This window comes from Notolabrus celidotus, chromosome 13, assembly GCF_009762535.1.
Source record: "Notolabrus celidotus isolate fNotCel1 chromosome 13, fNotCel1.pri, whole genome shotgun sequence".
Lineage (NCBI taxonomy): Eukaryota > Metazoa > Chordata > Actinopteri > Labriformes > Labridae > Notolabrus > Notolabrus celidotus.
In genome coordinates this window covers 18878224-19007484 of record NC_048284.1, presented here as the reverse complement: position 1 = coordinate 19007484, position 129261 = coordinate 18878224, and the positions used below count along the sequence as shown (strand labels likewise).

At 40.9% G+C, this 129261-nt stretch overlaps 2 protein-coding genes and 1 long non-coding RNA gene across 4 annotated transcripts in view; 1 reads left to right on the top strand and 2 right to left on the bottom strand.

Moving 5' to 3' along the window:
* Positions 1–9096: 9096 nt before the first annotated feature.
* LOC117823637 lies at positions 9097–92083 on the top strand. Its single transcript, XR_004633443.1, has 3 exons — positions 9097–9286; positions 41101–41199; positions 91931–92083. It is a non-coding gene; the product is annotated as an uncharacterized LOC117823637 (long non-coding RNA).
* Positions 37820–40199, bottom strand: lratd1 (LRAT domain containing 1). The gene is made up of 2 exons (XM_034698866.1): positions 39960–40199; positions 37820–39495 (listed from the first exon to the last, which is right to left on the bottom strand). Exon 2 carries the CDS (start codon positions 39456–39458, stop codon positions 38670–38672), a length of 789 nt encoding a protein of 262 aa, XP_034554757.1. The 5' UTR covers positions 39459–39495; positions 39960–40199; the 3' UTR covers positions 37820–38669.
* Positions 92084–127504: 35421 nt separating the features above from the next.
* The window catches only part of LOC117824082 (serine/threonine-protein kinase pim-1-like), a 2296-nt gene continuing 539 nt past the window's right edge, over positions 127505–129261 (bottom strand). Inside the window, exons 2-7 of one of the 2 annotated variants that reach the window (XM_034699467.1) lie at positions 129029–129123; positions 128837–128881; positions 128430–128645; positions 128155–128332; positions 127856–128032; positions 127505–127762 (exon numbers count right to left, since the gene is read on the bottom strand). In XM_034699467.1, coding sequence (XP_034555358.1) covers positions 127671–127762; positions 127856–128032; positions 128155–128332; positions 128430–128645; positions 128837–128881; positions 129029–129123 — 803 coding nt within the window. In that variant the 3' untranslated portion in view covers positions 127505–127670. Of the gene's footprint in view, positions 127763–127855; positions 128033–128154; positions 128333–128429; positions 128646–128833; positions 128882–129028; positions 129124–129261 lie in introns of both variants that reach the window. The other variant, XM_034699466.1, reaches the window with a different exon arrangement.

Here is a 129261-nt window from a genome sequence, read left to right as displayed (position 1 = left end):
TCTACTGTTGCACTCTAGAAACATCTTTAAAAATGACGAAGAGATAAACACAGAAGCAGTCACCATCACTGAAGACTCCTCTTCCTTCTATTTTTGCACATGCTGCCCATCGATCCCTCACACTACCACTTAAACCAAACAGAGTGCTCTAAGTCATGTGAGTACACTCAACTAAGAAAACCTCACACTGTGAGGTGCATGTGTGAACGGCACTTCGCTAAAAATATCAGTGTAAGAATGCCCTCAAACTCTAGATAAAATGCATTGAGCCTGTGTGGAACTGTTTCATGTCTGTGGTTTGATTACCAGCCTGGAACCAAATTAAGTGAAAACGCCCCCCTAGAAATCCCTGCAAGCAAAGGCCAAGAATGACTGAATGGGAGACCCTACTTCAGAAATGCTTCACCCTTAATTTCCCCTGGTGGCCCATCTTTTTATCTGTGCCAAAAAAACAGCCATGTCTTTAAATTCATTGTAGTAGCAAAGACTTGTGTCGCATTCACACCAGACGTAAACGATTTGTGAGAATACAGAAACGAGAATGCTTTGTGTTTACTTCATAGACTGTATAAAATATGGACGTAGTATCCGTGACGTCACCCATCTGTTTCTGAAGCGCTGTTTTGAGGCCAATCGTCGGCGGGGGCCATATTGCTGCTGTCCAGTGATTGTGACATAAAGAGGCAGGCTTTGAGCCTCCTAGCCAACAGCTACAGTGTTCCCGTCTGTCAGTCAAGTCAGCTGTGCCTCTCATTGGAAGACTCGTAATCTCAATATCTTTGGAATTGCAGCGTTAGAAAAAAATCAGCCCCCCTACATTGTGAGCTGATCGATAAATTAGCTATCCAGACTACACTCGTCTTTTGTACCAGGCTGTAAACATGTTTATTTCTGCTGTAAAGATCGGCTTTTTTGAATTGGTGTGTATGTGGTTTCCGGTACTTCCAGAGCCAGCGTCAAGCAGATCCTCTTCTGAATCAGACTCATATTTTTAGACCAGAGTTTGCAGCTTGGTTTACTCGCCCTGATTCGCGCGTCAAAATTGCGTGTACATGAGTGCTCAAGACGCGAATATTCGCGAGAGGGAGGGGGGGTTCCCACACCACAGCAGTCTGTTGTTATCAAACAAGGTTGAGCTCGCGGACATTGAATTGGGAAGTTGGTTATGCTAAAGGGGGGAGAGCTAACTTCCTACTACAACCCATAGCTGAATTAAAGTGACTGACAAAGTTTTCAACAACTCACCACATAATCCTCGTCACTCTCTGTCCTCACAATAAGCTCCTGTTTATTCCTGATCCCATAACAACAGTCAGAGTCACAGATTTTGAGGGAGCTGCACAGAGATAGAATCAAAGTGTCCCATATATTCCAGATGTGTGAATCTCCGCTGGTCCATACATCACACTACATGTCACCGGTGATCTGCACGCTGATTGGCTATCATGGCGCGATGGATTCGCTGGAGTTCAGATTTTTCAACTTTCGTGAATCGTTTGCGCGAATGAATTTGCGTCATTCGCGTAGCCCAATTTGCGCGATTCGCGTCGCCAGACCACTTCTCCCGCTATTCGCGTCTCTACATTGACATAGTATGTATTTCATTCGCGCAAATGATTTTATTCGCGTTTAGTGTGAAAGCCCCATTAGTGTTTGAATTGTGTAGTCCCCAAGCCTGAGCCGGGAAAAGTATTTTCTTAGACTTGATAAAACTCCACCAGAGCGACAGAAGACATTTAACAAGTTTTTTTGCTCATGCTGGCAACGGTATCTGTGGGTTTGCCCTTTAAGATCCCAGCATCCAGCAGTCAGTTCAGGTGTAGTTGTCAGTCCTCTGGCTCCTTCACTTCAAACTCCCTGCTTTAAGCTTGTACACTCTGTGGCCACTGGAGAGATGCTGTTGATTCTGTTTTGCAGGTGTCCTCTCACCGCGCTCACATCTCTTCTTGTACTCACCTGTACTCATTCTGTCAGCATTTCTGTGTCTGAATCAGCATCCATGTCACAGTCTGGGTCATCACGACCGCTCGTTCCCTCGTCACCACTGTCAGTGTTTGTTCTTCATCGTTCTCCTCCTCCTCTTCGGCTGGCTGAACATGTCTGTCTGCGTCTTGTTGATTCCAGGAGTGTAAGTGGTTCAGTTGTCATCGATGTCACAGTCACTGTGGTCATTTTCAGTGACACTAATCTCCTCCCACCATCCTTATGTCTCACAAAAAGCTGATGACTTTGACTCCTTTGTGATCTTCCTCTCTTGGAGCTTAGACAAGCAAAATTAAATACATTTTAATGCCATTTCTTGGAGCCAAAAAGGCTTATGTGGGTTTTGGCAAACTTTTAACAAGATTATGTTAAATACATTTAAAAGGGAGGACTTAACTTTGTCACAAACTAATCATAATCGTGTGAGGGATAATGCCACACAAAGTGTCCAACATCAGGAGTTTCTGGATGATGTTGAAGCCAGAGCCTTCCTACTCTTGCTTCTGATAAGTCCATAAAACACCTCCACAAGCATTAACCTGCTTGTACCATTATTTCCAAAGTAAAATACCACTCATTTAAACTTTCACTTTGACTTTGCAATTAAACCTAGATATTTTTCTACTATTCCAGACTCTTATCCCAGAGTAAAGTCTGTAAAGTTATAACCATCCCGTGAGGTTTTGATTGTTTTTGGGAAAGCTACTTGTAAAGTGCAATGGGCTAAAGCTAGCAGTGATTCTACATTAAATCAGGTTTCACTACACAGAAGCTACCCCCTTGAGAAATTAAGCAAGCTGAGCTACAAGCAGCACGGCAACAGAAGCTTTCTACATGAAAGCTGTTTTTCTTTACATTGAACTGCTCTGTACTTGATTGGTAAGTTAAATCAACATACATGACAAGGGAATAACTTTGGTCAACTACACCATCTTCTGTTAGCACAAGATGAACGGAGTCACTACTAAGCATGTGTGTCCATTAGGGGTGGGAATTGATAAGATTTTATCAATTTCAATGTCATTGTCGATTCTGCTTATCGATCCAATTCCTAATCGATTCTCCTAACGATTCCTGAATATTTTTTGAGGGGGAAAAAAAGTATTTCAACACAGTCTTCCACACCAAAAGGAACCATTTTATTTTTTCATACACAAACATATTCAACTTGAACATACTGAACAATAGGTTGACCTCATTCTCGGCCGACGTGGCCCCACAAGCCTGGATGAAAATACTTTGAATTTGGAGAGGAAAAATTGGGGTCATCGCGGAGCTACTTTACCCGCTCTCGGTGCCTCATTTTCGGCCGCGTGAGTCCAGACGTGCGCCCTGGACGTCTTGGAGCCTGGAGGAAAATACTTTTAATTTGGAGAGGAAAGACGGTTTTCCTCTCCATGTTTCTTCGTTGTTGAAGGAGTTTTGCGTCGCAGAGTGTGTGATGTAATGCAACGTACCGCAACGTGACGCGATGCAACGTGACTTGATGTGACGTGACGTCGTGCTGGAAAATGAATCGTTAAAAAGAATTGATAACATTTGAGGTGTACAATTCTGATGGAAATTGATCAATTGGAACCGGTTCTAAGTCGGGTCCGGTTTTTGATTCCCACCCCTAGTCTCCATCACAACTGGATAGAAATAACCTGTGCTTCCTTAAAGTTTGGTCAATAGACAAAAAACAGTAACATGTCTACATTTCGTTCTGTATCAGGGACATCGTAGGCAACAACTGAAGAATTAGACAGAAGCCTTCTTTTTCATACCGCCAGTTAAAGGTCTGATAGTTACACTTATGTAATGTCTCGTCTTTAATATGGATGTCACGGAGGTGTGATTGTGGGACGAAATGGTCCCACTGCTATGCCGGCATTTGAAACAGAGGTGTTATATGAGCGAGATGGGATCAAAGTGAAAAGGCAGCAGGCAAGTTGGAACAGTGCTGTGTGTGTGTGAAAGTGCATGTCTGAGTGTGCTCCAGCTGTGTGTTTACCTCTCCTGCTTTCGCAATTTGAAGTAACACACTAAGACACCAATATCACAATGTTGTAGAATCATTATAAAAGTACAAAGGCATGATGAGGGCAGAGTTTTGTTATGGTGCTGTAATGGAATTGCAAGATGAGTTTGGCTACTGATGTCTACATCAAACCAAATGTCTGTGTGTACATCTACTGATCGTTAGCAACGATCCACTGTGCTCCAACTTTGTTTGTTGAGAAATGCAAATCATTAAAACTAAGTAGGTGAAAAGTAATTGAATTCTAAGAGCAGTAAGCACAAACAAGCTACTGAGAAATGTAGTTAAACTACTACCACAACTATCTGTGGCACCATTACTGCCCAACAATGGTTTGAATGCAATAAATATGTTGTTCACTACTCCAGTAATTAGAACAGATCTCATATATCTCAAGGTATCTCTAGTGTGTGCAGCTCAAGCATTGCTTCAGCTCAGTGCTGCAGAAAGCTTGCTTACTGTGTATAGACAGATTCAAGTCAGTAACACCTGGTATGATTTAGTATTATTTCTTTAGCTGCATCCCTGTCACACAATCATCAAATCATACACATAGTTCAAGAAATGCTGAAACTTGAAGTATTCTGACTATATAACATTCATATGAATGAAACCTGACATGACAGGGATGCTGCGGGATGTTGTATTTTCAGTTGTTTTAACAGGAGTTTGATTATTTAATGAAGACATTTTGTTATTTCTTGTTACACTGTAGCAGTTTGTTTATGTATGCAATTCAGATTTTTTTTAATTTGATGCTAGTTTTTCAAATAATTGTATGAACTATAGATACTTTCAAGGAGATATGGATGAAAACATAGTCAGTATATTAATTCAAACAGTCATCAGTGTAATGGAAGCGATTTAGAATATGTCAATTGTTAGGAAGTGACTGACACCCAGTCAGATTTGAGTGTTCACTCAGACCATGGTATACATTTGATAATATGAGTTGTTGCAATATCACACTTATGAGTTCCAAGAAGTAAGCCTTTTACAAATCATTTAATTCTACCGCATCAGACTAGAACTAAAACCTCCTTTCTTGAAGCTTGAAGGTGTTCTCTCTTATTCTCACTCATTTGACCTTCAGCTTTTTTCCCCTTGTGTTTTTTTTTTTCATCTTTTAATTGTTTGTTATTTTGCTCAGTGGCATGTCTGTTAACAGTTTTTTTCCTGCATTTTCTGATGTTTCATCTTTAATATTGAACATCTTATTACTGCTTTCATCCATCCATGATCTTATCCACGGGGGGCTGGAGCCTATCCCAGCTGGCTTCGTGTTGAAGGCAGGGTACACCCTGGACAGGTTGCCAGCCTATCACAGGGCTAACACAGAGAGACAGACAACCATTCACCATGTGTGCATACACACACACACACCTACAGGCAATTTAGAGTGATCAATCAACCTGGTAAACACTGTGGGAGGAAGCCGGAGTACCCGGAGAGATCTCCACACAGAAAGGCTTTCAAGGATTCAACTCTTTTCGGAGATTCGAACCAGGAACCTTCTAGCTGTTAGGCAACAGCGCTACCCACTGCACCACCGTGCTTTTATTACTGCTTTCTCAAGAAAAAGACTGAAACTGAGGTCATTTAGGTCATCAAAATCTGGGGCTTAGAATGAATGATACAGTTTGAAATGTCGCAATAGGATGCACAACAATAAACAATACTACTGTTTTGAACTTGCCTAAATCTGTTAACCCCATTCATAAATAAAAATAACTGATTAATCAGTTAAGACAGTGGCATAGTCCTGGCATTGGGGCATTGGGGCTTGCAAACCCAAAGATAAGATAAGATATCACTTCATTGATCCTCCAGGGGGGAAAATCAGTGTTGCATTGAAAGAAGAGAGTGCACAATGCTTAGACCTGCATTCTGATAAAAACATAGAAAAGAACAATCTGGTTAATCATTGTTTTCCCTCCCATGATTCAGGTACTCTATTTTTATGTAGGCTGAATCCCTTTGTCTTCATATTTGTTACAGAAACTGCAAATTAACCTGTAACTGATAGTCTAAATGAACTGAGAATCTACTGCATACTGTGGTTCAGTGCTTTAAGTGGGAAAAAAAGGGGCTGGTACTCTCATACTTATTTGTTGGTGTGTGTATTGTGAAGCGTGGAGCCACGGTATCATTGCTGTCATCTTTGTTTGACTCTGTTTTTCTTCATTTATCCAAAATTGTAGAGACTTACTGGTACATCATCATTTGACATAACAAAGTTGACGTCAATTTGATGAAACAGACAAGTGAACATTATGCAACACCCAGGAAAGTATGTGTGCGTCACCTACTGCGCCATAGGTAATGTATTTTAGGTACTGCTATGAATCCCCAAGAGAAACTGTAATATGGAGAGGACAGAGGACAGGAAAGGGTGCCGCTGAAAAAGTTCTGAGAAGCCATAGGTTGAATTTAGAAGTGATACTGCATACTGGAGTGTACCGGTCCACTTAAAGCACTGCTGTGTTTTATGGATAAATGTTTGTATCATCTTTCCCTGCCACCTGTTGTGCTGTTGATTGATCATCTCTTTGTTCGCTCACACTCTGCTTGTCTCTCCTTACATCTCACACACCTCATGCTCATGGCAGCCTGCTGAATTATAACACCAACCCCCCACTCCAACCCCTAAATCAATGCATGTTCACATTTCAAACTCAATCTTCAGCAGCCATCAATCAATGGGCTCAAACAGAATCAGCCCGCCTGATCGGTCGGGGCCGCGGCCTTGGTTCCACGGGGAGCGTCTGTGAATCAAAGGGTGTTAACCTCGAATGATTCAAACATGAAGGGATCAAAACAAAATTTCTCTGTGTCTTTTCAAAATCCAATCCAGCACTGGAGAAAAATAAGAGTGAGCTGTTTCAAGAAAAAGCTGAAAAAAAAAAATAATAACCCAAAGTGGTTTGTTTTGGTTTCTCAGGCTGTCGATGAAGTTTGAAAGCTCTAATTGAGTTCAGCCAGATTAATGCAGCTCTCCAGTGACTAATTAAGTTGACATCTGTGGCGGGTTTTGTTAATTCGTCCTCTCAGCGACACACATTTTTCCCCGTGCTGAAGCCCTTTCCAATACACCCAATAATCATTGAAAATCTCACTAACGAATGACAAACTTACCTGCAGAGCTATATTTCACAGTAAAAGTCTCTCTTCTCTCTCTTTCCACGAGCACTTAGAGGTGCTGCAGGAAGATTACTTTTCTCATTACAACCTGATTGCGCCCACGCCTACACAATCAGCACTGCACAGACACATTAATGCAAAACTTTTCTATCAATTTACTCATCCCATTTCATTGCTATGGTAACTAAATGCAAAAACCAACACAGATTGTCTCATATTTTGTGCACTAATTTCACTGATTGGGGGAAATAAGAAGCCAGGCTGCAAGATAACAAAGATTTTATTGTCAATTTGTGGACCAAGGATGGTTTAACAAGCACCACAGCCAGACTCACTACGCACAGAGGAAGAAGAGTTGTACCTTTTGTCTTTTAGGCCATGTAGTATTTCAGTCCGTGTGCATTTGTGAAAGCCAATGTGTGTCCCTGTGAAGTGGGAAGTGTGAGGTACATATCAATTGGTCAGTTTTTTTATTAAAAAAAGTTATATTTTTGGGGCTTTTTTGCCTTTATTGGATAGGACAGCTGAAGCTGGACAGGAAATGTGGGGAGTAGATAGTGGGGGAAGACATGCAGGAAATGGTTGACCGGCCGGTAATTGAACCGGCGACCCCTGCAACTAGGACTGTAGCCTCTGTACATGGGGCGCTTAGACCCCTAGGCCACCAGCACCCCAATAGATAAGTTTAACCCTTTGCTGAGAAACCTACTGAAGAAGGAGAACAGGAGCTACAACAAAAAAACATTGATGTCGGAACAAGTGTACGTTACATTTATAAATGTTCAGAGCTTTATTTACAAATTCTTAACATTACTGAGCTTTTCTGAGTTTCAGCTCAGTCTTCCCCTTTAACACTGAACACAGTGCATTTTGATAATGTAAACATTTCTCAGATCAAGACTTGTGTGATAATCAAGTGGCAACCTATGGTCTAAAAATATGAGTCCAATGAGGAAGTGCTAAAAACTGCAGTTCATCACGGATCCGCTTGAGGCTGGCTCCGGAAGTACCAGAAACCACATACAAACCAATTCAAAAAAGCCGATCTTTACAGCAAAAATAAACATGTTTACAGCCTGGTACAAAAGACGAGTGTAGTCTGGATAGCTCATTTCTTGATCGGCTCGCAATGTTAGGGGGGTGAATTTTTTTCTAACGCGGCAATTTCGAAAGATATTGAGATTACGAGTCTTCCAATGAGAGGCACAGCTGACTTGATTGACAGACGGAAACACTGTAACTGTTGGCTAGGAGGCTCAAAGCCCGCCTCTTTACGTCACAATCACTTGACAGCAGCAATATGGCTGCCGTCGGCGATTGGCCTCAAAACAGCACTTCAGAAACAGATGGGTGACGTCATGGATACTACGTCCATATTTTATACAGTCTATGGTCTCAATGCTTTAAAAAGCAGTGAGCCAAAACCTTACTCTGAAGATGCACTTCCTTTCTGCTTTTCTGATTGAACTCTGGATGGTGAGCAATGCAGACTGCAAAAAGGTCCTGAAGTACTGCTGGTACCAAGTCCCACTCATGACAGCAGCAGCTCTCTGGGTTCATGGCATGGGCTCACAGTTTACACACCTGCACCATCAGGTACCTTGGGATGTCTACTGCTTCTCGCAGAAGTCTGTCCTTCTTCTTTTAACTCCAGTTCATAAAGGTGTCCACTGTAAACAGCATATCATTAACACTGTCAGAATAACTGACAGATTTTTAGTTTGGTTGTATTTTTGTCTCATTTGAAGTCCACAAACAACTGATCAGTGCACTGAAGGTGGAATAATGTGTATGTGTGGGGTACACTCACTCTGGCTGCTCACTGAGTTTGTTTGGGGAATCATCCCAGAGCAGAGTCAGGTGCGTGTGGCTGATTGGACTGATTGAGACCAGGTGTGAGCAGCTTATATATTCCTGTGAGTTTCAGTGCTCTGTGCTGACTCATTGTGTAACCTTCAGAGATGGTGAGCAGTTCCCTCTGTGTGTGTGTGAACTAACAAAGTACTCTCTCAGAGAATAATTTGTTAGTGCACACAAACATTTTTTTTTATTCACCCTTAAAGCCCCTTGGGGCGTCTTTGTGTTTCCTAAAGGAGTTTTTGGAGGGTCTCTCGGAGAGTTTGCTTTCTGGTCAGTTGCTCGGTAAGTTTGCCTTACCCTTGTTTTGTTTTGATTGTTTCTTGCTCAACATAGTCTTTTTCTCTTTCCCTTTTCATGACTTCTGATATTAGTGGTTATTCCTTTGAGACAACTTTCAGCAACCCCACTTCAAAAATTCCACAATCTCTTTAATCTGTGAAACCAATAGTCACAGAATGGACAGTCCAACTTTAACTGGCCTAAGAGCCTGTGTGCACGTGTTTTTGTGTGTTTGTGTTTGAGACAAAGATGTCACAGTAAAAGCATCTGTCCTGTGATATTTTCAGTTTACAACACTGTGATTTCCTGTGATGCACTGATATTTGTGAATAAGGATGAATGCATCTAAAAGTGTGTGTGTTTGTGTAGGCAGATATACATTTCTAAGTGAGTTTTTTACTATAAATGTATTCAGAAGTCTTAGCTGTCTGAAAGGATGATGACTATAATCAAGTTGGGGCCTTTTCCATCACACTGGGTGCAAAAGTGGCCATGATATTTCCAAAAGTGCATGCTGGATGGAACATTAAAGTGCAGTGTCACGCCAACTTTTCTAATGGCCTGTCTTTGTGCCTTAAAAGCTGCTTGACATTTTCTAACCGGGTCTCTGACTGTTTGGTTTTTAGCTTTTTAAACTTTTGTTGAAGTTCAATCCTTTGCTTTGTTTTTTGTTTTGTTTTTTCCAATATGTTTTTATTGCTTTGGTTTTTAAGCATGCTCTGTGTGTATTTGTTTTCTCTCATTTCTTGTATTTTGTCAGGCGGTTTTGGTAAAATGAGCTCCCACTGAGCTAGACAGGTGCATGTAATTTTTCCTTCAGAAGGTGTGAGAGATTATATAATGAGCAAGGAGAATAAATTATTCTGTGATTGGCTTAGAGAGGTGTGGAAGACTGTAGATTAATATCAAAAAGAGAGGCTAGAGCTGGAGAAGGAAGTGTGTGTGTGTGTGTTTTGCAGATAAAGCAGTAGAATTTCGACCGATCAGCTTGTTGACTGAGATGGAGCAGGACATACCCTCAAAAAACTATCTGTGCACACACATTGGACACACACAACCTCATATCTGCTGACCTGATAAAATGAGGGGTAACAGCATACCAGCCTGCAAAAACAAAAAAAAAGATCCTTCAGGCTTTTCAGCCAGTAGGTAACCATCATGTTTTGACAAAATATGCTGTCTTATTGCTCCTCTTCACTCTCCAAATTTCCCTTTGCTGCAGCAGCTGTTTTCTTGTCCTCCCTCCATCCTTCCCCCTCCTAGGCTCTTTTGCTTGCTGATGCTCATCCAGGCACTGGGAGTACGTGCTCAGAATCGATTGTTTGATTAATACAGGAGACAAACACAATTAAAAATTGATTTGTGGCTCATTATTGACCATTGTGAATAATTTAACAAGGTCTCAACTGGGCACGCAAGTACGGTTTTGCTCAAGGTTGTGAGTGTGTTTTGGATTTTGCAGCATATTCTGATGGTGGAATCATGTGCTATTTACAGCAAGTGGACAACATGCACACGCAGCAGCACCTGTAAATCCTTTGTATCCAATTATCTCTTCTGTTGTGTGTCTTTGTTTACAAACACGAGCAATGACCTCATTAGTCACCGTTAATGACTGTTGGTTTCATACTGACACTTCTTGTGAGCTCTTATTGTTGATTGTCTGCTCTTATAGCTAATGTAGCTCCTGTGCAGGAGTTCTGCATTATAAGTATCCGTGTTAAAGTCAAGTGTACAGACTGTCAGTACATTGACAGTTTTAGAATGTGATTTTTTATTTTTTTGGAGGTGGTTCTTTGTGTGTCGCAGTGGGAGTTGCTTTGTCCATGGAGTCATACCAAGTGATACAGTTACACTCAGAGTGCTCTCATTTAGATCCAACTTCAGGGGCAAATTTTGACACTTTGCCTTGACAGTGATGAAAAGATTCACACTGACAGCCAAACTAAAGCCAAATGTTGCCAGTGTTGTGCATTTTTCACATTGCTTAGCTGATTAAATTTCAGACAAATTTGCCTTTCTGAAGTAATCAACAAATAGAACTGGCCTTGTTATTAAAATAATGGATAATTGAACAGCTCCAAATCCTGCACTCTCCTCTTGCTTCCCTGACCTCTAATATTCACAACAAGAGACCGCTTGCATTGGACTTGCACAACAATTTATAAAGGTAAAATTTGACCAACTTCCCAACTGCAATACAGGTGAAGGATAAGCACTTCACCCTGTGTGGTTTTATCATTTACTCAATGATGGGGATACAAACGATGGTAATGGCAAAATTCCACCGGATCCTTGTTTGGTCCGTAAGGGAGTAAGGCAATAAAACATAATAAAAACATCCAGTTAATTTTCAGGATAAAACACACTGTGGATCTGGTGGAAGTCTGATGTGTCTGCTTTCCACCAAGCAGCAACCTCTGGTGTTGAACAATGAAGCCAAGGCAAAGGTGCAAAAACTGCCGCTCCTTGAGTGTCCACTTGAGGCTGGCTGCAAAAGTTAAGGAATCTTTAATCGGTTGGTAAAAATGCCAAACTTGACAGCAGAATACAAATGTGTACAGTCTGATTCCAATTAGAGTAAAACTCATCACTTTATTCGTACACAAGGTGATATAAAAACTTTGAGTTATCCTATTTGCACAGTTTAGGGTTTGGATGAGTTGACATCAAGCTGGGTGATAAAATGAAAATCTGGATTTTCTCTTTAATTTCCTCCGCCACTCTCATTGGGCTGTCGCAGCTCGCACCCTCCTCCCTTGTTTTCTTTCTACAGAAACACAAACTACAACATGGCTGCCAGTGTTATTGCCCTACTGGTTTCTGTGATTAATGAAAAGATTGTTCCAAAAAAAGGCGTAGTCGCAACTGGTTCAGTGTTTTAGCGTCAGATCTCAGACAAACCCCAGTTTACAGCACAGTTTGTTCAAAGGCTGTTTCCACTAAATGCAATAGCACAACCTGTTTATATCAACATCTTAAACAGAGGCATGCAGCCCAGTGAGAGAAATGTGTCTTACAACGAGATGCACAAGACTGCTACAGCCCACAAACACCCACTAAGAAGCATATGGTCCAGTCCAACCATGCAGCCTTACATGAGTTTGACGGAGCGTTTCATCCACAACGATTGGGCTACCGTGACGTGCATGCCTGCAAACAGCTTACTTCTCTGATGACCACAAAGGTGAGCTAATAGCTCAGGGGCTAAAAGCTTGTTTTGAGTAAATTGTAGTTGTTTTTTAAGTAAGGTGTGGGTCTCAACCTTGATTTTTGGGTCAAACAAGGATCATCTAGAAAGTGGACTGTTGCAAAGAGTGACCTGTCAACTACCAGAAAGAGGTAGTCAGACTATAGAGCACATCCTGCTCTATTGATATTTTACTCATATGGGACCAATGTTAACAAAAGTGTCTGTCTTTATGAAACCTCTAAAACATTACTTCCTTTACAACTAGTTAAAAAAAATTCCAAGTGTCCAATTTGCTTCATGTCCATCCTTTAACCAAGGAAGTGAAAGGAAAACAATTGAAAGAAAGATGAGCCTTCCATGATACTTTCATCTTGAGAAACAGTTGTGTGGAGGGGCAGGTACTGAAGCATGTCCTGATTGCACTGCAGAAACAAACACCCTATATTAACAGTCTGTCATAATTGGCTCACAGATCACTGTGACAAACAGCAGGAGCTTGGCTTGAAATGGCATTGAATTAAGTGTGCTCGACAAGTTTAAAGCACCTGCTAGGGTGGCATATTGTTGAGGAAAGCACTGATAAAAACACATTTTGCCTGAGAAAAACAAGAGTGGGGGAGCTGATAATCAAGAACAGTCTGTACCTGAGACAGTTGAAGATTCTTGTTAAGCAAGATGTATAAATAAAATCAGTATAGGTGTGAGTAGGTGTCTATAGGTACAAAGAAGCAGCCAGACCCAACATTAGACACAGAACAATTGAGCTGCTACAGCTTTGCTTTGTGTGTTGTGATCAGCTTGTTGGGCTGGCTTGTTACAAAACTCCTCCATAGCTATGATTGAATGATTTAATTGTTTGAATTGAATGCAGTGTATACACCAATGTCCAATTTTATGTGATATAACAAGCAAATCCTTGCCACAAACTTTTGTGTAAAAGCAGCTTGGTTATATTCCAGGCACACCCTTATACATGATGTCACCAGTTTGTCATTAAGCATCGCTTTATGAGTTTGAGATGTGCTAAACCTGGACGATCATCGTCATTTTACACTGTAAAACTCAAAATTTAGCAAGTGTTTTTCTCATTCAACCTTATAAAAGTGACATTCACGTAACAAATCCACATAAATGTATTTGAATAAGATGTTATGAGCAGAATTAAGGCCCTGGATTTCATGTAATGAGTATATTAATCTTCCAAATGTACTTAAGTTTCCGGAATTGAGACATTATTCTTATTTTAAGAAACTAATCACGTTTATTTTCTTCCCCCAGTAGGTAGATTTTATTTTCATTACAAACACTTAAGGCCTGACTTTTTGCTTGTATTACCTTGGAACAAAAGGTTTACTCAAACTTATGTTAATCTGACATATTAAGTTTAATGAGATTTATTTGTACTAAAAATGAGCCAAAACACTCTTACTTTTGAGTTTTTGTGGCGTAGCAAGACTAAAAAACACAGTGAACATTGTGAAACAATTCTAATTCAGTTGGGTATATCCTCAAAGACCTGTTGGAAAGGTTAAGTAAAAAAAAAAAAAGATGTTTACCACACTAGACGTATTATGTTAGTTAATTCAGAACAGTCTAACTTCATGTGGAAGTGAACACAGCAATATTGTATGGGTTAGGTTGTTAAAATGGGATGCTCTGCTCATGGATTTGATGGATGGTGGGAGCTGACATGGATGAGGGTTGCTCTGGGACACCAAAGCTAACTGTTAAGCTTCTCCGAGGAGTCGTGGGCCTAACTGAACGTAACATCAGTGAAGGGAGGTGCCCACTTGATAACCCCAGTGATGTGCTAACTCGGGCTTCCCATCTGTCCTTTCTATCTCAGGCTTTAGGGGACATGAGGAGCCATGTGGTAGGCTTATCATTAAAGGCTTAGTGGGGTGGGTTTCTCCACTGAGTGCTCTTCCTTTCTTAAAACACAAGTGCCTTGTACTTAATTTAAATTCAACATGATCAATCTTTTTGGTATCCTGGTGGAGGGAATTTTTTGTGCCTTTGTTTAGAGGCTAAGACAGTAGACCAAGTAGGGCGATGGGAAGAGAAAATGGAGAAAGACGTGTGGCAAAGGGCTGCAGGTTGAAATCAAACTTTGGCCGCCCACTTTGAGGAGTATAGCCTCCTGTACATGAGGCACACAATTCAGCTGCTGAGCTAAACCGGCGCTAAACTAATTCTGAGATGAAACTCGATAAGTTGTTTATTTCATAGAAGTCTAGGACGTTGGTATTGTTGTCTTACATGACCTTTATTTGATGCCTTAGTTGGTTAAAATAAAACATGAAACATATTTGGTAATTAAAATTCATACCACGCCGGTTTAGAATATGGAAAAGTTCTCCTTTGTCCCCTGCTGTGCTTTAAACAAACCAGGACTTTATCCATCAATCTCACCTTGCTGTCACTTCTGACATTTCCCACATCTAAGCTCCCACTTCCTCACAATTACCTATCATTGTATTGTCATTGCCTCCACCGTCCTATTATGTTCTAATGGAGGAGAGGCTCTGACAGTTTGTCAGACCCGAGAAGATAAGATGGCCATTTAGCAGGCGTTTGCTCTCCTATCGCCTGTCTAGATTTAATTATACTGTTAGCTCTCTTCCCAGGAAAGGCTTTGAAGTCACCATGTCAGGAGAGCAGCAGAGACTAAACGTGATCTGCTTTACCTGCTAGTGTACAGTGCTGGAGATTAATGGTGGATTAAGGTTGGATTTCCATGTGTTAGACGTGTAGTTTTGATCTTTGAATTAATTACCACATGTACTTTGAGTATTGTGCAGAATTCAAGTGCCCCTTCATAATTATAGAACCTAATTTTGCAGAGTTCACAAAATTACAAGAGCAGCTCAGCCTGTACCAGTTGTAAGAAAAGGGAATGCGGATGTCCCTTAAGGACAGAACAGCCTGCAAAACAGCAGACCTAGCCGCAGGCAAAAAGAGAAGTGACCCTTGTAAAAAGCAATGATGCAATGTAGGCAGCGGAGTGGGGGTGTCATGTAATGAGTAGGGAGAATATCCTTCAAATTCAAGGACCTGAGTTCTGTAGACATCCAGCCCCCGCTCAAGAGTCCTTGAGCAAATCACCAAATCTCAACTGAAAACAGCATTTCCTTGAGGGGATCAATATTCATTATCATGGCTGGAGCATCCTTTTGAATCAAGAGGAATCATGTAAAGTATGATTCTATTTTCAATGAGATGTTTTTTTTTATTTTCAGGGGATAAACAAGGCAATATAATTCTCCTGAGACCGCGGGGAGCATGAAAACAACCTAAAAGTGCTGTAAGGAAAATAGATGTAAATGAAATTGAGTTGTCCTTCTCTTTGAGCATTAGAGATTCCCTTTGCGTACTTAGTTTTTTGTTATCAGTTCCCTGCTGTTACCCTTACCCCCCTTCCTCCTCTTTTCTTGTATCTATTGTTTCATTAGACCTGATCCATTTGCTCTTTTGGGCTCTGCTCCTTTTTCTTTTGCTATCGGGTGTTTGCCAGGTGGTGTGTTTGTGAAAGCTGTCTGATTTATAGCAGTGTAGAGAGCCATGCTGGACAGGAGTCTCCCACTGTGGATTCTGGAAGCGTTTGTGTGTCTGTGAAGGAGAAACAGAAAAAGAAAGCGGCAGGGTAGGTAAGTAAAGCAGTAAAGATGCGACAACTTTTCATGACCGAAGTGCGTTCGTGTCATGATTAGATAGAGAACTTTATTAATCTAGAGAGAAAATCTGGTTACCATCTCAATTGACTATCTTTTTGTATTGTTTAGTAAAGCTGAGTGTTTTGAAACTAGTTATAATTTCCTGTGTAATCCAGTCTTTCTTAAATTATCAGATGTTCCTAATTTTCCTCATTTTTAAGCCATTTACACCAACCCTCTTAGCACTGCATGTTGTTTAGGTGCTAAGGAATGTTTCCCTTCTTTTTTTCAATCTCTTTTCTGCAGATTTATTTTTTGTGTGTATTTAGCGTGTAAACTGGGTTGTTTTTTTTTATCAAGTCATGTTTCTTTAGGTGTAAATTAGCTTATGAACTCTTTTCACTTAGTTCAAAGTCCTATGTTTTTTTTTTGGCAAATCCACCTGATCACCTCCTGACAGAATTTAAACGCTTCAGACTTAAGTAAAAATCCATGAATTAACTTTTGTTCTGTACATTTTACCAAGTGATAAACTAAAGTAAGGATTAACTAATCTTAAGCTTTAGTTACAAGCAAATATGACAAGCTAACAAGATAGGCTTAAGTTACAGTGTACCAGGGCTCTCAAGTCTCACGCATTTCAACCTGTTCACACACTCACACAAGTCGCCAGACTTTGTATTTCTCACGCAGAGTAATTACTTGGACAATGACAACCAAGTTGCGCAGTTTTTCCTTAAGCTTGCCATGCACCAGATAATCAAAATAAGGAAAGAAATATAGCTACCCAACAGCCAATCAAAAAATAGCATCACGGTATCTGGGTAAAACAATGCAAGAATGTTACGTAACAAAAAAGGGGATGCACATGCGCAATTCAGACTGACCGCTTTTTGGATTCAATTTAACAGAGAAACAGATCAGTTATCTGGTATTTGCGTTTCAAATGTATTTAATGTGCATTTGTATGTGTGTGCTTTCTGTGCTAAAGCGGCACTTCATCTGAACATTGCAGCTCTAAAACTGAAACTCCTTAATCCTCTCTCAGACCATTTCAGCTTACATATGTTTTCTTGTAGTACATTTTTCCTCATATTGTATCTTTTTCAGAGTTTTCAGAAACTTTGAATCTTCTTTACACTAATTGGCATACAAATGCGGTCTGTCTACCTGCCTGACTATCTTTACTCACTGTCTGGCCTCCTGTCAGCCAATCTGCCTACTCTGTCTTGTTCTCTTTTTCCAACATTTTCTCAGTGATATAAAGGAACTAAAAGGTGCTGAGTTGCTAAGGTAACCAGTCGTCCTATAATATCAGAATCTATCACAAGTGTGTTCAGCAAGACCATTTCAGGTTCAAATCCATTTGAAAGGGGAAAAATAAGTCACGCTCAAAGTAAATGATCGTGAAGCATAAGAGATTTTCTCAGAAATGTAATTTTTGGTTTTTTTCCCCTCAATGAATATGTTTTGAAATCTGGATGAGTGATCAATAAATAATGAAAAGGTTATTCTACTCTGTTCTCATACTAGCATTGTACTTGAAGCCCTCACTTTGTATCAAAGTGTTTCCTTTCTTAAATCTTATGGTATCTAAAGCTTGAGACAGATTCAGTTTTATTAGTCCATGTTATGAAATACCCCCCTCTACTTTCTGCCTCCATCCAAATACAATGGACAAAAAAATACTAATTTGAAAAACATAAAAGTATGGTTTAAAACTTAATGACCTCTCCTCGTAAACTTCTTTGTTGTGAGCTGGACTTCAATGCCTCCCCTTTAATAAGTTTAGAGATGAAGCCAAGAGGTAGTTAACCTAACTTAATGAAATTACTGCAAACATGTAATCTCACTCATAACTTGTACAAACACACAAAAAATATATATTTGAATGGGATAGTTGTGATTTAGTGTGGGACCTATTATTAATTTTTAAACATCAGTATGTTTGTGTTATATCACCTTTAAAGCTGGGGTTGGTAGTCTCGGAAAACTAGCATGAATTTGAATGTAGCATGTCTTCAGGACTCCGTCTAACCCCTCCCCTCCTACCCTTGGAGCTCCTCCAAAATGACTCCCCCCCGCTCACATGCATGAACGCCGCTGATTCATGATCGTGACTGATTCCAAACGAGGATCCACTTGGGGCTGGCTCCGAAAGTACCGGAAACCACATACACACCAATTCAGAAAAGACGATCTTTACAGCAGAAATAAACATGTTTACAGCCTGGTACAAAAGACGAGTGTAGTCTGGATAGCTCATTTCTCGATCGGCTCACACTGTATGGGGTGAATTTTTTTCTAACGCGGCAATTTCGAAGATATTGAGATTACGAGTCTTCCAATGAGAGGCACAGCTGAATTGATTGACAGACGGAAACAATGTAGCTGTTTGCTAGGAGGCTCAAAGCCCGCCTCTTTACGTCACAATCACTGCTGTCGCGGATTGGCCTCAAAACAGCTCTTCAGAAACAGATGGGTGACGTCACGGATACTACGTCCATATTTTATATAGTACGAGTCCAACCAAGCCCTACCTTGCTGCTGCCACTGCATATCTAATATAACAAATCAATGAGTTATGATACGACATCCATTTCTTGAACTGACAACCACAATCTTTTCCTTAAACTTTACAAATACTTTTTGTACCTAAACTTAAGAAATCCAATATTGTTCTACTTTATTAACCATGTGGGGAAGCTTGCAGTTCAACACTGAGTACTCTATCCATAGTTTAAAAAGTGTCAGCCCACTGACCAGAACATGATGAACATGCCCTTCGTAGATCACCCTCTGTCTCAGCCGTAGCCTTGTACTGCTGTCTAAACTATTGTAGACATGCACAGCAGCAAAGTGGGTATCTGTAAGTCTTGACATCCTGCAATTTAAAACTGTTCTAATGGTTTCTGTAAATGACAGATTTGATCCAAATTTTACTACTGCAGGGTCAAGATTTAAGAGGACAAGAGTAAAGTAAGACAGAGTCCTTGACAATCGCAATGACCCAAGCATGCTAAAAACCCAGCGGCTTGCAGATAAAATGGACTTCGCCTAATGGAAGTTCGTTTACAAAGAATATTTAAGATTGTAAAATCTACAATGAAGGCATTTAGTGTCCTCCCAGTTCATCTAATTAGGGCACACAACAGACAAGCACAGTGCCACACAGAGAGACACACTAGGGGAAAGTCTGGCAGTGGTTTGGAGTTAATCAACCTGTTAATTGCCCCTTGGTGACAGGTTGATGCTTTTGTTTTTATCTCCCTCCCTCCTTCTTTCTTTCTCTCTTCCTGAGAGATCCTGCTGCGGTAAAAATCGGAACCAATCAGTCATTCCCAGAAGCAATTAACTGCAATTGGCCGGGCCTGGATGGGACTTGTCCTCCATCCCACTGTGTATGTAGCTGTGTGTGAACTCCAGTGGCTTTTTGTGACATATTGCTGTCTACGACATTCAGGAAAAGCTCTTGTTACTGAAGAGACTGTCTGACTGTCAGGGTAATAGGTTTTAAAATATTTCCTATTTTATATGACTTTGTCTAATTTCAACAGTTCCCTTAAGCTTATTATGAAAACATTTAATTTTTTTAGGCTGACAATATTACTTTAACCCAAATGTATTCTGGCAATTTCTGTCAATATAATTTATGTTTGAAAATCTATTATAATATTTATTTTCTCAGAACATGCCAAAGGCAAAAAGACAAGAGCCAAAAGAGCAGCATAACACTAAAATGATTACTTCCAGGTTTCACTTCTAAAGGTCAAACTCGCATATAGTAGACAGACACAAAAGAAAGCACGCACATTTTCTCTGCAGAGTGTTTGCAAGGTTTTAAAATGCCTGGTAGCTGCACCTCAAGCATGATCCCTGAACCGCCACTCGAGGGGAAAACCTTATCGGCTGTGCACTTGTTAGGTGTGGGTGAAACTCCTTTGCAAAACAAATTAATTAATCTGAGGCAATCGAATGCTGATTGTGCTCTCGGCCTCATTGGGCTAAATGATTATTAGAAAAACAGACTTAAATGAAACTAGTTTCCCCTTTCTTGACATTTGATTTCTTTTTACTTTTAACAACAATTGCTCAATTCTCTTCAAAGGTCAAAGAAGTCCAATTATAAGAAATAAACATTTAATTGCTGATGTTAGATTACTATGTGTAAACAGATTAGTGGAAGTGTAAATATGAGCTGGAAGCAGCAACTTGTAATTGCCTACTTGTGTTTTTTGTGTCTCTTCTGTAGTTCTTATTTGCCAAATTCATACAGAGGCCACTTTACTCTGAAGTCATGCTCAGGGTAGCTCTGTTATAATGTTGTACTGCTGTGTCTCAAGCTGGAAGTCTTTGATTACCCGCTAGGAAAGGTCCCAGATTTACATGCAACCATTAAAAATGCGCTAGGATACGAAACAATGCACTTTCATTCATAAAATGCACCTTATACTCTCTGTGTGACAAAGTGTAGCTCTTGGACCATGTGGGCAGGACTGAATTAGTACCCCCAGGGGCCCCTGGGCACTGAGGCTCATGTACCCCTATCTCTCTCTCACACACACACACACACACACACACACACACACACACACACACACACACACACACACACACACATTGTTAGCTAGCTGCTCATCCTTCGACTCTTCACTTTGTTCGGCTTTTTTGAAAAAGTTACTTAAGTGGGACATTTTTTATTACCACTGCGTCTTGCTTGTTTCTTTGTCTTCGCCACTCCGCTGGGCTTTTGGATGTCCATTTTCTGTCGCTTGGCGAGTTTTCCTGCACTTCTTTCTGATACATTTTTTTAAAACTTTAAATACACATGATTGGTTCGCTAGGCTGTCGCAGACCACAGAGTTATACTTCCGCAACGCCCTCTTTTGCTCTAACACACATTCACATATCTTAGGGTCAGGTAAGATGAATTACATTTTCAATATGGACTTCTCATGAGAAACATATTTATTACAACCTATGAAGTGCATTGCAGTTTGCTAATTAGTCACTTTTTTTAGCCACCTGATAGGATGGAAATGCACCTTTTTTTTTCCCCCATCCCATCGCGGAGGGCCCTTACATGCTCAGGGACCCCTGGGCACGTGCCCATATTGCCCATATGGTTGATCCGCATCTGCATGTGGGCTCCTATAGATTGCATGTCACCCTATGTTACCAAAGCAACAACACACTCTCGGTGGTCATTTCTTGGGCTCGACAGTAGCTGTGTATTGTTGAAGGAGATATGAAAGTCATGCTGCACTCTTTCAGTGTTTTCTTAAGCCTGCTGGCCCTAAAGCTACTGTTGCAATGTTAAAGTGTTAGAGAGTCAGATCATTTTGATAAGTATCCCACTATGATAAACTACTAGACTACAGCTTTGGACATCATTGATAATGTATTGCCTACAGCCAAACAACAGACAATGTTAGCATTCAGCTAAGTTGTTTGGAGCTAATATTACAGACTGTTAGTACGAAATGATACAGTGAGAAAGGTACATTCCTGGGTGACATAATAATAACTAGATATATGACTTTCAAATAAATGTAATCGTGGTTATTGCTGTGTACGTTTTCCAAGCTAACGTCATGTAAGCTAGTAACGGGTTGTGTTGTAGTGATTGGTTTATCAAATGTCCAAATGCAGTTGTTGGATATCCTAAGTGTGACCTTCTGTATGGAATGTGGTAGCTGTACTTTTAAATCCCTGATTGAGCTCTCACCCTGAGCATCCCATCACATGAAAACATCTGCCTTTTAAACCTGGCTGACATGAAAGCAACCCTAAATGGTCTGAAATAAATATTATACCATGTCTCCATGTGGTTACCTGTTCCAAAATGTTGTCATGTTGCCTTTGAAATTAAGTAGCCTCAGACTGCAGATCATGAAAGAGGGTACAATTTCTTAGGATTGCTACATGGACTATATATTACAGAGAAAAAGTTTGGGCATATAGCCAGTTACTATTTTAGACTGTTGAAGAGCACTTCTGGGAAGTGGATGAGGGTTTTTTTGCTGAATCATGGATTTACACAAAAAGGCCTCTGAACATGTGCATATAAGTGTGTGTGTGTGATTTACTCATCTATTTTATTGTTGCACCCCACTTTAGGACTGTGTATGTGTGTGCATGGATATGTGCGTCCTTTGCCCTTCATTGAGAATTCAGTGCTGCTCTATTTTTGTGCTTCACATTTCTCATCAATATTTCACTCCCTCTCCTCCTCCTCTCTCTCTCCCTCTCACTCTCTCTCTCTGTCTCTATCTCTCTCTCTCTCTCACTCCCTCTCTCTCCCTCTCTCTCCCTCTCTCTCTCTCTCTCTCTCTCTCTCTCACTCTCTCTGTCTCTTTCCTGGGCATCAGAACGAGGTTTTATCTATGCTCCACCACACACTATTGAAGGACTGGCTGGCTGACTGGCTGGGATCCCGCTGGGACGATATGAGTTGCGTCTGGTGCTGTAAAGAAACTGCCACCGCCAGATGGTTGCAAACAGTCCTTTTGCTATTTGTTTTTAACCTTTATTTAACCACAGTTGGTTGACAGGGTCCAGCACATGGTCGCAGTTTTAAACTGTCAACAGAGAAGTTGTCCGGTACAAACAATCCCTCTGACACAGGGTTGTGTAACAAATCCACTGGAGCAGCAACGGTCAAGGGCAGGTCAGTCCATGATGGCTGTTGATTATAGTTTTGTGGCATCATATCCACCCTGCTGGGTCAATTCCAGCTGCCCCATCAACACAAATGACACTACACAGACAGGAAGCAGAGGGAGGTTTAAAGAGCAAAGACCCCATGTAGCGCAACATAATAGCTGTGCCCCCCCCCTTCCCCACCAATTAACCAGGGCAGGCGCTACAAATGTAGCTGACGCTCAAACATTTAACCTTTGGTCGGACATATCTGCAGGTGGCACTTTTTCAGCTCATTTCTCTGTTTGTGCCCATTTCAGCACTTCCTTCAAGGGCGGGTCAAAATTGTGTAGTCCCCAAGTGGCAACCTGCAGTCTCAAACTATGAAGCCCATGTGGTGTGCCCATTTCTAAATCGGCACACACTCTACGGGAGGCTCAAAGCCCACCTCTTTACGTCACAATTGCTCGACAGCAGCAATATGGCTCCCACTGCCGATTGGCCTCAAAACAGCGCTTCAGAAACTGATGGGTGACGTCACGGATACTACGTCCATATTTTATATGATGGCTATGATGAGAAGGTGTGTTCAAACTCTTGACTGGTAGTGTACAACAAAAATGTAGATAGTAAGTAACTAAGAAAGAAATTTTTGTGGAACACTTTTAAAACACTTCTACTACAAAGTGCTTCACAGGTTTGAAAATAAAAACCAGGTGTGAGATTATCCAGAGTTCTGGATCCTCTATGAAGCAGAGTACCTGTTGAAGGATTTTATGCAAGATACTCATCTGTTATCTCCTACCACGAGTGAGTGAATCAGTCTGAAGTATATAAGTAGTTTAATAACATTCAATATATCATGAATATGAGAAAGACGTCCCTCAAAAAGCTTATCAGGTTGTTTTAGTGGTTGTGGTGATTACTTTAAAATGCTTAGGAATAAACTTTGTTCATTATTTCAGCTTCATACACCATGTCTCACACCACAGTATTATTCGTTGAAATAATGAGATAATTGAATAATGATCCCAGATTCAAAAGTCAATGTTTCAGGTTAGTGAATTGATTTAATCCAATTAATCAACTCACTACACCCAAAGGTTTGGAAAAGTCCCTGCATTTAATACGATTTGCCACTGAAACCTTAATTATATTTCTAAATCATGAGGACAAGCAGAGCACTAACTAGACAGAGTTTAAGCCTGTAGGTATTTATAGACTTTACTTTAATACATGCAGCAAGTTGGCAGTCAGAAACTTTGAAGGGTGCAGGATTGACTTTCTTTTGATCCCTATAAAAGCAACTTTTGCTTCATCTGTTAATTTCAGTGCGATATTTGGAGTCTATTAGGGAAATCTGTTGTGAGCGCTCTTACCTGTGGATGCCAGCTGACACCCAGGGGAGCTAAATCATGCCTGCTAATTAACTATCAGACCACTATTGGATACCTGGCTGTGCTCCAGCACGTGTGTGTGTGAGTGTTTGGGTTATTTTCCCTCTTTGTGTATCAGAATAAAGGTGTGATTATGGAGGGCATTAGCCCCTCTGCCTGCCTTTATTAGACCACACATGAAGGGCTTTATTTCATCAGAGCTGACGCCCTCCCCAGGAGTCATTTCTTTTTGCAATTTTCTGCTCGGTTTCATGTTCCATTACCGGCAGATTATGCTTTCTCTCTGTATTGCACATACGCTCATTTATGGATGAGCTCACACACAAACACATTTGCAGCATTTACACACCCACACAGCTACACACACATATTGTGAATGCTCATGATCCATGCACTGTTGTTATTGGACCACTGGTTGCTGAATGGTGGATGGGAGTGTGCCTAGAGGAGAGGACAGTTGTTAAACCAGCACTGAATTGCTTTCTTTACTATGAAAGTAAAATCTATTCCAAAAACCCATTACCTGTATGGATGATTTAAAGGCACACGGTGAAAGGAAAGGTGAGCTTTTACTCCCTATTTCATCCTAATTTCTTTCTATGTGTTTACGTGTGCGTGTGTGTGTGAGGGCATTTTTTTGTGTGGCGAGTGTGTAAAGGAAGTTGGCAGGAACCCCTATATTATATTATATTGACTAAAGGTGCTGATTCAACATATTATGATTCTTTTATGAGGCACTCCGCAGATTTGATATTTGAAAGTCAATTTACTGGTTGAGGGGAGCATTGCTAAGTATGTGAAAATAGTTTCATATCTACCAGCAAGACTGAAAAAGTTATATTGACGACGTCAAAGTGATGTCATCACCTTATAACTTTATAAAAGCATGCATCACAATGAGGAGCAAGTGTGAAAGTCATGGGCGTTTGTCATGGAAGGAATGTCTCAACAGGGACAGTTATGTAACAGGAAGTGTTACTTTGGCAGCTCCATAACTTGTCCTGTCGTCTCATCTTTTGGTTATCACCTAAAAAACACCTACTCATGAAGCTCAGCTGTGTTTTGTGTTGAGGTATCTCACATGAAGTTATACAATATATACAGTTTTTACTGCTTAGAGTGGGCACAGAAAGTTCAGATAGAGACACCCTTACTGTTCTGTAAATTACGGTGACAGCATGCTTATATCAACAGCACTCCTCTGATCACACCTTACATGCTAGTTCTTTGTTCCACTTTTTTAATTTGGCATAAGGTTTCCTTCTATCATCTTCCCTAATGTTTCAATCTGTAATGCCGAAATTTAGTTAACTTTGGTGCTGTTGGATAAAATCTTAATACACATGTGACTGTGTTTGCACACATCTTTACTCATCACGCTTTTGTTTGTTGTTATAACTGTAATATCCCACTCTTGACACAAGGTTCAACCATAGATTGTATAAAATATGGATGTAGTATTCCTGACGTCACCCATCTGTTTCTGAAGCGCTTTTTTTAGAACTATCGGCGGGAGCCATATTGCTGCTGTCGAGCGATTGTGACGTAAAGAGGCGGGCTTTGAGCCTCCTCGCCAACAGCTACAGTGTTGCAGCCTGTCAATCAAGTCAGCTGTGTCTTGTAATCTCAATATCTTCGAAATTGCAGCGTTAGAAATAAATTCACCCCCCGTACAGTGTGTGCCGATTGAGAAATGAGCTATCCAGACTACACTCGTCTTTTGTATCAGGCTGTAAACATGTTTATTTCTGCTGTAAAGATTGTCTTTTTTGAATTGGTGTGTATGTGGTTTCCAGTACTTCCGGAGCCAGCCTCAAGCGGATCCTCGATGTACTACAGTTTTTAGCACTTTCGCATTGGACTCATATTTTTAGACCGGAGGTTGCCGCTTGCCATAAGCATACAAGAAGGAGCTGACTTTTGTTTGTAAACAGCTGCTCCTTGTACTTCCTGCTGTGTATCCCTGCTCTGCTCACCTTTGCGAGCAGTTGCCGCTTGGGTTCAACACCCAAATATAATGTTTGGAGTTCAATCACTGAACTTCTTCTTGTTCTCTCTGTGAAAAAACTAAAGTGCTGATGTGATGATTCAGCGTTTACTTTCATCATGATTTTCTTTGGGATTTGCACAAAAAGCATCCGAAATATACAATTTTTTCCCCTCTCTTGGTCATTCTTGGGCTTCACAATCCAAAGATGATGCACTTTTCTTTTTTCATCCCCAGTTCTTTTTCACATCAATGGGTGATACATCTTCTCCTGCATGACCTGTCAAAAAAAATGCTTTTTGGAAAGAGTTGATGCTCTGGATATGATAAAGTATTGTGTAGTCTTTATAACAGCGGATATTATTTGGAGGCGTGCAGACAGACAGAGGAGGATATGGAGCCAAAGAGAGAGAAGAGTTCTTTTTCCTTTTTTTACTCCAGTCTGCTGTGATGGTGGGCGAGATAGAAAAGCCTGCATGGGTCGCTGAGAGGTGAGAGTAAGAGACTGGAGAGCGCAGGAGGAGAAGAGAGGTGATAGACGCTGCTGAAATGAGTACAGAGGAATCAAAGGATGGGAAAAATTACATGAAAATGCTGCAATTTTCCGAGCTACTTGATGTTTTTTATCACAAGACAGTGAAGGCACCATTGTGGTTTTTCTTTACAGCAGTTATTTTAATAGTGGGAATAAAAGGAAGGACATGAATGCTGTCAAAAAAAGAAGAAGCCACTTTATGATTTGACGTGTGTTCATGTGTGCTGGAGCTTGAGTCAGTTGCTGCCTTTCTCTCTACAGGTGTGTGTTCACCTTCATTAATTTCATGTAAAAGTAGCTCTCATTATCTCCTGAGATTATTAATGTGTTTGTGTGTACACTGATGATTTCATTTGGCTCATTTAAACAACATCAGAACTAATAGATGAGTGTCAGAGGTGTTATTGACAAGCAATCTTTGATTCATTCACAACCTCCTCATCCATAAACCTGCAGCTCCTCACTGATGAGCATGACTGACTTTGCTACTGTTTAATGAAGTTGTTTATTGCTTCACCGGCTTATTTATTTACTGCAATTAGCCATGATGGAAATGTCTTTAAACTTCACCTTTAAAACAGAACTGTTTTCTCAGTTGGTCTTTTAGTTTGTAAAGCACATGCATGACCTACATTTTTTGGCACTTTGTGCTCGCAGATTGTGTTATGATGAGTAATCGGCATGTCCACGGACAGATTGTGAATGAACATTTTGTACCAAGGGAATAAAAGTGATAATTGGGTATGATTTCAGAGACATTTAATCTTTCGCTAAAGAGACAGACTCTTTATAGTCGAGGGCACGAGCTGACTCAGTCATAGCCTGCGTCACTATGCTGGATGGGTGGTATTTCTAGGAAGAGATACACATCTTTTCCCCTGCGAACACAGGCTTAGATGTTGATTTTTTTGCTTTTTAGGATGTTGGATGTCATTCTGCTCCACTAATCCTATCTTCTCTTACAATATCGCAGCTGCATCTCAGCATATAGCTGGGTGATATGGTAAACATGCTCCTTCAGATTTTGTGAGGCATTGTATGAAAGTTTGTGTTGCCACTTCCGTAGGAGCCTTTAGGTGGAAAGTAAAGTCCTCATACCACCACCAAGGCATCCTGACACTCCATTTCTCCCCACCCTCTGACCCTTTTCCACATGAAACCTGTTGGGAAGTCATAGGTGTGCCAGGCCCCTAAAACCCACACCACATTCTACCTGTCCACTTGTGTGATTTGTTAATTTAATGACATTTGATCATTAAGGGCCTGTGTCCACTTAAGGTGTTTTTTTTGTGCTGCAGTGCCTATGTTTTACACAAAACCAATGCAGTTCAGTGTTTTCAGTGCTTAGCGTCTATAAAGCACAAAAACGCCCTCCAACCAACACCAAACCAACCACATTTAAAGGACTATTTCCCCATCTAGAACCTCAATACTACAGCACTATATCCATCATTATTTTGGCACAATGGAATAAAAGCAAATATGAAGAATACACAGCATTTCTTAAACAGACAAATGGTCACTGCAACTTATGTCCTCCAGCAGCACTAAGCCCCAGAGAGAAGCGCTCTGAAATGTTGGTCTTAGATGCTACCAACACAAAAAAAAGCCAATTGTGAACACAGGCCCTAAAGCTGCTGTGAGGAACTTTAATATTTTATGGATTTTGGTGACCTCTGTTGACAAAGTGGACCATCTAATCTCTTATCTAAGTGTACTGTTAAGTTAATGCATCTTTTGAAGTGCTGATTTTATCAAAGAGGTGGATGGTGCAACTTTTGGTGACATGGTGGCACAGTGGGTCTGACTGTACCTCTCATATGCCAAAGTTAACATAAGCTGAGACCAACTACTGCACTACTAGCTAGTAGGATGCACAAAAGTGTGGGCTCTGCTGAATGCAATAAAAATTGTCACAGGTAGTCGGATCAAACATTTTCTCTCTGAGGGACCTCCAAAAATAGGTGGAAATTTTGGATTTTGGGGTAAATTATAAACATTACAGCCATCATTTGATTACTTCTCCCAGTGTTGGTCATTTCACTTTATAGTGCAATGAATAGTTACACATCTGTATTTAGCTCAGTCACCTATGCTTTAAAAGCTTTGTACTATAATACATTTTTAAAAATGTTTGATTTTACCTCAATAACGACCCTTGGTTTCTATTTATTTTGTAGCATTACCCATTACTAAAGATGGTTAGTTGAAATAAAATTCCCTCATTATGAAAAAAAATCAAACTCTATAGTCTCATGAAAAATATAGTGAAATATTATTTTTATTCACCATCCCAATCAATTGCTGTATTGGGCTGAGAGAGAGAGCCAGGGTCATAAACACTTGCTGCAGGCCTGTATGAGCTTTGTGGTTATTGACCATTTCTCACATCCTTAATACAGTTAGCCAGTCACAGACTGACTGTTGAATGAACATATGCTTGTTTATTTAAGCTGCACCCTTAAGGCTCTATCCAGAGAGAGATGGAACGACTTACATAGAGTCTTATAGAGAGACTTTCAGAGAGAAAGATAGAGAGAGAGAGAGAGAGATGGAAAGGGTGAAATCATCATAACCATACTTGAACTACAGTACAGTGTGAGACTAAAAGAGTGAGGAAAAAGAACCAAGGATCTCTGTTCAAACTCTCCCTGTGAAAAGAAATTCACTGAGGGCATTATTCAACAGTGTGCAATTGTAAAAGATGCGAGGGAAATTTTGTGGCTCTAAAGACTAACGTTATGAAATGCTAAAACCTAAACCTTTACTGGGGGAAACACTCAGGAGTATAACATGACAAAATGTTAAGAGAATGACATTTAACGGCCAGTTATTCAGAGCCAGGGCAGCCAGGAAAGGTTGTGAAACGCTCATAATGACATTTACTGTAACCTTTTCCTGTGACTTTTTCAAAAAAGGGTTAAAACCACAGAGACGGAGAGATGGGGCTATGTTAGGTCGTTCCCATTAATCAAAGTGGGATTGCACTGGGCCACAGCCTGAGGGCACTTTCTCCTCTTACTCATTAAGGAGTGAGGAGCAGGAGGAGGAAGGGCCACACAGAGAAAGCAGTCAGAGCTGCAGGGTGGACTTATGAGTAAAATGTTTGTGTTTTAACCAGTCAACCCTGGGTCAAAAACTCTGTTCAACCCCCTGCAGTGACTTTGAGCCGCACTGTGCCTTTCCTTACTTCTGCAGAGCGGGTTCTATCATCATAAAACAAAGTCAACCTACATTCTCTTCATATAAATATTTTCAGAAAAGCTCAATTTGCATGAATGTTTTATCATTACCAAATTTCTCATTATTATGTACAAATGTGTTTTTAAACACTACAGTAATGCGCATTAATTATGGAGCGAGAGCTGGTAAATGGAGCTGATTTAAGGGAAAGGAAAGCTGCTTTGTAAAACACTGATTATGAAAGACCTAAGTGCAAATGTGATGAGACATTTACAAAGTGTTTGTGAATGAGACCTGCTGCTGTCAAAGGAATGAGAAATGACTTCTGCAGGCAGAATTTTTCATTTCATCCTTGTCCAAATTAGATTTCACCCCGCAAATGTCACCCTCGACGAATCTGAATCCCTAATGGCTTCTAAAAGCAATTAAATATCTTCATCTTTGGGGCTAAGGGTAAACATAAAGGTAATGTTTGTAACTCAAATGAATGAAAAGTACTCCTACAACATTCTCAGAGCTTGTTGACGATAAGCTACTGACATTTAGCTGTCACTGTCTCCTGACGGAGGAGCAGAGGGCTGAGTCGTGCAGCTGCGGCAAAGCACATATCCTGAGGCCATGCAGTCCCTATAAACTCAGTGAAGCACAGTCAAATGTTGGAGCACCTGCCCGCAGAATAGAAATTCATCGACTGAGGGAAATGTTATCCTCAGGTTTTAGCACCTGAGAGTGTTTTTCTGCTGTTGACCTTTTAAGATTTTAGCAAAACACATTCCCACACAGTTTAACTTGCTATGATCATAACATTGACTTCATAGAGCTGCAGCTTTAATAGCTTTATACAAAAAGGCAAGTGCATAAAGATTCTTTGATGGGAGGGGCCAAATCACAGTGTTGGAAAGTGACAAAATACATGTGCTGCACTATTGCCACAGTAGTACAGGGGCGTGCCCAGACTTTTTTGATAGGGGTGGCCAAACAGGAGAACTGACTGACTGACACAGAGGTAGCATAAAGTCTTTGTGCACAAAATTGAACTGAATTAGTGTTGATTATTTAACTCCTCCGTATGAGCTGTGCATATCTTCTTTAACAACAATGTTATATTCCTGCTTTTAATTCTTTAACTTTTCCATGTAGCACAACAAAGTGGCAATATTTCAGTCTTCTGAACTAATTCTTGAAGGACTCAACAAGAAAATGTAGGCCTTAGTCCAAAGTCCTTACTTTAAAGGTGTTTTTTGACCGCAGGAACTTTACCCCGGAACTAGGGACTTTACCCCTGAACTATGTGCGTTTCCACCGGAGGAACCAGGGTCTAAATTTAGTTAAGGGGTAGTTAATCCCCCCATGCTTTGGGGGGTAGTACTTTTCAAAGGTCCTGGGACTTTCAGCTGAATGTAACTGTGTTTGTGGAGTTTACCCAGTTGTTGAAACACAGGGAGTTCCTGGGAATGCATACTAGTTTAGTTATTTATTACGATTTCAAAATACTATTTAATATATTTTTTTTTCTCCATATGTCACTGGCCTGATTTGCACAATCTACCCGGGACTTCAGCCAGCGGTCTAAAAGCACAGTAATGTTTTAGTTCAGGGAAAAGTAGTTCTGGGGCTAAAATACCTTGGAACTCTTGGTCGAAATGCACTTTAAGTGATAAGTTCTACATGTAAAGAGAACTACTAGCAGGCTGTTGCTACACAGCCCAAATAGTTAATTTTAACATAAGTTCCGCCTTTAACAAGATAAATAGCCAATCACAGTTTTTAAATCTGGGGTGGTCACATTTCATCACATGTTCCTACCCTTTTGTATTTAATAATCAGCTAAAGTTAACATTAAGAAACACATGACCAGCTGACTAAATGTAACGCATTGTAACAGACTAAACTACCCACCTTAAGAAAAAGGGGGCCTTGTGTTTTCAGTACTGGAGAAAGATTGTTAACATTCTAACTTCTGAGCTCCTTAAACAGATCTGCCCCTGTAGTTAACTGACACATCTTCCCAAGGAAACAACTCAAAAAATAATTTATACAAAGAAATATCACCAAATGATGAGCCTCTGCTGCCTTAGAGTGAGGAAGCTTTCTTTCTGTTGCCTTGCTCTGTGTTGGCCAAGATATGGAAAAGAGAGAGAGTGGGAGACAGAGAGAGGGGGAGACCAGCTGCAGGGGTCTGAGTGTGGTGTACAAAACTACCTGTTGCTGATTGGCTGAAGTCATGCTGTTTATGGCTTGCTCTCAGTCTATTTGTTTGCTTGGGCTGTGTACACACACCAGATTTCACAGCGCACACAGAAGAGACGGCTCACTGAGGGCTTGGAGATATTTGCTGAATTTAACAAAAAAGAGAATTGGACCAATAATGTAGACCTCACCTTTAACAAGCAGTTGTGACTTTGACCAGCAGTAAAATTTAATAACAGCTCACATATTAATTTTAATTGCTTTTCCTGTTTTTCTCTCTTGCTTTGAATACATGATAATGGTAAGAGTTGTTCTTTTAATGGTAGAGTATTTCTGAGAGATATAAGATGTGGTATTTCCACTTTTGCTTACACACACACACGCACACGCATGCACACAAGTTAACACAACTTACAAAAGTATATCTCATACTGAAAGTAAATAAGCAAATCAAGACAAAAAGCACAAAATGCCAGTTTAGCAAATGTAAACTACTTCACCACAACATTATTCCCTTGTTTCTTTCCTGCTGTGACTAGAACCATAGTGCTAAACATGTGCAAACAAGTTTCAAGAGCAGCACCTAATCCACAGTGGCTTGGCTCAAACAAAGGAACATGTTTGAACGGAGGTGTTTATTTGAATGTCAGTTAGTCCACCTGTTGTACCTGAATATGGGCGGGGTGCAGTGTGCAGAGTGTGCACATGCAGGTTGAAGATTTCTAGCGATGAGTAGTGCCAGAAGTGTTGGCGAACCACATTTTTCTTTTAACAAGAGGTTTGTGTGCTCAACACAAAGAAGAAATCATATTCAGGTATTACAACCAATAGAGCAGAGATCACGCTTTTGTCACACAGACTCTCACAGTGACATAGACACAGATATGACGTGTGAGGAGACTTGAGTAACATAAGCACAATCAGGGGTGCAACTTCCCATTGTTAAAATGAACAGCTCATTAAAGCTAGTCCAGTCACACCACTTATTAACAAGGCTTCTTTCCCTACACAGTGTTCACAAGCTAATCCTACCTCCTTCTCCCTTACGTAAAGGTGACTGAAATTTTGTAATCACACAAAGAAAGAGACTGACGTGTTGTGTATTTCACAGCCTTTTTCTCTGTTTAAGGTCAGATAAAAATGTAATACTTTTGGTGATGCACAGCAGCAGAAAGAAGCAGACGTGTTTTAGCCCTGGGCTGTTCTCAGCGTTAGTGAGAAACTTGTGGGTGTGACGTCTTTTTGGTGGAAGCCAGGAACCTGTTGGTCTATGTAGTGCACACTGACATTACAGGGTAAGGCTGGGGAATTTATACTTTTCTGACATTGTCAACAGGTTTCCATTTAAAAGGACCAAAGCAAACAGTATTCAGGCTATCTTTTAACACTTTTCCATGCCCCTAACCTATTGGACATTCTTGCACAAGCTAATCACCTCTTATTTAAGTTTTCAATCTTTAAGAATAGGTCACAGCTTACTGTAAAAGTATTGAAGTGTTGCTAAACATGGCTTGGTAATGATTTTTAATGCAAACACAACTCTAACAGGACTTAAAGCTGCTGTTGGTAGGAATGGTGTAAAAAACATTACTTTTTTTCCTGCTGAGGTTGGAGAAAAGGTCATAATGCCAAGCAGTACTCATCAGTAAGTGGAGTAATTTGAGACTGTTAGGAAATCTGTTTTCCAATAGCTAATCTCCAATCCTCTGTCCTGATTGGTTAAAGGGCGGCCCCTACTACATCCTCCGATTGGTTATGAGCCCGGCACTATCATGACTGCACACGCGCAGATCTGTGTGAGGGGGCAAAGAGGAAATCTGGCTGGGAGGGGAAGTGTTGACATTCAGAGTCCCTCTCTCTGAAAAGATGTTAACTCCGTGACTAACAACAGCAGCTTTAACACTCTTTTGGTTGGGGACCACAATTATAAAGTAGCATGTTAATGAGCCCTTTTTGCCTCTCTTTTGGTTTAAGAACACATACAGTGTTCTCGTGTCTTAGAATAATGCAAAAACATGTAAAATCTGCAAACAGAACACTAATACCAAGATTAGCGATAGTCAGCTTTTTTCGAACTATACTTAATTACATGGTAGAGTTCTCCATGTCTGCATCATTTAATAGTCTAGCTTCCATGACAGCTGCTTAACAAAAGGGACGAGCTGACCAGGATCTACTGTGGGTAACACACTTACTATTGACAAGTTACTCATTCGACCCCACTCAAAAAACTGAACAACCTTGTCAACACGTTCTAAAACGACAAATTTCCATGTCAATAATATTAGGTCTGGGCTCAACAACAGTTAAAATCGAGCGCTCTTCAATTAACACGGCTAAACACAGGACCACAGATTCTGCTGTCAAATTGGTTTTCTGAGTGTGGCTAAGGTAGCCTAAAGTAGCAGAGCTATCCCTGCCAACCTTCAGCCCTCCTGGCAGGTTAACATCCACATGTCTATGCTGGTTACATATTGCTCTGATCGTGGTTATACGCCACTTTACCCAGACAAATACTATATTCAACTTTATCTCAATTTTCTTCATCAACATACTGACAAACCACGCAACACTACAAGGCAACGTCTGTCTTCTGTGCTTGTTTCCATTTGGGTAGTAGAGCATTATAGCACTGTGCCAGTTGCCATTAACTGGAGCTACAGCCTTGGCTAGTGGTGGGTGGTTGTGCTACAGCGTATGCACACACATATATAACCAGCATTTCAGGCCTACATTAATAAAGATATAAATTATTTGTTTAACCAGCTAGTAATTCTTGTGCTGACTAGTGAAGGTGGCAACATTTAATAGTTTTGTAGACTAATGCTGCACATATATTAATGGTAACCAGTGCAATGATAAGGCTTCATGATGTATCTTGGACAACAATGGAGGTGTGTGGCTACGCCAGGCTTCTGATAAACATGCACTAAATGTAAGTAGGAGTAACTGATTGTTAGTTTTGGTCTTTTTTCAGAAATGTACTGCCAATAACAAACAAGAATGGAATATGACTGTACCCTTTAAGATTTATGATGTTAAAGTAATATTGGTGATAAAACATAGATCGCAGTCTGTGGAGTGCAACTTGAAGAATTACTGTCCAAAAGTGATCCAAGTGACAGGTTTAGTATGTCCTGTGTTGTATTTCAATCTGTAGGTTCATGGAAAGACATTTTGTAGTGTACAGTATGTATGTGTAAAACACACATGACTTACAATTAAATCATTGTCTCAAATGGCTCAACAACTCTGAAACCAATTTATCCCAGCCTCATTTACCTCACAAGCAGCTGTGTGGTCTATGTTGTTGAACAAAGTGCACGTCCTACAGAATGGTGGAAGAAGAAAACAAGACATTCAAGTCCACAGGGAGTCCAGAGCGCTGTCTAGATTAGAGGGGGATCCTCTTAAAGGCATCGTGCAGACAGGATGCTCTGCCTTGTTCCCTCCTCCCTACAACATCTCCTCTGAGACCGTTGATTTAGCTGGCAGCAGCCTAGCTGAGATCCGCTTTGTCCAGATGCATGCACACACAACCACAGAAAACGAAACCCGGAGAGGATTGAATACATCCATGCCACTGCAAAAAGGGACAACAGCAACTCCTGAGTGAGAAACAGAGATTTGGTTGTCATGTGTTTGTCTTACATGAGTAGCTATTAAGGCTAACAAGTTGCGTTAAGCTGCAGAGGGTTTGCACACAGGCATACACATGCAAGACCTGCAACGCAACAGTGGCTTGAGTTTCCCTAGTAACAGCGGATACTTCTGCATTGATGCCTAGAAAGATTCATGAATATACATGCACACAGCAAATGTGTGATGTATACACACAACCTGACACTAGCAGCTTCGGTAGTTAGCTCTCACACACACACACACACACCAAAAAATATGTTCCAGAAACTGCTGCACACACACACATACAGTGTCACATCAGACAGCAGGAGCTTCTCCTCAAGCTAACAATGCAGTGTGCATTATCTTCCACACACACACCCACACACTCTTCAGTGAGTCCTTCTCTGAGGCCTATTAGTCACAGACCACAAACACACACACACTCACACACATACACAAACTCTGAACAACGTGCTGCCCCAGTACCCTGATTTTATAAACTCACAGGGGATGTCTGACGCACTTACACACATGCACGCACACACACACACACACACAATCACCCACCTGGGGCAACCTGGATTTAACATGCAGCCTGTTAGAGATGTACTGAGCAGACAGCAGCAGGTAAAACAAAGCAGGGGAACAACAAAAGAAGCTGTTTCACTAAATCCATCCAAAAGAGGCAGAAAGCAAGAATAACACCATTCAAAAACAACCCTAACAGCTGGAATGAGCTTTTTTTATGCTTATTTTCGACAGAAAGGTGGGCTATACAATAAAGGTAGTTGGTTTTTTTTGCTTCAGTGTAACAAAGGACAATTGTAAGGCAATACAGAGCACTAACAGAGGAATACCAGCTGACAGCTCAAGGAAATTAGAGGAAAAGCAGCTAACAAGAGAAGAAATAAATCAATGTATTTACAGCTAAAAGCCAATAGAAGCAAGAATCAGGGTCAATAGCTGGAGAAAATCTTCTCAAGGTGTATAAATAAGATCCTAAGGCTTATTAGTATGTGTTTTTGACATGAGACATAACCAAAGGGCTGATTTTCAACACCTGCACGCTCAAAAGAGCCATATGAACGTGCATTAGTGATGGATTCTGCATTTTTGATGCAACAACCATCATCTGCACCAAACCGCATCCATCTGAAAGAGACAAAAAAACACAAGGCTAACCCCTGCATGCATGGTGGATCTCCTCCACACTCCCTCTCTCTCTTACACACACAAACACAAAAACTCTTTGTCTTCCTCTCCAGTTAGCAAAACAACCGCAGATCTGCTGTTTCTGAACACACCGACGCTCAAATCACGAGTACCTTGAGGTGAGGATTCAACCACAGAAGCTACACAGGGGAAACATTATATCCTGGAAAACCTCCTCAGCTTATGTGTGCTCTGACATGATTCACAGGTGTAGCAGACTGCCTACCAGGCAGAACAAAGACTCACATTACCGCACAACCTTTCCATACGTCTATTTTCTGATCTTTTCAGGCTCAATTAGGCAAACGTTAGGAGACAAGTGTCGGTAGACGGGCATCTTTGAGGTGATTGATCCTGCCAGCACTGGTGCCACATGGAACAAGAAGCACAAAGAGCTGACTGACTGGAATAAAAGCTTCTGCAGAGTATCAAAACATGTGCTTTAACAAACAAGTCTGTTTCCTCAAAACAAGGACAAGAAGGCAGACCTTTTGTGCATGATGCAGCTTTAAGAAGATAACATAAGTTTGCTAACGCTATGAGAAAGAAAGACACAGGAAAAGTCAACAGAACCTGGAGAAGAAGGGCGTAGTGTCTAAATACCAAGAGGATAAAACCCACACATTGGAAATAGCCTGTGGCCAGATTCTGTTTATATATGTTCCTGTTGATTCTATAAAGCTGCCTATATACTGTAGCTTCCAGATCCTGTATGGATTTTTCATAAAGCCTTTATGGCTTTGATGCAGATCACCCTTTTTACTGCATCCAAATACTGTGCAGATATATGAAGCCTATTTGGCTGAAGGCAGGTCAGTAGGCACAAGAACATCAATAATTCACACATGCCTCCATGTGTGAGTGTATGTGAAAGAGATAATGTGTGTGTGTAACCAAACAACACCTGCTGGACCCAGTGGTTATTTTCATATTTCAATCTCCATTTATTTTGAACCAAAAAAGAGATCAGGGTTAAATCCACTAAACTGAAATACAAAAATAAGGGACTCAAATTGAAATCAATATATGAGTACAATTTACATCTACATCCAGTGCTTAGGAGCAGGATGGCAGCATTGTGAGAATGACAATACTCTTGTTATGGCAAAGAAGAGGGAGCTTGGACAAGCCAAATGCTTCTTTAGGCAACTGCGTAGCCATGTGGGTCTGTCAGAGGTCTATGGATCAGTGGATCTGGTTTATGGTCAGTCCCGGATTTAAAGCTAACAATAAAAAAATAGAAGGGAGACTTTTTCGAGAGCCATCCCAGATCATATCTTTCACCCCTCACCACACATCTCTACCTCTCCCGGTCTCATCGTCTGGTCTGCCGCAGCAGGCGCCAAATCCATTATCCCGAGAAATTAAAGAGAAAACCAAACCGAGCCGTGTGCGCAATGTGCGGTTCGTAAGGGTGATTTCGCTGTCCGGGGTGAATGGATTTAGTTGTAGTCGTGTGTCCCACTCAGAAAGAACCTTATCTTAAGGGGCGTTGTCTGTTTATATGGCCGCTCTCGCTCTCAGTTTTTTTTTTAAACATTTTGCAATATGATGGAAAATCCACAACGCGCCCATGTGGTCCTGACGCGGCCCAGCATCCATTCGCAATAACCAAACAGTCCGAAACCAACAGGTCCTTGCATGTGTGTGTGCTTGAGTGCGAGTTCGTTTGGCTGTGCGCAACACCGTGCGTCCGTGCGCGCTGGCGAGTAGAGGCAGCGAGGGGGAGATAAAGGGGGAGGAGGAGAGGATATCAAACGGAATCCCTGATCACTCCTTGCCCCCGTTAACCAGAGACAGCTCTTTGAGAATTCCACTGGCGTCCATTCGCCTCCTCTCCCGGATCATGTCCTCTAGGCTGCGAAAGACCAAAGTGTGCACCCCGCTGCCGGACAGATGCACTTTGAGGAAATACTGCTGCTCCGCTGAGTGCGCCTCTCCTCCGGCTTTGAACTCCCTTTTCCCAAAGCGGCACCAGGCTGCGAAACTTTCCGAGTTGGTCCAGCATATCTCCTCGCTGCTCAGGCCCAGATGTCCCGCTGCGTTCTGCATCACTAGATCTGGAGGAAGCGGCCGGTACCGGTACCGATTGTTCACTATTCTCCCGTGCCGGCCGCTGCTGATCTCAAGCAGGCTGTCCTTGCGGATCTCGCCCTTGTGCAGATGAATGACCTGGTCGTCCTGCTCATAGATGGCCCAGTGAGGGGCTTGCGCCGTAGCCACAAGCTCCAGCAGGTCCCCCGGTTTGCACATAGTCAGCAAACTTTTGGCCGAGTACACATTCAAGTCCTCGTTCTCCCTTAGCTTGGAGAAGATGCATTCCTGGGCGCAGAAGGCGGAGTACTCCACCTCGCTGACAGAGAAGGGTCCCTCCTCGGCCGGGCTGTGGTCCTTGGTGAAGCCGCAGTCGGACGGAGTGCGGTCGTCCACCTCCTCCTCTTCGTCAGAGAAGAAGTAGGCGACGCCGACCCGAAGCTCGTCTTTTTCCAGCCCGGACGGATCCCCCGTGGGCAGCTCGCTGTAGTTGAGGTGGGTGATCCGATCCAGTTGATTTCCCATCAATGACCTGGCAAGGCTGAGGCATGGACTGCGGTGTCTGACAGATAGTTTTAAAGAGGGAGACAAAAAGAAAGGCGTCAGCAGCGTAAAATAAAGCAAATACACTTACGTTGTGCTGATTTGGATGCGCAAACATTTGGCTGCAGTTATATACCTTTGCTACACAGAGAAGAGAGCAGGCTAAAAAACACTCAACACTTCTGAGCAGACACCTGCACGTAGCTCTCGCTTGTTATTGAGTCCAAAGACTACACTAACAAAATCAATTATCTGCTGCCCCTTGCTCCCTCACACCCATTAGTCAATCATTAATTCCAGAGGAATGTAAAAGAGCCGGCAGTTACCATGCGGAGGAGTCGAAGGAAAAGGGATAGAAAAATAGTCTGTGGATTGAAGCTGTGAGAGAGTAAAGAGAGCGAAAACGCTGTGGATGGAGAAAAAGAAGTCCTGCGTCTTTACGCACGGCGCGAAATACCAAGAAACAGAAGAAAAAAAGGATACCTGTGCGCTCCCCGGGCAGATGGTTAAATATCCCTGTGGTCCATCATTACAGAGGGATGCACAGTCCCCTGCATCCTTACTCCCTCTTCTTCTTTCCTCTGTTTTTCTCACACTCGTGTCACTTTCCGCACCGCGCACCGGGCGCTACGGTTGTCGTGCGTCCTAATGCCTCACTCCTTTCAGCACCAGCTCTTTTTAAGTACCAGGGATAGCTCCGCCTCAGCCCGCGCGCCCCGCCTCCAGTATCTTTTAACTGGAACACAGTCACAGGTCCATTAACAGTCGAGCCAATGGTAGAAATACAGGAATGTGCCAGTCAAAGAATTGATCCAATCGGCTGTGCGCAGGGCGGCTGGCGGCGATAAGCGGTTGTTACCGTGGCGTGGTTTTTGTTGTCAGAGAGCTGAGGAATTCTCTACATGATCAGCGGAGTGTGCGCGCGCGTGTGTTCATGTTTAGAGGGAACCGTGAGGACTGATAACAGCCTGCATATCTTTAGAGGGGCATATGAGAGGAGCTTGAGTTTTGAATGCGCTTTGAGGTGTTATAAACATTACTACTATCTCAAAAATAACTCCAAAAGTGCCGCCTTATCGCGTTCCCCACCCTCCTGAATACAAGAGCAGCCTCCATCCTGCAGCTTCCACGTGTTTTTATTTCCATATGTTGTAGTTCCACAGTGCATCTCTTGGTCTCTCATATCTGTCAGTGTGCGTCTCTCTGTGTGCCTGTAAAGGGAGGGGCTGCAGGCAGGTGTGTGTATGCGAAACAAAGGAGTCTACAGGGAGATTAATAAACACTCTTTATTATGTTACTCTGCATTGATGTTCTGTCTCCAAACAAAATATGACTGAGATGAAATGCAAATCAAATATCAGCCAGTGTGGCTCACTTGTGCATGAATAATATATTATACACTTGTATATTGTGCTTGCCAGATAAAACATGAGTACACTTTCGAGGTGCAGTACATCCACATATCTCTTTTCATCAGATAGCCCTCTTTCCATTCATACTGAACCCCACGTCTTCTTTGTCTGAATTATCTTTTCATTTTTCCTGCTCTTTCTTTCTAGGTTTTATTATTTCAGGGTATCCGGAGCGCTCCTCTGAGTATATCTCTTTTTCCCTCCTCTCCCAGATGGTTGGAGATTGCAGCTCTCCTGTTGCTGACACAGAATGGTCCCTGTTCTTTGTTTCCACTAGTGACAGGCAGAGCGGATGGTAGCTTTTCCAGTAGGTGAGATATGATTGTGCAGATTTACACACACTTCCACGCACACAAAGGACACGCAGACACAGCGCTTCACGCAGCCACGAGTGTGTCCCACTCTATGTATTTGCACTTATTTGTGAGAGCATGAGTGCATGTATCTGATTGATCGCCTCTTAGTTTATGTATGATGGAGCAGAAAAAGTTGTGTGATTTGTTTGGGATATAGTACTAACATTGTGTGAGTGTGTGTATGTGTGAGCGTGTGTGTTGTTGCTAGCAGTGAGACAGGAAGAGGAAAATACATACAGGCTGGGGTTTTTTTTTCTCCCTTGGCAGCCCTCTAGCCCATATGAACACACACATGCACACAAACACACACACTCTCAAGGTGTCATGAGACTGTCAGCAATGGCTTTGGCTACAGCTCCTCGGGGCATGTGGTCCTGCCACCTATAATCTACAATGAGCAGAAATGAGTTTCCTTTGTAGACGCCGCCTTTCCTGGACACACACAAACTGTATTCTCTCTCTCTCTCTCTCTCTCTCTCTCTCTCTCTCTACACACACACATAAGCTAATCATATATGCAGCTGGTGTAATAATAAGGCAGGGTGCAGACAGTGCTGGAATAACTACTGAGACAGGGTGATATTTCACAACCTCAATAATTGGATATGTCTCTATTCCCTAATTACTAACTAAATCATATACGCTGCAGCCCCATACCATGCAGATAAAACAGAATGACACACTGACACACACATATTGTGTATGGCTGTCTGCAAATTTATGCTTAAGCACATTCAAACGTGCGTTTGAGTGTCAGTAGCAAACACACAAATCCCATGTATGCACACATTTGCTGTGCTGTGCTTCCGCATGGGCTGCTAATCATACTTTTATGTACTGCAAAGAAGCTTTTGAGGTACATATACAGCACATGCATTATGAAAGATGTGTCTTTGTAGAAGTAACGGCACTACATCACGTCATAAACCCTGGAGGCACAGTGGGTGTTGGTGTGCATGGAAATAAATGCCAAGAGTTTTGTTGTGTTAGAGCTGAGGTCAGCGCACGCAGAAGAATCTCCCATCGTGTCGACATTATGTTGGTTGTATTTCAGCATTTTATTCTCTAAATCACAGAATCATTCTAACACTTCTTTCTTGGTAGCAGAAAATACACTGTAAGCTTTTTTTTGTGATACTCTATTGATCCCTGTGAGGAAAATAATCTTTTTGCTTGTGCCTTTCCAGGAAGGTCAGAGAGCAGGGTTATCTACAGAGCAGTGTCAGGATAAAAAAAATGAGCACCATTATCAGCAGTGTAGCAGCCAGCTGTAGAGAACAGACCTGAGTCAATTGGCTGTTTAAAGGCATAGGTCAGTCCAAATTTGGTGTCCATAAAAATCAAAACCAATCAGTTGTCTTGCAATGTGTTCTCTAAGGTAGCAGACAAGGGCAAACCCAATCGGACAGTCAAAAAAAAATTCTTTTGTGAGTAATGGGCTGCAAATGCTCAAGGTCTGTTGGAGAGCACTAGATGAGTGGGTTTTTGGTGGAACCTATTCTATGGAGAAAACAGTTTTAGAAGAAGATTCTGGATACTTAGAGGTTAGAGTTTTAAGGCCTCAAGAGGAACCATAGTTTGTTTGAAAGTTCACGATGAGTCACAGGTGCACCTGGACAGAAACTGTGAAACAGGAAAGTGCTATGAATTTAAAAATAAAAGCATATCTGTATTTTTGTATCTATATTTCTATTGGGGGGGGCTGTTACCCCTTCGTTAGAGACGACAGGACAGTGGGTAGAAAAGGGGATTACATTCGGGAAAGGGGCCTGAGGGGAATGATGTCAATCGATGTTGAATGTTGTTGAATTGAGTGGATCATTGCTTAGCCAATCAATGGATCAATTTTGATCAATGGATTGTTACACTCCTACTTAAGATTGACCCACCATATCCACATCATGGCTCCACAGGGCAGCTGTGATACTTGACATTTCACTCACTTCTCTGCCCTCCTCACCTTGCCTACATCATCCTCCTTTTCAGATTCTTGGTTCCAACCACTCAGACATGAGTGGTGCAGTGTATTTCTATAGCAGTTTTTTTTTCTGCTGAGTTTGTTTTATTGGTTTATATTTTTTAAGTTTGCAGGGTGACTAAATTTGCAGCCCATTTCTCTTCATGGATATCTTTTGGGCTGTTGAAGCTTGTTGGCCCTTGTCCACCACTGTTGTTCTCCCCCTTTAAAAGCAGTGCACGTTGTGTTCTTACTTTGATAACTTTTATGAAAACTGATTCAGCACAAAATCTTCTCCAATGAGGAGTGTGAAAAATACTTTGTTGGAGTGAATACACAGTGTAGGGTTAGGCATAAATCCCAAGTATACTAGGAAACCATGCTTTTCAGAGAAGTGTTGAAAAAGACTGTGAAATATAAGGTGAAGAGTCAAAGAGAACGGGCACCAGAACAAACTAACCCTCGAGTCCATGAAAGCTGCAGCTGCACAACCATCACTCTACAATTACCTCCCCTGTCAGTGTGTTACAACACAAAATGGCACTTACACTGCGTGCATCTTTTTCACACCAGTTGCATGTGTTTATGTGGTTGGAATGATGGCTGTAAATTCATTACTATGAATGTCTAAACAGCAGGTTTTGGTCTCAAAGGGTTTCAGTTTTTATGAGATCAAGAGGAAAACATTAAATTGAAGAACAGAGTAACTGATGCATCTCAGTCTTAGCACATCTGCAAAAATAGAGTGATTTCAGCAGAGGCTTGGATATCAAATGAACAAGGATCCGATGCCCCTTATGTTGGAAAACAATGTAAAAATGCGATTATACCCTCCAGCATGTCTTTTTTACGTGACTGTAAATGAAGGTACTGTGGAAGGGCAAACATCACCATCATCATCAGCATCATTATATCTATAATCACACTGAAGACTTCCTTTGGGGTGTTATTTCCTGGGCTGAGCATAGTCGTTATCACAGTGTGAAAGGAGAGCAATGAAGCTCAGTGTCTGCTTGGTTAAATCGCATAATAAGCTATTATAGCAGAAAAATCAGAGCTGGCACAATACCAATTACTGAAAATAATATATTTTTGTCTTTTAAAAAGGTTCATTTAACCACAGTATTGTAGTTTTGCTGACAGCAATGCTTTTTCTTATTTTTCTGAAACACCTCACACCAAACACATCTTCACACCTGGTTAATTGCCTTGCTGAGGGAATGTAGCATTTTTTCAGTGGTGGGTGTTAAGGAAGTTTAAGAAGCTAAGCTTTAAGTTACTCTACACTCAATGAAACTTAAACTTACCCCCAGAGAGCTGTTGCAAGCTAGGCTACAGCAACACGGTAAAAGAAGCTAGCTGCATCAAAGTAAAACAGACGAAAATACAACCAAATTGAAAAAGGGTGATTCTGACAGCAACCATGCCATACCATTTACAGTAGACACAAGAGCCCACCTTTATGGCCTCACCTTTCATCCTGTTTTTATAATGTCACAAACGTTTTTGTATGTAAAATCTGTTTGTAAGTCAGTTCGTGTAGTGTCCTGTTAACTGTTTTGTGACATCCTGTAGTTTTAAAACTTGTTGTTTTGTGTTTTCTGAGTACCCGCCTTAGGACTAGGGATGAAATTTAGCTATTGTGTTAATTCCAACATATTTACATTGAGGCACACTGTTGAAATGCTGATTAATGTGCATTGTCCTAATCAAATAAACTTCAATTAAATTAAATTTATGAGCCAGAGTTTACAGGGGTAGAACAAGCCTCAAAAGGCCAAAGAAGAGAGGAGAGATCCCAAGTTGCCTGTTGGTGCAGGTGTGTAAACTGCAGGCCCATTCCCAGAAACTGAGAAAACTACTTGCTGTCTCTAGTCGGACATGGTAACAACAGTGTTTTAGGATCTCTGTGAATCAGAGGATACTAACAGATCACATATGGCTGCAGTCTGCGTCGCTCAACAGCAAGAGTTGCCTGCCTAATGAATGCCGCCATTTTATCAAATTTCTTCAATTTTCAGAAGTTACAACAGAAAACCAGAAAACCTGTTGGAAGTGTGTCTTCAGAGTAAATGTTCAGCTTTCATTGTTTTATTATTGCATAATGACACAACCAACCGGCAACCTCCGGTCTAAAAATGAGTCCAATACGGAAGTGCTAAAAACTGCAGTTCATCCAGGATCCGCTTGACGCTGGCTCCGGAAGTACCAGAAACCACATACACACCAATTCAAAAAAGACGATCTTTACAGCAGAAATAAACATGTTTACAGCCTGGTACAAAAGACGAGTGTAGTCTGGATAGCTCATTTCTCAATCGGCATACACTGTGCAGGGAGTTTTTTTCTAACGCTGCAATTTCGAAGATATTAAGATAACGATTCTTCCAATGAGAGGCACAGCTGCCTGCAGGAACACTGTAGCTGTTGGCTAGGAGGCTCAAAACCCGCCTCTTTATGTAACAATCGCTAGACAGCAGCAATATGGCTGCTGTCGATGATCGGCCCCAAAACAGCACTTCAGAAACAGATGGGTGACATCACGGATACTGTCCATATTTGATACAGTCTATGGACACAAACCATTATTGTGTCATTATGTTTACCTTATCACCATACACTATGTTAGCTATTGAAGGGAAGACTGAGCTGAAATTACCATTACCATGTCTGTTGGATAATCTGAGGCATTTCTTGCTTCAAAAATGTCAAACAGAGGTGCAAAATATCAAAATCACTCATACATTATAGACCAGTGGTTCTCAACTGGACTGGCTTCAGGACCCACCATCACCCCTTAATGACAAGCCGGGACCCAAATAAAAGAAAAATTTCAACTTTTCAAATTGATTTAACATAACATTCAGTAACACTTCAGTAACTGTACTCTTAAAGTTTATTCAGTCACTTATTCTGGCAATAAAAATTAAATTAAAAATAAAATAAAAAGTGCAAATATGACAACCAACAGTGCACTATGGAATAAATTCAGTTTCTTCAGTTTTTATCCACAAACTCAAAATAAATTAAACAAAAAGTGCAATTCAAAAAGATTCAAGTATACAAAATTAACTTTTCTTCTGATTACCTTATCAGTTGGTAAATACTGAAAAACATTGTGCTTTGAAGAAAATTAAGCAGCACTAACTTCAACCTTATTGACATCATAGACCTGAGTTTGGAGGAGTTAATGGGAGAACTGGGGATGTTTTTTGGTCCTCACAAGAGTCTCAAAGTCTGGAGTTATAGTCGACAAAGCAACTCTGAGGTCATGTTCAATGTCCAGTCTGTTTCTGTGTTTTGTCTTCAGCTGAACCAGAGCTGAGAAGCCACACTCACAGAGATAGGTAGTGCTGAATGGTAGGAGGATTTTTACTGCTCGAGTGGCAAGGGAAGGATACTCGCTCATCACAGTGCTGCACCAGAAATGGGAGAGGCTTACCTCCGTGAATTTCTTTTTCAGCGTGCGGTCACATGACAGCTCCACCAGCTGACTCTCCTCGTTGCTTGGCAACGTGACGCTTTCCATGTCGATTCCAAAGGGGTCACGTATCCAGTCGTCATCCCTCTGTTTCACGGGAAAATAGTCATTAAACCGCTCCAGAAGTTTATTCAGATGTGTCGTGATCGTTTTCCTCGTCACGTTTTTTCCTGCCGTGTCCAGTTGCTGTCCCTCGTGACAGGCGTTGGGAAACATGTCCAGTCGGCTTTTAGAAACATGGCATGCCCACACCGAGATCTTCTTTTTGAAAGCATCGATTTTGTCATATTGTTCAAAAATGTTGTGCCCCCTCCCCTGCATAGACACGTTTAATGTGTTTAATTGTTCAAACACATCAGCGAGGTAAGCAACATGTGCGAGCCACACACTGTTGCTAAACAGGTCTGCGAGAGGCGAATTGTTCTGGGCAAGAAAGGCTGCGATTTCATCTCGTAGTTCATAAAAACGGGACAGTACCTTTCCCCTCGAAAGCCAGCGTACCTCGGCATGATACAACACCTGTACGTGCTCACTACCAAGATCTTGGCACAGTTTTTGAAAACACCGGGTGTTCTTTGCACTCCGTTTAATGTAGTTTACCACTTGGACGACATCTCTTAATGTTTCATGAAGCACTGGCACCATCTCCTTTGCTGCCAAGGCCTCCCGATGCAAAAAACAGTGCTTCCAAGTTGCATTCGGAGCTCTGTCAAGTATTCTCCGCACGACCCCCGAGTTTTTTCCTGTCATGGAGGCAGCGCCATCAGTTGTGATACCGACGCACATGTCCCAGCTTAGGCCCACTGAACTCAGATATAAGTCCACGGAGCTGAAAATGTCCTCTGCAGTTGTAGTAGTAAGGAGCTCTCTTGTGCAGAGAAATTGTTCCTGTAGGTCCCCGTCCCACACATGTCTCACATAAACGAGTAAAACCGCTTTGTTTGTTATGTCTGTAGATTCGTCCATTTGTAATGCAAAATGACCACTTGCCTTAATGCGAGCTGTGGTCTGTTGTTTGATGTCATCCGACATGTCTTCAATTCGCCTGCTTATAGTGTCATTTGAGAGAGGTATAGTTTTCAGTTTGTCCGCTGCGGATTGATCCAACACCTCTCTGACCATGTCCATGGCTGCAGGTAAGATAAGCTCCTCTGCAATAGTGTGGGGCTTCTTTAACTTAGCAATACGATGTGCCACCTTGTAAGACGCACGTAGTGCCTGGTCTTGCTTGGAGCACGAAGAAGTAAGGCACTTTTGCGATGTCCTCAGGTCTTGAAGTCGTCTTTGAAAGTACTCAGCAGGTTTATCTTTGAGAGAGGTATGTTTTGTCTCCAGATGCCGCTTCAGTTTTGAAGGCTTCATGCTTTCTTGTGCCAGCACCTCGCTGCACAAAACACACTGAGGTTTTTGTCCTTTGTTGTCCTCAATGTAGGAGAATCCATACTTAATGTATTCGGTGTCGTATTTACGTTTCGCCATGCTCCATTCCCTTTTAAAAACAAACTTTGCAAGTCTTCTTATTGTCTTCTTGTCAATTAGCATCACAAGGCATTATCGCCACCTACTGTTAAGGAGTGTGAATAGACGGCACTCCGCTGCATAAAAAATCCTCTTCAAAATAAAAGCACAGATTATTATTATTTTTTAAACATTTTTTATTGCCCCGGCAAAGGCCTGCGACCCACTAAAAACGGGTCCGCGACCCACTTTTGGGTCGCGACCCATCAGTTGAGAATCACTGTTATAGACCATATTAGCTGATCAGTAGGCTGCAGGCAGAATAACTGTATGTCCTGTGCCCAAGAATAGTGCAAAAACCAGAGGGTTTGTGACATCTAAGTAAAACGCAAAAAAAAAAAAAAGGAAATACAGAGCGTAGACTTAAACCAATGCTAGTGCTTTTGTTGGAGTTTGTTAAAATAAGCTAAATTAGGGGGTAGAGGTGACCCTGTCTTTAGCAGTTGATAACCTTGCTACTGTTCGGTTCTCCGGTTGGATTTCTCAATGAAGGTGCAGAGCTGACCGGTATTCCCTGTGGGTTATTTACTTACTTTGAGAAGTACCTTAAACTACCCTACTTTTTCATAAAACAAATTGTCCCTTTAAGCTGGAAATGCTAACTTATCTTACCAACCACTTTACTTCCAGAAGTAGTAATTCAGTGCTGTCTCTAAAGAAAAGGAGGACACCATCAGGGTACCAGGAAATTTCAGAAAACCCATCATCTTGTGTTTGCAAACTTATATTCTTTCTATTCAGAAATCATATATCAAATTGAATCTAGTTCAAAATTAATTAAAATATCAGTTGGCAGTAACATAAGCTATGTTATTAGTGATGAATATGTTCACGCCTACATAGTTTACATTCAGATGATATCATTTTGATGAAAACTGTGTGGCTCTGGAAAAGCTTTACAAATGTACAACATGTAATTTTGAAACATTAAAATGTCACCAGACAAGTCTCAATAATTGATCATTGTTGCAGTTTGAGTTTCAAAATGTCTGTTTTATAGTCAAGCTGTTATAACAAATGCTTGAATCTATTCCTATCTATTTTCTCTTTTTCTGACAGAATTTGTATTCGCAATTTGAATCGTCACAAGATAATGAACCTGGACCCAAATTACGGCATAAATAACCAGATTAATGGCTAAAGTCCCGGAGCAAATCAATTAGGCTGGACTAGCATTTTATCTGTGCCACAAAGGAAGATCGTTGCCATCATACCAGACGTGTTTTTCCCAAGAAAGAGGAGAGAGACATTTAGAGACTGTAGATTTGCTACAAGTGATAATGAAATGGGCTTGACTCTTGGTTTTAAAAGTGTGAAAATAAATAGAGCTTCGTTGGTTAAAGTTGCTTTCTTGGACTGGTACTGCTTTAAAAAAAGAGATGTTTAGTTATGTCCAAACTGTTGAGTTTTTTCATTAGCTTAAAGACTCTGGTTCATGTCCAAGCAGTCACATATGGCAACAAGCTGTCCCAAGACATTTTGTGATTCAACAGGGGAAGCAATTGGGATAGTTTGGTCACGAAATGCTGTGTTTGCCAATGTGAAGAATTGAATTGGCAAAAGTGTTTCTGTGTAACAGCAGTTCCAACAGTCCCTCCCCATGCTTTTCTCTCCTATTGTGACAGAACACAACGTCACCCATGTGCTTTTTGTCTTTGCACACCATGTTCTGTCTAAAAATACACGCATGGTTGTTGTTTTATTAAAACCAAGTTCTGTTTTGGTTTTAAAGTGAAGCTGTCTGTTACCAATTGCATTAAGTTGTAGAGTCTTTTATCTTCATTTCACGGAACAACTTGCCAATTCTTCTTTGTCTTGTTTGATATTCTTCTGTCACTCTATGTTTGTGCAGCTATGGTGGACAGGTTAACTTAGAATTTACTGTGATATAAATGTAATTTTCCTGCATCTTCTGTACTCATCTGACCCTGTGTGTGAGTCTGTGTGTGTAGATAGGTTTTGGTGTGTGTGTGTATGTGTGTCATACGTTTTGTTCCAACTCCATCTGTCTCCGGCTGAAAGGCAGGTCTTCCGTCAGGTCTTATCAGCTCTCCTCAGACTGCGGGCTGTGACTCATTCAGGGGGCCGTCGTCTGACACATCTGAAGCCCATCGACGTGGCCGTGAATGTTAACTCCTGCAGATTCACGTCCTCTCCATCTTCAACTTCTTACTCCTAAAATATTTTTACCTTTCACAGACCTGTTTATGTACAGGAAAGGGCAGACATACTGAATTCAACTTTATGTATGATCAGAAAAAGAATTACAGCTCAGTGTAGCACTATGCGGTGTACTACATCATGAAAATTCTAAATATGCTGAGTCGACGTGAGGTTTTAGCCCAATGGAGTGTGCTGTGGCATCAATCAAATTCATCCCACTCACCAAAATGTGGTTAAATCCTTAAATAAATAAGAACATGTCTTTGTTTTTGCCTCCTATGCTTGAAACCTCTTTTTGCTGACAAACATGTGCATAAATTATGTTGAAAGAATACAAAAAAACTAGGCTGCTTGTGTCAAACTTACTGAGCACCTAGTTTACTTTGTCAACCTGCATTATATTTTCATTTGATGCTTGTTGTCAAGGTGTGCGTTATTTAGGTGCATGTTCACAGTAAGAACAGTTATCAAGTCAGTGAACTCTCTCTGTAATGTCTAAAAGAGCAGACCAAGGTAGAAAACGTACATTAGCTAACGTTAGCCAAAGTAATCAGAATCAGAATCAGCTTAATTCGCCAAGTATGCTTGAACACACAAGGAATTTGACTTCAGTAAACTGTCAAATTCCTTGTGTGTTCAAGCATACTTGGCGAATTAAGCTTAAGTCCAACTAGAAAAAGTTGTCTCAGTACCATAGACTGTATTAAATATGGAATATATCCTTGATGAACTGCAGTTTTTAGCACTTCCACATTGGACTCATATTTTTAGACTGGAGGCTTGTGTGTTTTTTGTCACAATGAGAGCCTATAGTGAATTGATTACTGGCTGTCATTTATATGGATGTGGAAGACATGCCTCCATCCCATCCTTTTGTAAAAACCTGAAGCCAAAATACTAATACAATGGGCACTGACGTAATACACTAGTGACACATGCAGAAGCGATCTGGCTGGTTGTGTCGCAGTATTGATGTCACAACACTTCTGCACACCAAAACACTCAACTAACTAAAGCCCCGTTTCCACCAAGCGGTTCAGTCTGGTTCGTCTTGGTACAGCACGCATTTTGTGGCGTTCACATTGACTAAAACCGGGACAGATCCCCAAATTACCGAGCCATACCGTCACACTTTTTGGTACCCTTCTGTAGGGGTGCCAGACTTACTGATCCGTCCCCAGAAGATGGAGCTAGAAACACTGCAGTCCGTTGATTGGTCGAAAGAATCGTCACTTCCCGTGCAACAGCAGTAATAAAGAACAACACATAACCCCGCCATGTTTAAATCTTCAGTGGACTTTGGGAAGATAACTTTTTTTGTTTGGAAAATGGCGTCAAGAAACAGCACTCCATGGTCTACTGTGGAGGTGCAGACTATCCTCGCGTTTTTCTTCTTCCTTGCATTTATTAGCGGGGTACACTGTGTCGCACTGCCATGACGTCATGCTATTATGTAGCTGACGCGGCTATCGGTATCCGGCTTACACGCTGCCCACCAAGTGGTGCACGGTTGGCTGTGGAACCGCAAACGGGATGAGGCGTTACCGATCCAACCCGTACCAAACTGTACTGATCCATACAAGACCGCTTGGCGGAAACGAGCCATAACTAACTAACTAACTATGCCGAAGATCCCTAGGGCCAGTAGAGTCCACAGCAGACAGATTCTTATGTCAGTTTGAAGCAGACATTTATTTTAAGTTTAATGACTGTTGTGTTTGTTTGGGACATTTCTCTCCTCCTCTATTTGGGTAAAGAATGTTGCAGGGGGCTCTTTTGTCAACAGAGCTGTCAATAATGATTCCACAACCCCTCTTTTAAGAGTTAAAAATGACAAATCAAAGTACATTTCTCTGAGAAATGAACACTTGCACATCAGCGTACTAAGAATATACTGACATGAGAGAGAGCATTTACATGTTCTACTTTGACTCATGTTCCATCTGTTAACGGGCAGGTTGCATGATCTTTACTGCAGACAGTTAACAAGAGGAGCTCCAAGTGTTTTGGCTTCACTTTTGGGAAAGCTGATGTTTTATCAATCTTTTTTGTCTGAGGGATGGATGGATACAGTAGATAACTGACTGTTTTACGTGGTCTGAATCGACTCTTAAGAAATTGAAGCTTTTGTCTTTGAGATCAACCACTTACTTGACTCATGTTGAGACATATCTCATAGAGTACTATGACAGAATGTATTGCCGCTATATTGGCCAGACTTGCTTACTTCCCAGTTTCTCCATGTCTCTTTTCCCCTCATTCTTCATCCCTTCTCCTTCCCCTCCTCTCTCCTCCATCACTCTCTGGTGGGTGTACTCCATTGGTATGCAGGCTGATGTTGGCCAGTGTTTGCAGGGGAAGGATAAAGCGGTAATCAGTGCCAATGAAGCAGCTCTTGTCCCAGAGCACAAATGTGCCAACATCAGCAACACCAGCAGACCTTGTGTGTCAATGTAGTTGTGTGTGCGTCTTTGAGAGTCTACTGGCGTGAGAGAAGTGGAGCAGTATCAAAGAGGTCAGACAGAGGTCGTTTTCTTTGACACAGATGTTAAATTACAGATTTTTTTTCTTGTGCACTGTGCCAGCTGTGCAATATGATCACATTTATCAAAACATAATGATTAGCTTTGCTGCTTTTTTTAGCCTCCTCAAAGTTTTCACCATGCTGAGGGAGAGGAAGTCCTTTTACTAGAGACATATAATGTTACTCTAACTAGAGATTTAGGCTCCTATAAGGAGTTTTTTTTGGTTATGACGCAGATTGAAATTATACTGATGCTAAAAAAGCAAACAAGACCATCAGGGTTAAGATTGATCATTTATATAGTTTCATTTTAATTTATAGATTTTAACATACATAGTTATTTTAATGTCTGTAACCACTGCTGCAGGGTAGGAGTCAGACAAAGTGAGTTACGGCATCCTGCTGAAGCAGCTTTAGCTGACACAGTTCACAGCCAAGATTCACAATGAGTAATATAACTGACTGCAGAAGAGAGCAGGATGAGATTTTTCATCAGAAAATGCTACTTTCTTATGTACAAAACATCAACAAAGAAACAAGATGTGATGCTCTGTCCACGTCAAAACTGACGCACACTGAAAGTTCCTGAAAGGAGCTTAAATTGGATCTTTCTACAATGTTTGACACATTTCAGTTACCAGGCTGCTGTTTTTGCATTTGCTCTAGCATGAATTGCAGATATATTTGTTACTTTTGTTTGCGTATCATTGAAGAGACTAAATAAAAGTGAGTCACAGAACAACATTGAGTCAAGAAAAATTTCGTTCCCATTCAAGATGCCATCCTTAGTCATCTAATCCCTCCTTTTCCATGACAGAACATCGAGTGCCACAGTGTCTACAAGCACAGCACCTCAATGCGTCAAGTCGATCTCTTAGTGGATGACTGAGATTGCAGTCTCCAGCTGGCAGCTCAGACACGTCGATGTGTGTAAGCAAATCTCACCCAGATAAATAAAGGTTAAAATAATTAGTGCTCTGAGATCAGCGGCCTAAACAGTGATTATCCTCCTCCGCTGTTTTAACCAAAGCACATTCATCATCCTGTTTTCTAAGCACATTAGCACACATTAACTTTGTTTGTCTTCCAATTTGTGTTCCCCCCTGTCAATAAAGTTGTTTGATTTAAACTGTTGACTGAATATCTGTTGGAGTGTTGACTGAGAGGGCTGTTCCAGATAGACGATGATAAATACAACCTTTTGTTTCTCTTGTTTATGTTCCAGCCTCTTTCAGTGTCTACTTTGCTCATTGTGGGTGAGAGGTCATGCAGAGCAGTGAAAGTTGTCACTCTGGTTTAAATGGAAGCTTCACAGAACTTTATAGCAAATTTGGCCTTTTCTAGTGCAAGTTTAACACATTTACTTTCAACAGTGTTTACAAATCCGAAGAAAGCATGGTGATAAAATTCAGCTAATTAGTTATGATAGTAAATAATCAGAAAAGGAAAGTATTGAGTCAATGATTTAATCTAGCAGATTAGTTTTTGACTTTATCAGATTAGCACTGTGCAAAAATATGGATACAGTCTTGGAATAATTGTTTTCACAATAGTATGTTGACTTTCCTGACCCTTATGCTAATACATTAAATAAATTAGAAATGTCCTTTTTCCCCACAACAGCCTCCACTACTGTAGATGCGTGTTGCTCCAACAGCTGCTGCTGCAAGAGAAAGAGCAGTGGTGGTCGAGTAAATCTGGAAGTTCAGTGAGCTAACACTGCTAATGATTTTAAAAAAGGGTGAAAGAAAGACATGATGCTGTAAAGAATTAATCGTCATGGCTAAAGCTCCGCATAAACCATAGACTGTATAGAATATGGACGTAGTATCCGTGACGTCACCCCTCTGTTTCTGAAGCGCTGTTTTGAGCCCAATCGTTGACAGCAGCCATATTGCTGCTGTCGAGCGATTGTGACGTAAAGAGTCGGGTTTTGAGCCTCCTAGCCAACAGCTACATTTTCCCGCCTGTCAATCAAGTCAGCTGTGCCTCTCATTGGAAGACTCATAATCTCCATATCTTTGAAATAGCCGCGTTAGAAAAAACAATCACCCCCCTCACAGTGAGAGCAGATCGAGAAATGAGCTATCCAGACTAACCTTGTCTTTTGTACCAGGCTGTAAACATGTTTATTTCTGCTGTAAAGATCGTCTTTTTTGAATTGGTGTGTATGTGGTTTCCAGGACTTCCGGAGCCAGCCTCAAGCGGATCCTTGAGGAACTGCAGTTTTTAGCACTTCCGCATTGGACTCATATTTTTAGACCGGAGGTTGCCGCTTGGCATAAGCATACAAGAAGGAGCTGACTTTTATTTGTACAGCTGCTCCTCGTACTTCCTGCTGTGTGTCCCAGCTCTGCTCACCTTTGCAAGCAGTTGGTCACCTCACTCAGACCAACTGTTCAAATTCACTGGCATTTCAAATACATTTGGTGCCTTATTAAGATAAAAGAGTAGCATTTGTGTCTGTTGAAGACAGATAGAGCACAGGAAGAGACAGTGATGTCACCTGATCACTACGATTTTTTCTTTTAGTCCTGTTTTCTGGACTGTCTGTGAGCTCAAAACCTCTGCAAAATTGCTGACACACAGATGTCTCAAACGCTGCGACACAATAAGACAACTTAAAAATACAGACAGAGAGAGAGGTCTGTGCTGATACGGACACCACTAGACATTGCGACTGGATTATAAGTAATAATTGAGATGGAATATTTCAAAGAGGGTCTTAACCTTATTTTTGGTATTTTTTTTCCTCTCACTGCCTTTATTAATCTATACCACTGAGAGAAGAATGGAAATTGCAGAGCAGCAAAAATAAACACAGCGTAAGGCCAAATTTGTCTCATGATGTGACACTGATCCTATTCAAGACTGACAGTGTGTGAATTTAACCAATTTTATCCCATATTGTAATAACACATACCAGCAGGATAAACTTAATAAGTGGAATGCATAACTCAGGAAATGTATTTCATATCAAAAACACCTCTATGCAACTGAATTTAAACCATACTTTGTAATGAGTTTCAATGTGCAAATGGCAAGAGAAGGTCAAAGGTCTGAGTCAGCAAGTTGTTCCAAGGTAAGAGAGGAATTAGCATTCATGAATTTAAATTACAAATTGGGCTTTGATTGTCAAAAGATGGATGATACTCGGGGAGCTATCACTTTGTGATGGCAAGCAGCCAGGATTTCAGTTACATGGTGTTTTTATTGGATGCACAAACAAGCTTTACGCATTCTTACCTCCACAAGGATGTTTTTATTGACTTTCCCTGAGTTTGACGGTAAGGACAGGCACAGCAAGAATGTGTCAGTTATTATCAGGCGCCACGGTGCAATTTCGATGTCATGATTTGTGTGCTTTGCACTTCTCACCTGGATAGACCTTGCCTGAGGAGCACAGCATACAGTTTATATAATAACCCTGTCTTTAGCTATTATCATATATATCAAAAACTGCACACATACAGGTCCTGTGATAAAAGAAAAACACCTTGTGGATGAAATGTCAGCTTTTTATTCATGCTAAGTGGGAGGACTACTTATTTAAGCCCCTTATATACCGTGCGGAAATAAGGTTGTGCAATCAATAAGTGACTCTAGCCACTGATGGTGTTTGTGAATGGGTTTTGGTTGTCCTAATGTCACGGTCACCTGTTAATACCACTGGTTGTTGTGTTGCTTTTCACTCCAGGTTCCTACAATGCCACAGTTCTCCTTAGACCACTGCACCAGGGTTAGCAAAAGTGTTATCTCCCCCCAAACTAATTTAATTTAAGGCGCTGTGTATTTACTTGTGTCGATTCTGTACCTCCCGCACAAGGACATTGAATCCCCTTGGGAGAGTCTTTTGTGGCAGCTGTGCTGAAGGCTGCTCTCATCAGGAAATGCAGAGTGCACAGCTTTTGCCGGAAAGTAAAGGCGGCGGTGATAAGATTGGTTATGACTGATGCCAGCCGCTACCGAACTTACTGATAACAAATTTCCCCAAAACTCCAACCCTCACAAGCTGTGCTGCAGTCACATCATCTGGGCTCAAACTACTGAGTTGCCTCAGAGCTAAGCTCCTTTTCTTAATGTTTACACTATTTTATATTAACTGTTACTCCCACGTTCGACTGGTTGTGTTGCAACACCTTGGAGTTCTGGCTTCAAAAAAGGTTTCTTGAGTTTCTTTCACAGACTGCTCATACACTTCAATATGTTTCCCTCCTTTTTGACTAAGCCTGAATTGGTGTGTGCTGTCTGTGAGTGTGGAATCAGCATGTGACTGCCTGCTGTGTGGCCTGGTCTCTTGTCTGACACGCCAGCCTAATCTGCTATCAAACAGCCTCACAGACCTTTGCCTCTTACAATGGCAGCCTAGCCTGATTAGGGTGTGTATTTGTGTGTGTGTGTGGGTAAAGGAGAAAAGAAGACAATAAGGCATGATGAAGGGGGTTCAAATGAGGGGCAAGGTGGAACATTTCTTTTTATGGATTGCTGAGCCTAGAGATTGTACAAACACACACACACAGATGTGAACACACATGTTCACAGTCATGTTTGATTGAACACAGAATCTCATAAAGATTAGAGGCAGAGTGTTGCAGAGTAACCTATATATCACTGTGGTAAAGTGGCAATGGTTATGATGCAATTTCTTCCACAAAGCCCCCAAGTGACTCCATAATGTGTCAGGAGACCCCCTGCTAATAAAAGAGCTATTTCACAGCAAAAGAGGCACTAAATTTACAGGCCAGACTTGAGTTGGCTTATGTGGGCTTCAATCTTCATCATGTCATCCATTTCAGTTGTTGAGCTCATGTCCATATATGCGATTTCATGCATCCAAGCACTATTTCATTTGGGGTTTTCCTTTTCTCTGTTCAGCATGGATTCAATACAAAATGTTGGCACAGGGAGCTTCTAGTACAGCTTCTCTTTGGAGTCAGTTTGTGTATGAGTTTAAAACATTTAAAACTTGCATTAGCTAATTATCTCTTCACCTTCTGTGACTCATTCACTTTCTGTTTGCCAGGTGACTATTGATGATCAATCATACTAACACAGTGACAAAGGATAGCCATCAAAATTCATGTTGTAAACAGTTAAAAGTGTCACATAGGACTACAACCTTCACTCACCATGTTATTTTGTCGTCAAGAGCAGACAATTTGAGCCAAGCTGTTTTTCTGCAGCTGAAATGTGTGCCTTTTAATAACCATCCTTGGACAGGGCTGCGCTCAACCTCATTATTTTGAGCTTAAAATAGTTCAATACAGATCAAATGCCAACAATCCAAAATTTGTGACAGCTCTACATCACTCACAGACAAAAAAAAACTGTGATGAACTCTGCACTGAAAAACAGCAGCTTATTGGATTATGATATCCAACAATCATCATCCGGGGTCAAGAACTTCTTCTGCCCAAACTGAACCCCACAGCTCCTATCGCTGCTTGTCAAAAAAAATGAGAACTTTGAATTTTTCCAAATATAGGTTTCTATGGTGTTACTGTTCTGTGGTTCATGCCTTTACTGTGCCATCGTAGCATCACTTTATATGTATAATGTATTACTTTCAATGGGTTTCAGCTACAAGAGTTATTGATGAGGAAAAAGCTTTTCAAGGTAACTAGCCTGGGGGAGCTGTTGGCCTAGTGGTCTGGGCGGGCACCCCATGTGCAGAGGCCGCGGGCCTCGCTGCAGAGGTTGCAGGCTTGACTCCAATCCTCTACTATTTGCTGCATGTCTTCCCCCACTCTCTATTCCCCACATTTTCATTCCTCTCCACCTTTGCTATCCAATAAAGGCAAAATGCCACCCAAAATTGAACACAGACAGAGGTGGTTAAAATTGCACAATGCATTATAGCTAACAGAAGCTAACTAGAGTTGCATAAGATGCTCTGATTTCATTTAATTTAATACACTCTGCAAACCATTTTGACATCCCAATTTAGCTTTGTTAAATACATTCTGTGCCATTTTGACCTTTTCAGTATTTTCTCACCTTTTGACACCCTACGCCGGGGGTCCATGTAGCTCCTGTACCTACGCAGAGGCCTACGCACGTAGCTGACGTGCACCTCCTCCAAAATTTAACTACGTGTAGAATCGACGCGGACTGCAACCTGTGATTTGTCCGCTCGGTGGCATTGTGTTTCCCGCATTTATAGAACTTCTGGGATCCCGGACACCGGCCGCACATCAGACGTGTATTTCATCTCCTCCTCTGTTCATGTAATCATTACTGTATGATAATCAGCAACATATATCAGCTGTAGACTGACATAACATGCTCTGAATCACTGTGGAAAAGTAAACAGGCAGCGGGACCGGAAGGAGGCGACCGGCTATCAGAGAGACCACAATGCCCTCAAACGTTTCGGCGGAGAATTGCTGCGCGTCACGGACACAACTACGCACAAGTATGTGGTGCTCATGTCCGCGCCTGCCCTGCTGCATAGGGGCGATGCAGAAGTATAAATCAGACTTAAGTGACCCGGAAATAAGTTGGCTCATAAAATTCCTAGTATCAGCAAAGGTTTCCTAATCACAAATCTCAAAGATTTAGAAGCATGTTAACATTACTTTGGATTCTAATTGTGTCTTGGTAAAGACAAAAATGTATTATTTTATTTTAGTTAAATTTTCCAAAAAACACTCAAAGATATTTTGCCCTTTAGAGCAGCTTCATATTACTTCACTTACTAAGCTGTTTGGTGTTGGGCAGCTAACTAACAAACATTTCTACAGAGATTTTGCTGAAAAATATGCTGCATACCAATAAAAAGAATACTGGGGATAGTAGTGAAAGGTAGCAAAAATGAAGCAACTACATTTATCAAAACAATGAAATGAAAGAAACTGAGAAAGAAATAACACTGAGCATAGTTCAAGGATTGCACAAAAGTGACTGATAGTTCTTTATGGGCTTGTTATTGTGAGTGAGACATTTAAATACATCTTGCCATATGTTCAATTTCTAATATAAATAAATGAATCAAAGTGGTTTTTAAGTAGGAGGAAAAAAGGAAAATATTCTAGGTTTTAAATAAATATGATTAAAATAGTGGAAAAGGCAGTGCAAAAATGTGTCGACAGTTGGGAAGGAGATTTTTTTTGGTAACAGAATAGAAGCAGGGGAATAGAGGATAAAAGCACATCCAATGGTTTGAGATCTTTTGCGGAAAGACTAGCAGGAAATCAAATTTCCTTCTTTGAGTAAATGTGAACCGTACATTCAATAACCTTCACTGTACTACATGTCAGAAATAAGTCAAAATAACCGTGGCTCTTACTGCTCCTCACAATGAGTGGAAAGGGTTGTGAAATGTAGGGCAGAGAGCCCACCCTCTCCCTGAGAGCGGGGGGTAAGAATGGCTTTCACAGTCAGTTGGAGGTCAGGCGTTGACTGCCTGAATAGATTTTTATTCCAGACACAGGTAGTACAGGAGAGTCCCGCTTCCTGCTCTCCCCTGGGCTTCATGCAGCTTGTTAAAATGCTAAAGGCTACATGCAGACACTCCTGAACATGTGCACACGCTCTCATACACACTCATCCACACAGCTCTGAGCCTCGTCTGATTTCCCAAATCATCCTCTTGTTGAACATGTATGTGTGCATGTGACCGTGTATGTGACTGTAATGTAGTCCTCTAGATGAAGCGCCCTTGACCATGTCTACGCCATGCTATGTGAAAAACAAACATTTTCTTCTCCTCTTTTACCCTTCCCCTGGTCGTGTCCTCCTTTTCTATCCTCATCCTACCTTTGAGTACATCCCACTCCACCTCTCTTGACTTCCTAACTCTCTTTGTTTCCTCTCTCCATCTCTTCTCTCAAGCGTTACACAGACTATTTCAAATCTTTCCTTTCCTCATCCTCTCCTTTGTATCATTCTTTATTCTTGCTTCTTGTGTGGGAATGCTTCCTTACTGACATTCTCGTCAATAATCTCAGGTAAACCGCATGCACCACCATCTTCTTCAGTGTTGGTGAATCAGCCTGGTTCTTGCTTTTATGACCATCCTCTTACTCTGAATATGCTTTTTAAAAAGCTGGCAATTTCATGCAGTACCCTTTTATTTCTGTATACTTTTCTTTTCCTTCATTCATTTCCTTACCCCCACACCAATACATACTTCCTCCGCTTTCCTCTTCCTCTGACTGCGTGATGGAGCTTTTGTTAAATGTGTGAAAGGAGGAGAGGAGAGAGAACTTGGCAGGATAAGAATTCAATCAGTGAATGCCACCAAAACATGAGCACAAAAGGTGAATGCTGGCTAATCCAGACAAATAAAGCTGTGAGCTTTCTGAGAGACAGCAACGTCTTTCTTTCAAAAGAAATATCTCCATGCTTTGCAGTGATAGTGTCAAAGGCGATCATTGTGAAAACATTAGCCATCCAGGTTTGCAAACAGCAGCAGGCATTAGCAATTAACCTTTTTATGTGAGTTTTGAATTACCCAATGCTGACTGCTAAGCCAAAGGTTAAACAAATACCTGTCTTTATAATATTTGCTGCAGTAAACAAACATTCACATAAATGTTATTGTCATCTTTCCTCACTCACTCCCAATGGTTACAGCTTGACGTCATAAGCTAGGATTATTGGTTGTGAAGAAAATATAACTTTAAAGCAACAACTCTCCAATATTGCTTACAGTGTTTTGAGGCTTTTTTTCTTTTGCCTTTTTCTGAACAGAAAGTTTTAAAAAAGTAGGGGAGAAAAGCCAAAAAAGTTTCCTGCCAGAGTTAGAGTTGGAAACACTCAATTACATGGTCAGTGCCTTTAAACTCTTGGTCACAGAACAGTCCAAACTATTTATGTAAAGGGTTTGTGCAGCACTTCTTTTTAAACATATAAAGAATTTAAGTAAATTCATCTTAAGGATAAGAGTAATTGTTGCTGTAGACTAGGGTGACAGAAAAACAGACTTTATTGGTTGGTTAGTGAACAAAATGCTTGATTGTTCCTTTATGTACGAAAGTGGTTTGATACATTTTAAACAATATAACTGATGTCCAAATACTCCAAAGCATCCTTTACATTGGAATGGACATTAAACAATGCATCACCTAGTGGGCCGAAACGCTTGAGGGCAGTGTGGTCTCTCTGATAGCCAGTCGCCTGCTTCCGGCCCCGCTATGATCTCTGTTTACTTTCCACAGTGATTCAGAGTGTGTTATGTTAATCTACAGCTGATAATGTAAATGCGGGAAATATAATGCTGCAGAGCAGACCAATCACAGGGCTTGCAGTCTGCATCGATTTTATGCGTAGTTACATTTTGGAGGAGGTGCACGTCAGCTACGTGCGTAGGCCTCTGCGTAGGTACGGGAGTAACGCGGACCGTCGATCCGACGCAGAAGTATAAATCAGCCTTTACACTTTTCCTTTGATGCCATCCAACAGATATTCAGTGCCGGTACGATCTCTGCCTGGCTGTTCTGCTGTAGTTGTCGGTTCCTGTGCCAGATCGAGCCGTAAGGTCATATTTATTTGGGCTGTTAGCATGAACACTTACTCAAGATCCATGACTTATTAACTTTACACACATCCTATCTTGGCCCTTTCAGTACACTGTAGATAAGCTGCTGCCGAGTCTTCCTGCTTCCTGCTGTTGTGATGGAAATTAACAACACCGCTGCGCTCTTGAATGGCACATTTCAGCTTAAGAGACTCCCAGACAGCTCAGTTGACAAGACAAAAGTAATATGCTCTTAGCTACTACCTACAAGCTTGGTGGGAGGCAACTGACTGAGGGCCAATTAACACTGTGGATGAACCGGGTCTAAGTGATGTCCTTAGGTTGTTCTGGTCAGTCATATTCCTCCATTTCAGGGAACAAGAGTCTCATGCATCAAGGACTTTGTATGACACTTATGTATGAAATCTTTCCTCAAAAAGTTCCTAATTTCCAAAGTGCTCTTTGTTTCTATACTTTTGAACTTGAACTGTTGGCGCCACTACTCAACATTTCCCCAACGATTGGTCCGTACCAAGAAGCTTCCAAATAATATGCAAAAAATTAGCATAGAGTACGGGCAAAGGGCCCTTTGTGAGTGTGCTCTGATTATTTTAAGTCAAATTAAGTAGCAACACACATTTATGAATTAAATTACTTATGTAGTACAGACAATGCATTATGAGATGCAACCACTACACTATGATACTAAGGTTTTTTCATCGATTATTATCTTGTTTACTTTTGTTTAGTGAATTAATTCAATTGACACATTATGTATCAAGCACAATTGACGTGTTTTTTTTTTTGTTTTTTTTACTAATTCAGCTAGTTAACAAACGTGTGACATTTAATAGGCCTCAGTATTACTCAGTTATACTGTGGTCTTTGCCTGTAGGCTCCACTTCACACACCTGCTGTCATGTGCAATGAAAGCTTGCAATGAATGCCATGGCACTGTTTCTATTCACATTCTGGTCTGGCTGGTCGGTGGAAAAATTAAGATGGATCTCTGACAGTGTTTTTCTGCACATACCTCATGAATATGTTTACAGGTGAGTGTGTGCATGTAAGGGATTGTGTAAACCTGGCTGTACGCTGTCTGGCATGTTCAATACCTCCCTTTGTTGCTGTTTATTTCGTTTTTACTTTACCCGTGTGAGATTAGATGCATCTGTTTGATTTTCTTTAGTGACTTTTCCTGTCCTTCTCCACATTCCATCTCTTTCTATTGTCCTCCATCTTTCTCTTTCACCTCTCTCTGCATCCTATCTTCCTCTCTCTGTGATATTTCCTTGCCATGTGGTGCCTGTCATGCATTTTGCTGTTGTGCTGTCAGTTGAGCCGCTCTGTGGCCTATGCTACTGTATGCATATGCAATTTAATTACTGATGCTCCCCGCTGACAGCGAGTTCAGCTCTGTATGGATCTCTGCTTCTTCCTAATATCCCATGAGATATTGTCTTGTGTGCTGGGTGAAGTGCAGAATGTTTGAATGTGTGCATGTTTGTGTGTGTATGAATGTGTGTGTGTGCAAAAGTGCAGAATGTCTTCTACGTTTAGACAGCTTTTGTGTATATGTCTGAATTGGTATCCATACAATTCATTGTTCTGGTTGAAATTACTAATGAGTATAACTATACAATGTACAGTCGAAACATGTGTTTAAAGTCTTAGGTCAATTGCAATAAGCAATTACTTACAAGATTAACCATAAATGATCATTATATTCTCATTATATGACAACAGAAGCACTTATTGCAGGGACGTTATAATGGATGGTGTAACATTGTACAGGTCTGCCTTGTTGGTGGCTTGATTCTTCAGTATGGAGATAAATCACTTGGTGACTAAGGTTACAGAAGGTTACAGTACAATAAGATACAATAAGGGGCGTACAATAATGATAATATCACGATACAACGATAATCAATATTGCAAATGGTTTTAGAGTGCGTCTCTGACATCCTGCGGGCTTCTTCTGCTATTTTGCTGCTGTCAGCTACTTCTTCAGCTGCTTTCTTCATGTCATTATCATTAAGAGCAGTACATTTTTTAAATTAAAAATTTAAATATATTTAAAATGGTGCATCAACAATTGTATCACACATGTCAGGTCGATAATATATTACTATATTGATATTTTGTCCCACATTCGTTCTAAAGACAACAATCGTGATCTGTCTGTGTGGCAGTTGGAACTGCCACACAGACAGATCTCGATTGTCGTGACATGTGGCATGTATTGCAATTTATGCTATTTATTGTCCCCAGGGGAAGAACCCTAGCAGCCTTATTGAACCCCTTCCCTTTCCCGAAGCGTGAGGTTCCAATTTATTTATAATTACAGACTTTAAGCTTTTCAAAACCCTTTGTTACAAACTGGGTTCATGGAGTTGGGATTGTATCAGTGTTAACCAATACAACTGCATTACCAGAAGTTGGACAGGATCTTTATAATAATAATAATACATTTTATTTACAACACACTTTTCATTTCAAGAAATCTCAAAGTGCCACAGGCCCATGGTAAAAACAAACTTGAAAATGTCCTAAAAGGAGTACTTAAAATAAGTTAAAAGCCTCTTTAAAGAGGAAAGTCTTTAAATGTTTCTTAAAAGCATCCACAGTCTGTGGGGTCCTGAGGTGGCTGGGCAGGGAGTTCCACAGACGTGGTGCAGGAGCACAAAAGGCCCGATCTCCCATGGTCCAGAGCTTGGTTCTGGGAGGGTGGAGGAGGTTCTGATGTGCAGAGTGTAAATTCCAAGTTGGGGTTTGCTGGGTGAGGAGTTCTTTGAGGTATGGTGGGGCGTTAACATAGATGCATTGATGGGTGATGAGTGCGACTTTGTAGTGTATTCTTGCAGTGACGGGAAGCCAGTGAAGTGTGCGGAGTACTGGGGTGATGTATTCATGTTTTCTGACTCTGAGTAAGATCCTGGCTGCGGTGTTCTATTAGTTGGAGCTTGTGGAGACTTTTGCTGGGGGTCCCAATGAGGAGGGCATTGCAGTAGTCGAGCCTGGAGGAGATGAAGGCATGGACAAGCTTTTCAGCATCAGATACGGTGAGGGAGGGGCGGAGTCTGGCAATGTTCCTCAAGTGGAAGAAGCAGGATGTGCACAGATGTTTGATGTGTTTGTCAAATGTTAGGAGAGGGTCCAGTCTCATGCAGAGATTGGTGACAGCAGATGAAATGGGGATAAATTGTCCAGAAAAGGTGATCGTGGTTATGGAGGAAGATTGGACCTGGTAGGGAGTGGGCAATAAGTATGGCTTCGGATTTGGAGCAGTTTAGTTGAAGGAAGTTATGGCTCATCCACGCCTTTATCTCCTCCAGGCAGGTAAAGTATCTTATGTTACTTTAGCCACTGTATGGTTAAGGAAGGTAATGTCAGTTAGTCAGTCAGTCATTTGAACCACCATGTTGCCTGTTGTTGGGTTGTGAAGAAACTCCTTTCGAGATGTACTCCCCAGAGGTTGTACCACAATGACTTGATGATTCTCTAACTTTTCCTCTGTTGCCCCCCTTAGGTTGCAATTTTGGATGTTACCACTTGGTTGGAAATCAAGTTGCAATGATAGCATTAACAATGTATTCAAGTAATCTATGCATGGTGCAGCCTTTGGACTCTCATCAGTGTATAATAAACCAACAGTGCAACTATATCAAAGACACACACTGATGGTGACTATTATCGTTCAATGAAATGATTGCAATTTGCAGCTTGCAGTGAATCCCTTAATAAAGGTTGACTGTTTGTGCTCTGAAAGGCATAACTTGTGAACTTGTGTCGGATCAAGCAGAGCATGTCAGTGAGGTACTCAGAGGCTAAAAGAGAACATAAACAAAACAGCAAGGACAGTCTTAATCTCTTCATACACAGACAGGTTGTCATTTGTCAGCCAGCAAAGGCAAAAGGAGAAATGAAACTCCAACGTTATACTTGTTGGGAACAGTGTCAATTTGCATTCAAATATGTCTGACCCCCCTAGAGCAATGCCCTTCTTTGTCAGATGGGTTTCAGTAATTAAGCCCAATTACAAGTATCTGTGTCTTCTTTTCTTTTAATTCACAGGGAGCCCATGCATGGAGAGCAGGACTCGTTTAAGAGTCTGTCGTTTAAAGCAGACAAATCACATTCTACACTGGCAAAGAGAAAATATTACATCAGTCTTTCTTTCTCTGTAAGCCAGCAAGTCCTCAAGCCAACTAAACAGTAATGTTTGTGTGTAAAAGCATCCACAGTCTGTGGGGTCCTGAGGTGGCTGGGCAGGGAGTTCCACAGACGTGGTGCAGGAGCACAAAAGGCCCGATCTCCCATGGTCCAGAGCTTGGTTCTGGGAGGGTGGAGGAGGTTCTGATGTGCAGAGTGTAAATTCCAAGTTGGGGTTTGCTGGGTGAGGAGTTCTTTGAGGTATGGTGGGGCGTTAACATAGATGCATTGATGGGTGATGAGTGCGACTTTGTAGTGTATTCTTGCAGTGACGGGAAGCCAGTGAAGTGTGCGGAGTACTGGGGTGATGTATTCATGTTTTCTGACTCTGAGTAAGATCCTGGCTGCGGTGTTCTATTAGTTGGAGCTTGTGGAGACTTTTGCTGGGGGTCCCAATGAGGAGGGCATTGCAGTAGTCGAGCCTGGAGGAGATGAAGGCATGGACAAGCTTTTCAGCATCAGATACGGTGAGGGAGGGGCGGAGTCTGGCAATGTTCCTCAAGTGGAAGAAGCAGGATTTGCACAGATGTTTGATGTGTTTGTCAAATGTTAGGAGAGGGTCCAGTCTCATGCAGAGATTGGTGACAGCAGACAGTCTTAATCTCTTCATACACAGACAGGTTGTCATTTGACAGCCAGCAAAGGCAAGAGGAGAAATGAAACTCCAACGTTATACTTGTTGGGAACAGTGTCAATTTGCATTCAAATATATCTGACCCCCCTAGAGCAATGCCCTTCTTTGTCAGATGGGTTTCAGTAATTAAGCCCAATTACAAGTATCTGTGTCTTCTTTTCTTTTAATTCACAGGGAGCCCATGCATGGAGAGCAGGACTCGTTTAAGAGTCTGTCGTTTAAAGCAGACAAATCACATTCTACACTGGCAAAGAGAAAATATTACATCAGTCTTTCTTTCTCTGTAAGCCAGCAAGTCCTCAAGCCAACTAAACAGTAATGTTTGTGTGTTGCCAAGCCAAATCAAATGCCCCATCTTCTGGTCAGAGAAACACTTTGACAAGGTGTGTTAGTTTCCAGCTTGGCAGTTCTAAAGCTTCTGTATATATGTTCAGGGTTGAATAACGAAATTTAGATCCATACATTCCTTCTTGACTTTCTAATGCCTTCTAATTAGTCTATTGGGATGCCTCTTCACCTTCTCTTAATACATCAAAAGTATTGGATAAATGCCACTACACACTTCCCGCATATCAAACCATAGAAAAGCATTTAAAAACACCCTATTGTGCCTTTAGGCATACTACTTATATTTTCCTTAGGTTATTGGACCATTGGGTCTTCATGTGAGCTCAGTGTAACCATTCACACATCGCCCACCTCAGTTGGTTGGTGATTAAAACAGTCTAACCTTCAGAAGTTTGCAAATAACTGACTTCTGCTGATGCTGTGGGGCAGTCAAAGGTAAACATGCCGACCAGACTCTTAGACAATGTGTTACGCCTTCGGTGGTTTATGAAATATCAGCTTCTATATACAGTTACAGTCTTTTTGGAAAGTTTTACACTGTTATACACTGTTGGCCATGAATTAAACAATCATGAATAATACAGACTTTGGAACCCCCCTGACTTTAACACCACACAAATAAAAAGTTTGTAAAATCCATTGAAATATGTCAACTCTATGGATTGGCATTAACATTAGAAACCACTGCAGATTGTCAAAGGATGGATCAGATTTATGTGGGGAGTTGGTCCCAGACTGATTTAACCCCTGGTTGTTAAATAAATTGTTATTTTCATATGTGAATTAGCTGTGCTTTGCAATCAATCAACCAACCAACCAACCAACCAACCAATCAATCAATCAAGCTTTATTTATATAGCACCTTTCATACAAATCAAATGCAACCCAAAGTGCTTTACAGCGATTGAAAAACAAGAAAGAAGCATAAATAAAACAATGGCAAGACATATTAGGGGAAAATAATAATAATAAAAAAAATATAGATATAAATAAATAAAATAAAATAGAGACCAACAATAAAATATGTGTAATTAAAATAAGTTAAAGCATCAAAATAAAGAATACAAATAGTTAAAATATATAGATTTAAAAAGGGTAAGGATAAGAGTTGAAAATAAAACTGAGTAGATAAATAAAATAAATAAATAAATAAATGAATAAAGAAAGAAAATAGAACAAGATAAAAGTTAAAATTACTAAAATAATAAAGCAACATTTAAATCAATATTACAGTAAAAGGTAAGTAATAAAATTGTTAAACCCTACATAAAAGCCAGTCTGGATAAATACGTTTTTAGTTTACGTGACGACCATTTACATAAAAAGAGGCACATTCCTGCCTCTAATATAAGCCTGATTCTTAAAGAGGCCTGGTACCTTCTGCATCAAAAGCAAATAAAGGCCCTGATTTTTATTCAAGGACAGACAATATAGTGTAGATGGTTAGTATAGTAAACTAAATATCTTTAAACATTAGCATATTAACATGGTGATTGTATACATACAAGCATGCTGTGGTTGGTATACAGCTTGTTATTGCCATGGCACTACTCTGTGCAATGACACAGAAAAAGTGGGTGAGATTTACAGATTCTTATTTTCTGTATTCATCCTCTTGAGACAGGGTTTATATTCAAAATATAACTAAATATCAACAATGCGTATATTGTTTATCATGTTGTTAATGTTCAATAATAACTTTTCAATAACCTCAATTTTTCATTTTCCAATTTGACCCACTGAGTCAGTCATCTTTTACACGTCAGCTGGGATCCCAAGTCTATTTTCAATGACAGGTAAGTATTTCATCGTCATTAGCTCCCTGCCCCTGTATTTATTCAAGCTCCATTAATGTCCCTGTGTGAGTTTGGTTAATTTTGTCCCTCAATTAATACTGTTTTCACATTAGTCATACATCAGCTAATGATGGAGGCCCCTTTGGCTCTGTATTAAAAGTGGTTTTCATTAGCCTTTGTACAGTTGATGTCTCAGCTCATTTCATCCTCATTTTCCCCATGCCTTGTTGTCATTATCTCTCCATCAACAGATGACTCAATCACTTCTGACATTGCCTTTGCATTCACTTTTCATTTTCACATGATTGAAATGTCACCCTCTCCTTTTGGGATGATCACTTCATGTTCTACAGCACTTACACCTGCTTTTTTAAGCACACAAATGGGTTATGCTGAAAACAATGACCACTTCTTATTTTCTACAGCCTCTTACAGGCAGTGGCGCTTCTACACCAATTTTACTGGGGGGGCCGGGCTGGGGCCAAGGGTGTTGTAAGAGGGACACATTGAACCCTGACAAAAGAGACTGAGAAGGGCTCGGACCGGCTGAAAACAAACTGGCAAAACATCAGTGCATCCCTATATACTAGACATATATACTACTGTGTACTATATCAAAATGCAGACAGCAGCTGTTTGGCTGTTTACGCTCAACATGAGTCCCTTAGCGCTTTAAGGGACTGGAACCAAGTGCCACACGCATGTGTTCCGCCTGTAACATCAGCGCAATACCGAAGCTTTTTTTATTGTATAATATTATTTTGGTGTGGATGGGGGGGCACAGGGGGTTCCTGGTTCCGTTTTACAGGGGCACTGGCCCCTGTTGGCCCCTCCCCAGAACCGCCACTGCTTACAGGTTGTAATTCCATAACAGTGCAATAATGAAGTTCCCCTATCAGTGTACCTCTGTACTGACACATTGAACTCACAGACTGTATGAAACATGGACATAGCCTCAGTGATGTCACGCATTGGACAGGAGTTTAATCTAAAGAACAGCCTATCAATGTCAATGGCTATATTGGAAAAGCTGACTCCAACTAACTTTTTGACCAATCTTTTTGTCAAAAGAGTAAAAGAGGTGGTGTTGAGACAGGCTTTTAAATCTGATGTGTGGAAGCATTTTTGTTTCCCAGTGTCAAGAGTTGAAAGGAGAAGAGGCAATGAACAAACAAAAGACAAAACAGCAGTGAACTACACGTCTAGGAATACGTAAAATGAAAAGCCACTTGGCAAATAGTCACCAGAAACATTTGAGAAGATGTAAGGAGAAAAAGTCCAACAAAGCCAAATTACTGTAAAGGAAGCGTTTACAGCAAAATCCCCATAACAGTGCAAGAACTCAAGAGATGACTAAAGACAATGATTTTCTGTGGTCAACAACAAAGTAGGCCGGAGACTCCTTTCCTGCACTGATTTGATTTGACTTGATGTGTGATCAGGTTTTCACTGGCGTTGCTTTTATTGCTGAGAATGAATCACTGTTATTGTGTTTAGAAGCAAGTATTAAACACAGCCAAAAAATAATGGTGGTCAAATGTTGCAATCAAGACATCACCAAAACAGACAGCACAGGAAGTGAATGAAGACTTTACTGATGGAACTTGTTATTTGAGGCATAGCATAAGACTGGTGATGTATTTTACCTCTCAACTATGACTTCCTAAATAGCTCTTTTTACATCTCTTTCTTGTTGGTGCAAAAGTGTGTGCACACATTGCCTCTCACGCCATAATACAGCTAAATGTGACCCATTTTGTTTGGGTTAGAGCGCTTCCACTAAAACCCAATTATAGTGATGCATAACAAAAGGAAAATCCTCTGGCCTATAGTTATTGGATTATTTGCCCTTGACAGTACAGAGTATCATCATCATCTTTATAAATATTTTTCATTATATTGAATAATTCAATTGAATCTGTTGAGCTGTCTGTTCATCGCCCCTCACCTAGGGATCGTCATTTCATTTGGTGGCCGACTGTGTTTATGTGTGCTTGCAGCAGAGATAGCAGATCTTCCCATTTCCTCATGTAAATAGAATCTTGGTTGCAGGTATCAAGGCTTTCTGAAAGCTTTGGGATCAAAGGCTGATTTTGTTACCCAGACACACACAAACACACCAGCAGATTCATAGGGACATACACATACGACAGGCTGCTTCTTATAATCAGCAAATGGTAGATCTTAAAACTTTGCTTTCTGTGGGTAAAGCCTCTTCTTTGGTCTGGTATTTGATCACAAAAAGGTCCTCTGTACCTCACTAAAGTGCTTGCACACATGCGCAGCCTTTCATAAGGCATCAGTTGCTCCAGCTATTAGCAGCAATTATGAGTGAGTTAGCACAGGGCCCATTCATTTGTTACTTACACACCAAGGAACACAAACAGCGGAGCACAGAGGGAGAGAGAGAATAACATGAGAGCAAAAAGCCAGCTCTGTTAGTCAGAGTGACACACAATCCTCATCATTGGAGACATTTGCAGCTGAGGTGCACTTACATTTGTCATTCCTCAATTTGACAAAAATGACTGACAGGCATGAAAAGGCCTGAGAGAAAGAGACAGTTGAAGGGTAGAGACTTTTAACAGCAAAGCATAAAGTATGACAAAGTTAAAAGTTTTGGAAAAAGGGCTTTGGAGTTTGTAGCAACGGTGTACAGTAACAGTCGACATAACATAAAAAGGGACAAAAACAATGTTGGAATAAGAAATTAAAGTGTCGCAAAACTTCATCTAACGACAACAAGTCGTCAATAAATTGAACTGAAAAAAATAGTTAGGGTTGAGGGGAAATGTTGACCCTGTGAGGGAAATGAAGACATCTCCTTTAAAAAACAGACAGGATAGGAGCAAAATAGAAGATGACAAGGAAAAACAAAACTGCACTGGATACCAGAGTCTAATTGACAGCAAAAAAACAACATAGTGGGAACTAACAAGAAGAAAAAAAAATACTATAATGAAAGTAGCCACAATGAAGACAATTATATAAAACCCCAGGGAGTGTTGTTTGTTTATAGGGTTCATATTATTAGAAAATCTCAATTTTTAATGCATTTTGTGAACATTTTCAGACATTTGACGATCAAATCAAAGAAATGTCTTTGAAAATATAATAACATATGTTGCCTAATTAATGTTCAGAAAAATGCGTCAAAGGTGACGTTTCAAGACAGAATCAAAAATGTATCTTGTTCATGCGGTCATGAAGAAATGCACGAAAAACTGACTTTTGATGCCAATGAAAAAGGGAACAACAGTGATACAAGGATGTTTTAAATGTATTTTCTCATGTAGCCATGTGGGTCACCAATTGCTTTAACCTCAATTTGTGAATTCAATGACTCTGACGAACCTGCTTTAAACTTACCTTGATATTTTATCAGAGGCACTGTTTGTACTGATGCTTTAAACTCTCTCACTTCCGAGATGGACTTCACTTGAATAGGATGTTACTTGTAGAGATACTGACTTCTGTGGCAGCACTTTTTAGCTTTTGTGTTCAAATTAAGAAATGCTGAGTGCTGCTACCAAGAGATAATGTTCCAAGGACTGACTGGCCACTGTTGAGATACCAAGACATTATTTTTGGATGAATTAATACATGTTTAATTGTATTAAATGTGTACAAGATGTTTGATTTTAGTGTTGAAGGCTGATTCAGAAATAATGATTGTAGCAGCAATAATCCAAAAACATTTTGCAGCACTGGGTTAAATCACATATATATGAAAAGATATGGTTTCAATTCATTTATTTTCATATAAAATGATAAAAATGATAAACATGATTGTCTTTGGGCTGTGAGAAGTCAACCAGAAGGTTCAGAGACATTGTAAAAGGAATATTTTGACAGAAGCAAATTAAATTGCAAAGTACAGTATAAACATGGACATAAAATCAACGTATTTTAATAGTGAAACAAATCTTACCTTTTAAGCAGTTTTTTTTTTTTTCAATAATAGGAATAGTTATATGACTGTGTCTATTCAGGGGTGGAGAAGTTACTTTCAAGGACATTTAAGAAACACGTGTTTTTTACAGATATGTCCATAATATAATAAAGTATTAAGAAAGCAAATGAGCTTTCTTTACAAACCCATTTTTTCAATGTTAAACTTCAGGATAGGATTTCAATGAATTGATGAATAAAGATGTGTATGCAGCATCCGTGCTATAGGCAATAACCTCAACCTAATTCATATCATGTGCACTTTAATTACAGGAATAATGTTTCAAGAGCAGGCATCATTTTACCCCATTTAAATGCAAACGCAGCTCCTTCCACGCTCCATTTCCTCCATACCACAATACATGTTTAAGTGTACTTATAGCAGCATGTAAGCCTATCCTCTTTTAATACTTTTATTCACTGATTTACGCTGTCAGTTTCAGGCACAAAATATGCAATTTGTGGTCAATTTGAGCATCAGATATATATATATATGTATGCATTGATATGTTTTTTTTTACCTTGAAACTGTGTTTTCAGATGGGAGACAAAGCTTCTTTGTAGTGAATTCTGTTGTTAGAAACACCCTGCAGATATGGAGCAGCTAATCAATCCCAAAAAGGTTAAATAAAACATCTGCTTTTGCTCCACCCAAAGTTCAACTTTGACCCCACTAATGGGACATACTACATGTGTGTCACACTAGCCAAATTAAACCTCAGAAGGTGATGGCTATCTGTCCTGGTTTTCGCATGCTTGACCATGCTCTGAGGTGAATTTGCATTTATATATTTTTTAATTTTATTTTTATTTGGAATGGCACAGTATACAATACAATTTCTTTGGCATTTAACACCTCAGTATCATAGTCTTTCTTTAGTCCACTTCAAATATTTTCCATCGCATAATCACCCCCTTCCCTGGGAATTAGGAAAGGTGATCGTATATAGTTCGACTATTTTTTGTCCATGTTGCCTTTCCAAGGTTTTTTGTTCTTAAGTCTTGAATTTGCATATTTGCACAAATTTCAGTTTGTCGGTAGTGCTGTACATTTTGGTCTGAGAACACTGAAGCCAACTCAACAAAGTACCAATTTAAAACATTGAAAAAGTATAGTTATAGAGAGGTATGAACAGCAGAGGTAAGAATGGAAGAGATGAACAGAAAGCCAAGAAGTAGAGGTGCAGATAAATAATAAAGACTAAGTAAAAAGAGGGCAGGTCTGGTTATAATCACAACACTGCTGCCTTCCTCTCACTGTCAGCTGTCCTGCTTTTATTATGACAAAATGTTCATATTTTATTCTATTTTTTAATTCAATATTTGTACATCTGTCTCTCTATTTATTCTTTAGAGTGCCAATGTGTAAAAAGATTAGTATTCTGTAAAATAATTAACTCTCTCTCTCTCGTAAATCTCATCCAATTTCCTGGAAAGATTGAGGCCTTCAAAAAGATGTCTTCTTTGTATTCAATTGCAAACACAGACACCAACATAGGCAACCAGTTTGGCACATGAGGGGGAAAAAAAGTCTCTTTTATGAATTACATCCTCTCCCGAGAGGCCCATCAGTGAGAACATAGAACAGAGCAGTACTGTAGGTAGTCCTAACTATTAATACATAGAAAGATAATGGAAAAGGGGGGATGCAGGCTCAGTAGTGGTGTTGATATTGATAAATAAAGAACAGGAGAAAGGGAGAAAAGGCCTGAACTGAGGATTTGGGTATGAGAAGGTACTAGGTAGTGACAGCACATTTGTCTGGGGAAAGCTATAAAGTCATCTCAAAAAATTTGAGCTTCATCGTTCCACCGTGAGGCAGATCATCTACAAATGGAGAGCACTGAAAAAGACTACAACCCTACCTAGAAGTGGACGACCTTCTAAAATATCAGCAAGAGCCACAAGAAAAATGATAATTCAGGTAAAAGCCAACCCAAACATAACATCTAGGGATTTGCAGACCTCTCTTGCTGCATCTGGGACACATGTGCATGCTTCCACAATAAGAAGAAAACTCAATCAACATGGCTTTCATGGAAGGGTTGCTAGGAAGAAGCCTCTGCTCACAAAAAGAACAAAGCTGCCCGTCTCAACTTTGCCAGAGAGCACCTGGAGAAACCTGAAGCTTTTTGGAAGTCCATTCTATGGACAGATGAGTCCAAAATTGAACTGTTTGGTCACAACCAAAACCGCCATGTTTGGCGAAAAGTCAACACTGCATACCACCAAAGAACCTTCTCCCAACAGTGAAACATGGTGGTGGGAATGTTAAGATCTGGGCTTGCTTTTCATCCTCAGGACCTGGACAACTCCACATAGTCCAGGGAATCATGAATTCTGAGGAATATTGTAACATCCTGGAACAGAACCTGAAGCCATCAGTTTTGAAGTTAAAGCTTGGCAGAAGATGGATCATGCAACATGATAATGATCCAAAGCATTCCAGCAAGACAACCAAGGAATGGCTGAAAAAGAAGAAGATTCGTGTTCTGGATTGGCCCAGTCAAAGTCCTGACCTAAATCCCATTGAAATGCTGTGGCGGGACCTGAAGCGGGCAGTTCATGCCAGACGCCCATCCAACCTCTCTCAACTGACTGCGTTCTGCAAGGAAGAGTGGGCAAAAATCCCCCAAAGTAGATGTGAGAGACTGATAAGTCACTATAGAAATCGTTTGGTTGAGGTTATCTCTGCGAAAGGAGGTGCAATATCCTATTAACTGAAGGGGTTCACATACTTTATGTGCGCGCATGTACTGGATTCATGTGCATCCCAAAGCATGCTACACATATATCAAAATAATAACATCAAAGCCTCTTCCTCTCTATCTGAGCTTGCCATGCATGACTGTGTGTTTACCCATATTGCTTCCTGTATTGATTACAACAGCTTGTGGAGAATTGCTTGCAAAAGGATGTTGACAGATACTCATTCTTTTTCCCCTTGTCATATTTTTTTCCCACATACATCCCTACTTTCCCAACATTGCATTCTAAAAATACACCAACCAAATTCGTTACACGTGTGTTAGAAACTTGATTCTGATTGGTCACAATATGAGTCGCTGTTGTAGACGGCCTGTTGCTGTGGACGTTCCAGACTCCAGCAGCAAAAACTACTACCACCATTACTATCTGTCTCACCAACATCTCTCTCTTTTAATCTCCTCTATCCAACCCCAACTCGGTCGAGGAAGATGGCTGTCTAACATGAGTCTGGTTCTGCTCAAGGTTTCTGCATGTTAAAGGGAAGTTTTTCCTTTCCGCTGTAACTTGCTAAGAGGGGACTGGATCTTATCCTGTCTTGATGTTGGGTCTTTGTTAATAATATAACATTGAGTATGGTCTAGACTTGCTCTGTTTGTAAAAGCGTCTTTAGATAACATTTGTTGTGAGTTGGCACTATACAAATAAAGATTGATTGATTAATGGATTGATTGATTGATTGATTGCATGGTTTGATTGAATACCATAGAAACTATGTGTTTAATCACAACAGCAAAGTGTTGCCAGGGACAACCTGATTACACATGTTAAATCAAATAAATGCGCAGAATCCAGCACATTAAACCTCTGCCTTTTGACACTGTGGCAAAATTGTAAGTTTCCAATGACATTCTTGATCAGTTAACAACACAGTGGATATTTTAATAGTTATTTTACTTTAAGTGGAAAGCTCAGAACTTTTCAACCATGACCAGTGACTGACCAGTTGCCAGCAAAGGATAGGAAAGGAGGAAAACAGATAGACAAGACACTAATTTAAAGAAGATAGACACAAGGTAACACACACAAAAAAACATGGTTTGGGCTTTGGCAGTGTTAATGACTGGTTGAGTGCAAAGACAATATCAACATACTTTAAAAGATATATGTTTAAAAGGTGTTCTATAAGAGTTGTGGCAGTTGGAGTCTCAGCAATGATACAGAGGAACCTACGAGACAAGGGGGCTCAGGAACCCCAAGAAAGATCTAGGGTTAGTAACTTTAATGGAACATGAAGATTTAAAGTTAGCGACATGCAAACGCATAGAGGAGAGAGAGGGAATGACAGGTGCCCAGTGTGCAGGTTCCTCTGCAGTCTAAGCCTATAGCAGCCTACTGTATCAGAGAACTGATCCAAGCCTGAGCCAGCCCTTACTGAAAGCTTTATCAAAAAGGGATGTTTTAGGCCTATACTCTTAAAAGCAGAGAGGGTGTCTGCCTCCTGGACTCTGACTGGTAGATTATTCTGAAAGATGGGGCCTGAAAACTGCAGGATCTACCTCCATACTGCTTTTAGAGACCTAAGGCACCATGAGCGCGGAAGTATTCTGTGAGTGTAGCATTCTGGAGGGGTAAAAGGGCCCTATGAACTCTAGAAGATATGATGGTGCCTGACTATAAAGACCTTTGTAGGTTTTGTAAGGAACAGTATTTTAAAGCTGCTAGATTGATTTCCCCCCTGCCAGAGCTCTATGAACCCAGAAAATGTGAGAATTGAAGGGCCAGTGGGTGTTGCAGCTATCGATTTTCACCAGGCCTAACACCAAGAATGGCTGAGTACTGAAAGTACTAGTATTTGTGGAGGGCCAGAGGTCCCATGACATGTAGAGACATACATTTATTAACACATTTCCAACTCAGAGAACTGCCGTCATTCGGTCTGTGTCTGGTTTACTTCTCTGTTTGATGTGTTTGGATTAAGTACCAAGGTAGGCTATCAGCAATGGCTATGACTCCCTATGGAGACTGACAATTGTATGTTAACGTGAACATCCAATGCTAATGGAAATGTAGCTCTAGCGAAAGTTTAGACAGGAAGAATACAAAAGCAATCACAGCAGTTGTTTAACTCTCCTCTCCCTCGTTCAATAGCTCACCCGCTTCCAGCTGTACGCTCCGGAGCTGTCATTGGTTAATCAGCGGCGGCTGTCATCCAATAGCTCAGAGGCACGCCCTTATCGTCAGCCTATCAACTTTCTGCTGTCTTTTAAAATGTGTCTCTCTCTCCAGCTAGTTCCTTCTTGCATTGATGGTGCGCACCCCTCCACCTCCCAATCTCCACCTGGTCTCTGCAAGTCTTCAATTCCTAGGATTCATAAACCACCACCACCAGTGTCTGGACTCTAGGGGGATTTCTTCTGCTGCCAAATTCATGCATCCTACGCTAACAAAATTATCCCCATAGAGTCCTTACGCCAAAGATTTTTGTCAAGTTTCATTAATCATTCAGTTTTAGTAAATAACCTTTAATCTTCAAATTGTGTCTCTCCTGATTGAACTGCCCTGGTGGATCTCAGCAGACTGGTAACTTTGAAAAAAGATCTTGTTTCAGAAAAGGTAGGGCACCCCTCACCTAGCCAAACAGGCTAATCAACATACTACAAAACGTATTAGGAAAACAAGATTCTACGATGTTATAAAGCTGTATAGTTTTATCAATATTATTGTCATCTATTATCTAATAATCTAACAGCAAACTTTTCAGGAACAGTTTTCCAACATATACCTTCCATTTCCAAGTAAATCTCAAAGGATCTTTACACTGACTTAAAAGGGCTAACATGATTACCCATTTACAAGCTGCTCTTTATTGAAGTCCTTCCCCCTGCTGTCACTACAGCCCTAAACACTTAAGGCCAGAGACAGAGGAGGCTGACAGGACTGGTGGGTGTTGCGTCGTCGGCAGAGGCTGTGGAAGAGTGAATGATGAAGATAACATGTACACGTAGAGATTAGAATGGGGGCAGGAAGACAGAAGGAAGAGAAGCGAGGAAGAGGTTACAGAGGTGGCTGTTACATCCAGGATGATGATAATTAAAATGAGGATTAGAAAAGAAGGGAGGGCAGGGAGGGACGGAGAGAGGAGGAGGAGGAGGAGGAGGAGGAGGAGGAGGAGGAGGAATGGTGTCACGAGACCGCCCTAACCTTCCCTCTGTGTCAAGTAATATTTCTCACTCTCATCTTCCCTTCTTTCTTTGCAGCAGAGGAAAACCTGCAGCCTGTTTTCTGGTCATGCCCTCAGCGCCTGATGCTCATCCTGCTGAAGCATTACATTAACTGAGGAATGACTCTGAGTGTTTGTGTGTGAGAAAGAGAGCTTAAAGGGGGTTTAACTCAGACAGAGGATTTCTTCCGTCGTGGACACAGATCTTGGAACAGCCTTCCCTTAAACCAAATTCTTCTTCTAACCATCCAAGTGGAAACGGAACTGCAGACTTACAGTCGGCTTGTACAAGCAGTGTCGCTGTTAGCTAGTGGGGAGCAGCTGACACTCACACACCCACACACACAGCCAAACGCACACATACAGTCTAGATGCACACATGACTATGTTCCCTTTTCCATACCAGCAGGTTTCAACTTTGATGTTTCTTTTTCCTCATGGATGGTCACACTGAGTGCTCACTGTGCCCAGCAAGTTTTCTCTTTTGTCATTTCTTTGTGAGTGTGTGGGTGGGTGACCATGCAGTCTGTGTGTTACATCCAAGCGGCAACCTCCAGTCTCAAACTATGAAGCCCATGCAGAAGTGTTATAAACTGCAATTCATTGAGAATCCGCTTGAGGCTGGCTGCAGAAACACCAGAAACTACATAGACACCCATTCAAAAAAGACGATCTTTGCAGCATTAATAAACATGTTTACAGCCTGGTTCAAAAAACGGCTTGGCCCTACGTGGCAAATTTTTCCATTGGCACACACTGTTCGGGGGATGAATTTTTTTCTAACGTGACGGTTAAGAGGATATTAAGATTAGGAGATTTTGACAAAATAAGGACATAATTGCCTTGAATCCCGAACGGGAACACACAGCTGTTGGCTAGAAGGCTCAAACTCTGCCCCTCTACGTCACACTATGCCTGGTTTAGTTCCGCATTTCCAATATGGCTGCCGCCGTCGATTGGCTTCAAAACAGCGCTCAGGAACAGATAGGTGACGTCACGGATACTACGTCTATTATTTATACAGTCTGTGGTTATATCTCAGTTTTGTTAGTACATGCCCTGTGCATAGAAAGGCAAGTTTAGCATTTTACCACTTATATTAGCATTTCGCCCCAAAATTAGCAAGCTAATGTTTACATTAGGCAAACAGTTGGTCAGAGTCGGCATTCAACAGATGCCTGTAGCTCCATAATGAGAAAATGTTTGTTTGTGTGGTCAGTTGAACAATAAGGGCCCCTTTCTCTCTCTCTTTTCTGTTTTAGTGTGCAACAACATCTTTCTCTCTCATCACCATGAGAGATAACTCTCTCTGTTTAATAGTTGTCTTCTGCACCATTAACATGACTCTTGGTTAGATGTGGGGAAGTGTGAGACACTCTAATTAGCATTTTTGTGCATGAGAGATTGTCATTGACATGAAAACACACAAACCTCTGCAGTGTTCATCAGTGCCAATTATGTCTTGGTATGTGTGAGTGTATATCTGTTGACTCTTGTTGTGTTTATGTGTGTATTTGTGAGGGAGTTAGTGTGATATATGAGTTGTCTGACCTTTGTGTGTGCTAGTACTAGTTGAATAGTTCATTAGGGTTGCAGTAGCTAACGGTCACATTCTCAAACAGCGGACAGGCGCTCTGAAGAGACCAATTAGGATTGATCATCAGCTCCTATTAGCGCTGTTATACCCAGACGTGGTGCGATTGCTTAATGGGAAGAGTCACAGGAGAGATGAGAGGATAAATGAAAGAGAGATACAGTCCAGCAGCCTCCTTTGGGAAGAGTTTTCCCAAAGCATCTCTGTATGATATTTTATTCAGTTATATGGGAGGTGAAAGAGAGGGAATGGATGGATTAAACAAGGTTGTTTTTTTTATCACAGTTTGTGGTTTTTATAGAATATAGAACTGTTAGCTGCTGTTGGTTTTCCAAAAGAGACTGTCTCTGTCACAAGGACTGCAAGTTCAACATCTCTCAACAAATTGACTTAAGTGGATTATGTGTTTAATTTATGGCTTTTAATTCTATACATTTATTGAATGATACATTTATAGAGAGCTTTTTGGTTGGTTTTGGTTGGTCTTGCCCTTTATGCCACTTTTTGGTAAATTCAGAAATTTTGACAACTGACTATAATAAATAGTTACACACGTGTGCAGGATATGCCGTCTTCCCACTATTTGAAACAGCATTCAAACCTTTTAATGGCAACTGTAGAGGTCCAATGATAAGTTGACATTGTAAACAACAGTCATTGACAAAATTAGCTCCTAACAAATTTAATTTGTTGGTTATTGCTCCGTGACGTCATTGAACATGTTTTTCCTTTTTCAGAGCTATGTTTCTTGATGAGTGAGTCATCTTGCATCCTTATTATTTCTGTTGAGAATTGCGCATGCAGAAACAGTTACAAAATGCTGGCAACTGATGCTCCACCATCCCGCTTTAAAACTTGAAAGTGTGTAATCAATACACTCTCAACACAGCAAGACAAAAAAGATTGCCTGCAAAAGTTGTAAAGCGGACCTTGCTTCTTACGGGAGCATGTTATTAATGCTTGAAAGTTGGAAGAGAAGGAATGTTGGACATCTCTCTTTTAGACATCAACTGTTAAGTAAGGGATGATGTATGGTTAGCAGGTGGTTATGGGAAATAGACATACATTATTCTGCTAATTACCAAGCTACTAACTTAAAATACAATGATGTTGGCAAAAATAATTGATTGAAAGATTAATTTATTGATTTTAAATGATTTATGTATCCAGTTACATAATAGTCCCAGTGATTCCACAGCAGTTAACGTCCGATGGCAATGGATTCTTATCTGCCTGTTGCAGACGATTTAACATGGAACTGTCCTCATTCAGCTCTCCTTCTTCTCTGAGCTCTGCGGTTCACACACCTTTAAAAATAAACTAGGCAAATGTCACGACTTTTAACACTGCTGCTATCATCACCAACGCTCATGGTTTATGTTTATTTGTTTCTAGCTTATAGTTGCAGTTCCGCTGCCATATTGCTGGACCGGATACAATATAAAAAAGTCCGGAAGCCTGCCTATTTAGCACGCCAACCGAAACTAACCTTTTAGCTACATTGTTTTGCTGCAAACAAAAACAATGAAATATAACGGTTTATCTCACCTTACGATCTATGGCGTCAAGCAGAAGCAAAATGTGCCAGAACTCTTTTCCACATATTGATTTGATATGGTGTGTGATAAGTAAGTGAAAGTTAACAACCAGCGTCAAGGGGTTGTCAAGGGTTTTGACCAATCAGAATGAAGCATCTTACACAACCAGAAGATCAGTAAGAAAGCTGGGTAATAATTACAGTTAAAGACAAAACTTGCTTTGAATTAAGATTTTTACTTCCATATTTTGAGTTTAAAAAGTGATACGAAATTTAAAAGCTGATAGCTGAAGAATAGTCATGAAGTAATCTTGCAATTCAATATCCAATTAGTTGATTTATCATATCGGTAATCAGTTTCTCATGGACTATCATAGTGAGTTGTTAGTCGCAGCTTTTATACCCATGTCAGTTTAAAATACTGTTTTGCAGTACAGTTGTCACAATACAAAATTTTGATCACTACAAGGCACTGGTATAAACCAAGTGACATCCACACCTGTTTTGATACTGCTACAACAAAAATAAACTCAATGTGCACACAGAGAAAGTCACTGAACACCAACATTTGACTTGTGGTTTATAGTATTCTGATGAAATTTCCTTAAAATAGTTTGCTAGAATAAAATATTTCCTGTAAATCATCATTAATAATCCAGAAAAGGTTAGTGGACGTGTGTATTTGCAGAATGTGCTCTCTGTCTCTATTTTCCAACCTTGTTATTTTGGACATTTCATGGGCTTCAGTCACAGTGCCCTGGTGTGGAGCTCCCTGTCAACAGTCGAGACTAATAGAAAACACATAGGAACCAGGTGATACTACTGTCTCTCTTCTGCTCTTAGTCTGTCTGCAACATACATAAACATTAAGGGCCTGATCTACTAAGATCCTGAATAACGAGCGCTAAATTGTGTGTACAAACTAAAAAATTGCGCCTGCTATTAATGGGCATGTTGCGGGTGATCTAAGAGGACTGCATGCGCAATTGATAACAGGTGCAAAAGTGGTGCGGACTGCCCTATTTAAATGAGGATTTTGCATGTGCTACCGGCTGTCATGATGGAGAGTTTGAGAGAGCAGAGTGGCCGTAAACAAAAAATGAAGTTTGAAGCCATGGAGGTTTAGGTCTTGGTGAAGGAGGCAAATAAACACACTGGTGAACTCCAGCAGAGACATCTCAGCATTGCCAGAAGAAATGCAATTTAGGAGAATGGGGAAAGAAAAGTTATTTCATTATTTGAAAAGGATTTCTGTAAGTTGTCCGTCATGACCATAAAAAAATAAAAATCTATTTTTTCTTAAATGGAGAATCTTCATCAGATGTCTGACAACCCTTGCCACACTCCTCAAATCAGCGCAGACCAGAAAACACCTCAGCAGATCCCCGATGGCACCCAGATTGTTATGATGACATTGATCGGGAGTTGCTGCAGCAACAAAGAAATCAGACGGATGGGTTACAGGCCATTAACAGGAGGTGAGAGCTGTGTCTAATGTGGCGCGCGCCCTCCGCCCTGACACTCAGACCATCCTTGCGCACACTCGGACAGTGCGGAGTGGTCAGTGCTGTGTCTGGGATGACAATGGCCGTCAATGCCCTGGCAACAGTCGGGAGGTCATTCAGTGGCAGTGGTCCTTCAACTGAGCTGCCGGTGAATCAAGAGGGAGGGGAGAGCACAGGAGATGAAGATTCATTGCGCACGAGTGGACACTGGGAGACGCCGGCACTAACTGCGATGGTGCGCTGGAATGATCCAGATGCAAGAAAATGCAGTGTGGCAAGGAGTTTTTCCATGGGAGATATGGCATGGCTCTTTTGTGTGACTGGCTCCAAATCAGCCCTTAGGTCATCCAGCAGCTCAAAAATGGCATTGCTGGATAGACGATATGTCTCTATTATTTTTATTTCTGACAGTCCAAATATGTTGACAAGGGCACGAAAAATTCTCTCTCTCCGTCATCTGTCACTGCACCTATTCCTCCTTCTCGCCACAATGACTGCAGCCATTTGTGCATAAAGCTGTGCCAGTTTGCACCTGCCTTTCAAATGTGCTAAATATATAAATATATACGCAATCAGTTTCAGGTTTGATAAATCACATTGTGTGTGCTTAATGATTACATTTGCATCTCCTCCCAGTGTTTTGCACGTTCTGATAATCTGCATGTATTCTACATATTCATGACGACAAACATGCTAAATGGATTGGGCGTGCTATTTTGCTCATTTGACAGACGCAATCCTCGGTGCACCCGGTTAGTACATCAGCTCTGTGGATGCTGTCAAGTTTGCACGTGTTTTTATACACGCAAACCTTTAGTAGATTGGGCCCAAAGTGTGCACTTCATGAGATGCACGTTACAAATGAGCTCTTACTCTTCAACGTGTGTCTATGTTGATCACCCACCACTGCTCTCTTCTCATTTCGTGTCTCTCTCCTTTGTATAGAATATAACTTTGGATGAATTGTTTACCTCTACATACCTTCTTTTTCTGTATAATTTTTTATGTTTTACCAGTGACAGACATTTTGCTGTCTGTACCTTACACTCAGTAACAATGGTTCAGCCAGTGTTGTTGCATGCCCATTCAAGCCTTGAAAATGCTCTCACTGCTGGAGGATCAATTATAGCAGATGAAACCAGGTCTTTTCACACATGTAGCCCACAGGGGGGATTGTATGTCTGACATGTTCTTTTGAGAAAACAGTCTGTGTGGCTCTGGCAAGGGGGCGACACTTGGAGGAGGACTCGAGTGTAAATACATTTATACGGACATGTTTGTGTTGGTAACTAACATTACAATTGCAATATAAAGGCAAGAATAGAGGAGTATGTCTCCACAAGAAAAAAAATCTGGCTGATCATCTGTTGCGTTCACACATTGACTCCATCAGGAATGACTTTGTATGAAAAGGTTGGCCGAGTTAAGTCTTTTTACTGTCTAGTTCAATCTGAAACATTTGGGTATGGGCTCACAGCTCTTCTGAGTAATACACAGATACGTTCAGGAGTGCTGTGCACGTGTCATGCCGAAAACGTATTACACAAAAACAGTAAGACAAAAAAGAAAACAGAATTGAAATACTTGAGGTGAAGAAAACAAACAAATTGAACAAATGTCTCTCAATCAGTCCATCCCCTTTTACCAAATGTGAAAGATTGCATCAACATGACTTGAGATCTTGGGGGCCTTTCACATTCAAGTGTAATATTAGATTTCACAAGGCAGAGCTGTTTTTATACCATCTCTTAAAACACCAAAGCATGCCTTACAGCTATGCTTAGATAATTCAGTTAGCACGCCAGTGGCAAGATTCACAAGAAGAGTTAAAAAAGGAAGATCTTTGAATGTGTCTCACCAAGAAAGAGAAAATGGGAAACACTAATGCAGATGTGAGAGCTTTTCCATTTTCATATGATGGAGCATAACACCCTGAGCATCCATTGGGAGTAAATCATCAACAAGTAATCAGTGTGCATGATGGTGTGTGCAGGCTGGCGGGTCAGTAGCAGTGTGGTTTTTGATGAGTGTTAGGCCTGTCTTTATTGCTCTTTCTCCCCTTTGGCCCCTCACTCTCTGCTCACTCCTTTAGTCTGCCTCCCCCTCCATGCGTCCTCTCCACAGTTACGGCGACAGATCCGAGTGGCACGGCTTATCCCGGCATACCAGAGCAGCTCTGTGGATCATCAGCCTATCAGCCTCTGTGGCCCTAAGACCTCGAGATGAGAGAGAGAGAGAAGGGGGAAACAGAAACGCTTCTTTTTCTATTTCCCTTCTTTCCTGCAAAATAGAAAGCTATCATTCCCTCCCTCGCTGTTCTTTTGTTCCCCTAATGGTTAGCACTCATGGATCCCACGCCTGCTGCTTTGACTCTGATAGAAGACTGACACCTATTGACTCACAGGCTTTTGTGTTTACGTCTCAAACTAGAGGGTAGAAAAAATATTCTATTTGCCAGAATTATAATTTTCAAATAAAGGTTTTTCTGCTGTCAAAATAGCCTCAAACTGGTGAAGCTATTTATATTCATAAACCACATTGGGAGTATTAGTAAAGGTTAAAATGTAAAAAGGCGTTCTGCAAGTTGTTACCTTCAAATGCAGTAAATACAAATGTAGGTCATATTATTTTTCAAAGCTATAATTTTCCTTTCGTGTCTGCTCTTCCCCCATAAAACAATCAATAAATTATGAACTGCTCACGTATTAAATAATTAAACATACTCTGTCCGATTTTACTTTCACCTAATCACTTCTGTCTCTCCATGGTCAACCAAAAGACAAGCTTTTTACCTCTACCTAAGCACTTTTGTCCAATTTATTTCACCTTCACACTGACTAGAGGTACAAGAAAAGCTTGTATTTGTCTGAGGGAATAAGGTATTTCTTCAGTCGATTATAATCCAGGGCATTGTTAAAAGGAAGGGGTTTGCTATTTTCTTGCATTCAGTTTTACTCACTGCTGAATGCAGCCACATACCTGTTAAACAAAAAGGAATAAAGGTAAATTTAAGACTGGATAAAAAGTCTGAGGACATGAAAGCTCCCCAAAAGTGACGCCAAAATACTGGGAGCTGGTGACTAGCTGCATTATAGGTTATAAAATCGGCCTCCTCCATGCGAACAGATAGGACATGAGTCAATCAATAAGATAAGAATACATGTGAAATATCTTTTTCTCAAGCACGGTTTCTGTCATTATAGTTAGACCCTAAGAGTCTATATCATTCTATTGGTAAATCCAAGCGGCAACCTCCGGTCTAAAAATATGAGTCCAATGCGGAAGTGCTAAAAACTGCAGTTCATCGAGAGACCACTAGAGGCTGGCTCCGAAAAGTACTGAAAGTCACATACACATGAATGGGAAAAAGATGATCTTTACAGCAGAAATAAACATGTTACAGCCTGGTACAAAAGACGAGAGTAGTCTGGATAGCTCATTTCTCAATCAGCTCCCATGGAGGTGGTGAATTTTTTTCTAACGCAGTTATTTCGAAGATATTGAGATTACAAGTCTTCCAAAGAGAGGCACAGCTGACTGCAGGAACACTGTAGCTGTTGGCTAGGAGGCTCAAACTCTGCCTCTTTACGTCACAATCGCTCGACAGCAGCAATATGGCTGCCGCCGCCGATTGGCTTCAAAACAGCTCTTCAGAAACAGATGGGTGACGTCACGGATACTACATCCATATTTTATACAGTCTATGGGTAAATCACATTTTTGTCTTTGTTGGTAGAAAGGCGGGGGGGCGTCCACTGCACTCCCTACTGTTTCGACTCAGCCAATCCCAGACTATGGCTCCAAAAATGTCATCAGTGCAATTTATCAGTCCCCATCACAGGAGTATTTGGCATCACTTTTGTACTGTCAGAGAACAAGATGTGGCAAAAGTGTCCAGACGTGTGCATTTATTTGACTTGAGGATAAAATATTGTCATCCTTCCAAATAAAACCAGAATTATTAGTCTCTCAAGATGATTATTAATGTTTTTATCACTGTTGGCAAAGTGCCAGTCGTATGTTGTCTAGACCAGTGGTTATCAAAGTGGGGTCCTGGGACCCCTGGGGGTCTGTGTACCATAGCGTGGGGGTCCGTGAAATAATAAAATTACATTTCTAATAAATTATAAAATTGTGCTGTGTCATTAAAAACAGCATGATACCATTGTTAGGAAACCATTTAGTGGCTCGAAGGGATATGTGAGTCTTGCTACTGTTAATTTTCTTAAAGCTTTTAAGATCAATTACTTGAAAAGTATAAATGCTGTCATGTTGAGTCCACAAGGAATAAAATGACCCTTTGTTTTAAAGTATACAAGTGGTATTTACTTGATTCAAATTAAAGTGTTATCTGTTTATCACTATGGTACAGGTCTGAAGTATTTACATTGATAAGTTGTATAATACAAATAGTTCCAAGGGCATCTAAGAGTGCAAATGGTAGTAAGCATTTGCTTAATCTATGTTACAATTATGAGGGGGTCCTTGGAAAATGTTCTTACCTGTAGAACCCCTGGTCTAGACTATAGGGCACCCACTCTCCACTGGTCGGGGCTGTAGCTCCAGTTAATAGCTAATGCCATAATGCTCTCCTTTATCTCCTTTATTTTACCCCCATCTGAAGTGTGTTACAATATGTTAGACTTGTGTTGGCGCATAGTATGTTTGCTATGCTAATTTTCAAACATAGTATATTCACACAGTTATCTCTGGTACATGCTTTGAAAGAATAATTCTTGCAGAGTACTCCAAATTTTCAATTGCACATCCCAGTGCAACATCACTGAAGGACAGCGCTCTTAAAACTGTGTGCCTGTTGGGACCATAGACTGTAAAAAATATGGACGTAGTATCCGTGACGTCACCCATCTGTTCCTGAGAGCTGTTGTGAAGCAAATCGACGGCGGCAGCCATATTGGTAATGCGGAACTCAACTAGGCAGAGTGTGACGTAGTGTGAGTCTCACAGCCAATGGCTGTGTGTTCCCGACCGGGAGTCACGTCAGTCATGTCCTTATTTGGGCAAAACTCATAATCTTAATATCTTCTTAACCGTCACGTTAGAAAAAAATTCACCCCCCGTACAGTGTATGCCATTAGAGAGATTAGCGTTGTAGGGCCAAGCCGTTTTTTGAACCAGGCTGTAAACATGTTTATTAATGCTGCAAAGATCGTCTTTTCCCATTCATATCTATGTGGTTTCCGGTGTTTCTGCAGCCAGCCTCCAGCGGATTTTCGATGTATTGCAGTTTATATCACTTCCGCATTGGCTTCATCGTTTGAGACCGGAGTTTGCCGCTTGGTTGGGACAGGTCACAGGTACTTTCCTTAGCAATAAATCCAGCCCACTCTATGTGGCCACTCCCTGCTCCTCATCTGGGTCACCTGGAAGTCCACTTACGGTTTCCTTTTTCAAGAACACAGAATAGATACCCCCCTTACTGATTGCAGGAGCCTTAATTAATTTTTCATATTAGTTACTTTTTAAATCTAACTCTAGCCAATAGGCCTTAGGTGGTACTTTGAATGTGCGTACTAATGTTTTTATGCTCCCCCTCACCACTGGCTATGATTTAATAACATCTTTCTTTGCACTATGTCCAGGGCTTTTTTTATTAGAAGGCCTTAATTAGCTACAACTTAGATCCTCCTGTCTCCATCCTCCCACTCTCTCTCCACTTCTCCTCTCTTCTCTTAATTTCTTAGAGCCAGAAAACTACAGCCTGTCACTCCTCTTCTCATCTCCCTCCTTCTCGTCTTCCAACATGTTTCTGCCCCTCTCACACCCTCTAGTCACTCACACATATAAGAAATGACACATCCCCTGCCTGGGGGAATTATAAGTCTTGGCTATATGTGTGGTGTCGGGGTTGGACTGCAACTGTGTTTGCATGAGTGAGTGTGCTGGAGTGAGTTGCTATGTGCCACTAATCTGATATTCACATGTCCTCTCTTTAACCTGTACGCGTAGCCTACCACAGGGGATAACTAAAGATTGCAGAAAATAACACACACACACACACACACACACACACACACACATACACACACAAAATGAAAGCATCTGAAGCATCTTAAACTAGGTAAACAGTCTGCATGAGTTTAAGGCCTGTGGAAAAATAAGGATGGAGGAGACAACAACACAAAGAGCAGAGCAGTTAGAGAGGAAGTACAACCGCTATTCCAAAAAGTTGGGACAGTGTAAAATACTAATAAAAACAGAGTTTGATGGTTTCCAAAACATATAAAGCCTATATTTAATTGAAAAAAGTGCAAATACAACATGCCAAATGTTAAACTGAAAACATGCTTTTTGTTTTATGAAAATGTATGCTCATTTTAAATTAAATGCCAGCAAGACATTGGAAGTCCTCAAGGATCAAGGAGACCAGTTTCTGGATTTTTGAAAGTGAAATGTTGTCCAATTCTTGCCTGAAATAGTTTTACTGCTCAACAGTTCAGGGACTCCTCTGTCATTTATTTTCTTTCATGCAGCAGATGTTTTCATTGGGTGACGAGTTGGGGCAAGGCAGGTCAGTTAACCATCCGGACTCTTCTGCAGCAGAGCCATACTGTTGTGCAAAATGTGGTTTGGCATTGTATTGCTGCAATATGCATGACTTCTATACTGCAACTGATGCTGGCTTTTGAGCTGTGTGCTGATAACAAGCCTTGTTGATCCCTCCTGTCTTTATAACAGAAGATGCTATGTCCCTTCTAAAAAGATTTTGATTTTGTCAATCCACGATAGCTACTACTTCACCTTAGTTAAATCTTAAATAAGCTCTGGCCCAGAAAATTGCCAGAATTTGTTGCACAGAAAACCTGTGCAACAAATTCTATAGCCTCTGTATTTGGGGCGCACGCCTAGACTGAGAGAATCTTTTTGACAAAACAATATAATTTTTTACATTTCAACACATTATTTGGTGACCTTGCTCTATTTTCATTTTTCGGGTTTAAATGATTTGGAAACCATCGGAATCTCCTTTTCTCAACGTTTTACATAGCCTCCCAACTTTTGTTTTGCAATTGGGTTTGTAGGATAGATAAGCAGGTGAGAAGGCAAACAGCTCTTGCAGCTCTTGTTCTTGCAGCAGAATTTGCTGAGATTGCACTTTTTTTTTTTTAACAGTGCTCCATACAGATGAGGCTATATGGAAGCATGAGATTGAAAGTGTGTGCATGTTCGGTTAAACAGCTGCAGATTAGCAGCAGTAATGGCACCATATTGCCTTTTACAGAAGAGTGCAATATCAAAGAAAAACAGGAAGAAGGTTGGCTGCATGTGGGTGTGAGTGTGAGTCTGGGAGAGAAAGACACATGAATGCGTGTGACTGTAGTTTGCCTATACATATGAGTAATGTGTCACATGTTAAATAAGCCTTTATAACCCACTGAAAGACACTCACAGTAATCAGGTTGACTAACAGAGCAGCCCAGGTCTCGAGCCGCTTTGCTATGACTTGATTAGGATGATTTCAGGTGATAAATGAAGACATGCACATTCACACACACACACACAAAAGCACACCAACTGATTGCATGTGCTGAAAAAGAAACAATCACTCCCTCCAGCAAAGCCACTCTGTGCTAGGGGAAGAATAGGGGGGAAATTACCAGTCAAAGAGGGCAGCCTGCAATCTCGCAGCGTGGAAAAAAGGCTTTGGGTGTAATTTGAAATAATTCTAATTTAGACTGAGCGTTGTGGACAGCGTATATTATCCCACCATGCTATTGTGCTTGGAGAACACTCCACTAATCAGGATTTGAGTAAAGTATGTGTCTGCCTGCGCGAACACAGGGAGCAGAGCTATCTCAGCCCACACAAATGGCCCCTCAGCCCATAATGGTGACTCCTTGAGGTGCTCTGAGTCACAGTTGGGAGGGGTTATTGCCAATCTTTGGGTTTGCTTGAACGGTGTTTTTATTCTCAGGTAAAGGCAAAGCATTTATGACACAGACTCTGAAGCTTTTGAATAATGGCAGATTAGATTCAGTGTGTCAAAGCTGAATTTTTTGAGGTTTTATATCTCAAAGTGTTGAAAAAGAGTTTTTCTTTTATTCTCTCTGTATAGGAAAAGTGACCTCCACTATCTTTTGGGCCGCAGAGGAATAATGGAAACAAGCGTTCAACAGATGATTGGAATTCTCACTCTTTAACTGCTTAACACTGTACTATGTATTTATATGTCTATATGTATACCTCTGTATGTACACAGATATTATTAAAAACTCTTTTAATTTCAACGTTTCACAAAAGTCCTGTTCACACTAGAAGTGTTTATGAATATTTATTTGTCCTCATGACAATTCAGACATGGTTGAAAATGCCCCCAGAAGCCTGCATGACAAGTAGGTGGTGATAATGTGCAATCAGTCTGTCGCATCAAACACCATAGATGAAATTTGTGAACATGTTTACTGAGCATCTTCTTGAGTAAGAGGCAAATGTAAACAAAAGTTATTTAAGCTGTGTAAGGAGTTTGAATTAAAACCTATTGAGCGCAACTCATAAATGTGTCTCATGGTATAATGATGAAGAACCGTAGGTTTCCTTAATAACGTGTAATTAAAGCTGACAATACTGAGCTGACAATACTGAGCTGACAATACTGAGCTGACATAAAAAAAACAAAAACCCTGGTAGTTCAGCATTTTGGATTTATGGTGCATGCCCAATACATATAAACAACAGTTGCCATGTTCAAGTTGAGACTATGATGCCAGCATTCCCTAAAACCTCAATTTCAGCTGTCCCCACTGATACAGATACGTTCTTTAAAATCTCCACCTTGGAGGGTGATTTCCAAAACCTCAGTGTCTGTAGGGGCGTAAAGCCAGAAAGTAGATTTTTATAAAAGGTATTCATATTTGTGTGGAGAAGGCCTGAGGTCTGGAGGATATGGAGGCCAAGTTAATACCCTGAACTTGTTGTGTTCCTCCAGGCCATACTCCAAAGCAACAAGGTACTCCAAAGCAACAAGGTGCTCCCATGTGAGCTGCAGGTGTTTTGGCAGTTGACATGGGTCAATATAGGCACCCTGGTGTGCAGCTATGCAGCGATGCAGCCCCATACACAAACAAATGTTCATTTTGATGGAAAGGTGTCAAGATACAAACTCACCATCACACTTTTCTGACTTTGAACTCAGTATTTTGACATTTTTCCTCAACATTTTCTGACATTTTTTCTGTGGACTCAAAAATCAAATTTAGAATTCAGTTTTTCCCCCTCAGAATTCAAAGTTAAAAATCAAGATTCTGACATTTAACAGAGAATGATTTATCATAAATCTAATGCAGACTAAGTAGTGTGTTGTTTGATGGACTAACCGTGTTTGCTGATCCAGACTGTGTTTTAGGTACTAAAGGTAGTTTACTCCTGTAGGTCTCTATAAAGGATTACAAGGTAGACCTGAAAGTTGATCCTGGGAAGACAGAACACAAACAATGTTCTGTTACTGACATTTGTTTTCATTTTTAGGACTACTCTTTAGGAATGCATGATGCAATCAGGCTGATAATCAATCAATCAATCAATCAATCAATCAATCAATCAATCAATCAGACTTTATTTATAAAGCGCTTTTCGTACAATGATATTGTAACACAAAGTGCAGTACATAAAAAAAATAAAAAAAGACCCCTCCATCCTAACCCTACCCCAGCCCCAACCCACAAACCCACCCAGAATCCTAAGGTGAAGAACACAATATATGCAATAATTATAAAAATAATAAAAATAAAATCAATAAAAACAAATTAAAAAGTAGTTGCTGAACGACCTGAGGAAACGCTCTCATGATATTTTAATGAGGAAACACTGGAGGTAAAATACAATACAAGAAATTAAAATCACCAAAATAAAATACATTTCTAAGATAATAAAACACTAAAATATTAAACCATTAATAGAAAATAAGATGCTATACTTAAAATTAATGAATAAATGAAAAAAAAATTACTAAGATAATAAAACACTAAAATATTAAGCCATAAAAGGTAAAAATAAATAAATAAAATAGAATAAAAAGTGAATACAATTTGAACTAGATGATAAATAAATAAAACTGGTATGAGAATGAAACTCAGTTAAAAGCGAGACGAAAAAGGTAGGTCTTGAGTTTGCTCTTAGGTTGATAAGATATCAACCTACTAATTCCAGCGCAGTAGGTGGACAATGTGTCATTACATACAGAAAAGAAGAATAAGCGCAGCCACAACAAGCTCATGAGAGATTAAAAATGGCATCATTGGTGTGTATGTTCATCACTGGTTAAAGGGCAATGAAGCAGCAGTTGCCACAGCTAGCATAAGCTCCAGAAACGTTCCTTTTTCATCCTTGTTCTTTATGAGTGTGCAGTGTTGGGGAGCTATTTTCTCTTAAAAACATTTGATCTAATTAAGCCATCTGACTAGTTTGGAGTGGAATTGCTTACATCTTATACATGTATAAGACTGCTTTTGTAAGGGATCACAAGTTAAAAAGAGTGAGGTAAAAATTCATTTTCAGGACGTAAATCATAGTGAACCATAGTAAGTTCTTAAATGAACACAACGCAGTTGAAAATGCAACTTTTCACATAGTGGAGTTGGTAAAAATAGATTCAAATTGCACCGCACAGGAACAGTTATTTTGCAAATACTGTTAGTCATTTCGTCTTCTGCACATAGGGCTGTATGCAGGCTGTATACATACCCATACAACCCAAAGACTCTCACACACAAAGACAGTGAGAGTCCCTCAGAATTATTATTCAAAGGTTCTGTCTTTGCTCTTATCTCCAGCCACAGCAGTGGGATGGCTTTAGAAGAGGGTTTTGGTGAAAAGGAAAAAGTATGGACTTAGTTTGAGGGACTTTGGTTGCCGTCAATGATTTTTCAGAAGAGACAGAAGATACAAAACAGGCTTAAGATTTCTGCTGAATAGAAAATGAAAAGCGGGAAATATGCTGAAATACATTTAAGCCTTTGACTGGTCATCTCTTTTTCAGCCATCACATGGGATGACTCACTTACTTAACTTCTCTTTATACACTGTATATAAATCTAATCAATGGCCCCAGGTGACCTGTAAAAGTTAACACCAAAGCCTGCAGAGTCCCATTTCTGTCGTTACTTGCCTCCCTCCCTGCCCATCAAGTCCAAACTCTGAACTTGCTCCATCCCTCAGTCCATCCCCTTCTCTTCGTCTCCGGCCAAAAGAGTTCAGCTTCGGCCATTTTGACCTACTTCTACACAATACCCCTTCCAGTCGCCCCTCCACCCACTCTTTTACTTTCTCTCTCACAGACACTGGTCTCTTTTTTTTTTTGCAGATGAAGTGAAGTTATGGGGAGGAAACACTCATGGGGAAGTCAGTGTTTCCCCTGAGTCTGAATGCCTGAGAGGTAACCTATTTAGAAGCAGATAGAAGAAGTGCTGGGGTTGAATATCAATTCTGTTTCATTTTATGAGGTCAAAGCTATTTACTGCATGTTTTAAGCAACATAAAAAAAGAAATAAAGAACAGTGTTCACTACTTGAGCTTTTTTCTACGAGAATACAGAACATGATTTTAGAATTACAAAAAAATCAATGCCAGCACATGAACCTTCCCCAAACTGTTTCATCTCACATTTAAGGTCTCATAATGTGCAGGCTCTTCTTTCTGTTGCCTACCTACTGGGAAAACGAGGCGATTTAAATTTGCTCCTGTTGTGGTGTAATAACAGGATTGATTTACATAGGCATGCATGCATGCAAAATCACTCCCACTCCTTGAGCATTCCTCCTGTAGTTTTGCTTCGGTGTTGCAAAGTCGAGATGTCAATGGATAGAACCAGACGGGCCAAATGCTCTGTTGTTGATTGCAAAAACAATACAAATGTTGGTGCTCTCTCTTAGCACTGGAGGACCAGAGAAAACTGTGGTTTTTGAGAGTTGGTGTTGGTTTGTTTGTGCAAACCACTTCAACTTGGACTGCTTCAACAACAAGGGTCAGTATAAAGCTGGGCTTGCTTCGACACTAACCCTAGGGTCTTTTCCAACAGCCCCAAAACAGCAGACATACCATCAGTAAATGTTGGCCTTTATGATGATTTTTACAGTTTGTTAAAAGAAACACTTGGCTTTGTAAATGGCGCAGGTCTTCCTGGAAGGCTAGCCATGATTGTATTGGTGTTTTTCCGCCTCTGCATCTGTCTGCACTGGTCATGACCCCAATACAACAGACATACCATCAGTAAGTGTTGGCCTTTATGATGATATTTACAGTGTGTTAAAAGAAACACTTAGCCATGTTTGTATTGGTGTTTTTCTGCCTCTGCATCTGTCTACATTGGTCCACACCCTTCCCATTCAGACAAAATTCACGCAGCGCCTCATTATCACCCATGTCACAACATGGACAATCAAACATGAGGGGCTGCAGATCTTCCACAGAGGCTGAATTCATATCTTTATTTAAAGAAACAGTTAGGAAATGTTGTATACAGCTAAAATACCATTTTATGGGACCTTTAGGTTAAATCTATTCTGCCTAAGTGTTTGTTCTTAGGATTAGGCTTTGCTGCCCTGTTTCTGCTCAAAATGTCATGATGCTCTACCTTTAAAATAGAAATTTGATTGAAAAGAATGCAATCTGTGAAATATGCCATACAATTTTGTGTTTGAGTAATTTAATCTATTATTACCCTTTTATTTTTGTTATATCAACAAAAATGAAAAAAAAGCTATTACGTTGTGTAAAAACCAATTTAGCATCGTAGAAATTAGTTTTTTTTTTTCAACGTTCTGTCTTAAAGCTGGGGTTGGTAGTCAGATTTAGATACACTGTTTTGTTATACTGGTTAAAATGATCTTTATGTCCCGATGGCAATCAATACATAATGTGTTCTTAAAAAAAGAGCGGGAAAAAGCTGCTATGTACAGCCGGAGTAAACCTGGGAAAACACCAACCAATCACTGTCATTAGGGTCCAATTTTATAATACCAATCAAATCCCGTCCTGCCGTTCTGCCCGCCTCCTGGGCGTACATTTCCCCGGCGTGCACTCCCCGTCCCCTGCCTCTACTGCTGCCCCTCACGCTCTTGCTCAGGCCTGTCCCCTCTGACCTGATGAGGTGCTTTGCTCAGAACTGTAGTCCAGACCAGAGTCCATAAAGGTCTCACCACAGGGCCTCTGACAAGCAAAAGAATTAATGACATTTAGTAAGTCCTACATAATATGTAGATGTACTGTAGCTTCCGTCCGGACGCTGTAGGGATGACGAGCCAATTTGTGAACATGAACCAACAAATCAACAAGCAACGTTTGAATGAATGAAAAACTTCTCCTGCCTGTCTCTCCTCTCTCCTGCTCACACACTCTACACCTCTCCTGATGCCTTCACGAACTGTCAACACTGTAGGAATTAAGAACATCTACACTGAACACGTTTAACAAACAGTAGAGATGTTACAGTATTATATGTATTATAACTTTTATCCTGATATCATGTCACCTGTACAACTGGATAATGCTAGCATGACAGTTGTGAGTACTAACAATAGCCATGTTTGTTTGTGTTTTTAACTTTCACTATGATAATGTTTTGGTGAGGACCAGTTTTGAATCAGTCACGATCATATGGTCTCGAATCAGCGGCGCTCATGCACATTAGGAGCTCTGAGGGGAGGGGGTGGAGGGGTTAGACGGAGTCCTGAGGAAATGCTACATTCAAATTCATGCTAGTTTTCTGTGACTACCAACCCCAGCTTTAAGATGTAATTCTTCATCATGATTGCGAAATACTGAAGCAGATGTATCCTGCCTTGATTTAAGACTGCTACATAGAAACATGAGGAACTATTGCATTATGGTGGCAGAGCTCCTCAAGTTTGAATAAAAAAGTTAGGATTTTAAGGTTGAAAATGGGACTTAATGACTTGTAAAGCTCTGTAACCGTCGCTGTAAAATTGAGTTTTATTGCTTTGTGAAACTAATTCCAGACTGCAGCAGCACAGATAAGATGCTGGAGTGCTTCTTAGGCCGGCACCAGTCCCCAAGAAGAATTTTATCCCCTGCATCATCTCTGGACACAGTCTGCATATCTTGTAACTATAATTTTTCCTCCTCGTACTACACACAGTTAGTTATTCTGCCCGATCTTCCAGATGGTGCAGTTGGCAGACAATACATCCTACAGCAGAGGCAGAGGCTTTTCTCTGAAACCCCATCAAAGTGCAACTTTCATCAAAAGTATAGAAAGCTTTTAAGTGTATTTAAAGTATGGTGCCATACTGTGGTGGCTACTTTTGTTCCTAGGCAAACATTAACTAACAAGCAAGCGAAAAGTCAGAGGGAATATTAACTTGTAATACGCAAATTATGTAAGTGTTTATGCTAATCAGCAAGATTGGGTTGGAGCTTTTTCTGATAGATTTCTGTGACAGGGAGCAACTAACAAAGCTGACGGTGTTGATTTAATGTAAGGAAGCTATCCAAGACAAACAGCAGGCTACATCATGACAAGGTCATCTCTATGAAAGCACATTTTTTCCCTTTTTGGGGGTATTTTCTGACAAGGTATGGCATTATGGAATTAACCTGATTTTTAATCTACAATTAAATGTTGGGCATACAGGCATCCTGCGGGGGTGTCAAGAGGTCTGAGCCAGCTGGGACTTGACACAGAAAAGATTCAGTGTGTGAGTCTTAATCCTTGGGAAGCAGTTCTGAGGTGAATCGAATAATTAAAGGTTCATTTTGGCTAGGACAAGATCAGTTGTGATTCTGTGTCCAGCGGGACGGTAAGACTCTGCGAGTTACGGACTTCAGAGCAGTGAACGGGGCTGATTATTCATAATAATCCCTTCTAATTTATCATAAATAATAAGACTCAACACTATTTACTATGTACGTTAAGTTACATAAGTACACAGAGAGAGAGAGAGAGAGTAGATCAAACATAACTGGTCGCATATAAAATGTAAATGTTCTAAGTGTTTGCTGTGTGTTTTTGTTGATTGTTACTGTTCTGGCTTTTGTTTTAAACTCTGTAAAGCACTTTGAATTGCTCTTTGTATGAATGGTGCTCTATAAACGAACTTGCCTTGCCTTGCCTTTAACAGCACAAGTGAGGCCGATTAGGGTAAAGCCTAATACACAGAAGACTCTTCTAGACATGTTAACTCTGACTTGTGAGTTCTGCACAATCATATTAGATATAAGACAGTGGTAAAAGATAGATTTTTTTTCTGTCATATCCGTTTTTCCTTGAAAACTGATTCCCTCAGCATGGCCAGGGCACACCAAGTGTGTTCAGCAAAAGGGAAAATTAATAAGATACAGTAAACATTAAACATTCATTTCCTTCAGGGCATCTGCTACATTCCATTATTCATCTCAGAGTATGCTATATGTAAATGAACAAATCTGCTTCACTGTGACATGATACATGAACACTTGTATCCCTCTCTGCCTTGTATATCCTTTACATGTAGGATTTGAAAGGAGACGTCATGCATATTCATAGTTATAAGCTTTTTCTTAATGCCAGCAGGCTCTGTAAAGGCTGTTTTTTTACTGCATATTGACATACAGTATATTCGTTAATGCCAGTGTCCGTAGATGTTAAAGACATTGTATAATGTTAGTAGACATATGTGCATACTGGAATGTGATATAAAAAAATCCTAATCTCCTTTAATCATGAAGTGAGCATGAAAGCTTCTTCTTTTCATAACATACATACATTCATACAACCAAGATCAATCCCATTCAACAACACCTTCTTGTTATTGGAGCAAAGCTGTTTTTGTTCATGTATGTTCTAAATTTTCTATTTACACAGAATGTTGTTCCCATGCAACCATGCTATGTAATTCCTTTTCTTCACTGAATTTAGTTTATGTGAGACACATAGTTAGAAGCAGTGGAATTTTTACCGGTCTTAGGGCCTGATCTACTAAAAGTTTGCGTGTATAAAAACACGTGCAAACTTGATGTTCTAACCGGGAGCACTGAGGATTGCGTCTTTCAAATGAGCAAAATAGCACTCGCAAATCATTTAGCGTGTTTGCCTTCATGAATATGCAGAATACATGTAGATCATCAGGACGCGCAAAATACTGGGAGGAGGAGATGCAAATGTAATCATTTAGCACACGCAATGCGATCTATCAAACCTGAAGCAGATAGCGCGCGCTGTATTTGCGTCTATATTTAGCACGTTTGAAAGGCAGGTGCAAACTGGCACAGCGTTACGCACACATGGCTGCGGTCACTGTAAAGCGCATCATAACATTGCTTTACAACATGCCCGCAACAGCAAGAGAACAAAATAATAATAATAATGATAAAACAACACAAATTCAAAGTAGTTCAGCACCACGGATAGCGACCGCATCATTCTGACACCCACTTTAACTTTTTCAACTAATGAGAGCACAGTAGTCCACTGTATCAACAGCTATAAAGTTTAGTAAAAATTTGTGTGTTCACATACAAAAAAAAATCAATATGAAGTACTCGGCCTACTCACCACTGAGCCTTAAACTCCCCGGACTTGTCCACGATGCACTGCATGTCCATCTTCTTTGATCTGTCATTCTCAATAGATAACATGACATGTCCACTCAGTCTATTCTGTCCCATCGTACTCATCAAGGGTTTTTTAGTTAGTTTTAACTTGGAGAATGAGCGCTCACTGAGCTGCGCCAGGCAGCTCTGCGTAACTCCTCATCTCGTGCTTGCAGCAGTGTGTTGGGGTGAATTGCCTCAAACATGTTCACAGTTCCATTTAAGCTGGTGAATCTTTGGGACAGTTGCTGGATGATGATATCAGGCATTAAAAACGTTCACCCAAAGTTGCTCCCTGGGACAGTGAGGCGACTGTCTTCATCCAAGTGACGCCTAACTTTTCTTGAGCAAGAGTGGCAGACTAAGCCTCATCAAATCGCTCTCTAAACTCCATCAAAACACTGATTGCGTTTTGGAGTAGACTAGATGCGTTTATTTCATCAGCAGATCTTCTGTTTTTTCTCACATCATTCACCTTTTCACAGATGGCCTCCCAAGTCGCGTTCCTAACGCTGAGATGTCTCTGCTGGAGTTCACCGATGTGTTTATTTCCCTCCTCCAAAAAGATCTCCAACTCCATGGCTTCAAACTTCATTTATCGCTTAAGGCCACTCTGCTCTCTCAAACTCTCCATGGTGACAGCCGATAGCACACGCAAAATCCTCGTAAAATAGGGTGGTCCGCACCACTTTTGCACTCGTTATCATTTGCGCGCGCAGTCTTAGTAGATCACCCGCAACACGCCCAGAAATAGCACGTGCAAAATTATTATTTGCACACGCAAATTAGCGCTCATTATTTGGGATCTTAGTAGATCAGGCCCTGTGTGACAAGCTTTCCAACTTATTAACAGGCTGTGTTAAAAATTTGGTTCTGATTTGTCAAAACTCCATAACAACTGTGAATAATTCTCAACCACAAATGTCACAGTATGGACAACCAGGTCTAGCACATTTCACCTCTGCCTGTTGACACTATGGCAAAATGGTTGCTGGTCTTAATACTAGACAAAAGATTCAACATTTCCCAATATTGCCTTGGTAACTGTGACAGAGCAGCACAGTCACTGACTGCAGGCAGTGCGCGCAGGGACACACTGACACACATGCCGACATATGCATACAAACACACACACACACACACACACACACACACACACACACACACACACACACACACACACACACACACACACACACAGACCAAACTTTCCCTCCCCGTCAGTTTCCCCTTTCTCACCACAACTCCCCGTATGGAATCCGGGGAAACGTAGCGTCCTGTTTCCGCATATTAAGTAGGGCCGGGCGAAAAGTGCCACACGGGTGTGAAAATCGAATGTTTGCATGTTGGAGTATTTTACCTCCTAAAAAAGAGGTCCTAAAACTAACAACACATGATCACACAATGCATATCTTAGTCTCTGGTATTTAAGTACCTTGCCAAGACAGTGCTTTAAGTCAGTGGTTACATTTCTAAAAGACTAGCCGGGAAAACACAGAAAATGTAAATTTGTACATATTGTTTTTAGTTTTCTTTTGGTTATAGCTACTTTCAATGTCATCATTGTACCCATGCAATTTGGGATCATCATGTCACTGCTACCATAAAATTTAGAATTGAATAGGGACGCAACGCTATGGTGTCCTGGGGTTTAATTCATACCTCCATTTTTGGGACCCAGTTTTTGGCTCTGATGGCTTGGGCTGTCATTTACACACAGAATCTGTGATGCTGTGTTTAGCTTTGCTAAATATAATGTGCGCGTTTTAACTTTTTCTGAATTTATTCTTACATTTAGAAAAGTCGGCTAGTCAGACTTTGAAATTTAGTTTGAGTGACTAAGAAAATAGTCCCTCCAGAACATCCCTACTATGTAGCCCAGCATGCTTTGGAAAATACTGTAACACATTTCAGTACCTCTCTGGTTGTATGTAGGACACAACCCACATTTTAGATGAAAGAAAGGGATCAACATTGCATCTTATACACCAAATGTTACAGTAGTTTAGATGTTTCAATCCCTTTACTGAAGCTGGATTATTCAGTTCCTTTGGCAATACTGGGCTGAAGTTTAATATCCCTCAGCTTATGTGAAGTCGAAGCCATGAAGCTGTGAGGCAGATTCACCAAAAAAAAAAGAAAACGTATAGCAGCTTGAGAAAGTCTGACACCAAATGTGCCTGTGATCTCCAGCCTCAGTCCCAGATCAACAGTGACCCAGGAAAAGAAATATCTTTCATCACTTTTGTCAAAATTGTTACTTTGCCTTTGGCTGTTTATAAGGCTCCCTCAATCGAAAGCTTGCTGTGTCTTTACCAGCTGCAAACCCTCAACTGGGACTCACTTAAGTGGCTCATCGCACATAGAGACATTGGGCACACTTCCCCCATCTTGCACTCTGTCAATGTACCTGGCAGCAAATCCACTCACAAAATTTACATTTCAAAGTTGGAAACATTTGCACACACATACACACACACACACACACACACACACACACATACATAGTTGCCATCTGGTATTTCTGGTTTCTCTCACACCCACCCGTTGATTTTTCCAGACGGCATGATTTAAGCTACATGTTGTTTTCATGGGGATAAGGCTCTAAATGCTTATGGTGATGCACATTGGAATGCAGGAGTAGATGTGGATGTTTCTACATATACTCATTTAATTCAGGATTGTGTTCGTGTGTGTGTGACATAACCTCTGGATATGAGTGTGTGTGCGCGTGTGTGTTTTCAACCACCACAGCTTATATGTATCAAGCTGTGTGTCACCAGCTCTTTCCCATGTTTACAAGAATGCATGTGGGTGTTTTGAGGCCTGTGTTTGTGTGTGTGTGTGTGTGTGTGTGTGTGTGTGTGTGTGTGTGTGTGTGTGTGTGTGTGTGTGCGTGTGTGTGTCTGTGCGTGTGTGCGTGTATGTGTGTGTGTGTGTGTTAGTGTGAGAGAGAGAGTGTGTTTGTGTTTTGATAGCTTATGGCACAGGCTGTGGCATTGAGGAGGCCTTATCTGTCGTGTTCAGAGAGGTAGCTCTCACAGGAGATAGAGCTCTCAGCCGGAAGCATGGGCGCTGCTGAAAAGACTCCTGACACACACCTACAGCTCTGGCTCAGACAGCAAAAGAAGGAACCGAAGGGAGACGTGGTAGAAATATCGAGAAGTAAATTTCACAGTCAGAGAAGGGAGGGAGCATGATTTGTGTGTGTGTGTGTGTGTGTGTGTGTGTGTGTGTGTGTGTGTGTGTGTGTATGTCTCTGTGTGTAGTCCCTGTAATAAATAAATTCAACATCAACATTTTTCCCCTAGATTAACCAATACAATGTCTGTTGACACATGTGGCTTCAGTTCATTGTCATCATTAAGAGTTATATCTTGTCTTTGAATGAACTTCCATCAGAGTACTCTCGGGAGGTGATTTATGCAAAATTCTCCTTCTGACATTATAACTGGAAGAGGATATAGCCACCGTGATGTCACCCATGGGGTGTAATCAAGGGCACAGGCTGGGATTTGGGGACCTATTAAAAACACAACACTGGCCCCACCACCACAACCCTCAAACATTCCCATGTGTAGACATAGATGCAACATTTCACATTCTGAAAATACAACTTAAAGAAACGGGAACCTCTTTATTTATAGTAGATTGACATTATGTAAGCTATGGAACAGCAGCCTGCATTGATCGTATTACTGTTCTTTAATATGTGTTAAATTTATTTTTGTCACCATCTGATTCTTGGGTTGCTTTATTTCCCATTTTGATTAATAATAATAATAATAATAATAATAATAATAATAATAATAATAATAATACTTTTATTTGTATAGCCCTTTTCAATACAAGTAACAAAGTGCTTCACAAAAATAATAAAAACACATTAAAAGCAGGGAAGCAATAAAAGCAAACAGAGTAAAAGCAGAGGTAAAATGTTAAAGATTAAAATAAATTCACAAAATAAAAGCTTTACTATAAAAGTGTGTCTTGAGTAGTGAAATAAAATGAGGGACTGACTCTGCAAGTCTGATTTCCTCTGGCATTAACCATGCTCTTATTTTGAAAGGTCTTAACCTGCCGTACACTGTTGAGTTACCTGAATGATGAAAACAGCAAAAGAAGCAATCTTAAAGTCAACCTGTTCAAGCGCTTACATTTTTGATGTGTTATTAATTTTACAGTATCCGCAGTGACTTATGTCAGTGGTGTTTCTCACATGGACTTACCTATCAAGTTACTTTCCACCATTCACAAACTAAACCAACCTTACTTGGTGGGAAATTGGATAACTGTCAACCTCTCCTTGCCTTCATTTGTCTTTCTTTTCTTGTCTGTAATCCTGACTTTGCTCTGTGAAGTTGGGACATGATGCTACAGCCTGCACCGGCACTCCTTACTCTTTGTTAGGTACAAGACACTAGCACTAGGTATAGAGGTTGGGCTTGAATAATTTCATGTCAACAGAGGGGAAGTTAAGCAATGCAGAAGCAGTCTGAATGTTATTTTTTTTGCCCAAAATAAACAGAAAACAATTTTTTGAAATAATTATTACACTCTTAAGAAAGTAATGTTTGACAGTGGAGGTCAATAATTGATGACTGAAAAAATAAACAACTGTTTCAACATTTTTAACAGAAAAGTACTTCAGACTCACAGTGTCCAGTTTTCTGCCTACTCGTTCTTATTGAGAAAAATGAACATGTGCACGCAGTCAGGTGTCAGTTGGTAGCGCAACCGGTTCATAATCTGTCCAGCTGCAGAAAAGCCCAGACAGCTCTGATGTTGCTGGTCTGCAAACATAGCATACTAGCAATTCCAACCAGTCTGTTGGCTTTTATCTAAAGGTGGGAAATGTCCTGTTTAAAGTTGTCATCATTCGTGTCATTGAAACATAACTTAAACTTACAACAACTCCCTGATAGCTTAATGTAAAGCAAGACCAGATGTTGTTTGTCCCACGTGACAGAAAATTGAAAACAAAAATTAATGTTTCAAGTAATTTCTTAACAATCCCTAGATTTGATCAGAATCAAGCAGCTAACATGGCCAGAAGATCATTTAGAAAGCCGGGTAATAAAGTTTTATAATTTGTGCTTGGCACATTCTATGTCTGCGCTTCATCTCGATATTGTTTATTTTTGAGGAAGTACCTCACAGAGGTTTTTAATGGCTGACTAAGTCTCTGAAGTTTTTTCACATCTACATGGCAATAATGCTTTCCTCTTCTTTTGCTATTAACTGGCACTTAGCAAACATCACTATCATCGCTCTCTCTCTTTCTCTCTCTCTTTCTCTCTCTCTCTCTCTCTCTATCTTATTTTCCTCTATCTGTCTTTCCAACTTTCCAACCCCAACTCGGTCGAAGCAGATGACTGTTTTACATGAGTCTGGTTCATAGACTGTATAAAATATGGACGTAGTATCCGTGACGTCACCTATCTGTTCCTCAGAGCTGTTTTGAAGCCAATCGACGGCGGCAGCCATATTGGAAGTGCGGAACTCAACCAGACAGAGTGTGGCGTGAAGGGACGGAGTTTGAGCCTCCTAGCCAACAGCTATGTGTTCCTGACCGGGAGTCAAGTAAGTCATGTCCTTATTTGGGCAAAATTCACCCCCCGAACAGTGTGTGCCGATAGAGAGATTAGCTACGTAGAGCCAAGCTTTTTTTTCGAACCAGGCTGTAAACATGTTTATTAATGCTGCAGTGGATTCTTGATGTATTGCAGTTTATAACACTTCCGCATGGGCTCCATCGTTTGAGACCGGAGGTTGCCGCTTGGTCAGGTTCTGCTCGAGGTTTCTGTCTGTTAAAAGGAAGTTTTTCCTTGCTGCTGTAATTAGCTAAATGCTGCGAGGTGCAATGCTCATGGTGGATTAAGATGAGATAAGATCGAGTCCTGTCAGTAAGAGGTGACTGGATTGTATCCTGTCTTGGTGTTGGGTCTTTGTTAATAATTTAACATAGAGTACGGTCTATACCTGCTATGTTTGTAAAAGTGTCTTGAGATAACATTTGTTGTGATTTGGCGCTAAAGATTGATCGATTGAAACAGCCTTCAATTTGTCTACAGCCACTGTGTGGTAGTTGCACCACATTACACATGTACATGTAGAAATAGTGGAAAAATACGTTCTTAAGATGAGATAATAGTTGCATTAAATATATCATTTCTTTTTCTAATAAATCAACAGCTGTTGGAAAATTTCAAAAACATGACTCATCCCTACATACAATCTGACTTCCTTTTGCAACCAGTGCAGTTTCCTTCTTTTGGCCATTAAAAAAATGAAGTTTAAGGACAGAGACCTCTTTTTGAAAAAAGAGGCTTATTTTCTTTAATACACAGTCTGTTTTCTCTCTGCAAAATGCAACATTTTGTTAATATTTGCCAGCGAGTGTTGTTTTTGTATGCCAGTGTCCATGCACCTCAGGGGTATCCAGAAGGCTGAATGAAAGTCAGGGTTAATGTGCTCACCCCTGGGCAGAAGAAGAAGCTCTCATTCTCTATAAGACTGTCCTTCATGTGGAAGAAGATGAGCCTCATTATATCAGAGTCCCAAGCTAATGACCGTTAATCTCTTTCTACTGACGAGACAGTGAGAGAGAGAGAAAGAGAGAGAGAGAGAGAGAGAGAGAGAGAGAGAGAGAGAGAGAGAGAGAGAGAGAGAGAGAGAGAGAGAGAGAGAGAGAGAGAGAGAGAGGGGAAGTTTGGTTGAGAAAGCTAAGTTCTGAAGTGCAAAGAAAGACGGATACAAAGTTATAGAAAGGAGGAAAGACGAGAACAAAGAGCGTGACAAGCGGCTGGTATTAATATTCGACTGTTTGGCTGTTATTGACCTCTTCCTCTCTCCTTGTAAATGTACCCCTCTCTGTTTTCAGTGGCACACACACACACACACACACACACACACAGACACACACACACACACACACACACACACACATCCCTCAAACTCGTTTCTTTTCCTTCGTTCTGTCATGCAGAGATCAGTGTGAGGGAAACGGACTGTGAATGCATTAGTGTCATCATCATCATCAGGGGACACAAAGCTTCATCTGTCATCATCCTGCGACAGCTAGGGCAATTCTCTACAGGGGGGGCTATTACTCTCCATTACACAACACACACACGCAGACACACACACACTGGGACGGGTAATGACAGGGTGCATCAGCGGGCGTTCTTGCCCTTAAAAATTTGATACATAATGTTTTTTCATCACTGTCTGGTTAAAAATGTATAAATCAATTTCCCTCCAAAAGTACTGCTCCATCGACCATCGTCGGCCTCCAGAATGTTTCTTTTTTCAGTCTGCTACCTCAACTGATCCAGAATGAAATGAAATTGTCTTCTCTCTCCAATACCCGGCCTACACGGTAACTGTTATCAGTCTGAGATGGAAAAATCTCACACACAGAATGATGAAGATGAGGGAAAGATGTGGGAGAAGGCATGGAGGGGGAGATGAGAGCGTCAGGATGGCAGAGTAGAGATTTTTCAGCAACCGGTGTGATCAATATTTCTCTATTCTTCATGCTATTACAGCAGCTCAGGTACAATCTTCTGTTAGCCTTCACTCTGGCTGGGGTAAAACCTTCTTTCTCTCCCTTGCTCCCTCACTTCAGCTTTGTTTTCATTCTTTCATCTTCATTTCCATCACCAGTTACAGTGATAGCTGGTCATTACTAACAGTGTAAAAGTGCTTTATAGTGAGGCCAGTCCTGTGTGCATGTGTGTGTTAGGGACTGGTTCTGTACCAGAGCTTTTATTTGTAGAGATAACATCGAGTCTTAAGTTGTTTTGAGACATGTCTGATTTAAATCTCAGACCTGTCAAGTCTAATCTCAACTCATTAAGCTCAAGTCTCCAGTCAGCTGTAGCTGTTCCAAGGTCTGCAGTCTACAGCAAATCAGGTCTCAAGTCCATTCAGTAAAAGTCCAAGTTTTTAAGTGACTTTTAAGATAAGTCTATGTCAAGTCCTCTTATTCATGTAATCATATTTATTTGAAAAACTGGTAGCTACAGTCTCCGCTCTGAGACCCAGTCACAAAACTTGTTTTTGCTTTCTGTCCCCAGAGTGGGTCTTGAAATAGGGAAAAGACTTTTAGATGCGCTGCTTCTGAAGCATGGAATCTGCTGCAGGAGCATTTGGGTCAGAGGGAGCTGGTCTCTTAAAATGTTTTTAAAAGCAGATTGAAAGCTTTAGAGGAAGATGCATCATCTTGTAGATGCTTTGACTGATGACTTTCTGTGATGTGATCCAGGATCCAGGTTTTTGAGTTATGTGTAGTAGATCTCTTACTTTGTTGGAACATCGTGCTGCTGCTAATCTTGACCAGGACACTCTTGCAAAAAATATTTTGAATGAGTTTTTTCTGGTTAAATAAAAAAATAATTATGTTTCAGATTTTTCAGCTCCAAGTCCAAATGGAGTCTTATGTCGCGTTCACACCAGATGCGAATGATCGTGCTATTTGCGCCAATACAAAAGCAAGAATGTTTTGTGTTTATTTGCTCAATTCGCAAAACCAGTCTGTTGTTCTCAAATACGGTTGAGCTTGCGGACTTTGAATGGGGAAGCCGGTCATGCTAAAGGGGGTAGAGCTAACTTTCTATTACAACCCATAGCTGGATTCAAGTGACAGACAAAGTTTTCCACAACTTACCAGATAATCAGACCTTCTCGCTCCTCACAGTGAGCTCCTATGTATTCTCGATCCCATAAAAAGTAGGCAGTGCCACAAAGTTTGGGGAACTGTACAGAGATATAATCAATGAGTCTGATATATTCCAGATGAGTTCATCTTCCCTGGTCCATACGTCACACCATACGTCAAATCATATGTCACCGGATGATCTGCACACTGATTGGCTATCGCTGTGTGATAGATTCCCTGGAGCTCAGATTTTTCAACTGTCACGAATTATTTGCGCTGCCAGACCACTACTCTTCTGCGTCTTTACATTGTCTTATCATGTAATTCATTTGCACGAATAATTGTATTCGCATTAAGTGTGAATGCTCCATTAAAGTCCTTAATCTTTCACGTCTAATCTCAAGTCCCTTGGGGCAAGCACTTGTCAAATTTAAGTCTCAAGATAGTCAATGGAAGTGGAAGTTTTAAGTCTTTCAATTCAGAGCTTAAGTTGTTTAGGAATTGACACAGTGAGTCATCAAACTTTCTCACATCCATTGTCAAGTCAATCAGTCAATTCATATAATTAGATTTCATTGGTTTTGCACCAATTCATGACAAATGCAATCTCAATTTCAAGTTCTTTAAAGCAAGTCAAAGTCATGTCCCAAGTATCTTATGGCAAGTCATGAAAATAGTCAAATCTAGGTCTAGCTGGACAGGTTTCAAGTTTTTGAAGTCTAGTCCCTAAAACTATGTTCATATATTTATCAGGCCTGTTTGTAACTGCTTTGTATTTTGCCTTCTTGGGTTTAGAAAAGGAGAAACTTATAAAGCTTAATGAGTTAAAATAAAATCATTTTGAGGTGAGGTCTCAAGATCAAGCTGAGGTGCATTTAGGTGACTTACGTCACACTCATGACGTTGTCTAACACCTCTTTCTCTGATCTGCATTCATCCAACAACAGCTGAGACCTTGTCCCTTCATTGCACCTAAAAAAAACTAACTGATAGCTGTCACTGCAGATATGCCCTGTGAAGTGCTGACATCCAGAACAACAGAGGGTCATAAGCATTTCAGCTCAAGCATAAACTACATCCAAGTAGCCTATAGTTCATTTTCTGTGTCAGGTTGCCGGTGAACTTTATGTTATTCTCTACTATCGACAAACTGTTGAGTAAAGAGTAGAAATCATTAAACAACCTTTCCGTGACAGAGAGCAGTGCTGCTGAGTTTGCTGCATTCTGCATGAGCCAGACTTCCCCTGGTGTAGGCTACAGCTGACATGCAGCTGATTTATCCTACATCACTTGTCATGGCCCTGAGGAGGCCAACCTTCTCTGTCAGCCATGACAGTCAAATATCACAATAACTCAAACAGTCCGAGGGGAAGATTACATGGTGCATCATGGCATGACAGCAAAAGACTCTGAGAGGCAGCACTTGTTAGCTGCAGGCACAGCAGGCTCACTTATATCTCAGCTGTAGACTTCTTCTTGATTCAACTTCTTTCACTCGGGGACTATAAAGTTTCTTTTTGGGTTGACACATTAGCTTTTTGTTGACATTTTAGAGCTTTCTTGAGCCAACTGGTGCACACTCTCCACTCTCTCTCCATACAAATGAGGCAAAGTAAAACAGATTCAGTTGTCTTTAGAGACACAGGAGTTTGACATTTAATTTTAAAAGGAAGTAAAATATTAACCCAACTTGTCTATAGCCATGCTTTTGGCATGGCTTCAGGAATGGCAATAGAGTTCTGTGTCAGACATATTTGAATGGATAGCACCTTGAGATGCAGACCATCAATTTCAAGGGTGTCCTTACATATATACAAGGTAAAGCACACGAAACAGCATTATATAACAGACACTATTACACATCAGCAATCAGCTCTCCCTCGCCCTCAGTCTCTCCCACGCCTACCCCCAGCACTCAGTTGTTGAACAGGTTCTAGATGAGAAACAAGGTACTACAGTGTAAAGAGTAGGGATCATAGACTGTATAAAATATAGACGTAGTATCGGTGACGTCACCCATCTGTCCCTGAACGCTATTTTGAAGCTAATCGACGGCGGCAGCCATATTGGAAATGCGTAACTCAACCAGGCATAGTGTGACATAAAGGGGTGGAGTTTGAGCCTCCAAGCCAACAGCTATATGTTCCCGCCCGGGAGTCAAGTCAGTCATGTCCTTATTTGGGCAAAAACTCGTAATCTTAATATCTTCTGAACCGTTGCGTTAGAAAAAAATTCAATCCCTGTACAGTGTGTGCTGATAGAGAAATTAGCTACATAGGGCCAAGCCGTTTTTTGAACCAGGCTGTAAACATGTTTATTAATGCTGCAAAAATTGTCTTTTTTTAATTGGTGTCTATGTGGTTTCCGGTCTTTCTGCAGCCATCCTCAAGCGGATTCTCGATGAATTGCAGTTTATAACACTTCCGCATGGGCTTCATAGTTTGAGACCGGAGGTTGCCGCTTGGTAGGGATGGTATTGACAACCGGTATTTTGGTACCGGTATGTCATACCAGGTACCAGAAGTACAGTAAAGCTCATGGACGAATGGTACGTCGACATACTAGTCAAAGTAATTCATTATTTGCAAACAGTAAGTTATATTTGGCGGTATGGCTCTGTTCTGGGAGCACCCTACCCTTCCATGTGCCCATGTGGAATGCCAAAGCCTGAGGAGGGGAGAGCACACCTCCCCTCTCTTTCATGTGCATATATGAAAAGCTAAGGCTGGGAGAGCAACAGCAGCAAAGACACCCCTGGGTACAGAACATGAGGAGCTGGGGTGGTGGTGAGTTTCAGAACGACAATTTTGCTGTTTGGATATGTAAATGTAATCAGCTGAGCTTTCAGCTGATGGGGCTGGCGCAAAGAGCAGTGGATGTGCTGTGGGCTGAGCTTGACTTCATGGCCTGCCTGAATTAATACTATGCTCAGTTTTTGTGGCAGAGAGGCTAGAGTTCATCATTACAAACTACTTAAGAAAACACCAGAAAAACTGCGGCAACAATGTAACATCTACACTGTAAGCATTGAAACGTTTCAAAATGTGCCACACAATCAGTTATGCGCGTATTAAATGTAGAAGTCAATAAATTAGCCCTACCTTTATGTATTCCAATATATGTCAAGGTAAAGTAATGAGGGGGTGATTGTTATAATTATTGTCCTCTTCATGTCTTGCAGAATGGGTGGCTGCACTACAGCTGAGACATATTTGGCCAGCATCTCAGGCTACAAAATTGAGAGATATCTAAATTGTGCAGGCTCTCAGGGCTGCTGATGTCTCTGTCAGTAGTGATTTATATTTGAACAGGAATTTTGATATTACAGCACACACAACTTTATTAATTACCATTAGCATTTACGTAAGAAGCAATTTTGAACACTACAAGTAAAGAAGCTTATTTCAAAGTTAAGAACTACTGCGTAGAAGTAAGTTACCAACTTGATAAACATTTTCTTAATGATCAAGAGAGAAGTCCTCTTTAAATGTGTTGGCTATTAAGCAGCATTTTTGTTGTAAGATTTTACTTAAAAGTCAGCTAAAAGAAAACTCTTAAAGTTTGTGTAAATGAGAGGCATCATTTAGCATCAATGGAAAATTATCCACTTATTTCAGAAGTGTAATTCAAGGACTGCAAAGAACTTTGAATACTGTATTTGAATAGGTTTTTGGCTCTGCACATAAACACACAACCTCCCGCACTCATATCTGAGGCAACTCATTCATGAGCATGTCAGTTCTTGACTCATCAAAAAAAGCACAGCAATTCTCTGTAACGATTACCCAAAGCCAATCACACAGCTGCTGATTAGCACTTCAGCGCCTGTTTGGTTGGCTGCGCTCATTTCCAGGAATGAGGGGGGGCATTTCTGGGAAAATAACAGAGAAAAACACACATACTCTTAGTCCAATAACACTCACACACCGATAACTATCATGTTGAGTCATAAAAAACAAATGAAAAGTCAGACGCAGCAGAGAGGAGCCCAGTTTCTACCGTGAACTTTCTGTGACACTAAGAGGAACCAGTCACCGTGATTGAGGGGCGACAAAAGTTTAGTGGGAGCAACAGTGCAGCACACAGCCATCGAATGCCAGCTGTACAAGAAAAGGACAAGGGGGTCAGAGAAAAGGATCAATTACTCATTAGAAACCATGCGTTTCTCCATTATTTGGGTGCCATTAAGCAAATGTTTATTTGCAAGCCAATGAAGCCGACTTAATTGATCTGTGAAAGAGATGGTAGAGAGGTTAAGATTAAGTGAAGACGAGAAACAGAGAAAAGTTTGTGTGAGGAAAAAGAGAACTAAAAAGAAATGTCAGTAGTGCTTTCATTCGAATGTCAAGGGAGCTTTAAGACAAGATTAATCTCATAACCCTCAGACTACCTGAAAACCATATTGCCTCCGCTAACTTTTCGTGGTTCTGGTGGAGCCAGAGTTTGGCAATAAAGAACTTCCGGCCAAGACTTCCTCACAGTACATTGTCTGTGTTAACAGTCTGGCTTTCAACTTCAGAAGCGAGAAGGGTCAAGTGTCTAAATCTTCATGTTGAAAGTGTGGAGACCCCACACATGATGACAAATAACATATTTCACTGACAAGACCGACAGAGCACACCACACACGAACAGTTTCCTTTTACAAAGTCCACACTCTTGAAATTGGAAATCTCTGGCACTCAAACCTGACATTACAGTAGTAAACAGAAAATGTATTAACACTTGTGTTGTTGCTACAAGTAAACAAGCTGGTTCTCTATTTCTGCGAAAGTTGCGTTTGCTATCGTTCCCATGGCTGTATGTTGTACGCTCCCTTCTTCAGTCCACTTGCTTCCGGATTGGCTAAGTTTTTGTTCTATGTGACAATTCACAGTGTTTTTTTTTGGCTGCCCGCTGGGTTCAATCCACTCAACATTATATCTGATCATAAAGGTCAAACATGTTTAATATTTATGATTGCAGCCGGACCATTTCTAAAAACTTTCAGTAACCAGCTCTGAGGTGCATTAGCGCCCCATTTTGGATTTGAGTGCAGATCAGTGCAGTTCATTGAAAACAGAATATTAATCAGAAACGTTAAATGTTTGCTAGGTCAGAACTCATGAAGCAAAGTTTCATTCATATCCCAAATAGCACATAAACTTAACTATGACGAAGGCGAAAAACCACCTCTGACTAGTCAACAACTTTAACACAACTGGGGAACTCTAAAACATTGGTGATGTGTCATGATCAAAAGCTGCGGCTCTGAGAGCCGATTTTTTATAGTGAATCAGAAGAGCTGGCTTGCATCAAGAGAGAGACGGCTCCCAGTTTTTTCCTTTCGCTGCTTAGCTCTCACAGTTCTCAGCCCCAGCTCTGCTCACAGCAGAACTTTGTTTTGATTGGTCAGCATGGCGGCCATGCGGCCAATCACATGTGAGGATATAGGATGCAGGTGATAGAGGGGAGGCTGTGTATCATGGCTACATCTGTTCCTTCCGAGAGTCTTCTCGAAGACAGGGCAAATACTCACTGAGAGGAGAAATCGGATCAGCCCATCCAAGCTGAGGCATCTGATTTTTCTCAATGCCAACCTGAGGACATTAATAATGTTTGCTCCAATTTGGTTCTGGTTCTGTTTGCTCCAATTTGGTTCTGGTTCTGTTTGCTTGAGTTGGTTCTGGTTCTGTTTGCTTGAGTTTGGTTCTGATTCTGTTCTGTGGATATGTTTGCAGTTTTTTGTTAAATTGTACAATAAAAAGGTTTGATTAAAACACAGAAAAAAAGTAAGAATGGTTTTGTAAGATAATAAATGCACAAAATTGGGCAATAATAAGGCTTCTCATAAAAACTGTGTACGTAAAAGAGGTTTCAACACAAACCATTAGTTTTTGCAAAGTTAAGGTAAAACATACGGCTACAAAAGATCCTAAATTAAGAGCCGCTCGGGAGTCGAAAAAGCCGGCTCTGAAAAGAGCCGAATTTCCCATCACTATAAGACAACACTGATGTGTTAAGGCAGTTTTTTCTTATCCTATGTTTCAAGATGTGCATAATAGAGACACAGGGATTGAGAGTGGCAGGGCATTAGAAAAGTATTGATCTGTCGACCAGATAATCACTTTGGTTCTGTGTCATTGCATTTCATGATTTAATTAGAAGCCTCAACTTGAGATGTTGTGTTGTCGTGGATCACATTATCCTTCTCTTTTCATAATCCTTCATTTACAAATCAGGAGGCGGGTCAAGGCACTAATGCTTTAAATTTGTTTAATAGACCTTTAAAAGAGTCAGTGTGCTGCTTGGCACACAGGGAAAGTTTTTAGTTCTCATGGCAGTGTAGGAAATTTAAAAAAATTTTGAAGTGGCATTTAAAAAAGTAAATAAGTGCATCAAGTAGCTGTTTTTCTCTGCGATATGAGCCCAGATTAAGATGTTTTTAGTAATGATCACCTTGTTAGCCTGATGTCAGACAGAACTATAAACCTTTTACACTCCATAACATTCACATTTTTAATTATTACGGTACTGTATTCATTACCTCAAATAGTCCATAGAATAAGAAAAAGTGAATCAATATGCGTGGTGGGAGTGGGCATGAGCAGTGTGGTGACATTGACTAGCAATACAAAATAATGCTTTGTGGTGGAAAGTTGTTGCAACATTCGCCAAACTGGCTAGCAGATGGTCAATACAGGCGGGACACTAAACACACGCACTGGTCAGTCGGCGCGTAGCCCACTCAGCACCAAATACAGAGAGATCCATACCACCAACCGCCAGTGAAGTAAGACCCTTATGTCGGCAACTGCTAGCCTGTAACATTAACAATAGCTTGCTAGCACTGACTGCCACTGCTGCCTTATACAAATATTTGCTAAGACACCAGACCTAAATCTATTGTATCTCTCAAGTTGATGTTACTGGCTTGTTTGGTGACGAAGAGCAGCATACTTTTTCACTGTCTGTTTTGTTTAAGAAAATTATTAGCTTTATATGTCGAAAGCTATGTCTTAGGTTAGCCCTGGAAGGTTAACAGAAAAGGACAGTTGTCTTGTTCACCTCTTCAACACTAAGCCAGCCTGTTTTCCATTTTTTGATGGTAGCAGCACCTTACTTTGCAGTCTTATTTGCTGGAAAGGCGAGGGTGATGACCCAGGTTTTGGGTTGATTTCTTCACTAATTTTAACAGTTGGAGGAGTTCTTTTTAACAAGGTACTGGTCCATGCCTGAGATCCTCCGGCAGGTCCCTCTTGGAACTTCCAAGGGTGAAGTTAGAAACCAGAGGTGACCGGGTTTCTGCAGTCAGGGCCCCGTCACTCTGGAATGACCTGCCGGAGGAGATCAAGCAAGCCACATCCTTGTCCTCTTTTAAAAACACACTTTTTTAAATGTGCTTTTACTTCTAACTCATCACTGACTTTTTAATTTCTGCATGGTTTTTATTATTGTCTTTACTTAACTCATTTTTATCTCTCCTTACCTTTGTCATGTGCTTTTGTGATTTATCTTGCTATGTCTTGCACTCTGTAAAGCACTTTGTAAACATGTTTTTAAAAGGTGCTATATAAATAAAATGTATTATTAGGGCCCGAGCACCGACAATTGTCGGCGAGGCCCTATTGAAACCCGAGTGATTATTATTATTAGGGCCCGAGCACCGACAATGTCGGCGAAGGCCCTCTTGTAACCCTAAGGATTGTTTCGTCTGACTTTTCAAACCCAAATGTGCTTGCCTTAACGCGGTGCAAAAGTCCCCAACCGTTGCACATGCACCAGGCCTGGTGAAAATTTCGACATTTTTGTGGTCCCGAAAAAAAATTCCCCAAAATGGCTAAACGGCGCCCCCTTGAATTTGAAAATTTTGGGGGGCCAGCCCCTCACGACGGTTCAACATACATGCATGAAATTTTTTTTGGTAAGGTGTCATGCCAAGATCTACAAAAAAGCCTCTTAACGTCGTGGTGAAATCCCAACAGGAAGTCGGCCATTTTGATTTTTCTGTTTTTGACCCCATAATTTTGGGTATGTATTTGTGTAAACTCCTCCTACAATTTTGGTCCCACCAACTCCCAACCACGCACATTTTGGAGTGGACAGATTAACGATCAAACGATATCAGACAGAATTTCTCTACGTCAATTTTTGTGGGCGTGGCACTTCGCTAAACTGGGAGGACATTTTTTCAACCGCTAAAGTATGTATTTATGTGAATAACTCCTACAATTTTGCTCCGATCAACTCCCAACCACGCACATTTTGAAGCAGACACATTGACGATCAAAAGTCATCAGACAGAATTTCTCTTAGTCAATTGGTGTGGGCGTGGCACCTCGCTACATCTGGAGGACATTTTGAAAAACTCTAAAAAGTTATATCTCTCATATGCAATAATGGATCAGGCCCAGACCGGTCATGCATGATAAGTGCCCCAGCCTGAACACCTCTATAGGCAAATATTCACCAATATCATATAGCGCCCCCTACTGGCAGCAGAAAATACCATGTCCTACAGTTTATGTCCAATCAACTCCTGCTTCGCACCCAATGTAGTTGTCACACTGGAGATGAACATTTGTCAAAGGACTCTTCCTAAGTCAATGGATGTGGGCGTGGCCACGCCTCAAACTCTGATGTCTCGCCATGAAACAGGAAGTACTTATAGCTCCTTCATACAGTGTTCAATCTGTTTGAAGTTACATACACATGATCAGGGTCCATCCCTCAACACACCTATGGACTCATTTATCTACTACAGCCATAGCGCCACCCACAGAAAATACATGGTACTGACATTTACATACAATCTCCGATCTCTTCCAAATTTGACATGTTTCATCATGGACCCAGCCTGAACTCATCTATATACACATGTTTGTCATATGAATAGCGCCACCTATTGGACACAATGAGTATTTACTCTCAGAACATGTTTTTAACATGCTTGTGATCCCAACTCTTTCTATAATGATCTGTGATGAACAATCCTTCAGAACATAATTAAAGACACAGCAGCACCTACTGGTGACAGGCAGTACTGAAATGTACACTATGCTGATAACTGCACAGGTAAGCTCACAGTTTCAGCCTAGGCAGCACAGCAACACCTGCAGCACATCAGGCTGTGGCTTAAATCAGGCGGTGGTGCACATCTGGGACTCGAGCACATCAGGCGGTGCTTGAACGAGGGCCCGCACATCGCCGCTTGCGGCTTTAATTATTATTATTATTCTTCCGTATTTTGTATGTCAAATGTGCTTGCCATAACGCGGTGCAAAAGTCCCCAACCGCTGCACATGCACCAGGCCTGGTGAAAATTTCGACATTTTGGTGGTCCCGAAAAAAAAATCCCCAAAATGGCTAAACGGCGCCCCCTTGAATTTGAAAATTTCGGAGGGCCAGCCCCTCACGACGGTTCAACATGCATGCATGAAATTTTTTTTGGTAAGGTGTTATGCCAAGATCTACAAAAAAGCCTCTTAACCTCGTGGTGAAATCCCAACAGGAAGTCGGCCATTTTGATTTTTCTGTTTTTGACCCCATTATTTTGGGTATGTATTTGTTTGAACTCCTCCTACAATTTTGCTCCGATCAACTCCAGACCACACACATTTTGGAGTGGACAGATTAACGATCAAACAATATCAGACAGAATTTCTCTACGTCAATTTTTGTGGGCGTGGCACTTCGCTAAACTTGGAGTACATTTTTTCAACCTCTAAAGTATGTATTTATGTAAATAGCTCCTACAATTTTGCTCCGATCATCTCCCAACCACGCACATTTTGAAGTAGACACATTGACGATCAAAAGCCATCAGACAGAATTTCTCTAAGTCAATCGGTGTGGGCGTGGCCACGCCTCAAACTCTGATGTCTCGCCATGAAACAGGAAGTACTTATAGCTCCTTCATACAGTGTTCAATTTGTTTGATCTTACATACACATGATCAGGGTCCATCCCTCAACACACCTATGGACTCATTTATCTACTACAGCCATAGCGCCACCCTCAGGAAATACACGGTACTGACATTTACATACAATCTCCGATCTCTTCCAAATTTGACATGTTTCATCATGGGCCCAGCCTGAACTCATATACATACACATGTTTGTCATATGAATAGCGCCACCTAATGGACACAAGCAGTATTTACTCTCAGAACATGTTTTTAACATGCTTGCTCACAGTTTCAGCCTAGGAAGCACAGCAACACCTGCAGCACATCAGGCGGTGGCTTACATCAGGCGGTCGTGCACATCAGGCGGTGCTTGAACGAGGGCCCGCACATCGCCGCTTGCGGCTTTAATTGTCATTATTACTATTATATCAGCGGCCAGTCACAGTTGATGCCACTGAAGGTGCAGCAGCCCCCGCTCTGTGCTCTCTGCTCTCTCTCTATTGCTTTCTCTGTCTCTCGTAACAGCTTCGTAGTATAGTATACTATAAAATAAAATTAAAGACTTCTAGCAAAATGTTGGCTTAATGCAGGATCAGGATATTGGTATAAACTGTATACAGGCCTGTACTGACAGAATATCTTGGGGGTGACACTAGCTGGTGAATGCGTTTTTTCCCCATTCATTTTCTGACATTCACATTTCTGACACAGCTTGATGAATTGATTCTTTGGTCTTCTAAAATGAAAGCAAATCTAAAAGAGTGATACTTTGGCCTGAATAAGTTTTGCAGAAAATGTGTTTTACAAACTTTTCAGATTAGGTCTACCATTCCTTTTTTTCACCCTTTTTATTTTCTCCAGTAAAGAAAGTTTGCTGGATTGAAAGTTTGGCACCTTTTTACAACTTCCATCATTTACAAGGGGTATTTCTGGGTGTGTTATTGTCACTCAAGTGTCTTAATCCTCAACGGATGCAGTGACCTGTGGAGGAAATCTCTTAGTCTGGGACTCAGAAGTGGATGGACAGATGGGTAGATGTGCACAAGGATGCGTGAAAGAAGGTGCCCTGAAAATTGAATTCCTCTCGCCTCAACCACTCAGACGCGAGAGGCTAAAAACAATAAGAAAATAGAAGGGAGTCTGTGAGAAGGCAAAGGAGGGGTTATGGCCAGGGGCCCTGTCAAGGAAAGCGTTGAATCGTGGCGTGGCTCTTTTTCTCCTACCCAAAAATTCCGCACCCCATTACCCCCTCATAGCTACACCTGGCCTTAGCCACAAAGGTGGAGAGGTGGCTTCAGCCGGCAGAGGAGAAGAAGGATGACACGTAGACACACCGAACACTCCTTCCTCTGGAGACAAGCTGTAACAGCGAGGCAGGCGCGCTGAGATGAGGTCGCGGTCCGCCAGATGTAGGACGCAGACGGAGCTACTCAAGTGAGCCAGAGAGCCAAAAAAAAGGTACGGAGGAGAGGATTGGGATAGGATACACAACTTATGATAAACACATCCATCCTCATTATTGTAATAACCCGCCTGCCACGCACCAGTGCAGCATCTCTCTTCGTCTATCTCTGTCTCTACCCATCAGTCGAACCCTCTCCCCCTTACACTTACACACACACATACATACACTAATATTACTGGCAATACATTTCAAATGGATGTATCGGTGCAACAAAAAAAAAAAATTTGAGTTCCAGTTTTATACACCCCCCCCCCCTATCTAATCTCAGAACTGCAGAGCAAAATCACTTTTCGGTGCAATATTGTGATTCAGGAGAGGTTCTGCACCAATACTTCTGTTGGATTACCAATGAATGTTTCCTGTGGCTCCCGCATTGTGAGCTCATCACCTATTCCTGCGCTGTCCAAGGGCCATGAGAACAGCTGAGGGAAGCAAGGGTAGGATTAAGGCACTAAAACACACGCACACACACGCACACGCACACACACACACACACAGACACACACACATGCACACAAATATACAACTTCCTCTAAATTCAACATCTCCCCTTCTCCTCTCTCAAGGTGATTTAGGAGGTGCATCATAATAAATCAAACACCTCTCACAGTGTTACACAGTGTACTCCAGGTTGTGATATTGATTTTTCCTCTAAAACGCAACAGAAATTTTGCACCGTCCAGAAAGTCATTATTTGAAACTTAGTCTTAGTGATGTCACCTGTCAACTCTTGAAGAGGTGTTATGAAGCCCAATGATGGCAGTTGGTAAAATTGTAGAAACTGTACATTACTTGGTTTCATTATGATTATGAACTATAGCTGTTCATTAAAAGGGGTCATTCAGGAGCTTCCCATGCAATGTTTGCCATGTTTTGTAAATGTAGAAAGTGTCAAGTATGGGGTTAAAAAAATATAGATTTAGTCGAAAAATAACACCTTGAATTTCTAAAGTATAAGCTCAAAGATAAAATGGCAGCCTGCATTATCATGGTGTATGGGGGACCCACTATCTGCTCAGCCTGCATAACACAGTTGTATATGTGTCACCATAGGTTCTAGAGGTATACAGAAACAGAAGCAGATACAGAATGACTCCCGTCTTACCTCTGGATCACACCACAGTGCAACATTAACTGGCTCAAACTTACTAAAAAATATGACTTTGTGTGATATATGTGTTGAATCTCAATAAATTGGTTATTAATTAAATGTAGCTCTAGCAAAAGTTCAGACAGGAAGACTATAAAGCAATCACAGCAGTTGTTTAACTCTCCTCTCCCTCGTTCAATAGCTCACCCGCTTCCAGATGCTCCGGAGCTGTCATTGGTTAATCAGAGGCGGCTGTCATCCAATAGCTCAGAGGCACGCCCTTATCGTCAGCCTATCAACTTTCTGCTGTCTTTTTAAATGTGTCTCTTTCTCCAGCTAGTTCCTTCTTGCATTGATGGCGCGCACCCCTCCACCTCCCCATCTCCACCTGGTCTCTGCAAGTCTTCGATTCCTAGGATTCATCAACCACCACCACCAGTGTCTGGACTCTAGGGGGATTTCTTCTGCTGCCAAATTCACGCATCCTACGCTCACAAAATTATCCCCATGGAGTCCTTACGCCAAATATTTCTGTCATGTTTCATTATTCACTAAGTTGTAATTAATAACCTTTAATCTTCAAATTGTGTCTCTCCTGATTGAATTACAGTAGTTAAATTCAAAAAGTTAAACTCAAATATTATTTAGATTAGGTACACATTATTAATGAAAACCCCAAATTCAGTATCACAAAAAATTTGAATATTGTGAAAAAGTTCAATATTGTAATGATATTAGTAATGATGTCACACTCTAAACAGCAAATTAACTGGATACACCTGTAAAGGTTTCCTGAGCCTTTAAATGGTCTCTAATGGCCCTTTTCCACTACACAGTTCCAACCCTACTCAACTGGACTCGGCTCTACTTGACTCAACTCTACTCGGTTTGTGTACCTTTTCCACCAGCCCGAGTACTCACGGTGGGCAGAGTCGTCATAACACAGCTGTGTGAAACGAAACTGCTGCGCGAAACTGCGTTCAAGTCATATTGAACGCGACACAAACACAACAATCACAAACAATGGAGGACATAGTGTACTTGCTGCTCGGTCTGTGGCTATTTGTCTCAGGCAAGAGGAAAGCAAAAGAGGGCTGCAGGTGGGAAGACATTGTACAGTACTGATGTCGTTTTTTAAAAATTGCGGGTTTGATTCCTGTGTTGGGCGTCGCGCTCATGACTTTTCAGTGACAACATTCTCTGACCAATCAGTGGCCGGCAGTCCATCGACATCACCTTTTAGTATCGGCTCAGCTCGCTTGGAACCAGAGCAGAGCAGGTACGAAAAACTGGTATCTGACACGAGGTACCGCGCCCGTGGAAACGCAACACAAACCGAGTAGAGTCTGGTCAAGTCGAGTGGAGTAGGGCTAAGACCGGCCGGTGGAAAAGGGCTTTTAGTCTGGTGGTCAGTAGACCATACAATCATGGGGGAGGCTGCTGACTTGACAGTTGTCCAGAAGCATACATTGACTCCCTCCACAACATGTAGCTTCATTGATTGGAATCTGTTTGTGTCTGTGTGCTGTGTTGGCCATCTCAATGAACTCCATGAACGAAAGAACAAAACTGTGAAATCATTTTTTTGTTGTCATGTCATTCACGTGCCAAACATCTGGGCCAAGCTTAGGACTCAATTTCTATTATTTATATTACTTCAGGGCGCGCAATGTAGAAAGAAAAAAAAGTTATTTAATTTAAAAGTCAAACTTGAACTTTTCTGTTGCTTGATATGAAAGACAGGGCTCTCATTTTCATGAGTTTATTATATCAGTCTAGTATTACATAACTTTCTTGGATCCTTCCATGTATAATTGTTTGATCAATTGATCAAGCTAGCTAGCTTTTTTCTGAGTATCTAAGAAAAAAAAGATATAGAAATGTAATTTTTCATCATTAGAAGCCGTATTTCTTTCCATTTGAAATTCTGCGCTCAGATGATTTTGTTCTGCTCCTCTCTCATCAGAGACCGGCTAAGAGAGATGAGAGGGGGAGAATAATCAATTTCTCCTCCTAGCACATCTCCATCAACTGTGGTTTTAATGACCAGACTGATATTAGTGGGTAGAGGCCTGAGGGAGGACCTGGCCTGTCGACCCCAGCAACTGACAGAGTGAAGAAAACAAAGATGGCGGTGGGAAGGAAAAAAGCAAAGGGGAGTGGGAAAGGTGAGAGGGGATTTGATTATACTGCAGCAAAGGGACTTAAATGTTCAAAGAATGAAAAGTATAATTTCATTTGGAAATTTTCAATTTTACACAAGTCCTTAAAAACACACTGCATCTGTTATATAGATAACTGGAATTTTTGAAAAATATATAGTTTGTTTTGGGGTTTTCCCCAGTGTTTCTCTTTGGGTGAGCAAAAAACAATTCAACATCGTGCAACACTGAAGAACAGATTTCTACTGGTCGTTTTAGTTTGATTGTTACAACAGCGTATAAGGGCCAGTGTAAAAACAAAAGAGTATACCAGAGGAGAAGAGTAACATTTTGAGAAAAAAAATTGGGAGAAAAAAGTGACAAATTGGGGAGAGATAGGTGACAAATTTGGGAGTGAAAAGTGACACATTTGGGAGAAAAAAAAAAATCCATATTTGTGGGAAGAGAGGAATAGCCTTCGAAGAGTCTTCTTCTTCAAAAAAGAAAGAACAACGCACTCTCCGAATACTCACCATGATGTTTCTCTTTCGGTGTGCAATGCAACCAGATTTTCAAACAAGTTAAGATTCGAAAACTTTTAGTCTGAGCCCAGCCTCAGAGATGCCCTCATGCGCCCCAGCATTTGACAAATGGCATGTGACAATGCAATTCAAGCGTTTTAGCACCAGATTTTTGAGTTCAGCATGGTTTGTTTGTGCCCATAAACAAACCCAGAACAATGTTAACTAAGTGAGAAAGGATTAAAGAGGTTTGGGCAGCGACTGATAGAAAGAAGTCTAAAGAGTGCAGAAACAGCAGCACTCCCTCTCTGCAGCCACCCTGCGTGTCAGTGATCTCTCTGTTGGAGGGGAACTGTCAGTCTGACAGCTGGTATAGATCCAATCTAAGCCCACTCCGTCTGGCAGCTTTGGTATTTGTTCCTGTACAACCGGCCCTGCCCAGTCAGAGTGAGGTGTGTGTGTGTGTGTGTGTGTGTGTGTGTGTGTGTGTGTGTGTGTGTGTGTGTGTGTGTGTGTGTGTGTGTGTGTGTGTGTGTTGCTGGTTGGGGCCTTTGGATGCTGGTGCAGAGCACATGGAGGGCCAGCGGGGGTTGCCACCCTCTGGCTTCAACTGGTACCAGGTGTTAGAAATCACCTGCTGCTTGGTACACAGGTGGTAGAAAATGCTGACACACACTCACACAGACACTCACGGTTCACAAACTCACTCTAAGCTGATATGCAGGCACGCCATGAGATGTTTGCCAAAGAGACAATGAATGTTTTTTTTCAAGGATAGTAGTTTTTTATGAGAGGCCTTTTAGGCAGTATTTCATACTTTGTAGTACACACTCTATCATACTCTCACAGACACACTACTATACCCTCTTACATGCACAATCATACTCTCACATGCACACTACTATACACCCTTACATGCACAATCATACTCTCTCACAAACAGTACTATATACCCTTACATGCACAATCATACTCTCTCACAAACACTACTATATACCCTTACATGCACAATCATACTCTCTCACAAACACTACTATACACCATTACATGCACAGTCATACTCTCTCACAAACACTACTAAAACCTCTTACACAAAGTTTACACTACACTGTTACTTCTGCTTTTACCTCCCGACGAACACGCAAGGACACGATCCGTTTTGGTCCTCTACACTTTGGAGAAATGTGACGGTGAGACAGAGCTGATTAAATATTCAATGAACTTTAAGACATGCTTTTATCTTTTAATGGCAGCTTATCTGGATCTGTTAATATGTTGTTATTCAATGAAATGAAAATGTGTGAAAGGCATTAAAATATAATACGTCTTCAGTTCTCCCTCTCACCACCTGCGTCGCAAATTTCCCCTGCCTCTAAAACGAGTATACACATGGGTCAGAGATGCTTACCGGTGGGCACATTTTCTCATCAAGTTTGTTTTTATAAATCACAAACTTGACATGAAAACTGGTGTATGCCAGTTTCAGGCCCCGTTTTGTGCGTAAGCAGTGTTTATAAATGAGACCCAAGCTCTTTTGAATTGGTGTTTATGTGGTTTCCGGTACTTACGGAGCCAGCCTCAAGCGGACACTCAAAGGGCCTGATCTACTAAGATCCCAAATAACGAGCGCTAATTTGCGTGTGCAAATAATAATTTTGCACGTGCTATATCTGGGCGTGTTGCGGGTGATCTATTATGACTGCGTGCGCAAATGATAACAAGTGCAAAAGTGATGCAGACCGCCCTATTTTACGAGCATAGTGCGTGTGCTATCGACTGTCACCATGGAGAGTTTTGAGAGAGCAGAGTGGCCTTAAGCGATAAATGAAGTTTGAAGCCATGGAGTTGTAGGTCTTTGTGGAGGAGGGAAATAAACACATCGGTGAACTCCAGCAAAGGTAAATGCTGAGAGAAAAAACAGAAGATCTGTCGATGAAATAAACGCATCTACTCTACCCCAAAACTCAATCAGCGTTTTGATGGAGTTTAGAGACAAAATTTGATGAGGCCTGTCCCTGCTTTTATTTTTTACTCTTCCCGTCAACGTTGCACTTTCTGAGCGCTCATTCTCCAAGTTAAAACTAACTAAAAACCCCTTGATGAGCACGGTGGGACAGGAGAGACTGAGTGGACATGTCATGTTATCTATTGAGAATGACAGATCAAAGAAAATGGACATACAGTGCATCGTGGGCAAGTCCGTGGAGCTTTAGGCTCCTTCAAATAGTGGTGAGTATGCCGAGTACTTCATATTAATTTTTTGTTTGTATGTGAGCATGTGGGCCGCTGTGCCAATTTTACTAAACTTTATAGTTGTTGATACAGTGACCTACTGTGCTCTCATTAGTTGAAACAGTTAAAGTGGGTGTCAGAATGATGCGGTCGCTATCCGTGGTGCTGAACTGCTTTGAATTTGTGTTGTTTTATTTATTTATTTGTGTTGTTCTCTTTGTTTGTTAGACTTCATGTCCGTTTGATTGACTTCAAAATGACATAACTGTGTGTACAAACTGTAGTAATGCTTGTAAGCCCCGCTGTTGCGGGCATGTTGTAAAGTTATGATGAGCTTTGCAGTGACCGCAGCCATGTGTGTGTAACGCTGTGCCAGTTTGCACCTACCTTTCAAACGTGCTAAATATAGACGCAAAAATACTGCTTGCTATCTGCTTAAGGTTCAATAAATCAAATTGCATGTGCTAAATGATTACATTTGCATCTCCTCCTCCCAGTATTTTGCGCGTCCTGATGATCTACATGTATTCTGCATGTTCATGAAGGCAAACACGCTAAATGGACGCAGTCCTCGGTGCTCCTGGTTAGTAAATCTGCTTTGCGCGCGCTATCAACTTTGCATGTGTTTTTATACATGCAAACCTTTAGTAGATCGGGCCCAAGGAACTGCAGTTTGTAACACTTCTGCATTGGCTTCAATTCTCGCTACCGGAAGTTGCTGCTTGGCTACACCCTACTGGACACTTCAGCAATACCAATTAAGTGCACTTTTGAGTCTTTATGATCAACGAACTCTCTGAACAATAAAAAACTGTAGTATGTATTTATAGACAGCCCATGTAGATAGTCAAGAAAAGTAATACATGATGTAGGATGTAGCTGTGACTGCATGCGCACATTAATGCACTTTCTCAATGGTTTTAAACTTGTTTTTATATTTTCTGTATGCTGCTGGACCTGAGTAATGTGTTTCGTTCCTTCATGTTTTTAAATGTGACTGAATGACAATAAAGTGAATCTTGAACCTTGGATACATAAAACACATTTTTTGACATTATGACACAAGCTTCATCTGTTTTGACAAATATATATGTATTTCTTTTTTTTTTTTGGCATGTATTTTTTCAGTTTTCAGTCCGTTCAATAAGACTCTGGATCCATTTTTATGAGCTGTTGTAGTCTTAAGGACAAAGTCTTTTTACATTTTTTCATATCATGGTGCAATGGGATGGTGGCATTAGACTTTGGGTAAGAGGGCCCCCCGTTGTCCTGGCTAAACCAGCCAAGGGTGGTCCTTCAGGATCTCCAGGGTAGGTCTGTCCTCTAGGGTCTTGAGAAGACAGCTCTGTAGAAAATCCTGGCAGTCTGGATAGACAAAACAGGAATCATGGTTAAATACAAACACTGTACGTATTGTGGGTCTAACTGTGCTTTATTTTATGGATGTGAGTGACTTACTGTTGGAGAGATTATTTCTGACATACAGGTTTCCAAAGACTTTATTTTTGGGGTAGTTAAAGGGGAAATATCCATGAACCATTTTATAAAGCAAGACACCTAGCTGCCATACTGTGGCTGGTTCAGCTTTGTATCTCCTGTTGATTATCCACTCAGGGGATCTGTACATAGGGGTTCCTACAATTCACACAGACAGAGAAACACAGGTTAGAGGTGAAGGTCAGATGTAGAGGACGTCGGCAGCAACTATGTTTGGTGAGTTCTAAGATAAGGATTATATTCAGTGAGGGACAGCATACCTGGTCCTGAAGTGTAGGCCTCCTCAGTTACAAATGTGCCACATCCAAAATCTATGATGCGCACACGAGGGACATCAGAGCCGGTTTCAATAAGGATGTTCTCCATCTTGATGTCCCTGTGGAAAACACCTCTGGAGTGGATTTCTATGAGGGCGTCCACCAACTGCTTTCCTATGATCTGAGGCAGACAGGGAGATGCACAGAGGTTAAATGACACGGTTCATGGACACTGCAAACAGAGAAACACTGCTAAACACATGTATGCAAGTACTTACTTTCGCCTCATGCTCCGGCATAGGGAACTGTCTTGTTTTAAAATAATCGCCAAGATCCATGCAGGGGACTGGTCGCTCCAGAACAATAATTACTTCTTGCCCCACAACGTACCAGTTGAGCAGGCCCACGACTGCACTGGGTCCTGATTCTGGTGGATTTGCTTGCTGAAGCAGTGCAACCTCCAGAGGGAGTTCGCGATCCCCAGAATCCCCAGGCTTTAAACATAGAGAAAGAGGGAAAAAGATTAAGCAAAGAGTTGTTTCATTCAGAGCTTAAACAATGTTTCAACTTTAAGATTTACGTAAAATAACATATGCTTAGGTTTTCTTTTGCTCTCTATGAAAATAAAATGTCAGGTAATGTTTTACAAATTCAAATAATGGAACAAGAACAAATATCTTACCACCTTGATGATATCAACTGATGACAGATGAATGTGCTTGATGGCAACCTACAGATGACAGAAATGTGGTTAGGTTTTGCTATGCACAAAGTAGAGATGCAGGTGTGTGTGTGTGTATGTGTGTGTGTGTGTGTGCGCGTGCGTTTGTGTGTACATGAGTAAATGTGTACAGTAAGGAACATTTATTAAACTTGCTGGCATATTGTCCTGTCTCCTGTAGCCAGCAAAGACTGCCCCAAAGCCTCCTTTCCCGAGGAGTTCCTGCTCCACATACTTCTCTTCGAAAGCAGCTACAAAAAGAAAACACAGTTTGATTTAATATTCTTTGTCCTGTTATTGATTCTATATGTTTCAGTTAGCTTCATTCATTTCAATCAATCAATCTGATTTCCAATGTGACCATAAAAATATATAATTTCCTAGCCAAC

Bases quoted from the DNA above. Each gene is read 5' to 3' on its own strand.
- lratd1 (XM_034698866.1), bottom strand. From the start codon at position 39,458: ATGGGAAATCAACTGGATCGGATCACCCACCTCAACTACAGCGAGCTG.